General features: G+C 45.1%; 2 protein-coding genes across 6 annotated transcripts; one reads left to right on the top strand and one right to left on the bottom strand.

Moving 5' to 3' along the window:
• Positions 1 to 19,828: 19,828 nt before the first annotated feature.
• On the top strand, positions 19,829 to 41,912 carry KDM8 (lysine demethylase 8). 4 transcript variants are annotated; one of them, XM_012558513.2, is made up of 8 exons: positions 19,829 to 20,060; positions 25,877 to 26,397; positions 28,729 to 28,895; positions 30,137 to 30,269; positions 33,184 to 33,228; positions 37,834 to 37,983; positions 38,867 to 38,959; positions 39,064 to 41,912. In XM_012558513.2, exons 2-8 carry the CDS (start codon positions 25,897 to 25,899, stop codon positions 39,226 to 39,228), a joined length of 1,254 nt encoding a protein of 417 aa, XP_012413967.1. In that variant the 5' UTR covers positions 19,829 to 20,060; positions 25,877 to 25,896; the 3' UTR covers positions 39,229 to 41,912. The 4 variants fall into 4 exon arrangements, with proteins under 4 accessions (XP_012413967.1, XP_023596767.1, XP_023596766.1 ...); XM_023740998.1 differs by lacking the exon at positions 19,829 to 20,060 and adding an exon at positions 22,578 to 23,090; XM_023740997.1 differs by lacking the exon at positions 19,829 to 20,060 and adding an exon at positions 23,670 to 23,716.
• Positions 41,913 to 46,149: 4,237 nt separating this feature from the next.
• NSMCE1 (NSE1 homolog, SMC5-SMC6 complex component) lies at positions 46,150 to 85,086 on the bottom strand. 2 transcript variants are annotated; one of them, XM_023741001.1, is made up of 8 exons: positions 84,941 to 85,086; positions 78,592 to 78,738; positions 55,576 to 55,697; positions 54,215 to 54,292; positions 52,833 to 52,979; positions 47,985 to 48,101; positions 46,966 to 47,086; positions 46,150 to 46,486 (listed from the first exon to the last, which is right to left on the bottom strand). In XM_023741001.1, the coding sequence occupies exons 1-8, from the start codon at positions 84,975 to 84,977 to the stop codon at positions 46,407 to 46,409; spliced, it is 849 nt and encodes a 282-aa protein (XP_023596769.1). In that variant the 5' UTR covers positions 84,978 to 85,086; the 3' UTR covers positions 46,150 to 46,406. The 2 variants fall into 2 exon arrangements, with proteins under 2 accessions (XP_023596769.1, XP_004386650.1); XM_004386593.3 differs by having other exon boundaries at positions 46,152 to 46,486; positions 84,872 to 84,965.
• Between the last annotated feature and the right edge of the window lie 17,967 nt (positions 85,087 to 103,053).

Below are 103,053 nucleotides of genomic sequence, written 5' to 3' on the forward strand. Positions count from 1 at the left end.
AAGAGAGAGTGTTGACATGTCATGAGGTTGTTAACCAGTGTCATAAAACAATATGTGTACTGACTGTTTAATGAGAAACTATTTGCTCTGTAAACCTTCACCTAATGTACAATAAAAAAAAAATTAAAAAAAAGAGGGTCCCTTTCCCATCGAAGATACTACTATTGGTCTCTACTTGTCCAGAGCAAAAGAAGAAGAAGGAAACCAAAGACTCAAAGAAGAATCTAGTCTACAGGACAAACAGCCTACACAAACCATGGCTTCATCTACCCTGAGACCAGAAGAACTAGACGGTGCCCAGCTACCACTAACGACCATTCTAATCAGGGCCACGACAGAAGAATCCTGATAGAATGGGAGAAAAACGTGAAACAGAGACTCAAATTCCTAAAAAAAAAAAAATTTTAATTAAAAAAAAAACCAGACCTACTGGACTGTTTGAGATTAGAGAACTCCCGGAGACCACTGCCTTGAGATACTCTTCAAATCTTGAACTGAAAGTAACCCCTGAGGTCACCTTGTAGCTAAATAACCGGCTTAAAAAATAATGAATATCACCCACAAATACTGTGTTCCTTTAGAAAAAAATCACCTATCTGAAACCAAACAGTAACGAGTCAGGGAAACTAGATTAATGGAAATGGAACAACCAGAATGAAAATGAAAAGTTCATGCATTGTGAAGAATGTAACACACTGAACAACTTGTGTAGAAATTGTTGAATGGGAATCCAAACTGCTGTGTAAACCTTCACTGAAAACACAATCAAATATTATTTAAAAGAAAAAAGCCCCCTCTCCCAGATTCCACATGCTTTCTGTGGGAGTACACCCAACAGCACATGGGGTTTCCAAAGTCAGGGTCGTCTCAAAGGCAACTAGTTGGCTGGTTATATGACAAAACAATAGAAGTTTATTTGTTGCTCATGAAAAGTCCAACAGGGAGATTCCTGGTGGCCACGTGTTCTTCTATGTGGTTTCTCAAAAGTCAGCCTCCTCCTATCTTGTGGCTCTGCCATCTTCTAGGGTAAGGGCCAGCAAACTTTTTCTATAAAGGACCAGACAGTAAATATTTTTAGCTTTGTAGGCCATATGGTCTCTGTCAAGACTACTTAACTATACCACTGCAGCACAAAAGCAGCAATAGACGATACATAAACAGATGTTATGGCTGTGTTTCAATAAAACTTTACTTATAAAAACAGGCAGGAGGCAGGATGTAACCCATGGGCCACAGCTGGCCAACTCCTGTTCTATGGTATCAGAGCCGTCTGCTGGATCCTCATACCCAGCCAGCAGACAGAAGAGTGAGGAGGACCTCACATTACAGGTTTTAACAAACCAGGTTTAGAAGCCATGGTATCTCCTATGTCTGTATTCCACTGGCCGGAACTCAGTCACAAAGGACATTGGGAAACATAGGCTCTGTGCCCAGAAAGCAAGGGAAAGGGATCCTGATACATGAACAGCAGTCTCTGAAACACATACTTGACACGCATTCTCTGATTTACACCTTCCAATTTTCAGCTGGGCATACTGAGGCTCAAAGTGGGCTAGAAATTGGGTTGAGGTCAGCACTGATAACAAAGTTCTGTTGGCATTAAACCTTCACAAGCAGAGTCCTGGGGGAGGAAAGAGGAAGGGGCAAGTAAGTCAGCCTGGGGCTATCAACAAAGGCTTCGCAAAGGAGGATGCGTTTGAACTAAAACTTGCTCAGGCTAAAAACCTAGGAGTTGCCCTGATTTTCCCCCACCCAGGACAGCTCCTAGATCCAGACAAGCGGGCCCGCACCTGAGAGGACAGTTCCCCAGGCCTCCTCTGACCACCATGTTCTAGCACAGAACCCCAAGGCGTCAGAGACGTGCTAATGCAAACCTGGCCTTCCAGGTCATTACAAAGAGCTATTTCCCAGGGCAGGACAGAATATGTTTCATTTAATAGTGTGTTAGCTTAATTTATAAATGGTAAATACTGGGCAGGAGCCCTGGTGGCTCAGTGGTGAAGAGCTCGGCTGCTAACCAAAAGGTCAGCAGTTCAAATCCACCAGCTGCTCCTTGGAAACCTTATGGGGCAGTTCTACTCTGTCCTATAGGGTCGCTATGAGTCAGAATCAGCTCAGTGGCAACAGGTTTGGTTTTCTGGCTTAAATACTGGGCATATGGTATGTGGGCTTCATTTGTGCTCTTAACCCAGACCTGCCAACTGTAGGGGCAGTCTATCCTCACCACTCCCCAGCCCTGCATCTTAGCCATAGCAATCCCATTGACTCTGTCCCCCAAATATATCCCAAATCCACCCACTTCACTCCAACTCCACTGCTCCCACCCTAGTCCACACCAGCATCGCCTCCGCCTGGGCTACAGTAACATCCTCCTACTAATGGGCCTCCCTGCTTCCCACCCAACAGCTCACCATCCTTTCTTCACCCAGCAGCCAGATCTTGGTAGAGTGGTAAAGTAGAGGGTCGGTGACAAAGAGGAAGACCCTCGACAAGATGGACTGACGCAGTGGCTGCAACAATGGGCTCAATCACAGCAACAATTGTGAGGAGGGACAGAAACAGGCAGTGTTTCGTTCTGTCGTACATAGGGTTGCTATAAGTTGGAACCAACTCGAAGGCACCTAACAACACAAGATTACTCTGGCTGTTGGATGGTGAATAAACTGCAGGGAGCACCAGAGTGGCAGCTGGGACCCAGTCAGTCCAAGTGTGAGATGATGGTGACACTGAATAGGGTGCCCAGGGAGGACCTGGAGCGCTTGGATGCAAGACATTTTGGAGGTCCTGCTGGTCGGACTCGCTGGTGTTGACGTTGGAAATAAAAAGAGGAATAGAGGATGACTCCTTGGTTTTTGGCACCCTGGTGGCACAGTGGTTAAGAGCTCGGCTGCTAACCAAAAGGCCAGCAGTTTGAATCCACCATCCACCCTTGGAAACCTTATGGGCCAGTTCTACTCTGTCCTACAGGGTCGCTATGAGTCAGAATCGACTCGACGGCACATAACCACCACCTTGGTTTTTGCCTTGAGCATTACTGTCTACTTGAATCATTCAGTCATCTCTTTATTTAACAAATATTTGTGGAATACCTACTGTGTGCCAAGTACTGGCCTGAGCCCTGAGGGGCTACAGAGATCAAGAATACAGGACTGGTCCCCCAGGAGCCACCCAAAGTGACCTGGGCTTTCTGTGATCCCTAAGAGGGAGAGAGAGTTACAGAGAGGGATAATGTACTTCCCCCAAATGAAAAATCAATTTATTGACTCAGCAAATTTCACTGACCACCTACTACGTGTCAAGCACAGTTCCAGGCACCGGGGATGAAGCGTACATTCTGTACAGCAGACAAAAAATAAACATTGTTTTAAGTGTATGTTCTATTAGAAAGGTGCTAAGTGTTAGGCAGAAAAATAAAACAAGGCAAGTGAGGAGGGGAATACAAGAGTCGAAGGCAGACTGCAATGTTAAACAGACGTTTGGGGAAGTGACTCTTGGGTACAGATTTGAGAGGTGAGGCAGTGAGCCATGCGGGGCTCGGAGGGCAAGAGCTCCAGGCAGGAGGAAGCAGAGCCTCAGGGGCCCCTGAGATGGGCGAGCCTGCGTTCAGTGAACAGCAAGAGCCGAGGTGGTCAGAGCAGAACCAGGGTGGCAGACGGAAAGCAGCCAGAAGGGAAAGCAGAAGGTAATGGCACCAGACTGGTAAGGCTTTGTGGACCACGGTAGGGATTTTGGATTTCACCCCAAGTGACATGGGGCTCATCAAAGCGTCCAGTTTGCTGAGGTTCCCTCCACTCAACTACTCTGCTACCCTTCCCTCACACACCCATCACCCCCTTAAATCCCAGAAAGGGCCAGACAGGGGCCACCCACTCTCAAGAGGTTTCTCATTGTCTGGCGTCTCTCTGGGGCTGGCAATGTGTGTGATTTACAAGTCCCTCCCCAGGACTGTGTATTTGGGAGCATCTGTTTGTTCTTACTGCTTCTGGCCAGGGCTTTGGAACTCCTTCACAGATCAAATCACCGCCTCCCATCCCGCTAATTCAAACAGCTGGTTACTGCTCACCGATTTCCCCTCTCCAATTGCCAAGGGAAGAATTATAAATAAATGTGTACAAGCAAGCAGATGCTGTCATTTTAAAAATCAGTCCATCTAGCAAAAATGCCCCAGTTCGGACTGAAGTGGCATACTGTGCAGCTTGTGTCTTGGTGGCATTTTAATGAAATCAGAAAACCAACAGCGGTGCCCACTAATAGAATCCAAAAGAGCAAATGGACAAGGACAAGGGAAGAGCGAGTAGGGGCCCAGTGTGCAGCTCCTACGTCCAGGACACCAGAGCTATAGAAAGGAAACAAGGTTCCATCTCTATTCAACACTTGCTTCTCTCCTTTGTCCTCTTCCAACCTTCCCTGCCTCTTCAACCTGTTTATGACATCAAGTCAGATTCATTCATTATTATTCTGTGAGTCTCAGAAGCAGCTGGTGAAAATTCTGCCCACTTTGTGGTTTCTAGAAACCTCTATCCAGGGTAAAGTGCTGCTTGCCCACCTTGTTGGTCTGGGCACACAGCTAGGTCACATCTTCCAACTCCGCTCACTGACAGATACGTACTGAGAGGCCCATGGAACGGGAGCAGAAGGGACCATTGCTAGGCCTGGCCCACAGAAAACTCCCACATGAGATCTGCCATGATCTTTCCCCATCCATGGGCTGAAGGAAGGGGACTCTGAGGGCTCTGCAGAGGTGGAGCCTCAGATGAAAGGAGTGTAGGTTCCCTGAATGACTGTGTCGAGCAGAGCCTCCTGCCCATCTACACTGGGGTGCAATGAAAGGGAGAAATAAACTTACTGTTTAGAGCCACTGAAATTTTGGAGTAGTTTGTTACTGTATGAATCTTACCCTGACTAATACACAATGAATCCCAGAATTCATTCACTCATTCACAGAACACAAATAATAATTTCTAATTATCTCCTTCAGGCATCACAACAATCTCATGAAATGAGTGGCATGAGCCATTTTCCAGATGGAAAAACTGAGGCTCATAACAATTAAGTAAACTTCTGCAAGACACACAGCTGGTAACAATAACAGCTATCATTTATTGAACACTTACTATGTGCCAAACACTGCTAAATGCTTCACATGCTATAACTCCTTGACTCATAAAAATTTCCAAGCATTTTACAGATGAGGAAACTGAGACTCAGAGAAGAAAGTCTCACTCCAAAGCTTAAGCTCCTAACTACTAGACTACACTGCCTCCTACTATACAAAATGACAATTACAGAGATGAGAAAGACTCCAACCCTGCTGTGATGGTTAAGATTGTGTGTCAACTTGGCTGGGCCATGATTCTCCATGTTTTAATGTAATCACTCCCATGATTGAATATACCGTGAGTAGCCAATCAGATGAAAGGGAGTCTCCTTGGGGGTGTGGCCCGCATCTGTATATAAGCAGACATTCTGGCTTTTTGCTCTCTCTGGATCCTGCAGCTGCTTCCTGTCATCTCAGCTCCCACTCATGGGACTTGAGCTATCAGCTTATCTGCCGAACCTGGGATTCGTCGATCTGCACAGCCTGTGAGCGGGAGCCCTGCTCTCCAACCTTCCAATCTTGGACTTGCCAGCTTCTGCAGCTGTGTGACTTGGGAGAGGCCTCTACCCTGATCCATGGACTTGGGACGTTCTAGCCTCTACAACTGCGTGAGCTGTTTCCTTGATATAATCTCTCTCTATATATATATTTCCACACTTGACTGGTTTGGCTTCTCTAGAGAACCCAGCCTAAGACATTTGGTACCGGGAGTGGTTCTAGAGAAACAAAATTGTAAGGATGAGTTTTCTAAATTGGTTCTCAAGTCTGGTTAGTCATAAAGACGTTGATGACTCTGCTTCCAGCAGTAAAGAGGTCACTGCTAGCCCATGGAGCGAGGTGGCGATACAGATACGCAAAATATCACCACTGGTAGATCAGGTATTGGTGAAAGGTGAGGCTCAGGGTGAACACATGTGTGATATCTATCTACAGCTTTGTCAGAATGAGAAGTATAAGGAAGCTGGTTGGTTTGTCCTACTTTCGCTAGAGAAACTGATGATGGAAAGAGATGCGCTCAGGGCTTCAGAGTCAAGGCTCAAGTACTGCATAAATGACCTCAAGGCTTCCACTTGTGCTTTGAAAGAAAGCCTTATTTCTTATAGTAACAGAGCCAAAATTGCTGAAAACCAAACCCAGAGTCTTATTGTAAGAGTGGCTGAATTACACACCAGCTCAACTGCAAACCTTGAGAGGTGTCTGAAGTTAAAGTAAGGGCATTGATTGGGAAGAGATGGGATCCTGAGACTTGGGATGGGACATATGGGCAGATAATCAGGAAGCTAGGGACACTGAGCCTGTAAATTCCATTGAATCACTCCTGCCAGCAGAACCAGTGGGCCAAAACTTTGAGGAAATCTAAATGCTTAATGGGTAAAAAAAAGAAAAAAACAGCTGCCATTTTGTTGATTCCAACTCATGGTGACCCCACGTGTGTCAGAGTAGAACTGTGCTCCGTAGAGTTTTTAATGGCTGTGATCTTTCAGCAGTAGATCACCAGGTCTGTCTTCTGAGGTGCCTTTGGGAGGATCTGAACCACCAACCTCTTGGCTAATAGCTGATACTTAATCACTTGCACTACCCAGGGACTCCAAATGCCTAACAGCACCAATGATTGATTTTGTTGCCCACCTCTCAAAGACAAACCTAGCTGCAGCCTCCAATGGGATGGAAAGTCACGGTCCTGTAACCATAATTTTATTTCCTACTCAGTCTCATGGTTAATCATGTGACCTTCCAAATGAATTCCCATAATCCTCCGTTGCTCTCCCATCAAAGCATTCAGCATGCTATGATCCAAAAAACCCAAACCTGTTGCCATCAAGTTGATTTTGACTCATAGCAACCCTATAGCATGCTATGGTAAGAGTTGGAAATTACTTTGGCAATTTTTCAGAAATTTGAGAAACAGTGGCTTAAACAAGACAGTGGTTAAGTTATCTCCCTTTTCATATGGCATCCAGACATTGGTGGTTACAGAGTTCCAGGGTCAAGCAGCTCCAGGAGGTCACCAATGCCCCAAGTTCCTTTTATCTGTTTCTCCATATAAACACATGGCTTCCATCTCACAGTTGACTCATGGTCACAAGATGGCTACTGGAGCTCTAGCCATCACATTCATGGTAGGCATAAGTAAGGAGGAAGGGCAAAAAAGGTCACATGCCAGTTAAAAAGTCCCCTTTTAAGGCACTTTCTCAGAATCCCCACATATTTAGATTTCTTTGGTAAGTAATTAAGTTATATGGCCAACCTAATCTGCAAGGGAGGCTGGGAAATGCAGTTTTTTAACTGAACACTTTTCTACCCCCAACAAAATCTTCTAAAAGGAAGACTGGGGGGCGGGGGGTGAATATTGGATAGGCAATGAACAGGTTCGCCCTAGTGGGACAGTGGTTAAAGCACTCAGCTGCTAAGCAAAAAGTCAGTGGTTTGAACCCACCAACTTCTCCGCAGGAGAAAGATGTACAGTCTGCTTCTGTAAAGACTGCAGCCTCAGAAACCCTATGGGGCAATTCTACTCTGTCCTACAGGGTTGCCATGAGTCAGAATTAACTGGACAACAATGGGTTTGGTTTTTGGGTTTGTTGGTCGCTCACTGTATTGAAATTGTCAGTTTATGATTTGAACCTTCACTAGATCATAGACTTCTCAAGGAAAGGAACCAATTCTGTCTTTGTTCAACAGCACTGGCACTTATTAGGGACTCAGTAAATGGCAGTGTCCCTCCAGGGTTGGTTGGGTGGTTTGTTCTCCCCATGTGGACACTGAATATGAGTAGATTCTGTGCCTTGTTCATTAACAATCTAGCACACAGAAGGAACCCAATAAATATTGGAAGGAATAAAAGAAAGAAGGAAGGAAGGAATAAATGAAAGCTGCAGAATTCAAACTACAGGGCTAATGTTACCTGTTTTTAATACCCAACGAGTCTTTAGTAATAAGCAAATTACATTGCCTCTTAAAGTACCAGCTTACCTCAAATCATACCAGCCCTAGAGAAACGGAGACACACACACATACAACCATAAAGGTTAAAACCATTACATCAAAATAAAGCATATGGTCACCCAAATCCGCATTTATTAATCTAACTGGAAGAGACACAGTCAAGTACATGAATATTTTAACAGTTTCCGACCTGCAAATCACTGTGCCAAGACCCAATTACTCGCTAATCGGCACATGCCCAGCTTTTGGTGAGGTGGGTTGAAACAACACCCATCCTTTTCCTCTTGGCTGCAGTGTCTGGGTGGTCTCTCGTTTTAAGTCTGTTATCGTTTGCTTCTGTCTTTAAATAGTGCCCCATGATCAGAAAGGCTTGAAGAGCTCCATCCCACCAGACTTTATACCCTTGATAAGTATCTGGGGAGCACTGTAAGCAAGGGCAAGCTATTTGGCTGAAAAATTAAAATAAAATTCAGGTCTTTTAATGTAATCTCTGACTAATCAGCTTTAATGAGATTGTGGTGATTGTTTACTCCATAGGACATACAGTGAACAAATGGAAATTAAGTGAGATTTATTTTCTGGCCAATTTAAAAAAAAAAGGGCCAGAGTTGCCATGCAGAGACCAAGACAAGAACAGACAAGAACACAGTGGCAATATTTTCCCCAAATACTGGTCACTTGGGTGCTGGCCTCAGGATTTTCACCATGTCTAAGTATACTCAGCAAATTATTTACCTAATACTATTCTTTGAATCAACTCACTCCTTTCTTTTGCAAATTTTGCATTATCACATAAATAAAAATCTAGCATCACTTACCCCAATTAGGAGGTATTTTACTCAGGAAAGTCTAGGCAAGGCAGTAGTAACACTTGACCCCAAAGGCTCAAAAGGTGAACACAAGAAATGTGAATGGCCAAAAAAAAAAAAAAGAAATGTGAATGTCTCATTCATCTTAGATGTCCAGTGTGCGTTAGCAGAGGGCTCTGCTTCACTCAGTCATTCAAGTATTCAGGCAGAGGGAGGCAATGTCATCTCAGAACATGGTGTCTCCTGGGTTACCCAACAGGAGATAAGAGCACTGGAGGGTCACTCACTGGCTTTTAAAACTTCCATGCAGAGCCTATTGGTCAAGACTGGTCACAAGGCCTTGCCCAACTGCAAGGGGCCTGGGAAATGTGGGAGTGCACGTGCATATCTGTAAGCAGTAAATATCTCTGCTGCAGAGGGTAACTGCAAAAATAAACATAACAAAGATAAAGCAACATTATTAAATTCTACCTAGAATACTGTACTATAAGAATCTGAGCCAGAACATTAAAAAAGAAAAGAAGTTAGCAAGTGTTAGAAATGCATTAAAGACATACTAGCATCAAGTTGAGACCTTCTCTTTGACTCCATCAAAAAGATTTAAGAGCGAACTGAAAAGGTGATAACTTTCATAATACGACTCAGTGTTACTTAATGGGTGTCCTTATAGCAACTAAAAACTATCTTTTAAAAAACTAAGCCATGGAAAGAGTTTCTCAGTAACAAACCACTAACTAGGCAGGACTGAAAGATGTTTTAAGTAAAATAAGAATCCTTGGGTATGCAACATCACTGGTGTGACAAGTGGTATTTTCCAAAGAGTACCACACCTCTTATCTTATGTCACAAGTTCTTATAATGGGACAATGACAGACCTTCATTAAGGGGTGGAGGGGTCTATGTTCTCTCCATTTAAATCTTAATGGGCCTGTGATTATGGTAGAAGTGAATTCCAGACTTCCAAGGCTATATTTAAAAAAGGTGACACACCTCAGGAGCAATGAGCACACTTAACACCCAGATCTTGGTTTCTAATACCATTCTCCAATAAAAGGAACCAGAGCTCCTTGGAGAAATGGCTGATTCTAGGACTGGAGCAAGAAATTTTATAGCACCATAATGTAAAGAAGTGCTCAAACGCACATACGCACATACACATACACACATACACACACACACACACACACACACACACACACACACACACAATGATGGGGATATATGAAAGGGAAACAGCAGCCAACTAAAAGAGCTCCCAATGGCCAAAGCTGGAACATTTTGAGCAACAGAATAAAGTAGTATTGAATTATACCCCAAAGTGTAAAAATAAACAACCACAAGTCAATACTGACAGAAATAAATGAGTGAATAAATAAATAAATGGAGAGAATAGACAGATCTCCCACAGAGAGGAATTCTAAGTAATTTATGTAGATACTCCACCCTCAAGGAGAAAGACCATAACTCCCCACTCCTTAAGTGTGGGCTGCACAAAGTGACTTCCTTACAAAGAGTACAGTATGGAAAGGGGGGAAAAAGAGTAACTTTACAGTGGAGAAGCCTGACAAATACTACTTCAGCCAAGTGATCAAGATTAGCATGAACAGTGACAAATCACACTGATAGTATGAGAATGGTACTTTACTTCTGTGGTCTTCCTTCCAAAATCTCATAACCCCTGCCTAATTATGAGAAAAACGTCAGACAATTGAGGGCCATCCTACAAAATACTTCATTAGTACTCCTCAAAACTGTCTAAGTCATCAAAAACATGAAGTCTGTGAAACTCAGTAAAGATGTGCCTAAGGAGACACGGCAACTAAATGCAATGTGGTATCCTAGATGGGCTCCTGAGACAGAAAGAGCATCAGGTAAAAACTAAGGAACCCTGAGTAAAGTATGGACTTTAGTTTTAATAATCTATCGATATAGGTTCATGAATTGTGACAAATGTACCATACTAACATAAAATATTAGTAATGGGGAAACTGGGTGTGAGGCACATGGCAACTCTATACACTATCTCTGCAATATTTCTGTAAATCTAAAACTATCTTGAAATAAAAAGCTTATTTTTTTGAAAAGTGACACAGCTTCTGCCTGCTGTTCTCTTTCTTGAGCCATGCACCTTGGGAGCCCTGAGCTGGCACGAGAAGTCCAGCTCCCTGAAGCCATCTACTGAAGAGATAACGTTGTGAGACCACATAGACAGAGTTGCCCCAGCCATGTCTGCTGCTTGAGTCATCCCAGCCCAGGCGTTAGACGTGTGTCTCCAAATGACTCCAGCCTTTGGCCTTCAATGCTGCCCCAACTGACACCAAGTGGAACAGAGACAACCCGTCCCTGCCAAGCTCTGCTCAAACTGTAGATTCATGCAAAAAGTAAACGCTGTTGTTTCAAGTCACTACATTTTGGAGTGGTTTGTTATACAGTATTAGATAAATGGAACAACTAGTCTGCAAAACCAACTTCTGTGACTTATTTATGTACTGACTTCCACTAGGTACTGAGCGGTAGAAACACAGAAATACAGAAATTTACATTTGAGTGGAAGAAACGGAGCTCCATGAGAGTTAGAACAAATGACGACAGTACTGGATGGGAGTAAAGGGATGGATACAGTAATATTTTGGAAACACAGAGAAGGGATGAATGATTCTGGAAATGTGAGAAGAGAAGAACAGAATAAGCATTTACTGAGCACATATTGTTGCTACTGTTAGTTGCCATTGGGTCAGCTCTGACTCAGGGCGACCTCATGTGCTAAATGTGTTACAATATTATGTGAATTAATCCTTTCAATTAACCCTATAATGTTACTATTACAATCATTTTAGAGATGAGGAAACTGAGGCACAAAGAAGCTAAAAGACTGCCCAGGGCCTCACAAGTGGCAGAGATGAGATTTGAAAGGTTATCTCAGTTTTCCTACCTGTAAAATGCGGATATTATATAAAATACACTCCAAGGTCCTTTCTGGCCCTGAGGCTTACATTATGGACATGTGTAGTTTTTGCCTGCCCAGCATCTGGCCCCATCTTCCAGTAACAGCATCCCAATTTTTGTGAGCAGAACTGTCCGATCTCTACTCCCAATTCAAGGGTGGGCACACAACCCAGTCCTGGGCAATCACATGGTCATAACCACCTCTCTACAGTAATTGGTTCAGGCATGTGCACATGACTCAAGCCAAGCGAATGGGAGTCCTCTCGAAGATTTTTGCTAGCACTCTTAGGAAAGGAGTTGCTAACCTGTTAGGGTGTGTATTTGTTTCCTAGGGCTCCCGTAACAAATTGCCATAAACTGAATGGTTTAAAACAACAGAAATTTGTTCTCTAACAGTTCTGGAGGCTAGAAGTCTGAAATCAAGGTCTCCACAGGGTCACACTCCCTCCAAAAGCTCTGGGAGGAAATCTGTTCCATAGCTCTCTCCCAGCTTCCCTGCCAGCATTCCTTGGCTAGTAGACACATCACTTCTATCTCTGCCTCCATCTCCACATAGCATTCTCCCTGTGTGCCAGGGTCTCTGTGTCCAAATTTCCTTCTTCTTATAAGGACACCAGTCATACTGGATTTAGGGCCCACCCTAGTCCAGTATGACCTCATTTTAACTTGATCACATCTACAAAGACCCTATTTCCAAATAAGATCACATTCACAGGTTCTAGATAAACATCAATTTTGGGGGCGCACTATTCAACCCAGTACAGAGTGTAAACTGGAGCTGCCAGAGACCACCATAAGAAGTGAGTCTCCTGGAATAATGGCAGTTAAGAGGAAAATAGAGGCCAAGAGATGACGAGAGTGGCCAAGACCTGACAACATCATCTGAGCACCTAGGTCCAGCCTTGAGTGAAGTCATTCTAATCCCTGGGATTTTCTGACATGTGATTTAATAAATATCTATTTTCTTGCTTGGGATAATTTGAGTTGGATATCTGTAAGCTATTACCAAACTATTTCTAATACAACTCAATGACTATGATATGTACGACGGTTCATGTTTATTCTCCCTATAGTGGTAAGTGCCCAGAGGGAATAAAATGTGTCATTTTCATCTTCATAGTTCCACTAGTGTTTAACAGTGCCTGGCACATAGTAGGGGCTTGGAAAAACATTTAATTGCACTGACAGGCATCAATGATCACTCTGAGTTCAAGCATCTGTGGTTTCACTGCTAAACAGAAACCCCCCCGAGGGTTTGCGATGCTTTAGCTTTGGTCTGATTCCTAAGGAACACAAGAGTCTGAGTAATTTAAGTGGCTTCCTGCCATTTCCTCAACAAGCCAGGACTAGAGTCTTAGTGCATGGACATGGCACCATGTCAAAGCAATAGTTCTTAAGAGCATGGGCTTTGAAATCAGGCAAATCTGGGACCATCTTTGCCCGTATCTTACCGGTTGTGTCCTGGGCAAGTTACTGCCTGAGCTTCAGTGTTCTCATCTTTAAAGTGGAGTTATTAGTACTAGTGTCTCTAGGATGAGACAAAGATAAAATCAGACAGCACTCACTCAAGAACTGGCAACTATTTCTATCATTGAAAACAATCTTAATCATACTCATAATGATAATGATGATGTTAAAGTCCCCTTCCAGTTGCCGTGGAAAATCAGCTAAGCTCTTTATCTATTTCTGCTCCCTTTCCACTGAGCACAGCCTTACCCAGTAGGACATGGGGTGCAAACAGTACATATCATTCCCCTCTTCCTTCTGGTGCATCCTCAAAGTGATTAACATGCCAGGCTGGGTGCAGCTCCCAGAAGCCTCCTGCAGCAAGGGGACAGCAGGCAGAGAGGCAGCCAGGCTGAGATGTCTTGTGGCAGTATCCAGCACAGAGGGGACAGAACACTCTGTGAAGAGTGGGGCCCAGACCTCAAGACAGCCCAGAGCTTCCAGCTCCCTCCCTCTTCTGCTCAGTCTGGATTGGAATTCCAGGAGGAAGACAGACCAGCAGAGGCTCCAGGATGCCGGCCTGTCCAGGTCCTTCAGAAGGAGCCTGGTGGGCACTTGAGATGTGACAAGCACCGAGCTGGGCCTGGATGCAGCTGGGCCTGGTGCCGGCACTCACTAGCTGTGGGCGGTTTGCAGGCTTCCCATCTGGCAGACTCCCTGGCTCATCTCTTGCCACATGCCCTCTCCCGAACTACGCATCTTTCAGTTCTTGCCCAACTTCCCCCATTCACAAACCTCATTCACAACCTTTGCCATATTTTGATAACCCCTAATATTATTAAGGAAGGAGCTGTGGTGACACAGTAGTTAAGATCTCCACCGGGCTGCTAACTGAAAGGTCGGAGGTTCGCACCCACCAGCTGCTCCACAGGAGAAAAAGACTTGGCTATCTGCTCCCATAAAGATTACAGCCTTGGAAACTCTAGGGAGCAGTTCTACTCTGTCCTATAGGATTGCTATGGGTCAGAATTCACTCGGCGGCACACAACAAACTATTATTATCAACTTACTCGCTTTATCTATTCTTCAAATGCACATTTTAACATCTGAAAATGAGATGCATCATACAGACTACAGCATCATGTAATCACTGTTGACGAGCTGGCAGTTGCAACTTAGATGCCATTGCCTATATGGTTGCTATTCCTAGTGGCAAGACTGGACAGCAACCACCCCTAAACCTTTCCACAGCATGGAAGAAAATGCCTCCCACAGTCCTCCCTCATAGCACCGGTAGGAGCACCCACTTTGGAGAACTTTGCTCTAAGTCACCCCTACAGTCTCTCCTGCCTCCACACCTGCAAACAGGCTATTTTCTCTGCCTGGAACTTGCCCCTCCTCAAGGCAAGATAGCAAAATTACTCCTTTTCCAGTTATGTATTGCTGTGCTACCCTAAAATTTAGCAGCATAAAACAACCATTAATATCATGCTTTCAGATCCTGCAGGTCAGGAATTTGGAAATGGCACAGCATAGGCAGCTCTGCTTCACAGCCTCAGCTGGGAAGAGTCATTTGGGATCATTCTGGGCGTTTGGACTGGGATGACTCAGAGACAAAGCCTCAGGGTAAGTGGACTTCTTACATGGAAGCTTCTGGCTCCTGAACGTTCCAGCAAACAAAGCGGAAGCCACACTGCTTTCAGAAGTCCCATAGTGTCGCTTCTGCCACACTCTACTGGTCTGAAACAGCTACAAACTGCAGGCTCAAGAGTGGGGACACAGACCACACCTCTCAATGGGAGGAGTATCAAAGGTTTGACTGCATTTTAATAAAGTGCCACACTCCTTATCTTGGATCTGAACCTGTGACGTGTGCTTGTGGCTCCCTGTACTTCACCTACCATGACATGCTTCACATTTACTGCTATTTATCGCTCCTTTAATTGTCTGTCTTCTCCTCTACAACTGTGAGCTCCTAAAACCTAGCTCAGATCACATCACTCCTCTTTGCCCAAGGGCTTCTCATTTCACTCACAGTAAAAGACGACATCCTAACAACAGCCAGCAAAGCTTCCACAATTCGGCCCCCATTACCTCTCTGAGGTCATCTCCTCCCACTCCCCCCTCACTCTCTCCACTCCAGCCACGCTGACCTCTGTGTAGTCCCTATAAATGCCTAGCCCACTCCTTCACACTTGCTGTTTCCTCTGCCTGGAGCTCTCCTCCTGCAGATATCTTCATGATTCACTCCTTACTTCCTTCGGTTCTCTGCTCAAATGTCCCCTTCTCAGACAGGTCTTGACCCTCCTGTGTAAAACAGTAACCCCTAACCCACACACATCTGACACCGCAGTTCTCTCTCCACGGCTTTACTTATCACTTCTAAATTTCCTTCTTAATAAATTAGATCCCTAGAATGTGGGCAGGGGATGTTGTCTACTTTGTTTCCTGCTATAATACCAAAACTGGCCATGATTCTTCCCCTCTCCATACACCCAAGCCTTTTGCAACATGACTTAGAGACCTATCAAGCAGTGGATTCTCTTTCCTTGCCTCCTGGATCTGGCTAGCCTTGTGACTCACTTTGACCAATAGAAAGTGACTTCATTTAGCCACTAAAAGTGATTTGTACCACTTATGAGACTACTCTTGAAGAGGCTTGTAGCTTCTTTTCCCTCTCTTGGAACCCTGCCACTGTCATGTGAACAAGCCCGGGCTAGCCTGCTGGATGATGAGTGACTATTAGTCCAGTTGCCTCCATTGCCCTAGCCAACAACCAGCTAACCACCAGACATTCGTGAGCCCCACCAAAATCAGCCAAGCTGACCCAGATAAGCAAGCCACCCAGCTGATCTGTAGACTTTTTGTTTTAAACTATTGAGTTTTGGGCTGCTTTGTTACACAACATTATTTGTGGTAATAGATAAATAATATAGGCACTTATCGCAATGCCTAGCATGAAATATGTGCTTAATAAATATTTACAGTATAAATTAATCAACGAATTAAGAAAAGGAAAATGTTTGTCTTATTGGTGGTTGCTACTCCAACAGCTGGCACAGAGCTTGCCACACATATGCTGAATGAATGAGTGGAGGGTATCAGATAAGACACTTTGTCTTTAAGGGCTTAAAAGAAAATCTCGTGGGGTACACGGAGGGAAGAAGAGCAATACTGTTTAGTGTGCAAAGGGGAGCTGATGCTTGAGCCTGTCCTGACCAGGAGCTTCAGGCTGGCTGTGGCCTGGGTGGTGGCTCTGTATGAGAAGGATCTGTGGCAACAGAGAGAGGACCAGCCCTGGGCACAAGGCTCAGGGCCTGACCCTCAGACCAGCTTTTAAACAGCTGCCAACATCCTCTATCACCTTCCCGGACACCTATAAGCCCCAAGGCTGTGCTCTCAAAACATCATTGCCATCTGCCTCTGAGATGTCTGGAAATCAAGAGAAAACCCAGTCTTGGGCCCAACTCCAGGTCTGCTGAATGGAAATCTCCAGGGATGGTGCCCAAAACTAGTTGCCATCAAGTCGATCCCGACGCCTGGCAACCCATGTGTGTCAGAGTAGAGCTGTGTTCCATAGGGTTTCCAATGGTTGATTTTTCAGAATGAGATCACCAGGTCTTTCTTCCAAGGCGCCTCTGGATGGACTCGAATCTCTCAACTTTTTGGCTAGCAGCTGAATGCATTAGCCATATGCATTACCCAAGGACTCCAAGGATGGTGCCCAAGAACCTATATTTTAAGAAGTTCCCTTACTGCCCTAGGGGATCCTAGGACATAGAACAGGAAGGCAGACCTTTGTCATTACCAGCAGGCAAACGGGAGGGGGGCTAGAACATATGGATTCTGGGGCACACAGGGGAACTAGGAGTATAGCTTGAGAGCTATAGCTGTCTTATCTAATCCTCACCACTACCTAGGGAGGTAGGTTATTATACCATTTCATGGAGGAGAACACTTAGGCTTAGAGAGGCATAAGTGTCCCAGTCAGCCTTACTTCACGTGGGGGGCTTTTTGCCTGCATCCCAATGGAATCCACTCAACAAAACACCTTGGTTTTTGCTTCCCAGTCTTCATACAAGGCCATTTTAGGCTCACTAGTCTCTGTGTCTGAAACACATGGGGTCACCCTGAGTTGGAATCAACTTGACAGCAACTGGTTTTGGTTTTTGGTTTTAGTCCCTGGGTGGTGCAAATGGTTAAGTGCTCGGACTACTAACTGAAAGTTTGGCAGCTAGAACCCACCCAGAGGCTCCTCGGAAGACAGGCCTGACAATCTGCTTTCAAAAGGTCACAGCTTTGAAAGCCCTGTGAAACAGTTCTACTCTGCAACGCATGCGGTCGCCATGAGTCAGAACTGATTTGACAGCAACTGGTGGTGGTAGTGGTGGTGAGCTCCTTGCTGAGGCAGCAAAGGTCACATCTGAGGTGGAATGAAAGCACAGAACAGGTAAATGACCAGCCCTAGGTCATGCAGCTAATCGGTGGAGGAGCCAAGACGTGGGAGGTTTTCATACCCATCATTAAGCTGTTGGAGTAAATTAAAAGTCTCTTCCATAGCCAAGCTAAATGTTGTTTTCAAATTTGGGGTTTGGTTTGTTTGCATGTGCATTTTAAACAAAGTTGTTAATTAAGCCACAAATGTTCCCAGCACACTTGGATATATTTAAATTACAGATTTCTGATCAAATGGAGAAAAATCACAAATATGGACATAAACGGTGCCTTCGCAGCCTTCCAATGGATCTGTCGGCTTAATGGCCAATTCCAAGGCTGACAGGAATGAGCTGGGGTGGGGGGTGGGGATGGGCAATGAGACTACAGGAAGTGAAACCCCATGGTGAAAGACTGTGGTTTTTTCATTTAAGAAAACATGTCATCTGTGTCTGTAATTCATCTCAGCAAGCCAGTTTTGAAAACACAAACAAGCTAGCAAAGGGGTTTGTCTCTGCCCAGCTGGCGGCACTCCACACTTGTGGTTAATGGCCAGAACCCCATTCCAGGTCTCTGGTGAGGGATTCTGTGTTAGAATTTCCTTTGGCACGTACTGTAGGGTCTGCTCTGGGCTCCCAGGAGCCTAGTGCCTACCCTACGGTAGCATCTCATAACTGCCCACTTACTCAAAAAACCAAAATAAAAAACCAAACGCATTGCCACTGAGTCAATTCGGACTCAACCCTATAGGATAGAGTAGAACTGTCCCATAGGGTTTTCAAGGAGCAGCTGGTGGATTCAAACTGCCAACCTTTTGGTTAGCAGCCATAGCTCTTAACCACTGCACCACCAGGGCGCCCATCCACTCAAAGGGGAGGCAAACTAGTACAGCGATAAGCCTGTGGCCTCTGGAGCTGCGACTGCCTGGGTTCAAATCCCACCATCCAAGTGAACCTGGGTGAGTTATGAGAACTTTCTGTGCTTTATTTCCCCTCCCCACCATAAACTTGGGATGATGATGATAATAATTATCTATGAATCTAGTATTTATAAAGTGGTTTGAAAGTGCCTGGTGCGTGGTAAATGTTCAGTAAGTATTTGTAAAACTCACTTATCTATGAGATTCTTGAGGGCAGGGGCTGAGTTCATTTAGTGCAGTATTTTCAGACCTAGAATCTACTGATCTGTTGAATTGGCCTTGAGCAAGCCACTTAACTTCTCTGAGCCTCAGTCTCCTTGTCTGTGAGTAAAACATAATAATCTCTACCTCATGTGATTGCTGAATTAAATGAGATTAAGGAGTCTAAGAAGCCCAGAACAATGCCAGACACGTTCCTAAAACCCATTGCCATCAAGTTGATCCCGACTCACAGGGGCTCTACAGGTTTCCAAGGCTGTCATATTTATGGAAGGAGCCCTTGTGGCTTCTGCAAAGATTATAGCCTTGGAAACCCTATGGGGCAAATCTACTCTGTCCTATAGGGTCGCTGAGTCAAAACTGACTTGACAGCAACGGGTTTGGTTTTAATCTTTAGGGAAGGAGACTGCTACATCTTTCTCCCGTGGAGCGGCTGGTGGGTTCTAACTGCCAACTTTTCAGTTAGCAGCCGAGCACCTAACCACTGTGCAACCAGGGCTCCTAACACATCCCTGGTGACCAGTAAATGACTCCCCTTCCCTTTTCTACAGATTCCAAGCCCAGTGTGAGTAGAACTTTCTACTCCCTCTGTTCCATGCTGCAAAAGGCCTGCTGCTTCCTTGGAGACCAAAGAGAGAGGATGTGCTCAAAAGAAAAAAACTTCTAGTGACCCCTGCACCACTCAGCATCAAGGCTGAGATGGCAGAGTGTGTACCGGGGCCATTTGCCTGTCACTCCACATTGGAACTCAGGTTCTTCTCACTCCAACAGGCCGTGGATGCAGCACTTGAAGGGTTCAAACTCAGGATCTGTAACTTTCCGAAGTTTAAGTATTTGGCTACTTTATTTCACTAAGCCTCGGTTTACCTCCCCACCAAATAGGGAGAACGAATAATGTTAGTTGTAAGGATAAGACAAAACGGTGGAAGTGAAACTGCTTTGTACATGGTTACTACTGTTGAAGAGGAAGAAGCAGGTGTTACTCACGTGGAAGACGAAACAAAGGGAAAGACCCAACCCTTCTACATCTCCTGCACCTGCACGCCTTTTAAACAGGGCGGGGCGGGGCCACGGCATCGATCACTCGGCGCTCCTAGGCACGCCGTCGTGATCAGATGAGCTCTGAGCGATCAAAACTCTGCGGGCAACCCTTGGCGTAAGGAGGGAGTTGGAGAGTTCAGACAAGACGGAACAAGTCTTCGCCAGCCCCGGGGCACCTCGACACCACCCAAACGCAAGAGAGGTCAGTTTGAGCAACTCGAGAGCGCTGGTAGCTCTGGCTCTTTAGAAGTCGAAAGGCCGGGATTGGAAAGGGAGGGTTGCGCAGGCGTCCTGGTAAGAGATGAAGCGAGAAGAGGGACGGCCCCGCGCGTGCGCCTTGAAAGCTCAGGGCCGCTCTTCGAAGTAGTAATGAGAGCGAGAAGGAAACCAGCGCATGCGCTCTGAGAACGCCGCGTAGTTTGCCCCTCCAGTTCTCCCGCGCTGCCAGCGGATAGGCGGAAGGCAGCGCGCGTGCGCAATGCTCTGCTTGCGGCAGTAATTTCATTTTGCGCACGCGTGAGACGGATCCGCCCGCAGGGTATTTTGCGCACGCGCAGTTATTTATGTCGTGTTGGTGTAGTGCGCCTGCGCGATTTTTTTGGCGTTGTCTGTATCCGCAAGTAGAAACCGGTTGTAGCTTTCATGCCGTCAGCCCTTTGTCATCGCCTGGAGCTGGCCCGACTGGAAACGCTTGAACATGGGCCGCGAGAAATGCCGCCTTGGGAAGGCGCCGTGGGTGGGGAAGGGTCTGAGGCCTCGGGGTGGAAGGTAGGTGTGGGCTACCTAGAGCCTGCGGTGTCCGCGCGTCCCGAGGACCCTGTGGGGCCGCGGGCGTAGAGCCTCTCTCGGGACCTGTGTGGCATCGGTATCGCGTTGTCCCCCCCCCCAAGGTCCAACAAGATGAGTATTGTCGAGCCGATGTCACCGTGCTCAAAAGGGTTAACTAGCAAGCCCAAGGTCAGGAGCTGGGTAGGTGTTTGAGGCCACACGGACGCCCAAACAAGAGACTGTGACCCCGGAAGGCCAGAGGCACCCTTGTGCCCTTGAATGAAGCTTTGTGGAAAATTATCCGAGCCCTCTGGAAAGTCTCCCAGAGCTCCCTAGAAAGCTGTTGTTATTGGCAGTTTCTGTGGAATACTGCCACAACAGAATTGAAGAAATTACAAAACTTTGTAGGCAGCCTATTCCCAGAAGGCAGATGGAGGCTAATAAATTCTGGAGGCCACCTCCGGGAAGCTTCCTCATGACTAGCATGGTGCTCTCAGGTTGGCTGTTTCAGGAGGTCACTCTGAGGCCTTTGTGGAGCCCTCAGGGTGGCTGTTCCACATGGCCAACCCAGGACCCTCTGGGAAGCATGGTGAGATTCTCAGGCCGTTTCACCCAGCCAACTTAAAGACCACTCTGGGAGGTACCTTAGGGTTGCTGATTTTTAAAACTAACTTAACAGAACTCGGATGACTGGTGACTTCCTAGGAGCCTATTTTGTGTAGTCAACAGGAACCCACTTTGGCTGTTACTGACAGCTAACCAAAAGCCAGTTTACAAGGCCTAGATGTAATGAAGAAACCCTGGTGGTGTGGTGGTTAAGAGCTACAGCTGCTAACCAAAAGGTCAGCAGTACAGATCCACCAGGTGCTCCTTGGAAACCTTACGGGGCAGTTCTTCTCTGTCCTGTAGGGTCGCTATGAGTTGGAATCGACTCAGCACGGGTTTGGTTTGGTTTTGGTAGACATAATGAACTCTGGCTAGATGGTGAACTTACGAAATCAGGACCCATGTCCACTTGGACTGTTCCGTACAGCCTATACTTGGCCCCTTTGTGTTTCATATGACCAGCAAGAAGCCCTTCATAAGGCTCATACGTGAGGGACTCCTGGAGGCTGGTGTATAAAGCCAAGACAAAAGCCACTCTGACAGGTTGTCTCATATAACACGTCTGACCTACTTTCCACGAAGAGCGTTGCATACACCAACCAGCCTCTACGTAAAGAGCTTTGACGGACTAAATTATTAACCCAAAACAGTGCACTGAGAAAAGCTGTTCTATGTAGCCTGTACCTCACCTTCCCCTGAAAGCTGTCCATGTCATGAGGCCAACCTGTGTGACACTCTGGAAGGCCAATTTACAAAGCCGGGACACAAGGTCACTCAGGTTTTTTCTATACATGACACCGTCCCCACAAAAGAACAACAACCGTAACAAAAAATCCAAAGCTTTCTGTGATCACCGAGGTCTTTTAAGACCAATACCAGTTGAGCTCCGGGAGACCAACTTGTTAAGTGAAAATACAAAGCCACTTGGTCTTTGTCACATGGCCTATACTTAGGGTGACTATAGGTGTCAATTCAACTGAAGTAACCCAAGCTTATGAGTATTGTCCAGATATAAATATAGCATCCTGGTTTGGATGAATTATATCCACCTGTACCTGACTAAAGGAGTCCTGGTGGCACAGTGGTTAGATGCTTGGCTCTTAACGAAAGGTCAGTATTTTGAACCCACCAGCCACTCTTTTAGGGAGGAAAGACCTAGCAATCTGCTCCAGTAAGATTACAGCCTAGGAAACCCTATGGGGCAGTTCTGTTCAGTCATGTAGGGTCACTATTAGTCGGAATCAGCTTGATGGCACACAACAACAGCATACCTGACAACAAGGTCCCTAGGTGGTGCAAACAGTTTGTGCTCAACTGCTAACCCAGAGGTTTGAACCTACCAAGTAATACTGTGAAAAAAAAGGCCTGGCAGTTTGCTTCCATTAAGATTATGGCCAAGAAAACCCTGTGGAGCAGTTCTACTCTGTAACACATGGGGTCACAGTGAGTCAGAATTGACTCAAGGGCAATTAACAATATACCTGACAACCAGAAGGCTGTTCACACAACCCACAATAAGCCGTTTTTTGTGGAACTCTGGGGGGCCAATTTAAAAGCCAGTCTACGGTACCATTCTGAAAGACCATTTCGTACAACTTATACCTGGCTCCCTCCTCTGGAATACTGTTTGTTTAATATAACCTTTTTTGAAAAGCAATTCTGTGAGGAGCTCTGGGGAGCCAATCAATAAAGCCAGGCCACCAGTCTGCTCAAGCTGATCCCTTCCTCTGGAAAACTGCCTGATACAACTATTGAAGAAGATTTTTATCAGACTAACATGTGGGTCATGCTGGAAGGCTGATTTGTAAAGCCAGGACATGAGGCCATTCAGAGAGGCAATTTCACACAGCCTGTACAGGTAAGGCCATCACAAATGGTTTGTTGTCTGAAGGCTGCTTCTTGCAACCCATATGTGGCCTGCTCCTTTGGAAAAGTGTTTCATACAACCAACAGAAAGTGTTTCACAGCCAGAGTAAGGCCCATTCTCCTAAAAGGTTATTTCCACATGGCTAACAGGAGCCAACATGAGACTGCCCTCTGGAGAGTTGATGGACACAACCAATAGAATCCTGGCACTATAAGGAACCATATTGAAGGTTGGTTTCTAAAACTACAACAAAATCTGAGAGGCCATTTCACCTGGCCTTCAGACAAGGCCCCAATGTGTAAGGAGGCCAGTATTTAAAAGAAGTTATGAGGCTCCTTTGGAAGACTTTAATATAGCAGCGTGTGGTTCCTCCCTGTCTTAGTTATCTAGTGCTGCTGTAACAGATACCACAAGTGGATGGCTTTAACAAACAAGTTTATTCTCTCACAATCTAGGCTAGAAGTCCAAATTCAGAGCATCAGTTCCAGGGGAAGGCTTTCTCTGTCAGCTCTAGAGGAAGGTTCTTGTCATCAGTCTTACCCTGGACTAGGAGCTTCTCCACACAGGAGACCCTGGTCCAAAGGGCGCACTCTGCTCCTGGCACTGCTTTCTTGATGGTATGAAGTTCCCACTCTTTGCTTGCTTCCCTTTTCTTTTATCTCTTGTAAGACAAAAGGTGGTGCAGGCCACACTCCAGGGAAACTCCCTTTACATTGGATCAGGGGTGTGACCTTAATAAGGGTGTTACAATCCCACCCTAATTCTCTTTATCATAAAGTTACAATCACAAAATGGAGGACAACCACACAATACTGGGAGTCATGGCCTAACCAAGTTGACACATATTTTGGGGGGACACAATTCAATCCATGACACTCTCCCAAAGGTTCTTTGATACGACAGTTTTTTAGAAGGCCAAGTTAAAAGAGGTTCTGAGAATCGTATGGAATCAGGCCATAAGACCACTCAGCCTGATGTGGTCACATGCCACTTCACTTTGGAAAGTTGCTTCATGCTGTCAGCATAAGGCCCTCTGGGAGGCCAGTGTTTAAAGTCAATCATGAGGCCTTGTGAGAGGCCATTTCAAGTGGCTAATACAGAGGCAATCTGGAAAGCCACTTTGAAAACTAACTCATACAGCTCTCCTGAAATTCCCAACCCTGGAAGACAGTCAAACAGTGCCATCATAAGTGTCCCTGAAGGCCTTATAAGGCCATTCACTGAGGAACTCTGGAATTTTTCTAAGGCTATTTCATGTGGCCGGGAGGAGACTTGTATAGCCAACTTGAGGCCTCTTTCCCAGAAAGCTTTTTCACATGGTCTTCAAGAGGGTATGTCATGGTCAGCATGACACAAACCAGCCTCCAAGGCCAATTTGCAAAGCAGCGTAAGAGGCTGCTTTCTGAAGACCAAACATGAGGCCACCTTGTGGGGCTAGATTACAAAGCAAAGCATGAAGCCACTTGGGGAAGGAGGTTTATGAAGCAGCACTTTGGGCTGCCTTAGGAGGCTGGCTTTGTAAGATCCTTATGTGCTCTATGGGGGTCCATTTTATAAAATCCTGGGAGGCTGGTTTACAAAGCCCATAATCAGCGTCCCAGGAAAACTAGTTTATCGCCCATTTGAAACCCTCTGGGAGGCTGTTTTATAAAGCCACTCTACGAGGCCAATTTATAAAGCTGGTACCTAAGGCCCCAGTGGAAGCCAGTTTTATAGTAAGGCAGATAAGTGGTTGTTAGGGAAGCCTTTTGTCTTTTAGATGCTCAAGGTGAGACTTTTCGAGGTTGCTTTATAAGATGCTCAGGGGATGAGACATCCAGGGAGGCCAGTTGGTGGATCCCTTCCATAAGCCCACGTGTTGTCATTCGTGTGGCAAATGGATGAGACAGCCCTGGCGGGTTGGACTGTGCAGCTTTTCTGGAAGTCCAGGAAGGCTGTTGAGGAGGTTCACATGAGACATTTATGAGTCCTCCAGGAGGCTGAGTCTCTGGGTGGTGCAAACAGTTAATGTGCTCAGTTACTACCTAAAGGTTGGAGGTTCAAGTCCACCCAGAGGCTCGTTTTTCGGAAGTAGATCCTCTGGGAGGACTCCATCCTTTCGGTTAGCAACCGAGCACATTAACTGTTTGCACCACCCAAGGAGTTCCCTTTCTGTGTAGGTGTTATGTATTTCCAAGTTTCTTCCTGAGGAGTTAAGAACTTATTCCTTTAACATCCTATGAGGTGCCTACTATGAGCCAGGGCCTGATTTTAGGCTATAGGAAAATAAAGAGAAATGAGGCTCATTCTTGGCCGGGAGGAACTCACAGTCTAGTACTGGAGAGACAGACATACAAGCAGGTATTTGTAGTACACTGTGACAAGCGCTGCAAGAGGCTCACACGTGGGAACCCAGAACGTGTTTGGAGAGTCATGGCGAGCTTCAGACAGTGGGTCATTTAAAATGGGCCTTCAAGGTTGGTTAGGAGTTTGCCAGGCAGAGGAAGGATGTTGGAGGCATTCCAGGCAAGCAAAAGTGCATGTCCCTCCCTGAACAAACATTTATCCAGTGCCCACTGCATAACCAGGAGCTGTGCCAGGCCCCGAGGATACAGTGGTGACCCAGACAGATGTGGGTCCCGCCTCACAGAGTTTATGCCTACCAGGGAAGATTATTGTTGAAAAATTGTCACAGATGAGATGCGTGTTAGAAAGGACAAGAACAGGGAGCTGTAGGAACATGTCTTAGGGGACCAAGGCTGCTCGTGGTCTGTAACCTTTGCTTCTTCCTCCATCAGGCACTGTGAGACGGAGCCAGATGGCAGAAGGCACCAACCATCTTGGAGACCCCCAGGCAGGAACAGGTGCCCTCTGGGAGGCCCTCAGGGCACTCCTGCCACCCACGAAAGAAGGCTTGAAATTGGACGTTGGTGAAAAAGTGGAGAGGAGTGTAGTTCTGCTGCTGGAGCGAGCTGCTGAGCTCTTCTACGGGGGCAGAAGGAGTGAGTGTCTGCAGACAAGCGAGATGATCCTGGACTACTCCTGGGAGAAGCTCAACACAGGGCCGTGGCAGGATGTGGACAAAGGCTGGCGACAGGTTTACACCTTTGGCTGCCTTCTGAAAGCCGTGTGTCTGTGTGAGATGCCAGGGGACACTGCCGCCGTGGCTGCAGCCCTGAGGGTCTGCGACATGGGCCTGCTGATGGGGGCGGCCATCCTTGGGGATGTCCTCATTAAAGTTGCCACCATCCTCCAGGCACACCTTCCCTCTGAGAAAAGGCCTGCCCAAGGCCCGACCTGGGAGCAGCCCAGCACAAAGGTATCGGGTGAGAGTGTCACTGACCACCCCTAGCATAAGCCGACAGCACGTTTTTCTGGAAGTGTTGAGTTGCCTCTCCACCAGGACAAGGCCCGTGAAATGCCGACACGTCCCTGCCTGAGAATGGTGTCTCTGTGGATTTTGGAAATGGAGCAGCTCAGGCTATCTTCTCAGTTTTTAATTTTTTTTTTTTTTTGTTTTCAGTTTCTGCAAAAGCAGGGCCCTTTCAGGGGAGAAGGAGGGTGGAAGCCTGGTGGTTCCTGAGAGAAACAGCGCAGACTGATTGTGTGGGTGAGCTGCCGCCAGCTTAGCCCGTTTCTTGCAGCCTTTTCCTGGTCAGCTTGCTGAAGTGTCTCCTACTGTCCTGGCTGCCTCTGTCCCTGGCTGCTGAGGTCAGATGAGACACTGCAACTGGCTGACTTCTGTTCCAGGTGACCAGTCTGTCACAGGCCTTGGGTCCTTGCCTGTGTAGTTTCTGGTATTTCAGTGTGTGTGCCAGAGGGCATCCTACAGATAGAGGGTGGCTCCCTAGGAACCAGCACTGAACCACAGGCCTCACTCCCAGTACTGCTGGGCAAGTCAGCTAACTCCCCTCACCCTCAGTTTCCTCGTCTGTAAAATGGCCCCAGAAAGAAAAGAGCCAGGAATGTGCTGGATGCTGGGAGTGGAATTATGGGTGCTTTTACATTTTTTTCTAAATACTTTTTTGTATTTTCCTATAATGGGTATTATTTATATATCAGAACAAATGCAAATGGAAGTCAGTAAAGGCACATGCGTGTAACCAAACTAAAAGGAAGTCCTACAAACTGGGAAGAGAAGTTTTTACAGCAAACGTATCAGAGAGTGAATATCTTTATCACATGAGCAGATGTTACACAGAACAGGGAGAAATCTTGGGCCTCAGGAGATAGGCCAGGAGCACGAACAGACTGTACACAAGGAGGAAATTGGTCTATTAAACAAACATACGGAGAGATGTTTGACCTCATCTCTGGTCACAAAAAGAGAACTGCAAACCGCAAAAGCGGCAAGATGCCCCTTTTGGGCTGTTACGTTAGCAAACAATGGTTAATCCAATACCCAGGGCTGCGGAGGAGCCGAGGGGCCAAGGGCATGTTGTGGTGGTTGATCTTTTAGAGGGCAAAGCAACATGCAGATGAAAGGAAACTGTCTGTACCCTTTACCCAGGTGCCACACTGACCCCTCCCTGCCCCCCGGCCAAGTCTGTCCCAAGGGAATATGGAGGGGGCTTCACACCCGAGGTGATCTCCAGCATAGGGCAGTGTCGGAGCAGTGTATGAGGTAGAGGGGCAAGAGCTCAGGCTTGGAGTCAGCCTGCGCTCACCACATGTGACTCGGGCAAGTGTCCTGGCCTTTGGGTGCCTCCATCCTCTTCCTTGTAGAGCAGGCTTTGCTCAGCTGCTTTATTAGCAACAGCAGTGGCCCAGATATGCTGGGGTTGGAGGGAGCAGCACAAATCAGCCCTGACCCTGTCCTGCAGCTTACCTTCTAGCTAGGCTGTCAAAGAACTTCCTGTCTCAGATGGTGAGATAGATGGAGTCGCTGGCCTCAGACAGGGCAGTCAGGGAAAGCCTCTTTGATGATGGGGTATGTGAAAAGGAAAGCCTGCCAAAGAGAGAACACAAAGGCCTTAACGCATCGGCTGCAGGAAGAATGTTTGCTGCCGCCACTCCTGTGGTTGTTCATGCAAATGAGCGATGTGGGGTCCAGCGGTGGGAGCGCGGGGCTGACGTGTGCCAGCCATTAGTCCTGGGAACTTAGGGCATCTTACCTCCCAACAGATGAGGCAGCGGAGGCTCAGAGACAGGAAGTCACTTGCTCAGGTCATCCATTTGGGAGATGGTGAAGTAAATTACAGTGTAGCCACTCAAAGTATAAGGACTGGGTAGCGGCATGGAAGCTGCTTTAGATGAATTACTGGATAGAAGAGTTAGGGTTGTGTGTTCATCATGAATCTATCTACCAGCAAATCAGTGATAAGTATGTGTGAAAAGATGGGAAAGGAATATACAAGAAAAAGAAAGAATACTTGTAAGTTAGATGGTGGAGTTTAGGGGGATAAGCTTTCTTCTCTATTGCAGGATTTCTGTAAAAGCAATATATTGCAATATACATATAATTTGAACAGACATGCTTCTTAATGAGGTGGTAGAGAAGAAACATCTTGATCTCATCTACTATTATTGTTATTACTGGCACCTAAGCTATCTTCCTGTTGCTGCAGATTCCTCCTGATTCGTCATGGAGTACCTGAAATTTTCACTTTCTGTGGTTGCTGCCATTTTGTTTCAATTTTTTTTTAAACAGAAAGCAAGGAGTGATCACATTCCGATTCCAGATGTGAAGTTAGAAAGAACAGTCCCCCGCCTTCACTGCCCATCCCTCGAGTATTTCAAGAAACATTTTTTGGTTCCAGAGAGACCTGTGATCTTGGAAGGCGTGGCCAACCACTGGCCATGCATGAAGAAGTGGAGGTGGGTGGCCACTCAAGGGCAATGAGGTCCCTTTTCCCATTTTAGGGTCCATCGAGGACTCCCTTACTTCCCCCCTCATCCCCAAGTAAATGCAGCCTTGCGGACTTTACTACCAGCCCCTGGGATTGATCGCTGAGGGGTTAAATAGAATAAAAAGTACAGTGCTCTGAATTTATGCCAGAGGTTTTAAGATTCTTACCTTCAACTGCTTGCTTGCCCTGACTAGTTTTTTTAACAAGTGCCTAAATGGTATCCTCATGTTAAATCTGTCATCCAAGTTTGCAGGATCTCAGGAACTCTGTGGACCTTCTCAGAGCTGTGGAGTTTAAGAGTAGAAATAAAAACCCGAGAGACAGCACCCCCTCCCCCGACCCCCACCCGCTGGGGCTCCCTGGTCCCTGGTGGTTACTGCCTCGGCACGTCTGCTCTATCCTCCTCATCCCTCTCAGATTCACCAGGCAGCTGGAGGTTGTCCGTGATGCCACGGCTGTGCAGCATTCCGGAAATGAGGCCCTGTGTCTTAAGAAGGGTCCATCCATTCGGCCTGTCTTTGTGGTGCTGGTTTTTGGAGGCAGTGGCTCCCACTGAGATGTGTGTGTGTAAAGGAATTTTGATGCAGGTGCCGCATCATAGCAAGTGTTCGTTACTAGCTTCACTAGTACCAGGCCCCAGCGGGCACTTGCCATGTTTCATCTCTTTTACCCGCCCTGGTTTCCATGAGGCAGCTAAGGTCATCATCCCCATTTTATAGATGAGGAACAGGGGCACTTGGAGAGGTGAAGTAACTTGCTGAAGGTCCCTGGTCGGTAACTGGCTGGGCCTGGAGTCTGACCCGGGCCACTGGAGTTCAGAGGCCAGGCACTTCACCGCCCCCCTGGACTGCCCACCATTTGCTCAAAGACAATTCGTCTGCTTAGTGCCAAGTTGAACAATGAGAGGAGCAAGTAGGGAAATAGAGCAGCCCAGCAGGAATGTCAGCAAATCAGATTTTTTGGCTCGATCTGCAAAGCTACCCAGTGCCATGTACTAGCTGTGTGACCTTGGGCAAGCAACCTTACCTCTCTGTGCCTGAGTTTCCTCGTCAGTAAAGTGGGGGATAACAGTGGTTTCTACCTCGTAGGGGTTTTGTGAGGATTAAGTGGGAGACTGCATGTTAAGCACACTTAGCACCCAACACTGGCGGTACCCATAAGTGTTAGCAACATTCATGATGATAACAACAGTGTATATTTTTCTAATAGTTTGGAATATATCCAGGAAATTGCTGGCTGCCGAACTGTCCCAGTGGAAGTAGGTTCCAAGTACACAGATGAAGACTGGTCCCAGACACTCATGACCGTCAACGAGTTCATCAGCAGATACGTCGTGGATGAGGTAGGTCACTTTGACTTGTTTCCTCTGACACTTAGGAGAGAGAGCATGTTGTGTTTGGGCAGATAACCTCCACGGTAGTAGTGGGAGCTTTCTGGAGGAATTAGCCTACAAAGTCAGGTCAGAGGATGGTCAGAGCAAGGAAGGAAAGTTGCTGGGCAGACAGGACAGCAGGGACCCAGTTCAGAGTCTTTGTGGGGTTTTTTTTTTTTTTTGTACAATTCATTGGTTGTAGTATATTCATAAGATCATACAACCATCAACACTGTCTAATTCCAGAACATGTTCATCACCCCTAAAAGAAACCCCGTACTCGTCAGCAGTCACTCCCCATTCTCCTCTCCCCAGCCCCTGGCAACCACTAACCCACTTTCTGTCTCTATAGATCTGTCTATTCTGGGCATGTCATATAAGTGGAATCACAGGAGAGGTGGCCTTTTACGTCAGCCTTCTTTCTTTCACTGAGCATAGTGTATTCAAGGTTCATCCATGTTACAGCATGTATCAGTACTGTATTCCTTTTATGACCAAGTAATATTCCTTTGGATGGATATATACCATATTTTGTTTATCGATTCATCAGTTGGTGGACTTTTGGGTTGTTTCTGCTTTTTTACTATTGTGAAAAATGCTGCTGTGAACATTAGTGTGCAAGCTTTTGTCAGGACCTATGTTTTCAGTTCCCTTGTGTACACCCTAGGAGCGGAATTGCTGGGTCATATGGTAACTCCATGTTTGACTTTTTGAGGAACTGCCAGACATTGCTCGAGGCAGCCACACCATTTTATCTTTTCAGATTCTTAACAGTAAGGGTGGTGGGTAGCTTCCTCTTCTTAGACCCAGGTCACAGAGAACAGAGCCTGCCAAGCCCTAGAGTGGCTGCACCATTCCTGCTGGGTCAGAACAAGAGAAGCCTGCAGTGGGTGCACAGACAGTAGGGAAAGGGACATTCGCCCAGAATCTATGGTCTCAGCCACCTTTCCTGGCCCTAAGGGAGGGTCCTTCACAAGGGTGCAAGGATTTAGCATCAATGGTTTGCACTTCTTCCACACACTCCTCAACAACCCACTCCCAAAGGCAGGACCAGGCCCAGTCACTGAAAGTTCCAATCACATTTAATCATGCACCTGCTGCAATCAAAGTGTCCAGGCCAATGATCGTGCTGGCCTAACAGTTTCTCCCACAGGCCTTCCTGGCCTTGTTACTGAACTCCTGAGGCACCACCCAGCACCCCTGTCCCTCCCTGCCACCTTTCCCACCCATCTCCCTCACTCCTGTATCTCCAGCCTCCTCCATGGGCACTGAGGGTCATTCTCTGCCGGTGGCTTCCTATCAGGGCTCACTGACCCTTGTCCATTCCTGCCTTCTGTACTCATCCCCTCCCACCTCACCTCCACTCAGTTCACTGTCACCTGAGGCCTGGACAAGGGAGCTGTGGAGTCACCACGTTGCCAGGCCACCTGGGAAGGCCTGATGCTGTTGCCCTCTGCTGGGAGGAGCCTGTCTGCAGAGCAGAGAGGCCTAACTAGGGCCAGTTCACAGAGTGGCGTGGCCGATGGGCTTTGGATTAGTCAGAACAGGGTCGAATCCTAGCTCCTCCCTTGCTAGCTGTAAGGCCTTGGCTGGTTATGTAACCCCTTGAATCCTTAGTACATGACTTATAAAACGAGGTAGATAATGCGTATGTCACAGCGATGTTGTGAAGGTTCAAACATAAAGCTCTTAGCGCAGTTCGCATGGTCAGTGCTTGGTAGATGTTTGCAGTCAGGGTCCTCTCGCCCAGGATATCTGGGAGGCAGAGAGCACGGCACAGGGCCTGCCACATGGCAACCTCTTAGTAGCATTTGTTGGAAAGAAGAAAGGACAAGGAATGAAGGAGAGGGATGGATGGACAGAGGGATTGTAGAGAGGGACCTTCAGTCTACTTCCAGGACCTTCTGTGCAGTATTAGCTTCAGAGCTCCGAGACCAAAGCAGGTTCTGCTGTGGCTGCTGTTAGGTAGGACTGGTCCCCAGACTCACATCTGCCCTGCCCCATCTGACCTTCCCAGAGGCCCCTCCAGCATATGCAGGGAACCCCTTGAGCACCGTGGAGCCCCGTTTGAAAAGTACTGACCTTTTTACCCATCTGATTGGCAAAGTATTTTACAAGATGATGCTATCCAATAATACCCAAAGATAGGAAAACGGGCACTCACACTAATTGCTGGTAAGAATATAAATGATTTAACCTTTGGGAAAATAACTTGCAGAACCTATTAAAAGTTAAAATGCACGTACCTCTCGACTCAATAGTTCTGTGTTTAGATGCTTGTACCACAAAAAAGTAAGGACTGGTATTTAAGGATATTTGGTGAAACATGAGCAAAACAATCTGAATGTCTTCCAATAGGGGAGTAGTTGAATTAATAATATATATTCTGTGAAACGTTATGTAGCCATCAAAGCAGATGAGTTAGATGTGTATAGATTGACCTGAAGAGAGATTCATGATGTATCACTAAGTGAAAAAAGCAAGTTTCAAAGTAATATGTATATTACTAGCGCAATCCTATTTTTATTTGAAACATCCTCACATTTGTACAGCCCCTTCAGTTTTCATTTGAGGAAACTGAGCCTCAGGGGCACGGGGTGGGAGGAGTGACTTAGTTAGGGCAGCCATCCATCAGTGGCACAGGCAGAACAAGGCCGAAGTCTCCTGGCCCTCAGCCCAGCCCTGCTCCTGAGAGGTGGATCCCTGAGCCCAGGAAGGAAGCCTGCAGGGGTTGGGGAGGAGGGCCAAGCAGCATGGGGTGGGAGGGGCACCATTGGGTGGCAGGCGGGGTGGGGCACACCAGGGGCTGAGAGCCACCAACCAGGAGGGCGTCATCCCAGCTCACTGGAGTTTCTGTCACCTCTGCTTTTTTTTTGTGGATTAGCCGAAGGATGTCGGGTACCTTGCTCAGCACCAGCTCTTTGAGCAGGTAAGTCTGGAGACCATGCTTCTCTCCCTTTCAGCTTCTCACCTTCTTCTTTCCCCCTCCTCAGCTCTGACTTGAGAGGCAGGAAAGGGTCTGACACCGCCCACCCACTGGTGCCGCTCTCTGCAGTGGGTGAGGGAGCCCTCCTGTGGCTTGCTCTGTTCCCACCTCACCAAAGGGAATTATTTGCACAAGTGAAGCCGCCAGGCCTGAGGCTGGCGTGCTAAGTCCAGGAGTCCAGGACTGGGCGACGCTCCAGCATGGGCGGGGGGTTGAAGAGGCCACAGGCAGATTAGAGGGGACACCTAGTTAGAAGTCCCAGAGTGGTTAGGACTGAGGAACCAGGTCCCAGGGAGCCAGGCAGGGACTTCTTCTTCTTGTTAGGTGCTGTCGAGTTGAGTAGAACTGTCCCATAGGGTTTCTGAGGAGCAGCTGGTGGATTTGAACTGCCGACCTTTTGTTCAGCAGCTGTGCTCTTAATCACTACGCCAGGCAAAGGCAGCAAGCTCTGATCCAACCCAGAAAGGGCAAGTCCCTGCCTCCTCAGAACACCCAGAGTTCTCTGTGCATGCCCGATACTGTCCTTATCTCAAGAGGCTGCTGACATGGCTGTTGCCTGGGCCTGGGTACCTCTGGTGGGTAGGGGCAGGGTTTGGTTTCTCTGTGTACCCAGTCCTGGCTGGTCACATAGAAGACCATTGGGATATACTTGTTGAAGAGAAGAGGAGGTGGACTTGGCTGGAGCTGAGAGGGAAGAGTAGGACTCGGCGACGCTGGAGGCAGGAGGACATTCCCAGCAAGAGGACTTCACACATGAGAGACAGGGGCAGAGAGTCCCGTGTACCAGGAGCGGCAGCCACCTGGAAAGGTTTGTTTCAAAGAGCAGAGCAAGGATAAGGTGGAAGGGGGAGGGTGGAGGGCCTTGAAGGCGAGACCAGGAGCTTGGGTTTTATCTGTGAGGCATCGAGAAGCCTTGGGAGGCATTTGAGCAGGAGAGTTCCCTGATGAGAAGTGATGTTTCTGAAAGAATCCAACAGGAGCACCAGGGAACTTGCAAGGGTGGGTGCTTGTGGAGCGAGAGGAGAGGCAGAATGTGTTCCTGCAGGGGCAGGCACTGCTCTCACTGCTTCTTCGGCCACATCAGCCCCTTAAGGACAGAACATGAAGAGTTCTAGAGCTGTCCCTCATTGTGGCCCCAACCAGCACTGGCCTCACCAGAGCTTTCAGAAGTGCAGGATCGAGCTCAGGCCCACCACATCACCCGGATCAGGCTCTGCCTGTCCCCAGGGCCCTGGTGACCGTGCGCTCGGTGAGCTGCTGCGCCCCAGCTGCCACGTGACACTCAGGTGGAGGCTGTGGTAACGTAGGGATGGCCAGTCGTGCGTTAAGAGAGAAAATCAGGACACATAATTGTATATAGAGTGATCTCAAAATTATCTTAAAAGACAGGAAGAAATGCTACAGAAGATTAACAGTGATTGTGGGTGGAGGGACGGTGAGTGGTTTTTTCCTTCTCTTTTCTGTGGTTTCCAAATCCTCTGTAATGAGTATGTATGATCATCAGGGAGCCCTGGTTGCGCAGTGGTTAAAAGCTCAGCTGCTAACCAAAAGGTCGGCAGTTCAAATCCACCAGCTGCTCCTTGGAAACCCTATGGGGCAGTTCTACCCTGTATAGGGTTGCTATGAGTTGCAATTGATGGCAACAGGTTGGTATAATCATCAGATGAGAAAAAAATCAACTTTATTTTTAAATGCAAACAAAGTAAGAGAACAGAGTAGCGTACCAGCAATTGGATTGTGTTTTGCATTTTCAAAGCTGTCTAGTTAGGAAGCTAAAAAGCTAAACTGACTAGAGCAGGGCTCATCCTGAGGAGATTTCACAGTTTGGTTTTCTGCCTGCCTCTCCTTGCCCCTCTCGCCCGTGCCCTACTCACTTGATCAGTTCTGTACTTGGTGGATGCATGTCTTGACCAGGATGCATACTGGGAGCACTGCCCTTAGGGCGGGGGTCCTTCTGAGTCCCTCTTCTGCACCAAGTGCTATGCTGGGCACTGGGGACACAGGGGTAAAGAAGACAGGGTCACTCCCCTCCCATAGTGACCTAAAAGGCAAAATGCATCAGACGGTGAGTACCTCAAAGAACGTGAGAGAGGTGGCTTGATGACGGTGACTGGGGGCCTTAGCAAGGGCAGCCAGGGAAGGTTTCTGTAAGGGGGCAGTGTGTGAGCAGTGACCCGAAAGATGAGCTATAGTCCTGAGACAGAAGGGCCTCGCCAGCTGGGAGGCACCAGGAGTGTGGAGGTGTGAGGACAGAGTGAGCGTGCACATTCAGGGGCAGAAACATGCAGCATGGCTGGAGAGCATGAGTGGGGGAGGGAAGTAGCAGAAGAGCCTGAGAAGTAGGCAGGGGACTGGATTACGAAGGCTGTTCTTAATGTGGAGGGTTTTAAGTGTTTCGGGGATCCCTGCGGCTCCTGTTTCAAGAATGAATTGAAGGTACCCAAGCGTGGAAGCAGAAGGACTAGTTTGGAGGTTGGGAAAGTGGAGAGGTTTGAGGTATCTGAACTGCTGGCACTTGGAGATTGGTCGGACGTGTGGGGCTTGAGAGAAAGGGAATATCCAGGAAGACCCTGAAATCTGGAACCTAAACAACTTGTTAGATAGAGCTGGAGGTCCAGGAGGGCTCGTCTTGCCTGAAGAACTTGGCCGTATGGCCTTGGCCAGGCCCCATGGTGGGACACAGCAGGGGTTCCCCGAGAGAGCAGTGCTAGGTGGGAGGGTCCGTGCCCAGAAAGGGGAAGACACAAGTTCACCAAGGGTCAAGCTAAGTGAGAGCTGAACCCCATCTGAAGAGTTGGGAGCAGAAGCCCAGCTGTGGTGGTTTCCACCCTGAAGTTAACGACGGCACCTTCTGAAGGTCTGGTCAGGAAGTGGTTTCAGGCAGAGTGCGTGATTTCTTCACTTTGAGACCCTGGTTCTTTCCAAATGAGGCTGGAACACTGCAGCCCCACCTGCCCTGACCTCCAAGCTTGTCTGATGTGCTTGCTGACACGTGGCTCTCAGGCTTTGAGGAATTGAACAGAAACTTGTTTGATCCCTGAAAGGATCCCATGTGCTAAAGCCATAAAGTAGAAACCAGCCACGCTTGAAGTTGGAATCTGGTTGGGAACGTTGTTTGAAGTGAAGATGTCCAAGACATGGGATTTGCCCTCACTTCATTCACAGACCTGGGAGTGGCCTGCCCTTCTCAGAGGCAGTTTCTGTGCGCAGTCCTGACTCTGCAGGGTACAGCAGCAAGTGCTGGATGCCCACACTAGGCTTTTAAAGTCAGAAGCCAAGAGCCCACATCTTTGTTATGTGTTCCCTTGAGTCACCCTTTCCCTGAGGCAAAGACGTCAGAAAGAGGGTGAGGGGGCTGGGGGAAAGATGTAGGATATAAGAAAACACTCGGGAAACAGTGATTATTGTCTTATTAAAATATCAGCTTGTCATGCACGCTTATCACTGCAAAGCCCTGATGATGGCTGAGCCAGCAGTGCCCCACCTGGTGAGCCCTGACGTCACTTCCTCTGAGGCCCTCCAACACCTCTTCCCAAAGAAACACGGCACAGACTCAGTGCCACCTGGGCCAGAGAATGTGAACAGCTTTTGACTCTTCTGCACATCACCAAGCTGCTGCCTAAATAGTTTTACCCATTTACGTCGCCAGCAACCCTGCAGGAGAGCGCCCCATTTACCACATCCTCACCACCGCTGCGTGTTATCGATTGGTAAATCTGTGCTCATTTGATTAGGGGAAGCCCGTGACCCATTGTTGATTTAATTTGAACTTATTTGCAAATGAGACCAAACACCTTTCCTTATTTCTAATTAGTTTTCGTGTGTTATCTGGTTTTTGTCCTTTGATTACTTGCGTAATTTATGTATGAGTATCTTTTTTTCCTTATTAATTTGTATGAACTGTGTACATTAACCCCTCATTTACCTCCGTTCAAGTAAGTTAACTAGTTGGTTGGCCTTTATACTAATTGTTTAAAATGTACCAATTATGATTTATTTATTATTAGTAAGGAGCCCTGGTGGCACAGGTTAAGCATTCGGCTCCTAACCAAAAGGTCGGCAGTTCGAATCCACCAGCTGCCCCTTGGAAACCCCGTGGGGCAGTTCTGCTCTGTCCTATAGGGTCGCTATGAGTCAGAATCAACTTGACAGCCATGGATTTTTACCATTAGTAAAGTTTAGAAAAACTTCCCCTCCGGAGAGTTGATAAATATTCAATCCCATTTTCTTTAATTGATTTTTTTAAATAACTATATTTTTTTTTTAATTATAAGCTGATGTTTTTAAGTATAAAGCGCTGCTGTCAGGTTTTTTAAAAAGGAAGCAAATAACGAAATGCATTCGATAGTGAAACAGATCTGAAAATAAAATTACACCTCTTTCCTGCTGATTGTATATATTTTTAAGTGTTTTTGAATTCCTGGACAGTAAAATGTGATGTGATAGTATTACCACACAAGTGGCCCTCCACCCAGTAGTCAGTCAGTTTCTATGCTGGTGTGTGCTGGCCTGGTCTCTGACCTGCCGTGTCTGTCCCAACACCCACAGATCCCAGAGCTGAAGCAGGACATCAGCATCCCTGATTACTGCTGCCTGGGCAACGGGGAGGAAGACGAGATCACCATTAACGCCTGGTTTGGTCCCCAAGGAACCGTCTCCCCACTTCATCAGGATCCCCAGCAAAACTTCCTAGCCCAGGTTGGAGTTGCTGTGGAGCTTGTCCCTCCTCCTGGCCCAGCCATGGGGCCTGGCCACACCAGGCTCTTAAAAAGAAAAACAAAGGCACGGCAGCAGATGAAATGAAATGAAAAAAGAGAAATGGTGCCAGGCCTCATGGTGGGGCTCTCTCCCCAGTCAGGGCAGGGAGTGAGTGTCCGTCCTGGCAGCCCAGCCTCTCCCCTGCCCTCACGTTACCACCCATTGGAACCAAGTCAGCTTCTTCCTGCTGGAACTCTTGCTCCAGATAAGGAAAGGGTGGCTCATAGGGGAAGGAGGGGTCTTCCTAGGACCCAGTGAGAGGACTGTGTGTGTTGGGAGGGGCGGGGCATCTTACCACTGCTGCCAAATGACTTTAGTTTCTGTAGGCACAGAGATTTAATAAATTAGAACATTCTTACAGCCAAGCTGACCAGTCCAAAGAGGCAATACAGTAGAGGCCAAGAGCTTGGGGTTCTTAGACGCCTGGAGTGAACACTAGCTCTGTCACCTGCCAGCTTTTTGAACCTGGGCAACTCCCTTAACCTCTCTGTGCCTCAGTTTCCTCCTCTGTAAAATGGATGTGATAATAAACCCACTCATATGGTCATTTTGAGGACTAAGTTAACACGCATAAAGCACTGAAAACAGTGCTTGGTACAGTCAACTGCTTAATTACTGTTAGCTGTAATAACGAGGTCTTCATTGAGTCATATTTGGAGCAAAAGCATGCACTCAGAATTCTGAGCACAAGTGTGGTGGGGCCCAGGGAACAGCAAGTGGGCAGCCCAGAGGGGTGACGGGATGCTGGTCCAGGGACTGCAGGGTCAGTCGGGGGCAGCAGCAGTGGGCAGGGAGGCTGACTGTGAGGTCTCTCTCTTTCCAGGTGATTGGGAGTAAATACATCCGGCTGTATTCACCGCAGGAGTCAGAGGCTTTATACCCTCATGACTCACACCTGCTTCATAACACGAGCCAGGTAGAGCCTCGGACCCGCTGTGACATCGCAGACCGCCCTGTGCCCCCTCCTCCCATGCCCCGCCCAGTTATGCCTGAGGAAAGTGACTCCTTTTGTTTGTACAGGTTGACGTGGAGAACCCCGACTTGGAGAAGTTCCCCAAGTTTGCTGAGGCCCCGTTCCTGTCCTGCATCTTGTCTCCTGGAGAGGTCTTGTTCATCCCAGTTAAGTACTGGCACTATGTGCGGGCTCTGGACTTAAGCTTCTCAGTCAGCTTCTGGTGGTCGTAGCCCAGATAAAAGGGGGTCACTGCTCTAGGCCTGACCTGGGGCTGAGTCCTGGGATCTAGAGACAAGCTGGACTAAGCCTGTGCCTGAAGAAGCCTTTGCTGCCCAGGGGAGGGGCATTGGGATGAAAGGGGTGTCCCACCCAGAAGGACATTCCAGGCAGACCAACAACTCACACTGAGGCCCAGGTACCAGGAAGCCTGAAACAATGGGAAACGAGCAGTGTGTGCAGTGGCTTCATTTACCACGTTCAAAACCCAGCTCCACTGCTTCACTGCATTGTGATTTGGAGCAAGTCACTTCACGGTGCCTGAGTCTCCCTCTGGCGAGAGGGCAGTGCCAGTCCTCAGCACAGAGCTCTCGGTGAGGTGTGCGTGTGCAGCAGCAGCTCCCGCCGCTCCACAACTAAGTCACTAGTGACCGCTCCTGTCGCGAGCCGTAGAAATTACGACCATTGCATACTTTGCTGTCGTGACTGGGCCTGTGGGGATGGCCACAGCCTGCAGGCCTGGGAAAGAAGTGGGTGAGCCCTGGTCACAGGAGGGGCCTTACCTGCATGCTCAGGAGTTGGACCTCTGCTGGGGAGAGTTCTGCAGTGGTCGCTACTGAAGTACAAGCTGCCTACAGACAAGTGCATATGCCATCTAGCTGGATGGATTTTCAACTGTGGATAAACCCACATAACGTGCTAGAACCATCCCCAGCACCTAGAAGCCCCCTCTCCCCTGCCCCTTCAGTCACCCTCCCCCCAGGATAACTACTCTCCAGGGGTGGGTTTTAGGCAGAAAAGAGACCCGGGCTCTCAGTAAAGACAGATGGTTGCTTGTAAACCTGCTCAAAACCTTGGTTGGTGTTACGTTTTGACCATTAAAGCATTTCCCCAGTCCTCTAACTAAAGACAGGCAGGCATATCCCAACAGCTGGCACCAGGAGATGCCCTCCACTTGTTGGGAGAATCACAAATTGGTGGACATTTATACAAGTATTATCTGGATTTTGACAACATGCATGACACCAAGTGATCATGAGGTAAAAATTCATTCATTACAAACCAGTCGCAAAAGAGAAAATTTTAAAAGCTAATAAACCTTAAATTTTTAGTGCAGCTTCACCAACACTCAAAAGATATGCAGAGTAAAACAAAGATGCCTATTACTAACTTAGGAAAGATGTTTAAAACTCTCGTCCTCAGGGTTGAGGGTAGGCTGTCCTGCTGGACAGAATTTTAGCAGCAACCAAGACCATTATATGTCCATGTTCACATTTGGATGTAATGATTCCCACTTCTAGAAATCCATCCAAAGGAAACAGAGAGATGGTCAAGCATATATGTACAACAGTGACCATCACCGCATTATTTGTAATAGCAGTTAACTAGGGACCTTCTACATTATGTCAGTAAGAAACAGCCATGAACACAGTGGAATTTTATTCTGCAGTCAAACATTTAGAATATTCAAAGTTGGGGGAAATGCTCACTATGTCACATTTAAGTAAAATGCACTATGCTCTTAATTTTTAGACATTTTTATATATATGTATATACGTATAAGTGTGTGCACATATGTACATGTCCCAAAGAAAATGCTCCAGATAAATTAGTGGATGTATCCAGGCCAGTCATGAAATGATACATGATTTTAATTTTCTTTTAGCTCTATAATTTCAAATTTTTCAATAAGGTAAGAAATCAGAAAAAAATAAATGTAATTTTATTTTTAAAATAATTTGTTCAAGCACATTTCACTGCCGCCTGTTCTGAAAGGATGCAAGCCCTGGTTCTCAGGGAGCAGCAGTGTCGAGGGGAGCCTGACCTGCAGGCAGGGATCACTGAACTGGTGGGCTGCACTATGGGAGGTGGGTGCCATGTGAGATGGTTACACAGAGGGACAGAGGATGGGCTCAGAAAGTGGAGGCCAGAGCTGATCTGGAAGGATGCATAGGATCTTCCAAGGAGACAAAGGGAGCGTGGGCCTCGAGGCTGAAGTACTCACAGTGATGTCGGGACCGCTGGCACCCAGGGTGGGACAAGGGAAGTGGTTCAAGATAAAATTACAGGTGCAGCAAGATCCTGGATTGTGCATGCCCCTGATGGCCAGATGTGCTGGGGCTTATCCAGTTCATGATAGAAACCCAATTCAAACGGGTTTAAGCTAAAACAAAGCCAACAAACAGCACGGATATATTGCTCCCATAGCAGGAAAGGACACTGGAGGTGCTCTGAGAATGGCCGGAGGAGCTGTAGGAGGAAGCCTGGGCTCAGGCCTCCATGGACAGGCCTCTCTCCCTCCCCTGGATGTCCTCATCTCTGTAGGTCTCCACTGGTTTCCTTCTTCACCGTCTTGCAATAGGCCTTCTCCACAGGGGGAGGAGATGGTCCCAGCAGGCTCAGTCCATATCCTCTAGCTCCATGGCCCACAGGCACAGCTGCTTGTCCTGCAGCTCCAAGTCAAGGAACTCCAGGGAAGACTGCTTGGTGAGGCCTGGGACATGTCTGCCCGGTGACTAGAAGAAATGGAGGGAAAGGAAAGCCTTGCTGGACAGCTGAAACTCTTAACTATGAATGCCCTCCATGACCAGGCCAGAGAACTGTGACCTTATCATGTAGGCCTTGGGGCTTCTGAATTTTGAGCAGAGAGACTGTCAAAATAAATGTGTTGTTGAAAATACAGCAGAACATACACCAATTCCACAATTTCTATGTGTATAATTCAGTGACACTGGTTACATTCTTCAAGTTGGGCAACCATTCTCCCCCTCCCTTTCCGAATCTTTCTTTCACCATTAACATAAACTCACTGCCCACTAAGGTTTCCTATCTAACCTTTCGAATTGCTGTTGTCAATTTTTTCCCATATAGATTGTTGTTTAAAAGAACCCAGTGCTCAAGGGAGACATTCTTTACTAATTAAGCTAAACTATTATTTGGTTTAAAAAAGACTTTAGGGGTTGTTTTTGGTTTAAAGACTACCTCGGGCAGTAGTTTTAAGGGTTCATTCAGCCTCAATGGCTCCAGAAAGACTGGATTCCATGAGAATTTAAAATTCTGTTCTGCGTTTTCCCTTTTGATCAGGATTCTTTTATAGGTTCTTTGATCAAAATGTTCAGTAATGGTAGCCAGGTACCATACAGTTCTGGTCTCATGGCAAAGGAGGCAGTTGTTCAAGGAGAGTTTTCTCGTGGAAGCAATTAGCCACACATTCCATTTCCTCCTCCTATTCCTGACTCCTCCTTCCTCTGTTGCTCCAGGCGAATAGAGATGAATTGTTATACACTGGATGGCCACTTGGGAGCTTTTAAGATCCCAGGCACCAAACTAGGAGGTAGAACAGAAACACTAAAAATGATGAGACCAATTAACTGGGGTGTCCCATGAAACCATGACCCGAAACCTACAAACCAAGAATCTAGATCCCATGAGGTGTCTGCTTGTACATTAGCAGCCTCGGCAGCTGCTCTTTTTTTTTTTTTTTTAAGTATATATCACACAACATCAGAACATGAATTTTAGAAAGCTGACTGCTGGCTGGGAAGAGGATGGGCAGGCTGGGAGACCTGCAGGGGGCCAGGGTGCTAATCCAGGTATGTGCTTGAACAAGGACAGGGGCAGTGGGCCTGGAGAAGGGGCAAACAGAGCTTAGAGAGTGGACTCAACAGGGCTGTATGATCAGTTACTTGTGAGATTGTTTATTCCCTATCTGGCATTACTAATACCTAATTTTTTATATAAAGCATTTACACCAAATATCAGCGCCACTGAAGGTAGTGAGGCATAAAATAGGAATGTCACCCTGCCCAGCGCAATCACCATTATTGAGGAGTGGCAGTGCATCACTACAGAGGAGCCGTAACTCAGGAGGGCCGCATGGGCGACTCACACCCCTGTCCCCGCCAAGAGGAGCTGTGCAGCTGTAGTTCTATCAGCGGCCCAGCCTTACGATCCCATCTATCCCAGCTGACAGGTCCCACTTCTGCTTGAGCCACTGTTGAAGAATTGTACTATAATGTAGAGTGATTCTAAAGTCAGGGGGTAGAGGAAAAATTCATTAAAACACGATCTTGGGCCCTGGCTGCCTCAAGCAAATGTCCCTTGTCAGATGGGATGAACACAGAGGATGAAATCTTACATCCTATTGTCAAGGCTCCAGTGTCGCTAGTAATCCCAGCTACAGGGCTGGCTTTTGTTCTACGAGGAATGTGGACTCTGAAGGTGGGCTTGGATGAAAAGAGAAGTAGCATGCACCCAGGCAGCCCATAAGGTACAGAGAGGAACTGCTCAATGCCACAAGTCCTGTGCTTGACACTGAAGACATGGCTCTGGGCCAGACAGCCCCTGCCCTCAAAAGGGCCCCATGCGTGACTCACCCCCCACTCTGCCCCCGGCCAAGAGGGGCTCTGGCTCCAGCTCCCATCAGCAGCCCAGCCTTATGATCCCATCTGTCCCAGCTGGCAGGTCCCACTTCTGCTCCAGCTGCTGTTAAAGAATTGTACTATAATGTAGAGTGATTCTAATGTTAGGGACTAGAGAAAAAATTCATTAAAACACAATCTTTTTTGGTGTTTAATGTTATCTTGGAGGGAGGAGGGCCAAGGGGAAGATTGACAATAAAGATAATGCAGTGATAAGTGCTATGAAGGGTTAGAAAATGGCAGCAGGGGATGGATTGGTTGGGACATGATTTTTTGAAAGTTGAGATTTGAACAGAAGCCTGAATGAGCAGGAGTCCAGCACTGGCCGTGAGATTTGAGGAACAAGCTCCCAACAGTAGGTACAGAGGCCCTCAGATAGGGAAGTGTTGGGAGAACAAGGCAGCAGCCAGTGGGGCTGGAGCAGAGGGAGTCAGAGGGGAGTGGGGATAGAGAGAGCAGGGTGGGGAGGTGGAGGCATCAGATCGCGTGGGCCTTAGCAGCCGTGGAAGGGAATCTGGATCATACAAGCAGTGGGAAGGTGCCACAGTGTTGGGGAGAGGAATGGCATGATCTGATTATGCCGTTGTCATGTTCATACATTTCAAATGCAGCTGGTGACCAGCAGGCCTCTGAGTACTTAGCCTCTGGGGACACTGTTGTGTGTCCACCTGTGACCAGTCTCCCCTGCCCCAGTTCCTTCACATAGATTCCAACACAAACTTCCTAAAATATGCATCTTATCTCCTCACTCCTGGGCACTCCCCAAATAAAACTCATACATAAAATTCTAAACTCCTCAGTCTGGCATTCAAGGCCTTTGTGGCCTGGCCCCTGCCTGTCTAGATAGCCTTATCTTCCACTGCTCTGCTCTCCTGTTAACACCCCTGGCTCTGTCAGTTCAAGAATTACTGACCAGACCAGTGCAACTCACTGCCAGGCTCTTCTCCACACAGACAGAAATATGGGTGCTTGGTGACATCAGGAGCTAGATCAAGGCTCTCCTGAAGCCAGCCCCACCTCTAGCCAAGTCCTTCCTTGTTCAAGCCAGTTTGAGCTGGGTTTTCTGTCACTTAACAATTGAAGAGCCCTAACTGTATCGGGATAGAGGAGAGGAAGGGAGACAGAATTACAATAGGGTGGCAAGTGTGATGATGGAGAAAGTGTAGGGAGATGGGGAACAGGAAGATGGAGGTGGCAGCAATCTACTAGTCAGGCAAAGGAAGAGGCAGAAACCAAGAGAGGGGAGTATCTAGACAGAATAACACGTGTAAAGGCTCAGAGGTGAGAAACAGGATGTCTTATTTACAAGCTGAAAGAAATGCTGTACCAATGAAAAGCCGAGATGGGAGAAGTAGCGAGATGAGCAGGGGCTCACCATCTGAGTCATGTGAGTCCTGTTAGCATTTAGACCCAACCCCTTGGCCAATGGGAAGCCAAAGGGTCTTCAGCAGGGGAATGACAGGTTCAGATGTGCATTGCGGAAAGATCACTCCAGGGAAGCCGACTGGTGGAGCCAGGACCAGTGCAGAGCTGTTGCAGAGATGTAGGTGGGAGAGCAGGACCTGGCCTAGGGCAGGAGTTGTGGGCTGGAGGGCCACTTGGCAGGTGGACTGGACAGGATTTGGTGCCTGAATTGATGCAGGAGGGCCAGAAGAAGGCATCTAGGCCGGCTCTCCAGCTTTTGGCAGGAGCAGTTGGATGGGCAGGGCTGCCACTCATGAGAGGAAGCAAAAGGGACCCAGGGAAGAAGAGCACAAGTGGAGTCAAGCCTGCCAGGCTCAGGCCCATTCAGGCCAGCTGCGCCTTGGGCAAGAGGAGGGTCCAGATTCTAGGGAGGCCAAGGCCAGGGCTCACAAGTCCAGGCTTAGGGCCAGCCAGGTCTCGATGGAATGACTGACCAAAGCCGGGGACTGAGGCAAAGTCGCCCTGGCCAAGGACCGTGAGCTGCCCTGAGCAGTGATGGCTCGGGTACTGTCATGCAGGGGGTGCTTCACTAACGTCACTGGCTCAGAACCAAAACCAAAGATTCTGAGTTCTCATCTGAACTCCAGAAAAAACAAGGGCCATGTCATGGATTAAATTGTGTCCCCTAAAAATGTGTGTCAACTTGGCTAGGCCATGATTCCCAGCATTGTGATTGTCCACCATTTTGTCATCTGATGTGATTTTCCTCTTTGTTGTAAATCCTACCTCTGTGATGTTAATGAGGCAGGATTAGAGGCAGTTATGTTAATCTACAAGATTAGGCTGTGTCTTAAAGACAATCTCTTTCAAGATACAAGAGAAGCAAGCGGAGAGAGAGTGGGACCTCATACCACGAAGAAAGCAACGCCGGGAGCAGAGCACGTCCTTTGTACCCGGGGTTCCTGCGCTGAGAAGCTCCTAGACCAGGGGAAGATTGATGGCAAGGACCTTCCTCCAGAGCTGACAGAGAGAGAAAGCCTTCCCCTGGAGCAGGCACCCAGAATTTGGACTTCAGCCTACCAGACTGTGAGAGAATAAAAGCCATCCACTTGTGGTATTCCTGTTATAGCAGCACTAGATAACTAAGACAGGCCACAACACAAAATCTCACACAGAGAGAGGCTCAGACCACAGACAGAGGTTGCAGCAACTGCTTCATATAGTTTTATTCCAAACTTGCTAATAAGTGAACATAAAGAATAAGAGGTAACTTGTATGAAACGTGAAGCCCCGACTGCCTCTCTTCCAAGCAGGGCTGTGTTGCTCATTCTTCCTGGAGGCAGGGAGCCCCTCGGCCCTGTGCACTGCTAATGCTGCCTGGAACGCAAGGACTTTTTGTTCGATGTGGAGATACCAGCCTCCCTCTCCTTCTCAGGGTTGAAGATTTCTATATACAGAAAAGCACAGGAAGATGCTGTGAATGGTAGGGCCGGCTGCACAACAGCTCGTGACCGCAGCTACATTCCTTGAGCCCCAGGACTCTGCACCATGTCTGTGGCATTTGTCACTGCTAATCCTCCTACACACCCTGTGAGGAAGGCAGAATCAGCCCTAATCTACACATCAACAAACTGAAGGAGCTGTGAACACTGCTTTCACTTCCCCTCCTGAGATGGCTGCCAGAGAGAGCCTTCTCTAGATTAGATCCTCACACGCCTTGGAATTTCTACTGGGTTCTAGACAGCCCTTTGGAAATGTGCAAGCAAGTTGGCGTAGGGGCTCCTTCAACTTAGGGTATTTGAGTCCTGCTACTGTGGAAATGCACAGGTTGTGGGACCCTTCTAAGGGCTGCCTGTCTCCAGTGCCTTCTCAGTGCCAGGGACCAGATACCAGAGGCTAGCCCGGGAGCTCTTCAGGACTACGAACCTGGTATCTCGTGGGGCCAGTAGTCGTTACAGTGGGGGCAGCGTGGCTCAGAATTGGACTGGAAATACTTGGCCACACAAGGTAAGTGCATCCTGATCCCGCAGGTTTCGCAGCTCTGACCCTGCAACAAGAAAGGCTGGCGGTGAGTCCCTGCACACACCTCTGTGTTTCACAGACCTTTAGGGAAGCTGCTAGGAAAACTTCCAGCAGGTTACATATTTTTATCTTCCAGACCCCAAATTAATAATAACAATACCAAGAGTCCTTAGTGTTTAAGCAAAGAATTCTGATCAAGTTAATGCTGGCAGCCCTCACAGAAAAAGCCAAAGACTCAAGGCCAGAGCACGTAGCGTCAGCAGGTGGGCCCAGCAGAGCAGCACGGCCGCCCAGACGCTCTCAAGCTGTGCACGTGTGGGCCCTGCACGCACAGATCCTGAAGATGGGCAAACAGCGACAGGTCTTCGGAAGGGCAACTAGCAATGTGGATCAAAGGCTTTAGAAGAGCACGTGCGCTCATTGCCCCAGAAACTCCACTTCTAGGAGGTCAACTCAAGGAAATAATCAACAGGTGCCCAAGGATCAATGAGCAGACAGGCTCATCACAGTGTCATTTACAACTGCAAAAAAGCAAAAATTAAAAAGGAGACACCAACGTCCAGCACTAGTCCAGTGGTGGTAAAGCCTCACAGAGGGATAGCATGCACTCTAAAACCCATGGCCTAGAGGAACACTGACCGACAGAGAACAGCGTTCATCATGCAGTTGCTTACGAAAAGATTCACGAGAGCTATTCTGATGAAAAATAAAACAACAAAGAACCCTTGGACTAGAATAAGAGGAAGCAGGGAGGAGAGAAGGTGCGCTGGCATGGGCAGCAGCAAGGCACGGCACCCTCGCATACCTCTAAGGAGATTCCCTCCATCTGCTTACTCAGAGGATGTGTAGGCAGCGCCCGAGGTCTGAGCAGGGAGAACTCTGGACAGTAACAGTGCCAAGCCCCGCCCACCTGCGCGCGGTACCTGGATGAGGAGGCTGTGGCAGATGTTGCACATCTTCACGGAGTCAGGGTACGTCTCCCGAATGTACTGCTCCATCTCTAGGATGGCCCGGCTGTGCAGGGTGAACTCCCCTTCTTTCTGCAGGGACAGCGATGGGGGGCACCATCTCAGGCCACTGGCACAGCAGGCCCATTCCTGCTGAGGGCTCTGTTCAGGCTGTTCCCTGTGTGGTCCCCGAGCCCAAGGCTCAAGACACCATTGCCAGGTCTGGACATCCCTCGCCTCTGCAGCCCTCCCCAGTGCCAAGAGATCGTGCCAACAATCTCCCCTTGGTGGCGCCTCAGCCAGGCAGACTTAGGCAAAGGCCTAAAGGAAAATGGAGATGATGGCCTCCGCGCCCCCCCACACCTCCCTGTGTCCTCAGAGACCGCAACCACTCAACCTGCACAGCAGCCCACGAGCAAGGCAACACTGTCACCGCCTTCCACAGAGGCCCGGAGAGGACAGGCAGTCTCCCCAAGGCTCAAACCCAAGACACCCCTCCCAGAGTGCCTGCTCCTCCCATCCTTCCCCCAGCACACCCCTTCCCCACTCCCCAAAAGCAGCACATCAGACACCTCTGCAGCAGCACTGAACCCGCCCACCTCACTTTACAGGGGACGCTGGCAACTGAGTCCAGAGAGAGCAGGAGCGGCCCCAAATCACAGTGGGCACAGAGCCTTCAACGGAAGCCAGGCCTCCTGGTTCCCATGTCAGGGCCCAGTCCATGTACCCTGCGGCCTGCAAACCCGGGGAAAACCCAGAAGCATGTAAACAATGTGGCTGCCGTGGCCAACTCCATCACCAAGTTATAGGAAAGAGGCAGGACTGAGGGAGAACCCAGTACAGAGAGCAAAGCCTCAAATGCAGCAGGAGCCCATATAAGTTCATTTTATGTTTCATCGAAGTCAACTAATGACCTCACACCCCATACAAAAACAAATTCAAAATGGATTAAGGACCTAAATGTGAAAACTAGAACCATAAAATTCTTAGAAGAAAATGCAGGGGCAACGCTGTCAGGCCTACCTTTTAACAATGGATTATATAATATAAAAACAAAAGTACAAACAGCAAAAGACAAAATAAATAAATGGGACCTCATACAAATTAAAAACTTTTGTTCATCAAAAGACTTTATAACAAAACTGAAAAGACAAGCTACAGATTGGGAGAATATCCGATAAGAATCTAATAACCAAAATATATACGAAACTTCAGCAACTTAACAAAAAGACAAATAACCCAATCATAAAATGGGCAAAGGAATTGAATAGACATTTCACCAAAGAAGACATTCAAGTGGCCACCAAACACATGAAAAGATGCTCAACATCATTAGCCATCAGAGAGGCAAATCAAAACCGTAATTGGATACTGTTTCACTCCCACTAGGATGACTAAAAAAAAAAATCCAGAATATAACAAATGTCAGTGAGGATGCGGAGAAACTAGAACCCTTATCCATTGCTGACGGGAATGCAAAATAGTACAGCCGTTATAGAAACTAGTGTGATGGCTCCTCAAAAAACTAAAAATGGAACTACCATATGACCCAGCAATTCCACTCCTAGGTATAGACCCAAAAGACTTGAAATCAGAGACTCAAACAGACTGGTACACCAATGTTCATTGCAGCACTATTCACAACAGCCAAAAAGTAGAAACAACTTAAATGCCCATCAACAGATGGATGGACAAACAAAATACGGTACGTACACACAATGAACTACTACTCAGCCAGTAAAAGAAATGAAGTCTTGATACATGCTACAGTATGGATGGAGCTGGAAGACATTATGCTGAGGGAAATAAGTCAATCATAAAAGGACAAATATTGTATGGCCACACATAAAAAGACAAGAAAAGGCAAATGTATAGACACCAGAGTTTAACAGTGGCTACCTTGTGTGGGAGAGAGGGGGAAAAGAGGGGAGTTAACGATTAGGAAATATCACATTGATTTAAGGGTCAGGATGCACAGCCAATTATCGTAATTCCTGCCAATAAGCTGTATACCTGTAAAAAGTTGAATTGGCAAACATTGATAGATATACTTACAATAAAGACAAAAAAAAAAATAGCTGCTGAGGCTGCTTATGTACAACCACACACCTCGTGGGACTTGGTTCCTTGGTTTGGAGGTCTAGGGTCATGGTTTCATGGGACATCCCAGTTATTTGGCCTAGTAACATTGTTAGTGCTTCTGTTCTACCTCCTACTTCGCTGAGTAGCGCCTGGGGTCCTAAAAGCTTGCAAGCAGCCATCCAAGGTACAACAATTGGTCTCTATTTGCCAGGAGCAACAGAGGAAGAAGGAGAGTCAGGACCAGGAGGAGGATGTGGAATGTGTGGCTCACTGCCTCCACGAACAACTGCCTCCTTTGCCATGAGACCAGAAATGGATGGTACCCAACTACCATTACCGAACATTTTGATCAAAGATTCTACAGAAGAATTCTGATCGAAGAAGAGAGAACAGAATTGCAAATTCTCATGAAATCCAGACTTTCTGGAGCCACGGAGATGGGATGAACGAACCCCTGAAACTACTGTCCTGAGATATTCTTTAAACCTTAAACCATAAATAACCCCTGAAGTCTTTTTAAAACCAAATAACCAGTCTAGCTTAATTAGGAAAGAATGTCTGCCTTAAGCATTATACTCTTCTAAGAACCATCTATATGGGATCAAAATGACAACAGCAACTCACAAGATTAGACAGGAACCTTAGGGAGCAGTGAGTTTACGTTAATGGGGCAGGAACAACTCAGAAAAGGAGGGTGAGAATGGTTGCACAACTTGAAAAATGTAATCAATGTCACTGAGCTGTACACGTAGAAATGGTTGAATTGGTGTATGTTTTGCTGTGTATACTCTCAACAACAAGAGAAAAAGAGGACACCACCAAGGGCGCCACGGCTGAGGGAGGCCAGCAGGTTGGGTTTTGCAGCACCCACTCACTCAGCAGCACACAGAACCTCCTGATCCACCATCTCACCAGAGCTCAGAGCCGTACTACCATCTCCATTTTACTGATGAAGAAGCAGGAGCCTGGATTCCCAACTCAAGTCCAACAGTCTCCAGAGACATGGTCTTCCCACCCTGTCACCCAGCCTCCCTGAGCACAAAGAGCTGGGGCAAAGGGAAAGTCTAACACTAAAGTCGGGGCACATCCCTGCAGGGCACAAAGCATGAACTAGAATGTTACACTGTTAGCGCCAGGAGGTGAGACAACAGGTAACTTCGTGTGTTTCTTTTTGCATATTGATATTTTCTAATCTTTCTATAATGAGCAAATATTTCTTAAACCCCAAAGAAGAAAAATTGTGACAAAGCAATCAATGGGAAGCTGCAGTCACCCAAACTGGGGTCTGAACTCAGGCTCTACCACCAGTGAGCCTCATTTTGTTCAACTAAAACTCAGAGAGCGCTCCACTGTCGTCAGCAGGCAGCTGGGAGGACTGAAGGGCATGATGTATGTGCATGTGCCAGCAGATCCTGGCACGAGCTAGGAGCTCAGTGAACGTGGGTCCCTCCCCATCCCCACCTTGCCCTCCCTACTGTGACCTCTCCTGCCTTTCTCCTCCTATCAGGCACCTCAGGAACTAAGAATTTCAGGTCAGATCCCCAGGGATGGGCCCACCCCGTTTAGAAATCGGTAACTCAGACCACTGTAACTATGACAACCCAGAAGCAAGCCCTCCCTGAAAAGGAAGTGAAGAATCGCATCAGCCACAAGCAGCAGCCTCTAGCCACAGGTCTGACCACCAAGTGAGAAAGTTCCGGGCCGACAGAGAATACATCCTGCATGGTCACAGAAACTCATGGGGGCACAGTGTGGTAAAACGGGCAGAAGCTGAGCATGTCTGGCTCTTGGCTTTCTGGGAAACAGTGGTTCCTTTTTGGAAAAGGAGCTGAAACATTTGTTCTGCTCCAGTCCCTAGGACTAGATGTGGAAAGGAGTCTAGCAACTTCAGCCTGCAGTCTGGTCCTTTCACAGATCTCCACAGTTCTCTCTCAAAAAGCTCTTCTACAGTTTCTCTTTGCTCCTGAAGGGTCAGTGTCTAAGTGAAAGAATCCATGAGGACTGGTCCTGAATAATGTTGATAATAACAATAATGATGACAGCAGTGAAGTCTGCAAGCTTACTACATGTGTCAGGTGCCCAGCAACCAGCACTTTACATCCACTGTCTCACTTCCTAGATCCCTGGGGGGTGCAAGCAGTTTGCACTCGACTACTAGCCTAAAGATTGGCAGTTCGAACCCACCCAGCAATGCCACAGAATAAAGGCCTGGTGGTCTTCTTCCATAAAGATTATAGCCAAGAAAGCCCTATAGAGCAGTTCTACTCTATAACACATTGACAGAATTGACTCAATGGCAACAGGTTTGGTTTGGTTTTTGGTGTCACTTCTGCTGTTACAAGCCAAAAAGTAGCGCTATCATTCTCCTCTTATAGATGAGAAGCATGAGGTTATGTGGTCCAGGGGTTCAGACTTGATGCTTGGGCTGTGCTCTTATCCACTGTACTATACTGCCACATGGTCTGTGAACCAAGGGGTCGAATCCTGGAGCCTGGAAACCTGGGTGTGAGTCTTGGCAATGCCACCCTGGCTGTGGGGCCCTGAACAGATCATGTGAGTAAACCAGTAGGGGGTGGGGTGAATCCAAATTCTCCTCAAGGGGTTGCTGCGGGCACAGAACAGGTAACAGACCTGAAAGGGCCTGGCTTAACAGACGTCAGTTGGACATGAATGTGGTTTTGGAGGAAAAAATCATTATTCAGTCTAGAAAGCGAGCCAAGCTAGGGAAACCAGACTAAGTACCTCAATCAGCCATTTGTTTTGTACAAACTTCTGTAGCACTTGCTCGGCTTCCTTCTTTCTCATCTTCTTGCCTTTAAGTTGATCAACCAGGTTCAAAATGTTTGTGGAAGATGCAAAGCCAGATTCTGAATCAATAATCAGTTCCAACTGGAAAAAAAGAGCAGAAACTATGTTCATCTATCAAAACGACTTTGAAGCGATACTACACTTGCTAGCAGGGGTGCAGTAAAGCTAGAACACTCGTCTCACAGGCAGACGTGGACACTGGTACCACCCTTCAGGAAAACAATTTCATCAATGCATCCGAAGGCCTAAGTGTGTCCGGTCCTTTTGACTCAATGGTCACTCTTGTAACTCCATCTAAAATAATACTAAATGTCCAAAAATCAAGAAGGGTCACCTCACTTCTCTTGCTTCCAACCTCACCTCCCTGAAAGTAGGCGAGCTGGAGAATAAATGATGAAATAAAGGAGGCAGCACCTGTCCTTACTCCTCAGGCGACATCAAGGCTGGCATGACTGGCAGGCTGTAGCCAGGATAGGAGAGAGAGCAGAGTCAGAGAGAGCATAGCTCAGGCATCATATTCTCGAGCTCAGTGACATGTGAGCAAGGAAGAGAGACAGCTCGGGAGCCAGTGAAGCAATGTGAACTCAGCACCAGGAGGGGCTGGCAGGCAAGCTCCCGAAAGCTTCTGCCCAGAGCAGGGCAGGAACACACGGGAAGACAGGCTGCCTGCACACACACAGATGTTCATCCCTCAATTTTCAGTCTTGGTTCTCAGCCTTGACTGCTAAAAGCCTCCAGGGAGACTGAAGAAGTGCTGACTCTAGGGCCTCACCCTTAGAGATTCTGATCTGACAGATCTGGAGTGGGGCTGGAATGTCTGAATTATTTTTAACTCCCCAGGTGCCCAGCCAGGTATCGGACAAGAGAGACAGAGGGAAGAGTTCAGAAGTGTGATAGATCAGTGTGTCTCAAATGTGAACATGCAAATAATTCGGGGGGAGGGGGAAGCTTGTTAAAATGCAGATTTGGATTCATTATCTGGGGAGGAGACTGGGATTCTGCATTTCTAACAAGGAAGCTCCCAGGTGATGTTGATGCCACTGGTCCAGGGCACACTCTGAGTCACCAGGCAGTACCGCCTGGTCCACTGCATCACATACCATGAGGCCCTGCGGTTACTCACCCAGCCAGGGGTGAAACCTGAAATAGCCCTTCTTTCTCAGGCGGCCCGTTGGTGGCCTCCCCAGAAATCACCTGGCAGCAGAGGCCATGAATTCTGGGAAGAAAGGGCTTTTGACCTTCTAAGACTATGGTTTCTGTTTCTAATGAAGCCCATAAGAAGCCAAGCTGAGGGCAAGGGGAGTTACTGTACTTACAGCCTTTCTAAACAGGTCCAGTTCATTCTCTGCAAAATCCGATGCCATTTTGGAAATTGAAGTGGTTGCAAGATTCACCTAAAAGAACAAATCAGCATGAAGGTCACTGTTCGTTAATTCATTTGTCGGCCCTCCCTCCCTCCCTCAACAGGCACTATGCACCTGTGTCCAGGCACTGAGGGGCATTTGGAACCAGGTTAATATCACAGAGTTTACTCTTTAGTTCAGTCAGCATGCCCGACTCGCAGAGATTTCAAGGCTCCAAAGGTTGTGCAGTATTTTCCAAACTCAGATAAATTTGGGAACTTGTCTATATGCCACTGGAGTTCCAAATACAAAAGGCACTAAGAAACAGGGTAGCAAAGAAATCTGCTTTACTTTCTTTAATCCAGCATTTCCACAGGTGTTTGACTTGCATAGCCCTTCCTTCCACGGAACAGAGTTTGGGAACTCTGGGCTAGTGGGCTCCTTTCTGAGTGTGGGCCTGGTTGGTAGGAGCCTATGAGTGGGTGGGCAACAACTTCACAGAAATCTGCCCAGTCTCCTATGACAAGCCTAAGGGTGGTTCCCTAGCCAAGGATGCCCAAAATGGGTCTCAATCCCTAGTGCTTCCACACGTTTTTCTTCTCCCATCTTCTATGTACTGGTCCAAATGAAAACTCATTTTCTCCCTTTAATCCTAATATCCCACACATTAGGGGTGACTTCTTGCAGAGAACTGTCAAAAAACAAAGTCAGTCACATACTGCCGTGTCTCGGGTTGGCGAGGCTGCCATGTGGTGGGGCTACCAAGCACTGAGGTCAAGAGACCTGAGCTCTAGTTCTGGTTGGGCCCAGCCTTGACAACTAGGTGACCCTGAACACGTCATTCCCCTCTCAGAGTCTTGATTTCTTCATGTGTTTAAGGAAACAAAAAACAGAATAATATAGACCTCAGGGCTCGTTGTGAGGACAGGAAGGTGGTCTGGGTCAGAGAGGTGGGGGCGGTTTCAGTTTCTTTCCCCTTCACTTCAGGCCCTCCTATAAGGCCAGGTACACTTTCACTCTTTACAAACGAGGGTGCTCATTCCAAGGCACACTCAGTTGTGTTTCCTTACAAATTCCACAAGAGGGCTCCCTGTCTTGCACTTAAACAAAACAAAAATAACCAAACTCGTTGCCCTCAAGTTGATTTCACTCATAGTGACCCTACAGGACAGAGTAGAACTGCCCCATAGGGTTTCCAAGGCTGTAATCTTTACGGACGCAGACTGCCACATCTTTCTCCCGCGAAGCTGCTGGTGGGTTCCAACCACCAACCTTTCGGTTAGCAGCCAAGCTCTTACCCACTGCACCACCAGGGCTCCTTGTCTTGCACTTACCAGAGCATAAACGGGTCTCCCATCATCTTCTGTGACTCCTTTCTTTACCTCAATATACAAGGATTCCAAGACACTGTTTATGTTGTTGATGAAGTCCTCCAACTTCTCTACAGCAGCGTTGCCTGTAAATAAATAAGCAAAAAAGGGTGGGGCGGGGGCTTCATCAAAAATATGTAGCTTCTTTCAATCATTCCATCACACCTGAACACATACGACAGCAAGGCCAGAAATGGGTGAAGGCCCTGGCCCTCTTGGGAGAGTATCAATACTGCATAGCTTCTTGCTTCCTGGGGCATTCAAAGTCAAGCAGAGGACAGACGAGGGCCTTGTGAGATAAAAAGGCCCCGGGAAATGGTATCTGAGACTGCTGCAATTTGTCTTCTGCTCGTAGCCCCCAGACTGCTTCCCCGCCCCCCGCCCGAGTTCCCTGCCACCTGATTACTCTTCCCCAGCCAGCACCTTCACGCACTGCTCAGTGTGCTCAAACCCTGCAACAAGCCCCCATTGCCCTCAACATCACATCCCAACTCCTCCACCTTGTCCCTAGCTCCTTGACACAAAGTCTCTGTCCCCTACGCATCCTCACACGCACACTGTACCTCTCTATTCCTTTCAACATACATACATTTATTGAACACTGACATGCCAGGCCCTGTGCTGGGCCCTGGTGAAGCAACAGTGAAGAAGAGCGCCTCATGGTGAGCTCTCACCACGGAAGAGACCGTGGCCTGACTGCTTTTCACACAGGAATGAACTAAGCCTCCTCTCAACCATCCAAGGCAGGCACTGACCTCCTCCTCCTCCTTCAGGCAAAGAGGCTGAGGCACAGAGAGCGTTGCACTACTAGGCACTGGCAGTGCCAGCGCCTGGACTCAGACAGCAGGGCTAATGCACCTGGCCTCTTGGCCTGAGCACCAGCCTGCCCCCAACACTACCCCACCAGCGGGAAGCTCACAGCCCAGGAGTGGACGAGGAAGCCAGCTACCACTGACCAGGGTCACCAGTCTGAGGAAGGGCTGCCCAACCCAGTACTGCAGGGCCTCAGGTGAATGGACATGGGCGTGGGGGCCATCAGGAATGGCAGGAACTGGCCAAGGGAAGGACCACAGATGAGGCTGGAGAGGAGAGCAGAAGCCAGATCACCCAGAGCCCTAGAGGCCAAGGAGGGTGTGACCTTTCTCCTAGGGGCAACAGGGAGCCTTTTCAGAGCTGGAAGCAGAGGAGAGGCATGGCCAGTGTTGTGTCTTGGAATTACCCTTTTGAATTGTGATATTTTTTCAACCAAAAGTATGTATTACTGTTGTCATTGTTTTAATTTATGAAAATAATTGATTTTAAAAGAACTGTACCTTAGAAAAATCACTCTAGAAAAGAAATGGCAGAAAAATACAGACAAACGGCATCATTTATGTTAAAAACAATAATAAACCCAAGAAGACAATGCTGTAGCTTTCCTATAGTGTCACGGATTGAACTGTGTCCCCACAAAGTATCTGTCAGCTTGGCTGGGTCATGATTCCCAGTACTGTATGATTATGCAGTCTGATGTAATTTCCTTATGTGATGTAAACTCTATCACTATGATGTCAGAAAATGGATTAGTGGCAGTTATACTGATGAGGTATACAAGACTGGATAGTGTCTTAAGCCAATCTCTTTTAAGATATAAAAGAGAAAAGTGAGCAGAGACACATGGGAACCTCACACCACCAAGAAAGCAGTACTGGGAGCAGAGCGCATCCTTTGTCTCTGAAGTTCCTGTGCTGAGATGCTCCCAGACCAAGGGAAGACTGGATGCATCATACGGACCTTCCTTCAGAGCCAAAAGAGACAGAAAGCCTTCTCCTGGAGCTGATGCCCTGAATTTGGACTTGTAGCTTAATCGACTGTGAGAGAATAAATTTCTCTTTGTTAAAGCCATCCACTTGTGATATTTCTGTTATAGTAGCACTAGATGACTAAGACTTATAGGTACATATATATATGCATGAAAAGAAAAAGATCTGGAAGATGGTCCACTAAGCAGATGATCCAGGTTGTTGCTAGGAAGCGGCTAAGGTAGTGAGAGGACCATGGCAGAGCACTTGAGCTTTACCTCTATCACCTGACTTCTTACAGAGAGAATGTATTTCTAAGCTACCTGTATAAATAAAGTTTAAAAAAAATCAGATCACATTGGTGGCAGCAGAGGACACGGTCACAACATAGGTTCATAAACTCTATCAAAGGGGCATGCCATGAGAGCCCAGAGACACTGATGACAAAGAACACAACAGTAATACTAACATGCAATTTACAGAAGGAATCTGAATCTTTGTAAGTAAAACTGTTTCAGTGAAATCAAATAATTTAAATAAAAAATATCAGTAATAATAAACAGGTGATATATGGACATAGCAAAAATCGTGACGTGGTATGACAATGAAAATGTGGCCACGATCAAGGGAAAACTGTGATCAGGAAGTGAGCGGCGATCATATGCTCTGCCTCCATGCCTTTGCTCACGTGTCCTTTCTGTCTGAAATGCCCTCCCTTCCTTCTCACTCCTATTTCTGCCTACGAATCACTAGCACCAACTCAAATGGCACTTTTTCTATGAAACCTCTGCCGCTGCCTATATGAAGTGCTTGAGTGCTTTCTCCCGCTTCCACAGCACACAAAGCTCTTCAGAGGCGTGTGAATGTTGTATCTTGGCTGTCCTGTACAAGCTCTTGCCCTCAACCTTGAGGGAAACCCTTTCTACCCCCAAAGCACCCAACTCAGGGAAACTTAGGCACGTGGTAATCAGGCACTCAAGAACCACCTCTCACTGACTGAGTGACAGGATTCTTCGCAGGCAGGAGCCACCCCTGTCCACCCAGTATGACACAATGGCAAGTCCCACCTCCCTTCTGAAAGTGACAATTCACATTTTCCCCTGAAAAGGCCCCTCCTGGGAACCATTGAGAAAAATGTATTCTGTGGGCAGATCAAAAGCTTTCTAATATACTGGACTTTCCAAACACCTTGTGCGCGGGGAGATGAGCCAACAGCCCCCTTTCCTCTCTCCCACCACCTCTCGTTTGGTGTCCAGCCTCGTTTTTTCAGAAACATGTTTTCACTGTATTTTCATTTAAAAAAAAACAAAACACACTTCCTTCTGCTGTACTTTCTTACTGCAGAAACCGATCATCTGCTCTGCTGTTCACATTCTCTCGATTCTTACACCAGATATCCTATGTGGGGGGCACCCCCGTGTTCTTCTCAACTTGTTGACACTCTAAATGTTTCTCACAGATGTGCCCGTGCCGTATTATCTTTCTTAACCATTACCTTAGAATAAACTTCTCTTATGTTCAGCAACCGCCTACCCTCTCCAACACCCTGAAAAACATGGCCAGTTTTCGGCAGCAACAGAAACAGCATGGTGCCACGGGACCAGCCTGAGGCATAGGCTCTAGCCAGTCCTACCCTCGCCTCTCTGTGGGACCCTGGGCAAGTCTCTCCCTGTTTCTCGAATCTCTGAAGGCCACGAACCCTCTTACCTCCAACTTCACTCGTGCCTAGAACACTCTTCCCTCCAGCCCTCTCTCTACTACCACCCCTTGCTCCAACCACCTGGCTCACTTATCCTCTGGCGTCCTGCACATGTCTCCCTTGTGTACAGGCCCTCCCTGACCATGGACTAGGTGAGTTCCCTTGCTCTGTCCTCCCCCATTCTCATGTACATCCCTCCTCATCACACTCCACTCCAGGCACTGGGTGGTCTGGCTGCCCCACTGTAGGAGTTGTCTGGTAATGTTTGCCTGCCCAGCATCTATTTCCCTCCCTAACAAGACCTTACTTTTTTTTTTTTTTTTTTAATTGCCTCTCTCCATTATGTATGGCTTTGGTGGGAGAATAATTCCAGGTACCCATATCCAGAGAACCAGAAAGCAGGAAGTTAAGGGAGCCAAATCCTAAGTCAGCCAAGTGTGGGCAAAGAACCCATGCTCAGCCAATCAGACACTCTCTCAATATAACCAAGGGACAGAGGAGGCTGCAGAGGGGAAGGTGTTCTGGCCATGAGCGGTTGCTATGCTTCCCGCATCCTGATGCCCCTTGGTTCCTGCCCACTCCCCAGCCTGACCCCAAGCCTTCCATCAGTCCTGTGTGTCCTTTTCCCAACAGCCTCCCAACACATTCCTTTTTAAGTTGGCCAGAGAACCCTAATATGCCCATTAAAGTCTCAAGGTTGCACCAGATTGGTGTTTCCCAACCTCAAGTCTTCAAATCGGCTCATTTGCACTGTTCTGCCCCTACTCCCTCCCTTCTCCCATGGTAAAGAAGCTACAGTTTGCACATCTGGAGGGACACACTGGGCTAGAGACCAGAATCTGAGGATCCTTTTGGCCCCAATATTCCATGAGTCTATGGTCATAATAAAGTGCATGAGATAAAGACCACATCACAAGATTCTAAGGCAGCTATTTCTAGTCTTGGTTCTACCAGTCTGAGAGATTTAAGAGAGCTAATTAATAACACCACTCCTCTCTTCAGAGTTCCAAACCTACTGAGAAGAAAAGAGACATGACTAAGTATCAAATATCAGATTTTCGGCAGGTAGAGCTGGATTAGAGGTCAGTTCCCGCAACACCACTGATCTACAGTCAGCAATGTGGAAGAACCAACTATAGGCAGTGAGGAACAAGGCCCTGGTCCTGCCCAAGCTGCCTCACTGAAGGAGGAAAAAGACATCCTAACCAGGACATTCAGTGCCATGTTTGAGCCAAGCAAGGTCTATAGTGATCTCAGGTGCCACCTGTTTCCTCTACTTGTAAACGGATGTACTGTAAATTTCATAAGGCCTGTGGTAAAGTTGTTATTGTTGGGCTGAAAACAATGGGCCTCAAATGTGTGACTGTAACACACCTTACTATAGGTCGGGCACGATTCATTTCCTCGGTTCATTTAATCATTACAGTACCAATAACCTCATAAGGTAGGTACTGTTTTATACACACACATACACACACACACACAAGAGGCTTGAAGAGGTTAAAATAATTTCCACAGGGTTCCCATAACTTGGAAATGGAGCCCAGGCTTGTTTGACTCCAGGACCCCAGCTCCTGGGCACCAAACCACATGGCCTTTGTAGAGTAAAGCAAAGGTTCTCAAAGCAAACCTGGGAGTAGTTCCTATACCAGACCCCACAAGGTCACATCCACATCCCTCCTGCGTCTGGCACTGCTGCTTCAGAGTCACAGAGGGGCTCAGCCAATAAAGATAGAAAGTATCCAGGCAGTGCCTGCTAAAGACACCAGAGATTATGCAGGAGAAGGAAGGCTGTGCTCACAGAGGAGACACAGTGGGAGCTGGGACCAGCCAATATTCATCTTTCCCTCAGCAAAGCAAGGAGATCCAGGGAGGCGGGGCCAAGATGGTGGAGTAGTCAGACGCTTCCGGTGGACCCTCTTACAACAAAGACCCGAAAAAACAAATGAATCGATCATATATGGCAATCTGGGGGCCCTGAACATCAAAGGCAGAGCTGAGGAACCGGACTGAATGGCAGAGGCAGGGAGAGATGGTTCGGAAGCAGCGAGGAGTTACCAGACCTGACCCGGCAAGAGCCTGAGCCCTTCAGGCCTCAGCAGCTCATGGGTGAGCAGTGAGGCAGGCAAGCAGTGGTGCTCGGGAGGCATGTTTTCCACACTGGGAGAGAACCAGTGCCACAGAGTCTACACGGCCACCCAGAACCAGTGAGAAGCAGCCTTTGATTGGCGAAAGACAAGTACTTGTGCACGGCACCGCACAGATCAAAAACACCCCCCTTAGGGAAAAACCTCTCTCCCATTTACCTCCCTGCTCCCTGCTCTGCACTGGGTCCCGGACCAGCTTCAGCAATTGCCGAGTCCCCCAGGCCAGAAGTAGGATCCGTCACACAACTGGAGCCATTCTCCCTGCCTTGGAGAGTGAACAAATTAACAAACGGGGGAGAAAATAAACTGCTGGCTCGTCTAAGCCAGGAACCCAGGGTAGGCACAGCTCCTTTGCCTGGGCACAGGCATAAGGGATCCGTGGACTCTGAGCGCCTTTCCCCCTGCAGAACTTGTGTGGGCCCATTTCAACAGCGTAGGCCCTCATTACCACAGTACAACAGGGTATATACCAGAACCCTCACTTCAACTGTTTCAGCTGTGAAGTAGTAGGTTCTTGACATTTGACACTGCTCTGCCCACTAAGCAAGGTCTTCCCCTACTGACATCAGGGGCCTGAGGACTGGTGGCTCCACCCATGCCACCTAGCCACCTGTGATAGCGGCCCATGAATAGGAGGTGCCCCCCAGTCCTTACAGCCAACAGCATAGGGTGCTTACAGTCCGGCTGCAAAACCCACCCACCTACGTGCTCTAGGAAATAGGGACACGCCTTCCTCCTGGACACTCGGGGGCGGCCGTCAGCCCCCTGCCTTGCTCAGAGTGTATCCCCCTGCGGCAACCAGAAGCCTATGCCTACACCAATCACCCATGCATGTAAGTGAGAGCCTATACCACACACTTGGTGGCTATCTACCTGGGCACCTGAGCTGAATCCATACAGGAGGAGTGGGCAGACTCCTGAGCTCACATACAGAGTAACAGATCTAATCACCTAGTAACAGGACATTAGAGCTTCAAAGGTGCCAATAATCAAACTAGCTCATACAAGCAGAACATCAAAACAAAACAAGAAGCTTGGACACAGTAAGCAAACATAAAATAAATAAACATAATAACTTATTGATGGCTCAGAGACAACAGTCAATATCAAATCACATAAAGCCATCCATGATGGCTTCAGCAAGCTCCCAAAATAAAGAATCCAGAAATTTTCCAGAGGAGGAAAATTTCTTGGAATTACCAGAGGCAGAATATAAAAGATTAATATACAGAACCCTTCAAGAAGTTAGGAAGGAAATTCAGCAAAACACAGAACACACACTAGAGGAAATTAAAAGATTAGAGAAGAGCATAATGACAAATTTAACAGGCTGAAGGAATCCAGAGACAAACAGCAATCAGAAATCCAGAAGATTAGCCAATAAAATTTCAGAATTAGACAACTCAATAGAAAGTCACAGGAGGAGAACTGAGGCAATGGAAGTCAGAATTAGTGAGACTGAAGATAAAGCACTTGACACCAACTTATATGAGGACAAATCAGATAAAAGGATTTAAAAAAATGAAGAAACCCTAAGAATTATGTTGGACTCTTATCAAGAGGAATATCCTACGAGTGACTGGAATACCAGAACGGGGTGGATAACAGAAAATAGGGAGAGAATTGTTGAAGATTCATTGGCAAAAAACTTCCCTGATATTGTGAAAGATGACAAGATATCTATCCAAGATGCTCATCGAAACTCACATAAGGCAGATCCCAAAAAAAAGTCACCAAGACATATTATAATCAAACTTGCCAAAACCGAAGATAAAGAGAGAATTTTAAGAGCGGTTAGGGATAAACGAAAAGTCATCTACAAAGGAGAGTCAATAAGAATAAGCTCGGACTACCCAGCAGAAACCATGCAGGCAAGAAGAAAATCAGATGACATATATAAAGCCTTGAAGGAAAAAAACCGCCAGCCAAGAATTATATATCCAGCAAAAATGTCTCTCAAATATGATGGCAAAATTAGGGCATTTCCAGATAAACAGAAGCTTAGGGAATTTGCAAAACCCCAACCAAAACTACAAGAAATACCAAAGGGAGTCCTCCGGTTAGAAAATCAGTAACATCAGATAACAACCAAAGACTAGAACACAGGACAGAAAACTAGATATCAACCCAGACAGAGAAGTCACAAATAAATCAAAGCTAAAACACTGAAAATAGGGAAACAGAGACATTAATATGTAAAAGATGACAACATTAAAACAAAAAAGAGGGACTAAATAATGTAGTCATAGATCTTTCATATGGAGAGGAAGTCAAGGTGATATAAAGAAATAAAAGACTACTTTAAACTTAGAAAAACAGAGGTAAATATTAAGGTAACCACAAAGGAAACTAACAATCCTACACATCAAAATAAAAAACAAGAAAAACATAAAGACTCAGCAAATACAAAATCAACAACAATGAAAAGGATAAAAAGAAAATACACAAAGGAAAACAACTCAGCACAGAAAATTAAGTGGAACAAAGAAACTGTCAACCACACAAAAAAAACCACATCAAAATGACAGCACTAAACTCATACCTATCAGTAATTATGCTGAATGTAAATGAACTAAATGCACCAATAAAGAGACAGAGAGTGGCAAAATGGATAAAAAAAACATGATCCATCTATATGCTGCCTACAAGAGACACATCTTAGACTTAAAGACACAAACTAAAACTCAAAGGATGGAAAAAAATATATCACACAAACAACAATCAAAGAGCAGGAGTGGCAATATTAATCTCTGACAAAACAGATTTTAAAGCAAAATCCACCACAAAGGATAAGGAAGGACACTATATAATGATTAAAGGGTCAATACATCAGGAGGACATAACTATAATAAATATTTACGCACCCAACGACAGTGCTCCAAAATATAGACATGAAGGGATACAAGGATGTCTAAGATTTGCTTCAAAATAATGTGGGGGCTATGTGGTAGGCGTACAGATAACAGAAGACTGGCCATGAGTTGGTCGTCATTTTGGCTGGGTTATGGGTACACACCTATATACTATTTTGTCTACTTTTCCATAATAAAAAGTTTTATGTGTAGATACAAATACACACACACACATATATGTATGTATATATAACTTCTCAGGGTATATGAAGAAGAATGCAACATCACTATTGGAAGAAGACTCATTAACGACACCTGAGACATGCAGATGACACAATCTTGCTTGCTGAAAGTGAAGAGGACTTGAAGCACTTACTGATGAAGATCAAAGACTACAGCCTTCAGTATGGATTACACCTCAACACAAAGAAAACAAAAATCCTCACAGTTGGACCAGTAAGCAAAATCATGATAAACAGAGAAAAGATTGAAGTTGTCAAGGATTTCATTTTACTTGGATCCACAATCTGCACCGATGGCAGCAGCAGTTAAGAAATCAAACAACACACTGCATTGGGAAAATCTGCTGCAAAAGACCTCTTTAAAGTGTTAAAAAGCAAAGATGTCACCTTGAGGACTATGGTGTGCCCAACCCAAGCCGTCCATCGTATTTTCAGTTGCGTCATATGCACGTGAAAGCTGGACAATGAATAAGGAAGACTGAAGAAGAATTGGTACATCTGAATTATGGTGTTGGCAAAGAATACTGAATGTGCCATGAATAGCCAGAAGAACCAACAAATCTGTCTTTGAAGAAGTATAGCCAGCGTGCTCCTTAGAAGCAAGGATGGTGAAACTTCATCTCACATACTTCCAACATGTTATCAGCAGGGACCAGTCCCTGGAGAAGAACATCATGCCTAGTAAAGTAGAGGGTCAGTGAAAAAGAGGGAGACCCTCAACGAGATGGACTGACACAGTGGCTGTAACAACGGGCTCAAACATAGCAACAACTATGAGGATGGCTCAGGCCCAGGCAGTTTTCATTCTGTTGTGCATAGGGTCACTACGAGTTAGAATCGACTTGACGGCATCTAACAACAACGTATATATTTCAATGTTCAACAACCATATAACTTGACCCTTAACACTCAGGAGCCAGAATCAAAAAAAAAAGACAGTGTCCCGTAACAAGGTGGATTAGCTCAGGGTCTCTGACAGTATAGGGGGAATTTACTAGTTGCCGTCAAGTCGATCCAACTCATGGCAACTCCACGTGTGCCAGAGTAAAACTGTGATCCACAGAGTTTTCAATGTCTGATTTTTCAGAAGTAGAGGCACCTCTGGGTGGACTCAAACCTCCAACCTTTCTGTTCGCAGCTGAGTGCATTAACTGCTTGCACCACCCACGGACTCTACATACGGGGAACAGGCTCTTAATAACAGACTGCTTGTTCAAAGATCTATTTCAGAGCATACAGAGGTGTTTTTTTTCTGTTTTTTGGTTTTTTAAATTAAGAGATTATTTCAGTTAGAAAGCTTACTCTGGTCTTATTTCAAATGACGGTATATAAAACTTTAATTTTCAGTACTTGGCACATTTCCCACATCTTGGCAGCATACATTAAGTGCCTTAAAACTGCTGCATAATAATAACACTGCTGCAGTGGTGACAGGGACACACTTGCTGTCCCTATATCTACAGTAAACCCACCTACTGAGCAGCCTCTTTGCCCTAGGTCTATTGACCAATATCAACTTGTTCCCAGCAATGATACTGAGGCAGATAAAGTCCTGAATTACAATATGAATCATCACAGAAAAGATAAACCACTTTCTGCAGAATTTCACTGTTGATACTATTAATATACATTTCATTTTAATGTCACCCTTTGAAAACAGATGGTCAGTTATCATGGGGATGAGTGAATTTCACAGTGTGTCTGTGGAGCACTGTCCCCCAGATCCTGGCACCCCTGTCTAGAAGCCGCCAATGACTTCCCACCACCCTCACTGACATGCCTGCCTGATCTGACCCTGCCACCGCCCAGTCCCCATTTCCTGTGCTTCCCCCTTCACAATGCACTCCAATCACGTGGCCGTCCTTCTATCACACACACATGCAACGCTCCTCCCCGTCTCAGGGCCTTCCAACACTGTTCCTTTGACTGGTAAAGCTTCTCTCCCAGGTCTTTGCATGGCTGCCTCTTCCTTACTCAGGCATCAACCAAAACGTCACCACTGCAGAAAGGCCTCACCTGAGACCTTGGCCAAAACATCCCCAGGCATGCTCGAGCACTTAGCACCTAAAACGACATTTATTTGCCTACCAGTCATTGTCTTCTGCCCTTCTCTATTCTGGCTAGAATGTAAGCTCCCTGAGGGCTGGGACTCTGCTTGTCTTATTCACCATTATATCATTATATCACCAAGAACAGTGCTGGACATACAGCAGACCAAAGACATGTTCACTGACTGACCAAGAGAGATGTGCTCTACCAATGCTGACCACACCTTCTGGATTTTCTGGGAAAATCCCAACCTCAGGAATACAACCCTACATAATGATTCCCGGCACACTATTATACCCATATTATGGATTTTCTGATAGTCACTACCACCATCTACACCCCCACTCCCCAGCCCTGCCTGGGATCAGATGACACGGAGAGGAATGCAGAAGTAAGGGGCAGCAACTGGCATGTATGGAACGGGTACCGAGAAGTACTCTATGCAGGCATTTAACATGAATTCCTTCATTTAATCCTCACAACTCTTCTGCGAGGTAGATATGATTTCCTTTATAAACAGAAAGCTGAGACTCAGAAAAGTAAAAGAACTTTCCCAAGTCCCCGGTTGAAACAGGATTTGGACCCGTGTCTTTGAAGAGCAGCTTCGTTGTCTCCTGCCAGGGACAATTCTGGTGGAGGTGTTTGTGGTACTCCTACTGAAAGATTCATTCCCAATCCTTCCACCCACCCATACACAACCTCCCCTGTGTCTGGGAACTAGTGCACGATGCATTCCAGAACAAATGATGTCTACACTTGGAAAAGTGAGGCACACAGAAGTCCCAGCTCAGCAATCTGTGCTGGCCTGAATGGACTGCTGGGGATCAGTCCCACCCTGGCTCCTGCACTGCACGAAGTCAAGAGCGAGCTGTGATTTGGACACACCTAGTCCATCAAGAGCCAGATAAGCGAAAGCAACAATAGCATTAATTTTCTCAAGGGTAAAGGGATTCCTGAATCCAAAGAGTCCTGTCTAACCATGTAACAATTGCCTGTTGTGAAATTCTGCATGTTGAAAAAATTATCAAGTCACATTTTTGAAGTCACTTTTCAAGCTCATTTTTTGCTACTTTTAGGTTATGACCACAGACCTAACCCCCCTTGATAAACTGGAAAGGCAAGCGGACTCTGCCAATTAAGCTTATTAACTGTTCATCATAGCCGCAGGAGAGATGTACAAAGAAATGATTAAAAGTAGAAGGAAAATTTAATTGGAGCTAGCTTCTAATTATCACAAAGCTCTCCTTAGAAAGAGAGGTGCTTACAAATATGACTGTGATACGAGATGGTATACCAGACAAAAATGTCAAGAATATCACTGATAACTCACTATAAATGCATGCTGCCTAACGATGGTCACGAGTCCTCAAATATGCACAAAGACACCAGAGCAAATAAACCAAAACCAAACCCAGTGCCGTCGAGTCGATTCCGACTCACAGCTACCCTACAGGACAGACTAGAACTGCCCCACAGGGTTTCCAAGGAGCTGCTGGTGGATTCGAACTGCTGACCTTTTAATTAGCAGCCGAGCTCTTAACCACTGCGCCATCAGGGCTCCAACCAGAGCAAACAGAGGTATGTAAATCAGCATGAGGAAAACAAATATGGGATGAAGGCAAATAAAAGGTTTGACAAAAACTGAAAATATTTATCAAACCTCTGCTATCAAGTTTACTAGTCTAGTTTTGACACATGCACTTTAGCCAACTGATTTTTTTTGCCTGAACATCACATTAGTTACTCTGCTCACTGAAAGAATACAAATCTTAATTTTTTAATCTGAAGTTTTAGATACTTTACCTAATCTAATTTGTTCTTAGAACAAAAGATAATTGAAATACCTAAAAAAAAATAAATAAATAAATAAAAAAACATGACATGACCATACAGCATAATTTACTGCAAAATGTTGGTGCTGGAGAGTATAGATCAGTACCTCGCCGTAATTTGGCAACCACTGGAGTAAGAATGAATTTAGGGAAGAAACATTAATGGATGCTAAAACTAGTGGATAAAAGTGGGCTGAGGAGTGGGATATTTATCTTGTCTTATAGTACCTTCCCAAAAAATGCTTAATCACATCGGAAATAGAGTAACTTGACAGTGGAGAAACCCGGTAGACACTATCTTCATCAACTGTTAGGATGCAAAGAGGAGCACACAGTATCACTTCTATATTATTTCTGGGGGAAAAAAAAACCTCACCTGATGGGATACATTTGCCTAAGTCCATAGGACTGTAAAACACAAAGAGTCAACCCTAATGTAAACTACGGACCTTAGTTAGCAAGACTGTATCAACAGTGGTTCATCAACTGTAACAAATGTACCACATGAATGCAAGGTGTTAATAATAGGAGAAACAGTGTGCGGAGGGATGATGGGCATATAGGTACTCTTTCTGCACAATTTTTCTGTGAACCCAAAACTGCTTTAAAAAATAAAGTCAACTAAAAATTAAAAAAAATAAAAAAAAGCATGACCTGAACCTAACCAGGAGGAAACATCAGACAAACTTAAACAGAGGTACATTCGAAACTGAACTGTCCAATACAGTAGCCACTATACATGTGGCTAATGAGCACTTGAAATATGGCTAGTCTGAATTAAGATATGCTATTAAGTGTAAAATACACACTAGATTTCAAAGATGTAATATAAACAATGTAAAATATCTCATTAGTACCTTTTTATATTGATTATCGTTGTTGTTAGGTGCCATCGAGTCTGCTCCAACTTATGGTGACCTTATTATGTATAACAGAATGAATCGCTGCCCAGTCCTGTGACATCTTCATGATCATTAGTATATTTGAGTCCATTGTTGTGACTATTTTATGCTGATTACATACTGAAATGATAATATTTTAGACATACTGTATTATACTATTAAAATTAATTTCACCTGCTACTCTTTACTGTTTTGAACATGGCTACCAGAAAATTTTAAATGACACATGTGGCTTGTATTATATGCCTATCAGACAGTACTATTCTACAAAATAATTAGCCTATACTCTTTAAAAATGTCAAGGTCATAAAAATCAAGGAATGATTGAAGAATTACTCCAGACTTAAAGAGCATAAAAAGACATAACAACGAAATGCAACACGTGACTCTAGGGTGGATCCTTTGCTAAAAAATCAGTATTGGGACAATTACCAGAAAAAAAAACAAACAAACCCATTGCCATCGAGATGATTCCGACTCATAAGGACCCTACAGGGCAGAGTAGAACTGCCCCTTAGGGTTTCCAAGGAGTGGCTGGTGGATTTGAACTGCCGAACTTTTGGTTAGCAGCTGAGCTCTTAAGCACTGTGCCACCAGGGACTCGGTTAGAATAGAGGAACTTAAACGGAGTCTGTGGACTAGACAGCAGCGATGGATCTATGTTAATTTCCTGAGGTTAGTGGTTACACTGTGGCTATTTAGGGGTAGTCCTTGCTAGAAGGAAATACACCCTAAAGAATTCAGGAGTAAAGAGACTTCAAGTTCATAACCTACTCACAAATGATTCAGGCAAAAAAAAAGTTCTTTGTACTATTCTTGCAACTTTTCTGTGAGTATGGAATTATTTCGAAATAAAAAATAAATTTAAAAAGCTCCTCTAGGATCTTCGGGCCACGAAGTCCGCCAACGAACCTGGCACTGGCTAGGAAGGCAGCATGCGGCAGTGATAAGGCACGGTGCCAGACTGAGCCCTGGCCGCCAGCCCTGCTCTGCCACCAGCTGGGTAGCACAGCAAACTTCTAGGAGCCTCTGCTTCCTTATTTGTAAAATGATGGGACTGGACCTGATGATTCCCTTAAAAAGTTCTCGATCACCAACTTGTTCAACCAAAAAAACAAGGCTTGCCTTTTCAGCCCCCAAGCATTTTAACAAGGCAAATAACTCTGAGGGACTTGTTGCCCTGCAAATGTGTAGGCTGTGGTGACTTTCTGCTTCTGCTCAGTAAATTCACATCTTAGTTACCCTCCTGCTGTTATAAATACCACAAGTAGGTGGCTTTAACAAACAGAAATTTATTTTCTCAAGAGTTTAAAAAAAAAAAAAAACTTGCCATCATTGATTCTAACTCATAGCCACCCTATAGGACAGAGTAGAACTGCCCCATACGGTTTCCAAGGCTGTAATCTTTATGGAAGCAGAGTGCTACATCCTTCTCCCACGGAGTAGCTGGTGGCTTCGAACTGCCAACCTTTTGGTTAGCAGCTGAGCACTTAACCACTGCGCCACCGCACACCTTATTTTCTTAGTTAGGAGGATAGAAGTCTGAATTCAGGGTGCTGGCTCTAGGGGAAGGCTTTTTTCTTTGTGGGCTCTACAGGAGTCCTTGTCTATTCCCAGCTTCCGCTCCTCCGCAATCTTGTGCAGCTTGGCATCTATCTCCCCCCACCCCTCCCCACCCTGCTTGCTTCCTTGTTTGCTCAATCGGCTCTTTAGTATCTCAAAAGAGACTGACTTAAGACACACCCTACACTACTACTGCCTCATTAATATAACAAAGAAAACCCACTCCCAAATGGGATTTTAACAGCAAGTAAAGGGGTTAGGATTTACAACACATATTTTTGGGGGACACAATTCAATCCATAACACCACATGATAAATGAAATAGAGGCTCCAACCCTCAAACCCCATGCTGGGCAACAGCATACACCTCACTACAGTATTCAACACCACTCTACCACAAAATCATCCGGCTTGATCATCCACCCATTCCCTAACGGGCCTGAGGCCACTGTCCTCCTGGTTTCTTTTGTTTTTGAGAAACTCAAGAAATTTTCCATACCAACTCTCTTCTGAGTGAGACTTTGAGGAAGATGCTTCAAGTATATTTATAAGCTTGTTTGTTGTATGTTTGCCATCCATGCAATTTTTTTTTCGTGAAGTGTCTGTTCAAACCTTCTGCCCATTTTTTAATTGGGTTGTATGTTTTCTTATTGAGTTTTGAGAGTCCTCTATATGTATACTCTGGATACAAGTCCTTTATCAGATACATGATTTGCAAATATTTTCTCTCAGTCTTTGGCTTGCCTTTTCATTCTCTTATCAGTTTATTTTAAAGAAGTTTTTAATTTTGAAGTCCAATTTACCAATTTGTCCTCTTATGCATCAGACTTTTAGTGTTGTTTCCAAGAAATCTTTGCCTAACTCAAGGTCACACAGGTTTTCTCCTGTAAGATTTATAGCTTTAGATTTTACATTTAGGTCTGTGATTCATTTGGAGTTAATTTTTGTATCTGGTACAAAGACTGGATTGAGATTCCTATTTTTGAATACAGATATCCAATTACCATAGCACCATTTGTTGAAAAGATTTTCTCCACTGAATTGCCTTTGCCTTTCTGTCAAAACTCAGCTGTCCAACGTCCACCCTGACAGGGAATATAACAGAGAGTCCCTGACGGAGCAGGAGAAAAGTAGGGTGCAGAACTCAAATTCTAGTAAAAAGACCAGACTTAATGGTTTGATTGGGACTGAAGGGACCCCAGAAGACATGGCCCTCAGTCTGTTACCCCAAAACTAAAACCATTCCTGGGGCCAACTCTTCAGACAAAGATTAGACTGGACTATGAGACATAAAATGATACTCGTGAAGAGTGTGCTTCTTAGCTCAAGTAGATACGTGAGACTGAACGGGCAGCTCCTGTCCAGAGGTGAGATGAGAAGGCAGGGAGGGTCAGGAACTGGTTGAATGGACACGGGAAATTCAGGGTGGAAAGGAGGAGTGTGCTGTCACAGTATAGAGAGAGCAAGTAGGGTCACATTACAATGTATGTATAAATTTTTGTATGAGAGACTAACTTGAATTGTAAACTTTCACTTATGGCACAATAAAAAAAAAAAATCAGCTGTCCACCTATGTGCAAGTCTATTTCTGGACTCTCTATTCTGTTCCACTGGTCTATATGCCTATCTTTATGCCAATGTCACGCTCTCCTGATGATTGTAGCTATATGTCTTGAAATCAGGTAGTATTAGTCCTACAAGTTTGATCATCTTATTATAATAAGTTCTGGTTCCTCTAGGTCTGCTGCATTTTTAAAATTAGCTTGTCAATTTCTACAAAAATGCCTGCTGGCATCTGGGGTTTTAAAAGCTAGCGAGCAGCCATCTAAGATGCATCAATTGGTCTCAGCCCACCTGAAGTAAAGGAGAATGAAGAATACCAAAGTCACAAGGAAAGTATTAGCCCAAGAGACAGAAAGGGCCACATAAACCAGAGACTGCATCAGCCTGAGACCAGAACTAGACGGTGCCCAGCTACCACCAATGACTGCCCTGACAGGGAACACAAAGGAGAAAAGTAGGGTACAGAACTCAAATTCTAGTAAAAAGACCAGACTTAATGATCTGAGACTGGAGGAACCCCAGAAAGCACAGCCCTCGGACTCTCTGTCAACCCAGAACTGAAAGCATTCCCAAGGCCAACTTTTCAGACAAAGATTAGACTGGACTATAGGACATAAAATGATACTCGTGAGGAGTGTGCTTCTTGGCTCAAGTAGATACCTGAGGCTAAATGGGCAGCTCCTCTCTGGAGGTGAGATGAGAAGGCAGAGAGGGTCAGGAGCTGGTTGAATGGACATGGGAAATTTGGGGTGGAAAGGAGGAGTGTGCTGTCACAGTATAGGGAGAGCAAGTAGGGTCACATAACAATGTATATAAAAATTTCTGTATGAGGGACTAACTTGAATTGTAAACTTTCACTTAAAAGTACAATAAAATAAAATATTGCCTGCTGGGGCTTTGATTGGGATTAAATTGAATCTCTAGTTCGATTTAGGGAAAACTGACATCTTAACAATACTGAATTTGCTAGCCTATAAACAAGGTATGCCTCTCCATTTATTTAGATCTTTGATTTCTCTCAGCTATGTTAGTGAAGAATACTGAATATACCAAGAACTGCCTGAAGAACAAACAAGTCTGTCTTGGAAGAAGTACAGCCAGAGTGCTCCTTGGAAGAGAGGATGGCAAGACTTAGTCTCATGTACTTTGGACATGTTATCAGGAGGGACCAGTCCCTGGAGAAGGAGGTCATGCTTGGTAAAGTAGAGGGTCCGTGAAAAAGAGGAAGATCCTCAAAGATAAAGACTGACACAGTGGCTGCAACATGGGCTCAAACACAGCAACAACTGTGAGGATAGTGCAGGACTGGGCAGTATTTCGTTTTGTTGTACACAGGGTCACTATGAGTCAGAACCAACTCGACAGCACCTAACAACAGCATGTTTTATAGTTTTCATCGTACAGGTCTTACACATCTTTTGTCAGATTTATTCTTAAGTATTTCGTATTTTTGACTCTATAATAAAGATGCTGTTTCTTTATTTCAATTTCTGATTATTTGCTGCTAGTATCTGTACTAGAAGAAGTACACCCAGAATGCTCCTTAGAAGCGAGGACAGTGAGACTCCATCTCACATACTTTGGACATGTTATCAGGAGGCACCAGTCCCTGGAGAAGGATATGATGCCTGGTAAACTAAAGGGTCAGTGAAAAAGAGAAAGACCCTCAATGAGATGGATTGACACAGTGGCTGTGACAATGGGCTCAAACACAGCAACGACTGTAAGGATGGCACAGGACCGGGCAGTGTTTCGTTCTGTTGTGCATAGGGTCACTATAAGTCAGAACCAACTCAATGGCACCTAACAACAACAACATATAGAAATACAACTGAGGTTTGGATGTTGATCTTGTATCCTGTGACCTTGCTAAACTCGTTAGTTCTATTAGCTCTTTTGTAGATTCCATCAGATTTTCTACATAGATGATCATGTCATCTGCGAATAGGTAGTTTCACTTCTTCCTTTCCAATATGGATACCTCTTCTCTCTCCTTCCTTGCTTCTTCCTTCCTTCTTTCTTTTTTACCTGACTGTACTGGCTAGAACATCTACTGCAATGCTGAATAGTAAGGGTGAGAATATACATTCTAGTCTTGCTTCTAATCTTTGGGGAAAGTATTCAGTCCTTCATCATTAAGTATGATGTTAGCTGTAGGTTTTACGTAGATGCCTGTTATGGATTGAATTGTGTCCCCCAAAAATATCTGTCAACTCGGCTAGTCCATGATTCCCAGTATTGCGTGATTGTCTACCATTTTGTCATCTGATGTGATTTTCCTATGTGTTGTAAATCCTACCTCTCTGATGTTAATGAGGTGGGATTAGAGGCAGTTGTGTTAATGAGGCAGGACTCAATCTACAAGATTAGGTTGTGTCTTAAACCAATCTCTTTCGAGATATAAAAGAGAGAAGTGAGCAGAGAGACATGGGGACCTCATACCACAAAGAAATAAGAACCAGGAGAATAGCATGTCCTTTGGACCTGGGTCCCCTGCACTGAGAAGTTCCTCGACCAGGGAAGATTGATGACAGGGACCTTCCCCCAGTGCCAACAGAGAGAAAAAGCCTTCCCCTGGAGCTGGCACCCTGAATTTGGACTTCTAAACTGTGAGAGAATAAATTTTTCTTTGTTAAAGCCATCCACTTATAGTGTTTCTGTTATAGCAGCACTAGATGACTAAGACAATGCCCTTTATTAGGTTATGGAACTTCCCATCTATTTCTAATTTGCTGAGGGTTTTTACCATTGTTGCCTGTCTCTCCAAAGTCACTGTCCTTCAGTGATCTGCTGAAATCCTCAAATCCAGGTCTTACTCTTTAGGCATTGTCATGGATTGAATTGTATCCCCCCAAAATATCTGTCAAATTGTCAATTTGACATTCAATTGTCGATTGTCATTCCTTGTTTTAAAACCTCTCTAATAACAATGCTGGCGAACAAGGTTTTTTGTTTTTGTTTTTAACGAAAGGTAGGCCATGACTCCCAGCATTGTCTGATTGTCCACCATTTTGTCATCGGATATGATGTTCCTATGTGTTGTAAATCCTATCTCTAGCCTACTAAACTGTGAGAGAATAAACTTCTGTTTGTTGAAGTTACCCACTTGTGGTATTTCTGTTATAGCAGCACTAGATGACTAGAACAGGCATCCTACGCCTACCTTCCAACCAGGGTACTTACATTGAAATCATCTGATTCATTGTTTGTATGCCACATGAGGCCCAAGAAGAAGCAGGAGCTTTATCTCTGTATCACTTGTCACTAGAATAGAGGCCTGGCCCACATGAGAGTCTCAGGGAAGTTTGTTGGGTGAATGACACGTTTGTACTCTAGTCCTGGCTCAAAAGCTAAGGCGCTCTAAAAACACAGGTTCCCATTGCCCTTCAGAAAGCCAGACCCAAGCCTTCAGACCAGGATTTCAGAACAAAACCCAAACTCCTCACTAGCCAGCAGAATTGTGGAATTTGTTTCTCCCTAATGACAGTAAAGCAGCCCTGATGGTGCAATGGTTAAGAGCTACGGCTGCTAACCAAAAGGTCAGCAGTTCGAATCCACCAGCCGCTCCCTGGAAACCTTACGGGGCAGCATTCTACTCTGTCCTATAGGGTCGCTATTAGTTGGAATTGACTCGATGGCAGTGGATCTGGTTTGGTTTTTGGAATGACAATAAGTGGAACCCTGGTGGTACAGTGGTTAAGCATTGGGCTGCTAACCAAAAGGTCAGTAGTTCAAACCCACCAGCAGCTCCACAGGAGAAAGATGTGGCAGTCTGTTTCTGTAAAGGTTACAGCCTTGGAAACCCTATGGGGCAGTTTTACTCTGTCCTATAGGGTCGCTGTGAGTTGGAATCGACTGGACGGCGGTGGGTTTGGCTTTGGTTTGAATGATGGTAGGAAGAGAGCCCAAACAAAAGCCCAGAAGAGGAAGTGCTTTGATAAACTGGAGAAACACCCTGGGAAACTGCAATTAGAATAACTTGAATAACTTGTTTCATAATTCTCTTAGACGTTAAATATTTTTCCAGTTGGTAAAAGGGGACTTTCCAGGGCATCTCTTCAAAGTATAAGATATAATAATGGGTCTTCTAACTATTTATTTTAGAATATTTCTTTCCGTCATTCCTTGTTTTAAAACCTCTCTAATAACGATAATGCTGGCGAACAAGGTTTTTTTGTTAGTTTTTTTAATGGAAGGTAGAAGAAAACAAACTACATATATACAGTTATACCACATATACCCTAGCCATAACCATATCTTGAGGCACAGAAATGGCACAAAAAGTGTAAAGAATAAATCAATTCCTAGACACGTTCTACAGGACTTTCCTAAATTAGATCATGACAACTTTAAAGGTCAAATAAAGGCAAAAACACTTTCGTTCTTAGTCTAAGGCATCATCTGGCTCTTCGCAGTGAGCTGTGAAACTTCCCCATCAACATCAAAATTCATGCTCAGGACTTATGTGAGAAACTAAAAGGGAAGGACTCTAAAAGGAAGAAAGAATGAACTGTCATGCAGATAAAAGATCAAGGCAAGCATTCTTATGCCCATCTCGGGAGGATATTAAAGGGTAGGCTTAAAGTCTTGTTGTGTGTTTTAAAGGCAAGAGAAACTAGCTTGACACGTAAGATATTCCCTTTCGATAAAAGAGTCTCTCACAAAAGATCTCTATCCACCACAGTTCAGGCAATTACAGCAGATATATTTTTACCGGAGGGACAGTTCTAAACACAGCACTAATTATGTCACTTTTCCAATTTAAATCTCTCAAGAGATCCGCACTGTCCACGGGATTAAATGAAAAACCATTACTATGGTATACAGGGTTCTTCATGATCTGTAAACCTACACACCAAGATAACTTATGTTCTTATGTCTCTTATATTCTTGTCTATGGTTTAGAAGGTATGTTACAGAATTCAACATAGTTAAACAGGTTTCCTTACTATAGGACCCCGCAAAGCCTTTAATTTGCTAATGTGTATCATGAAGCTTCCAAAATTCCTCACGGCAACTTCTTCAATGGACCAGCGCTCTGAAGAACACACTGTAGGGAGCCCTACCCTCTAGTCACTTCACACTCTGCCTCTTCTCCAACATGCCACCCTCTTTCATCCTTCCTTCTTTTGCACATCTTGACAAAGTATGTTTCTATACTCACTGTCTCCTCCTTCTTACCCCTGTTCACTCCTCAGCTCTCTGCCATCTGGTTTGTGCCTCTATCATGCTGCAGAAATCGCAGGTTTCTAAATGTGGCACCTTTTCTCGTGCCCCTTCACCTGTGTACTTTGCACCCCCCTCCCAGAATGTCCCTCCTCACCCCTCTTGGTTCAGCTCACCTCTGTTATTTTTTCCACCTTTCTTCTGAAAATTAAAAATAGAGAGAGGAAAAAAAAATACCAAATGAGAAAACAAACACCTGTATTCCCAATAATCAGAAGTGACAACCATTAGAATATGCTAATAATGGCATTGTGTTCAAGTGTTCCCCTTTTTAATAAAAGGACAAAACATGATAAAGATGAAGTGCTTGGATTTCTACTGACAACCCATTTCCACTCATCTCCCCAAAGGCAGGCACCTTCACCAGTGTGTCACATGTCCTTCCAGTCCACTTCTACACATTTACATGCGTATACATGCATTCATAAACAATGAAGATGATTTTGTAACCACAAAAAATGAACAAAATGGCATCATACAATAACTTAGCAACTTTCTTTTTCACTCAACACTATGCTTTTGAGATCCATCCATATTGATTCTACTAATCTATCAACATTGCTCCTATTGCTTCTACTGACAGCTTAGTATGCATATTATCCTATCTACTCCTCCCAACAACCCCGAGAAGATACTCCAAATGCCCACAGCTGGCATGGGGCAGGGATGGCACTCTCTCCAGCTTTGGCCTCGTCCAAGGCTGTGCCCTTGACCACTGTGCTAAGCTGCCCTCTTACTATCAATTGCCAACTGGGCACTGTCCCTGTGCCAGGTGTTTTGCATATACCATGTCTCCTAATCCTCTGAATTACCCTATGTGTCAAATACAATTCTTAGCCCCATTTTAGAGATGAGGAAACTGAAGCTGGAGCAGGTACTAGAGCCTTGGTGTGAGCCACAACTATACAGCCTCAGAGTCCAAGTTCTTATCCACTGGGCTAAATGACGGGTTTACTTAAAAAGAAATGGGAGATGAGATTAGGAAGCTGGGCAGATATAAAATTGTGAAGAGACTTGAACATCCACATCAGGAAAATTGACTTGTTAGATGATGAAATACCAGTGTCGCTAGTCTCTGATAACACAGTACCAGCGCACCCTGAGAACAGGGAAACGATACTTACGGTCATGGACCTTATAGCAATGCTTCTGCAAGCGTTTAACGGCCTGTTCCTCTAACACTCCGTGAGTCATCAGCAACTGGAGGAATCGCCGATGGACATCAGTCATGATGCCCATTCTTCTTGTACTGCACTGCATATATGAAGGAACTAAGAAAGAAGTAAATGAAATCGAGTCATTGCCAGGCATACCAGAAGCAACACCCTAGGTTTTGTACTAATTTGTTGTTGTTGGGTGCCGTTGAGTCGACTCCGACTCATAGTGACCCTGAGTACAACAGAATGAAACATTGCCCAGTCCTGCGCCATCCTCACAATCATTGCTATGTTCGAGTCCATTGCTGCAGCCACTATGTCAATCCATCTCATGCTAATTTGTATCAACACATATAAATTTGTTATGGTTTTAAAAATTAAGTTCCCCATGCTAAATAGTACATAAGTGAAAAGATCAACAGTCAGGGGTGAGGTAAACTGGTATTCGGCAGTGGTAAGAAGCATGGACTCTGAAGCCAGAATGCCCGGGTTCACAACCTGGCTCCACCATTTATTAGGTGTATGAAATTGGGCAGCTTAACCTCCCTGTGCTTCAGTTTCCCCGTCTGTAAAATGGAGATATTGACAAAAATGTTCTCCATAGGATTGCTTACAAGGTTTACATGAGTTAATACATGTAAAAGCCTGGTAACACAGTAAGCACTAAACAAGTGTTAACCTATTTTTACTATTAGACAGTTCTGGATCTGAAACTTGGCTCAGCCACTTAGCAGATCTCTGGCCTTGGATAAATTTAGTTGAGGCCTGTTTTCTCATTGCTTAGGAAACTGCTACTAAACACTTAATAGATGTTAATTTCCTTCCCCAAGCCTCTAATAAAAACAACTGTCATGGCAGGACTGCAAAGTATTTTTAAAATCCCTTGCTCTTATAAAATGGAATCTTCCCACAAACCACAAAGATCACAGCTGATAAAAGCATTACGCAGGCCCTGATCTAAAGACCTCTCCTGCAGCAGAGAGGCAGTGCAGTGCGGGGGCTGAGAGCGTGGGTTTGGAAACGGACAGGTGGCACTGAGACCAGTGCTTACCAGACCTGCCTGATCTTAGGAATCACTTAACCTGCTTATTCAAAATGCAGATTCTCAGGCCCCTTTGCTGAAGGTTCTGACTGCAGTGGGACCTAGAATCCTGAGGTTTTATCATTCACTTCAGGTGACACCATGATCTGACAGGAAATTTGCTGTTACCTTACGCAAACAGTGCAGAAACATTTTTAGCTAACATACTTAATCCTAAGCCTCAGTCTTGTCATCTGTAAAATGGGGATAATAATAACTACCTCAAAGGCGTAAGATGAAGCATAAATGAGATACGACTATCAAAGGCTTGCCAAGTACCTGGCAGAGAAGATACACAAAAAATGCTTTTTACTGTGCTTTTTTAACATCATCCTCAATTCTACCTCAGAGCTGGGAAGATACACTAACATGATCAGTTTCTCTGCCTGGTAAATATCCTCAAGCATATCTCACCAGCATCTCAACCTCAACAAATCCTAAAGTGGACTCATCCTCTCCCTCCACCATCCTCAACCATTTTTCTCCCTCGAGTCCTTCCCTTCGTGAATAATCTGGTTTGGATGGTGCAGTCCATGCAGCCATACCAACCACAAACCTGAGCATCAAACTCTGATCTTCCTCTCCTTCAACCTCAAATCAAGCCAGTCATCGAGTCCTGCCAGTCATTTCTGATCACTAGGCTAGGGTACATTCATCCATCCATCCCACTTTTTGGGCTGAACATCCCTGATTTACCAGTGGTTGTTTTGAATACAGGGATAGAATGTGGCAGGCTAAGGAATTTAGGCTTTTATCCTGGAAACTTTGGAGACTAAGGCTCCCCAAACAAAGGTCTTTAAGCAGGAAGATGATACAGTCAGGCTGTGTTTTAGAAAGGTATCTCCTTTGGCACTGTGGAGATGAATGAGAGAAGCAAAAAAATGGGAGCCAGAGTCCAGCAGGCAGTCTATTAAAGCAATCCAGCCAAAGAGGATAAGGGTATAACTGAGTCTCAGTGGTGAGGACAAATGATAATAATCATGGCCACCATGTCTTGAGCACTATCTAAGTGCCACTCTACTGAGCTTTTGACTCCTTATTTTATATAATCTTTACAAACAATTATGAAAAGTAGACGATATTATATATTTTTAAAGTGTTTAAACTAGCTGCAGATGATGTTTGAAGATAACAGAAAAATGTAAATAGTGACTCTATTAGGAGGTGAGCCAGCAATTTTTAAATTGTCTTTTATTATATTTTAGGTCCTAGGATGAAAAGTGTAACTTATTATCTTTTGCAGAGTTGGCCTTTATCCTAATGACTGATGCAAGTTGAGATTCAGCCCTAACCACTGACTCTGAATGAAACTGCAATTCTTAGAAATCACGTTTTGCTGGGCATGTCCACACAATCAGAGTGAAACAGAGAGTTCTCTGCTGGCAAAGGGTTATCATCTACTACAGTGATTCTTCATCTTTTGGGGATCACAGTCCCTTTTTAGTAATCTACTGAAAGCTAAAACAAATGCACAATCACACATATACACCACCATCTGTGTGCAATTTCAGGGAGACCTGCAGACTTCCTTGAAGTCATCCATGGAAGACTAGACCCCAAATTACAAACTCCTGCTCAAGACAGACTCTTAAATCTTTTTCCTAACTGCCTGCCCCAGGTTAGGCAAGAAAATGCAGATATTTCTAATGCTATCCGACGCTTTATTACAGAAAAATCTAGAACAATAAAATTACCCTCTCCCTTCACTGGAAGTGTACCATACAGGGTCTGGAACTTATCAGCAGCATTTCTTTGTAGGCGAGCGTATGAAAATAAGAGTGAATAGGAAGCAGATTTGAAAAGGAAAAAAAAAAGAACCAGAAATGAAAAATGTAAGTATTAAAAGTTTAAGATTTCATTGAATGAAAATTAAAAACAGATTGAACACAGCTGAAAAGGAAATTGTTAGACTAAAAGAAGAAATTAACCGGAATACAGCCCAGAGGGGAAAAAAATAAGAACTATAAGAGGTTAAGAGATATGGAGAACAAGATAAAAAAAACAAGTCTTATTAAAATTCTAGAAGAAGTTAGAGAGAATGGCTGAGAACTTATCAAAACTAATGAGAAAAACATCAAGTCCCAGATTCAAAAGATCCATCAAATCCCAAGCAGGATAAATTAAATAACTATTCATCTAGGCACATCGTAATAAAATTGCACAATATGAAAGGTGAGAAACAACCAGAGAGAAAATTCAGATCACTTTCAAAAGAGCAACAATTAGACTGACAGATGACTTCACAACAATAAAAATGGAACGTTAGTTACAGTGGAATAATATCTCCAATAAGCTGGGAGGATGTGTCTCTCGACTAAGAATGCTATACTCAAGGAAGATTGAGAGTGAAATAAAAATGTTTCCAGACAAAGGAAAACTGAGAGAATAAGTGATTTGCAGACTCTCTCCCTAAAACAATCCAAAGCATTTACTTAGGCTGAAAGAAAGAAATGCCAGGTGGAAGGTCTAAAATGCATCAAACATGTAGTTAAATCCCAGCATATTTTAACGACTAACTGTACAAAACAGTAAAAAAAAAAAAAAAAAAAATGTGTCTTGTTGGGTATAAAAAAATAAACACACAACAATAACAGCATTTAAGTTAGGAGTCAGGTGATATATGGCATATGTGTTCTAAGGTCCTTGTGATGGTTGGGAGATGAATTAGATTTTACACTTTTAAGTATACATTGTACAATTTCTAGAGTAATCACTAGAAGAATAGAAATAGTGTACAATTTCCAAATTAGTAAAGGAAAACATTTAATGAGAAAAAAATTACTTAATTAACCCTAAAGAAGGGAACAAAGGAGGGGAGAGAAAAAACAAAACAAAACAGAGACTAGGCAAGACAGATATTAAAAAAAGAAAAGTAGAAATAAATCCAATTAGATAGGTAATAACAATGAATGAAAATGGACTAACTGTACCAGTTTAAAGACAAGGACTGTTAGACTGGATAAAGAACTTGTCAAACTAGATGGTGAATAAAATCTAGCTAAATGAGTATAAGACCTACGTCTAAAACATAAAAACACCAAAAGATTAAAAGTAAACAGGTAGAAAAAGATACACTCTGCAAACAACTAACCAAAAGAAAGCTGGTGTGGCTATATTAATATGAGGCAAAACGAATTAATATAGATAAAGTCACTACAAACTAATAAAAGGTTTAATTTCCAAGATTAGACCATTTAAAATGTTTATCCAAAAGAAACCCAAACTCATTGCTGTCGAGTCAATTCTGACTCACAGCAACCTCAGAGGACAGAATAGAACTGCCCTACAGGGTTTCCAAGGAACAGCTGGTGTATTCGAACTGCCCACCCTTTGGTTAGCAGTCATAGCTCTAAACCACTGCACCACCAGGGCTCCTTAAAATGCTTGTTGGTTGTTATTAAGTGCTGTCAAGTCAGTTCTGACTCATAGCAACCCTGCGTACAGCAGAAACACTGCCCCGACCTGCGCAATCCTCACCGTCTTTTTTATGCTTGAGTCCATTGTTGCAGCCACTATGTCAATCCATCTCGTTGAGGGTCTTCCTCTTTTTCAATGACCCTCTACTCTACCAAGCATGATGTCCTTCTCCAGGGACTGATCCCTTCTGACAAGATGTCCAAAGTACATGAGACGAAGTCTCACCATCCTCGCTTCTAAGGAGCATTCTGGCTGTACTTCTTCCAAGACAGATTTCTTCGTTCTTCTGGCAGCCCATGGTATATTCAATATTCTTTGCAAACACAGTAATTCAACGGCATCAGTTCTTCTTCGGTCTTCCTTAATCGTCCAGCTCTCACATGCACATGAGATGACTGAAAATACCAGGGCTTGAGTCAGGCGCACCTTAGTCCTCAAGGTGACATCTTTGCTTTTGAACACTTTAAAGAGGTCTTTTACAGTGGATTTACCCAGTGTGATATGTCATTTGATTTCTCTACTGTTGCTTCCATGGGCGTTGATTGTAGATCCAAGTAAAATGAAATCCTCAACAACTTCCATTATTTTCTCTCTTTATCATGATGTTACTTACTGGTCTAGTTGTGAGGATTTTTTAGGGTGAATTTGGTTGAAAGATACAAAAGATGCACAAACTATAAAGCAATAGATTGATAAATTGGACTCCATTAAAATTGAGAACCTCTATTCACCAAAGAACACCAGAGAGAAAGAAAATTTTAAAATAGAAACGTTGTAGAATAAGCACATCTCAATCACAACCATTTGTGCTGTGTGCTAGACACAGAACTAAGGCTTCATGAATAGTCTCCATTTAATCTTTACAAGGACCTTATGTGAAAAGGATGAGGGAACTGAGGCTGAGAGGGACATAAAGTGAGACGAGGAGTTAGTAACAGTGGGGATACAAACCCACAGTTCCTGTTCTCAAGGCGCTCCCAGACCAGGCAAGCAAGAAAAATGAGTGGACAATAAAATTATGATCCAGGTCCCTCAACTGCAATTCCTAAATCAAAAAAGGTCTGAAAGCCCAAATGAAAAAAATCTGAACTGACTTTCGGTGAGGCTATTTACGATTGTTACTTAGTCCCCGTAGTGTAAATACGCATATATTTTGATGTGGAAATACCAATGTCTTTGATGACAGGACGCTGCCCCAGATCCCGCTGAGGGTATAGCATAACAGAGTACATGCACCATATTACAATTCTAAAATCCGAGAAATCTTGTATTCTGAACACATCTTACCTCGGGGATTTAAAAAAAGGGACTGTGGACTTGTACTAGGTAAGAAGGACTGTATACAAAATCGAGTGGTGCACAGAGGACGCTGAGATTAACTGAGAGGGGTCGGCGAAGAAATGTAATCGCGGTTGAGGTAAAATTTTGTATTTTGTTTTTAGCAGCTAATACCTAATTAACAATATTTTATTCACCTAATATTACGATACAAAAATTTGTGTGTATGTGTGTGAAGTGATGGGGCTAGATCCCCATCTACTTGCCTCTGCTCCCCCTCTCTGAACCCCATCAGTAAATGAGATGACCCAGGCCCTGCTCCACAGCTCCACACTCCGTTAGCGCACATGGTCGACCCAGAGCCTGACCCTCACTTCCTGTCTCGCCGAACCCCACCTCACATATCCCCTGGCCTTTTCCTGATATCCCTCTTCCTTTCCCGCCAGCCTCCGGTCGCCCTTCCCGAATTACCAAATACGACACTCGAGCGCTGCCCAGACTGTGAAAGCGTAGATGGCCGACAGGCCGACTCGGGCCCACCTTCAAGGCGGGGCGAACGCGAACGAGGAGCTCCCATTGGTCTCCGCCAGCAGATTTTTCCCTCCCATTGAGTGACGCACTTCCTTCGCTCCCGCCCGCGCCGTTGTCATGGTTCTTCGAACTCTGTCCGTTCGGTCACGATTTGGTACTGAGCGCTCCGAGGCTGGGAGGTAGTCCGACTTCCCGCGCCTCTCTCGGTGTTTTCCGGGAGGAGGTTTCGCTTTTGTCACCGCCCGCCTTCCGCACCGCAGCGGCCCCGCCCGCTTAAAGAAAAGGAAGAGCAGAAGTGCAGTCTGTGCTCCCCCTCAGTGGCCAGGATCCTGCGAGCATAGCTAGTACCCCGACCCGGACCTCAGTTGCCCCATCTGTAAAACTGACAGTGTGGCCTCGTGGAAAAGAATGAGGGTTCTGTCGTCATAAAGCCTGAACTGGCTCTGTCACTTACTAGTTGTGGGATCTTGGGCAAGTCATTGAACCTCTCTGAACCTCAGTTTTTTTTTCTTCCATTAAATGGCGATAACAGTTTCTAGGAAATAGTTCTGAGAGGTTTAAAAAAGATAATGCATATCAAGTGCTGATTAAATGTTCCCTATTATCTTACTTAGGGATTGTTGTGAGGAGTAAATGAAGGTATTAATGGAAGTGAATGAATTGTTTTGAATCTGCAGGGCAATTATTTTACAAAAGTTTGTATACCAGTCCCTACTCTGAGAGCCGAGGATGCAGTCTAGCAGCGGAAAAAACTCCGTTGCCACTGAGTAGATTCCGGCTCATAATGACCCTATAGGACAGAGTGGAACTGCCCCATAGGGTTTCCAAGGAGCAGCTGGTGGGTTTGAACTGCTGACCTTTTGGTTAGCAGCCAATCTCTTAACCACTGCACCACCAGGGCTCCTAGCTGGGGAAACCCAAAAACCCGTTGCCTCGAGTGGCTTCTGACTCGTAGTGACCCTATAGGACAGTAGAACTGCCCCATAGGGTTTCCAAGAAGCGTCTGCTGGATTCGAACTGCCAGCCTTTCAATTAGCAGCCGATCTCTTAACCCTTGCACCACCAGGGCTTCGAAGAGGTAACTAACTAATTATAGAACAGTAGTAAATGCAAGTATCCATCTCTGTGAGGATAGATTCACATCCCTACTTGGCCACTTTACCAGTGTGATCTTGCATAACCTCTTAACCTCTAAGTAATAAATGCTTAACTCTGTTAAAGTAAAGCAAGGAGATTTATTGTAGGTTCAGTAACAGTCCAGACTGGGAAAATGTCTAATTTTACAGAGAGAACAAACGCTTCCAAAATGAGGAAGCTGTGGAGACCTTTCAAAGGGTGAGAACAAAGGACTTGAGCTGTACTGCTTTGATTGGACATTACAAACTTAGATTAATGCAAGGCAGGTTGCTGGAAGTGGGGCCAGAAGGGGGAAGGTTACAGGAGATTTCTCTCTTAGAAACAGTTTGCTCAAGTGAAATTTTCTTGTCACCAGTTGCCTAGGAGACCTAGATAAGAGTTGGCATCAAAGTCTTCTTCCTGAGACATTGTTTCAGGAAGGGTCTTAATAGCTCCTGGGATACTATATATATTAAAAGAAAGGCAAGACAGAGTAGGGCCAGAAAATCTAAAGCAGCCATTTTACTTTAGTCAAGCGCCTCAGTTTACTTGCTCTTACCTCTCTGGGCCTCAGTTTCCTCATCTGAGTGGGGAAAAGCTTGAGCTCTTCAACTCAATATTTCTGAGATTCAGGACAAAATACTCAAACTCTCAGCCTGTTTGCTCATCTGTAAAGCAGAGATAATACCAGCACCTTGTCAACAGTGTTGTGAAGATTAAATGGGTTAATACATGCAAACCACTTTGAAGAGTGCCTGGCACACAGTAAGCCCTAGATAAGTGTAACCTACCATTATTAATAAAGTACTTCATAAACTGCTTTAGGGGCAGTCGAATAAGAGAAGAAAACAGCCCTCAGGGTGGAACATCTATATTTTGTTTGTCCTTCACAGTGTGTTGTAAAATTTTCAATTCATTATCAATGTTTAAAAGTTGAGGCATGCCACGTAAAACTCTGAGATATCTGACGATTCATGAAAAATGGGAAAGGCTGGCAACACAGGGCCAGTGTTCTCCCACGACAGCACTTGTTTAGAGCTTGATAGAGACTCTTTTGTAATGAAGCATGTGCTTTCCTGATGTGTAGAGAGACAAAAGTTGACAACCAAGAATAGAAAACACTGGCAGCCCCAACATTTCAGGGTCAAAGAGCCAAGAAAGAGGTAGAAAGAAAAGAAGAGAATGCAAGACCAGCAGTGTCACTAGGGTTGGTGTCACCCAGCGCAGTAACTCATGGTGTCACCCCCCACCATGGACCTCCTTCCATATCAGACCATACAGAATCTTTAGTAATGTTTTTTGTATAATGTTGCTGGTAAATCATAATTCCTGTATATCACTTCTTCTTTACCTTTCATTACTACTTCAGTCTCAAAAAGATTATTGGTATATGTTCAGAAATACTAATCACCACAATATTGTAGCTATAACACCAAAAAATTTGACAAAATCAGCGACGATAAAAACACCGGCAAGCAATGAAAACAACAGCATGTGCTTGTAATACATGCAGACGAAGCCACGTGATTCCAAGTGTCATTGTAATTGGGTAATAATGACAGCTCTGACCAGAGCACATTAGAAAGTTCGAAAGTAAATTAGCATAGAGTTTTAGCCTTGTAGGTATAAGCTGGACTTATGAAAAACGTTTTTGTTGTTATAACTAACTACAGGTATATTTTTATAGACAGTCATTTTGGTGTCACTCCCTCTGACAGTGTCACCCGGTGCGGTCCTCACCCCCTGCACCTCCCTAGTGACGCCACTGTGCAAGACTGAGAGGTATCAGAGACTTGGGGCATATGTAACTGACTCTAGAAGGCAGAGCAACTTAAGCATGTTGGTGAGAGTATCTTTGAAATGACCCACCATGGTATGGGAGACACAGAGAGGAAGAAGGGAAAGTGCTGACAATAGAAGAAAGGGAAGGAATATAGTGATCAGAGGTCTCAATGAGTGGATCAGGTTCAAGAGGAGCAAGTAGAGAGCAAGAACTGGAGCTCAGGGTGAGGGAGTGATCCACACGGGGTAACTATCCAGCCTCAGTATGACTTTACACTAATAAGACCCATTCTCTAGTTGGTTCAGTAAGTATTGATTAGGACCTTTGATGTGTCAGACATTGGGTTGTCTGCTGTGGGGCAACTCTGACAGTTCAAAAGTTCTGAAAGCTGTCCCTAAAAGGTGTGAGATTTTAGAGAGGCTATGGATACGTAAAGTTGTTGTACACAAGGGAGATGGTCAAGGCCTTAGGAAGCTTCAGGTCAAATCATGTGCTAAGAGGGTTGTGGTCTTTCACCTGAAGACCATAGAAGCTATCAAGGCAAAGTGATGCGATCAGATTTGTATTTCAGAAAAAGGCCTTAGGTGTATCTGTTCTTTTCAAATATACTTGGAACAATTACAGAAATTGACTATGTACCTGGCCAGAAAGGCAGTCGCAATGAATTCCAAAGAATCTACAGACCACATTCACTAACCACAATGCAGTGAAATTAAAAATCAACACCAAAAAGAAACCCATACAACACATAGACTACTGACATAAGCAACTAGTTGCTTCTAAGAAGGGGGCCAGCGAGATGGGATAATTATTTTTTACCATGGACATACATTACCTATGAAAAATAAGATTAAAAATTATAAATGTGCACTTAAATTTTATTTCTTAAGCTGGGTGATGAATACATGAGTGTTACACAGGTGTTCATTTTATTAATTTTTATACTTTTTGTATGTTGAAAGATTTTATAATATATTTTTTAAAAGAAAAAGAAAATACATTTAGACACTGAAAAATACATATAGATTAAAAAGAAATATGGAAATTACTATATTTAGAAATGAATGACAATAAAAGTCTGACATCAAAACTTGCTAGGTACTGCAAAAACAATGATTAGAGGGGAATTTATAGACTTAAGTGCACTAATTACAATATAAGAAAACGAAAGTTAAAGCAGCTAATTTAGGAGGTAGAAAACAGCTAAATAAAACCAGAGAAAGCAGAAGGAAGGAAATAACAATAAAGAAAAAAGCAGAAATGAGTAAAATAGAAAAGAAAAGAGTTAATTATGGAAACCAAAAACTGACGTTCTGTTGAAGACTAATAAAATAGACAAGTTTCTGGTAGGATTGATCAAGAAAATGATACAAATAAAAAATATTATAAATGGCAAAGAGGACATAATATAGCAAAAAAATTTAGAAATCATAGGAATAGTTTTATGCCAATACATTTGAAAATCTAGATGAATGGGGCAATTTTCAAGAAAAATACAAATTATAAAACTTGGTCTAAAAAGAAGTAGACCAACAATCATAAATAAAATTCAAATGGTATAGATCTGCTCCAACTCCCAAAATGCCCAGGCCCAGACAGTTTTAAAAAGGCTATCTTGTGCAAACTATACCCCAATATAAACGAGAGAGGGGCCACATTCTATGAAGCTAGCCTTAATCTTGGTACCAAAACCAAAACAATAGAATTAAAACATTAAGTCCACCTGTATTACAAATGTGGATGCAAAAATTGAGTCTATCCAGTATGGGTTAAGCAATGTCGTCTTACCAGACTTACTGGTCTGACAGAGACTGGAGGAACCCCAAGAGTATGGCCCTCAAACTCCCTTTTAACTCAGTACTGAAGTCACTCATGAGGTTCACCCTTCAGCCAAAGGTGAGACAGGCCCGTAAAACAAAAGGAGACTAAATGGACTCACCGGCCCAGGGACAAGGATGAGCAGGCAGGTGGGGACAGGAAAGCTGGTAACAGAATCCAAGGTCCAGAGGGGGAGAGTGTTGACATGTTGTGGGGGGTAGGGGGGCAACCAATGTCACAGAATAAGATGTGTATTAATTGTTTAATGGAAACTAATTTGCTCTGTAAACCTTCATCTAAAATATAACTTTAAAAAAATGTCATCTTAGTCCTTGGTTCTTGAGAGATAACCTCTAAAACCTTGGAATTTCCCCAGTGATTGAAGAGTCTTTTATGAGGGCTCCAGACCCACGTCTTAGGGTTTATGCTAATAAGGTGACTCAGGTGGGGGCTGGCCAGGCCAGAAAGACAACAAATGATATGGGGGAGGGGGGAGGAGCATGATTTCCAATCCGTCATGACTATATAATTGAAACCCCAGTGAAGGCTCTGCACACAGAAACACCCTGGGCTTCCTGGTTGTTGAAAGACATGGATGCAAGTGCAAGCGGAAGGATATCATCACATCTTTTTTGGGACATGGAAGCTTCTCGTTGAGAACCGTCCCAGACCTTGCCCTATGTGGCTCTTCATTTGTACCCTTCTTCCTATAATAAAACTAATCATACATAGAGGGCTTTTCGTGAGTTCCGAAGTAAAGGAGACTGGGCATGCCTGAACTTACAACTGGTATTCTGAGGGGTAGAAGGAACCCCTGGATTTGTAGCCAGCAGGTCAGAAATGAGGGGGGCCCTGGGGACTTCAGAGCTTATGGCTGGCATCCTGAAGGGCTAGTGGGAAAACCCAGAACTTGTAGCCAACAGGTCAGAAGTCAGGGTGTCATGGGAACACCCAAGCTTACAGCTGGTGTCTTAGGTCGTAGGTCCTGGGCAGACTTGGCGTCAGAAGACGGCACCCTTTCACTTGTGAGATCTGACCTAGCTTCGGGTGGTTGGGGTCAGAGGCAGAAGCGCTGCAGATGCAGCTGGCGTCAGGACAGAAGTGGAACAGAGGGGTTAGATTCATTCTGATTAATCTATTGATCAGAATTCATAGACTGAATTGAATTGATCCCTACAGTTTGGTGTCAGAGGAGTGGGATTTTTTCCCCACACCATATATCAAAAGAATATGTCTTTCCAAAGAGGAGATTCAAATGGCAAAAAAAAAAAAAAAAAAACCCACCTGGAGAGTTGTTTAACTTTACTGCTAGTTGGAAATAAAAACAACAAAAACGTATCAATCCCTCCCCTCAGGAGAATGACAAACTGTTGCTGAGAATGAGGGGATACAAGTATTCTCATATATGTCTAAAACCAAAAAACCAAATCCATTGCCGTCGAGTCAATTCCGATTCATAGTGACCCTCCCTATAGGACAGAATAGAACTGCCCCATAGAGTTTCCAAAGAGCACCTGGTGGATTCAGAACTGCCAACTTTTTCGGTAGCAGCTGTAGCACTTAACCACTACACCACCAGGGTTTCCTCTGTACATAGGGTGGGTTGTAAATGTTATGGTCTCTCTGGAGAGCAATTTGGTGTTACTGAAACTGAGCATGCTCGTCCTGCAATACCGCTTCTAGGAATTTAACTGGCGCACGTGAGGACATTTGCTGCACTATTGTTGGCGACAGAGGAAAAAAAGACAACATTCTAAACATTCATTAATAAGGAAATGAAAAAGCAAAATGTTCAGGTATGATGGCCCGCCATATAAAATTTAATGGAATGAATTAACTCACAAGTATCTACATGGATAAATCTTGAAAGCATAGGGTGGCGTGACAAAAAAAAAAAAAAAAGCAAGCTATAAAGAGGATGCAGCAGGATTACCATCTACGCAAAATTACGGAAATGCAATACAGTAGTATATATTTCCAACAGATAAATACATGTATATAAAGTATTTTCTGTTTAAGGACTGGGAAGCTGGTCAGAAAATTCAAAATAGAGAACTGCTAGAATTGAGGTCAAGGGGAAAAGTACTGGGAGGGGGTACATATTAAAGAGATCCCGAGATTTATCTGTAATGTTCTAATTTTATATGAAAATTAAAAAACTATATATTCATACAGTGTCTGTGTAATTTTTCAAATACTAACTTTAAAAAAGGGTTAGATGTGTTGCTGTGATGCTGAACATGTTTTGGTGGAGCTTCCAGACTAAGACAGACTAGGAAGAAAAGCCTGATGATCTACTTCTGAGACAAATATGCCAAAAAGTTAACAATGGTTAATGTTGGGTAGTGGTTGCTAGGAGTAGGAATTGACTACACAACAACGGGTTTGGTTTTTTTGGTTTTCAACGGGAAAATGGATGACTGTCACTTTTTTCACTTGTACTTTTCTATATTTTTTTTAATTTCCAACAGAAAGAGTGCAAATGTGAAAAAGAATGAAAAGCATTTTCTTTTCTTTTTTTTTTTTTAAGTACATAGCAACAAATGGAGAAGAGAATGGAGACTAGAGACCACGTTCTGCCACCGACTCAGATCAAACCATTTTTACTTTTTCGTGATAATCCTCTTCAGCATCTGTCTACTTCTATAATTTTTAGAGTCATTAAATTTTAAGTTTGATCCAGTGAAGGTGATGAATTGGCAGAGCAGAAAGAAAAATTGATCCTACTTTACTCATCACTCCTTTTAAAGGGATGGCGAGAGTCCCCAAAGGGACAACCTTAAAAACGAGTCCTAAATTTAAACTCAGTCGAAGACACAGACTCTGGGTTAATTCGTTAGCATTGGCAAAAAACGGTAAGCCAGCCAGTTTTTATGCCTCTGGACCTCAGAGGTCAAGCATTACTCCAGTTCTAATGCATTCAGCATTAAGGTGGGTCCCTTCTGAAATGTGTGAAGCTCAGCAAACCAGACAGAGTTGGAGCCTCACTGTTGTGTAGGTTGAGCATTCTATTAGATGATGCTTCCTGAATGTGTTAGTTGTGTAAACTTTTGCTTTTTTTCTCCCTTTGTTTCTGTGAGATAAGGCTCACAAGCATAATTATGGCTTTCCTATGGGATAGTTATGGAGCCCTGTTGGGTCTGTTTTGGTTTTTCTGTGTCATATTTGGAAAACCAGAGCTTCCCATGTAACCTAATGGAAAGGCGCCAGCAATAAATTATCTACCTAGTTCTCAGTTGCATAGTGTCATGCCACAGATCGGTGGCGCCAAAGTGCCACCTGCCTCATTGGTAGATTGTATTGCCAGATCACTTTGCTCAAAATCCATATTACCAACCAAAAATTTAAACATACTCAAATAGTAAGCATGCATTCCAATACTGAAAACACATGCCATTAAAAAAAGAAAAGTAATGAGAAAGCGTGGTAAAGAAAGGGTTTTAAGAAACATGAAGACAGCTAAAAACAGTGTGGAGTCCCTGGATGGAGCAAATGGTAAATGCTCAGCTAGTAACCGAAAGGTTGGCAGTTCTAATCCACCTAGAGGCACCTCAAAAGAAAGTCGTGCGATCTACTTCTGAAAGGTCACAGCCACTGAAAACCCTATGGAGCACGGTTCTGCTCTGACACACATGGGGTTGCCATGAGTTAAAATCAACTCCACAGCAACTGGTTCAAAGGCAACGTAGAGGGCAGTGGTGGCTCAGTGATAGAATTCTCACCTTCCATGAGGAAGACACAGGTTCAATCCCCAGCCTCAAGCATAGCCGCCCATTTGTCTCATCTGTCAGTGGAGGCTTGCATGTTGTTGATGCTGAACATGTTTTCGTGGCACTTCCAGGCTAAGACAGACTGGAAACAAAGGCCTGATGATCTATTTCTGAAAATCAGTCAATGAAAATCCTATGGATCACAATGTTCTGACCTCGTTGTGCACGGGGCAGCTAACAACAATAGCAAAGGAAGTGTGGACTGTTAAAGTCTTTCATCAAGAGCCCAGACATGTCCATGTTCTATGACCAAGTAATTCCATTTCTGGGAATCTATCTGGGGAAATAATCAGAGGTGCAGACAAAGGTTAATGTACTTAAGGAAGTGCATCATAAAACCCATTGCGGTCAAGTGGATTACAACTCATAGTGACCTTGCAGTACAGAGTAGAACTGCCCCATAGGGTTTCCAAGGTGCGGCTGGTGGATTAGAACTGCCAGCCTTTTAGTTTAGCAGCCAAGCTCTTAACCACTGCACCACTAGGGCTCCAGAAGTGCTTCATAGTGTTAATTAAATCAGAAAAAAATAGAAACAACCGAAATGCCTCCAAGTGGGCAAAAAGGCAGATGAATAAAAATTCTGTGGAATATTATGTTGCCTAAAAATCATGTTTTCAAAGAATACTTCATGGGAGGGAGGGAGGAACCACATAATTCAGGATATTTCAAAGACAGGGAGACAGAAGATTAGAAAAATGTACACCAAACTGTTATCAGTGGAGATCTCTGATTGGTGGGATTGTGGGTAGTTTTTTTCATTTTTTGTCACTTTCTTGTATTTCCAACTTCTCTCCAATGAGTATGTCTTATTTTATAATTATACAAAGGTTATTTTTCAAAGTCAATTTCATCTACATGATCATTAAGATTTCAGATATAATGGTATTATATAAACTTGTCACAGACTTATTTATCCAGCATCATCTGAGAATTAAGTTATACATAAGCAAATTTTCCACGTAACTAGATTGTCTCTCCGAGCACCAATGTTTGGAAAGTTTTTTTCTATTTTCTGTATTCATAATTCTAAAATATATACTTAACTGCCTTCTTAAGCAAGCAGTGATTTTTCTTGATAAGCACAGGAATGTATTTGAGGACAGTGACTGTGTCTAGGGCTTTTACACGAAATACCCCAAGTCTATCATGAGTTTGAAGCCCTGGTGGTGCCATGGTTAAGAGCTCAGCTACTAACCAAAATGTTGACAGTTCAAATCCACCAGGAGCTCCTTGGAAACCCTACAGGACAGTTCTACTCTGTCCTATAGGGTCGCTATGAGTCAAAATCGACTCAAGGGCAACAAAGGGTTTGGTTTTCTTGGTTTTGAATGTGAGTTTAATTCTAAGGTCAGCTTTTCAGAATATTTCCATCTACTTCCCACTGGCAGGCTACCAGCAGTCCTAATCTCTTATTAAAATTGTTTTAGTTTAGTGTCCTCTGGCTGAGCAAACAGATGACAAGTCTTGTTAGAAAAGTGGCCTCTCCCCTCAAAAAAGGAAAGAAAGATTAGTAAAGGCACAAGTTTTAGTATGCAGAATTTGTTACATTTTAGCTTCTCAAACCTCTGTTTTGCCTTCTTCTGTGTACTTGACTACAGTATTCTCTAGAAATATAGTGAAGTTACCAGAGAAGTGATTTCTAGATAAGATGCAAGGTAACAGCCATTTCCTGACTGACTTAGAGAAAACTAATAAAAGGTTGAATTCACCCCAAACTGAGTAAGGTTCCAAGAAAATCTTTTAAGCATTCTTGAATTGCAGTGGCTCTTTTTATCGCATGCTCTTCCAAGTATGGTCCAGTGCTAATAGTCCAATGCCAATGGGAGCTTGGCAGGCATCCAAGAAGACCTACTGACTCAGAATCTACATTTTACCAAGATCCCTGTGATTCCTGCACATGAGAGCTCAAGACATGCTTGCCTATGACACACTTAGCATTTATTCACATCTCCCACATTCCATGCTCTTCAAGGTTATTCCAACAAAAACATTTCTCTTCCTTCTCTACCTCTCTTTTCTCGTTGGGAGCCAGTTGGAAATCATTTTCACTTTCCAAGTGTTTCTTCTTAAATGGGAAAAAATGGAGAATTCCCTCGTCTCCATGATTCTTCATCGTTGGTCTAGCACTTTTTAGCCCTGGGTCACTTTTTTCTGATTTGGTAATTATTTATTCCTTTGGGAGCAATAGACATAAATAGTTCCAAATTGCTGCTTCTTCCTTTAACTACAATAAGACGTTAGATAGCAGGATTGTGGGAAGGGGACTAAAACCCACATATAGTGTCTGTCATCAATTAAGAGCTCAGTAAATAGTTGTCATTCTGACATTTCAAAAGTATTTTACTCTTCTTCATTATTTAAAACTTTCTTCAAGTTTTTGAAGTTATTACAACCTATTACATTATGATTGAAAAATATGTATATACCACCTTCATCATAAAAATACCAACCAAAAAACCAAACCCATTGCTGTCTAGTCGATTCCAACTCATAGCAACCCTGTAAGACAGAGTAGAACTGCCCCACAGGGTTTCCAAGGAGCGGCTGGTGGACTCGAACTGCCAACCTTTTGGTTAGCAGCCAAGTTCTTAACCACTGCGACATCTCTTTTTTTTTAATTCTAATACTATATTTAATCTAATATATCCAAAATATTATCATCTCAACATGTAATCAATATAGAAGTTATTAATGAGATAGTTGGCATTCTTTTTTCCTTCTAAGTCTGTGAAACCTGGTGTGTGTTTTACACTCACAGCACATCTCTAATTCAGGCTGGCTACATTTAAGGTTATCAGGAGCCACATGTGGCTTGTGACCACCACATGGGACAGCACAGGTCCAGGGGAAGAAAGTTATGAAATGGTAAAGGAGGCAGAGAGAAGAGACTAGAAAAAGGCACAGAGGTGGGACGGAGCACAGTGTGTTTTGGGATTGAAAAGAGTAGAAGGAAGCAAGGTGGGAGGAACAGGGCTTTTAAGTCTCATTTGAAAAACTCACTCGAAAATGGATTTGGAAATCACAGTTGAAAGTATTTAGCTGACTTACCAAATTCTTCATTTTTAGTTTCTGCATTTGTGCTAACAAGTATTTATCAAGAGCCTGAGAAAGCAAGAATCGGGCAACTTGGTTGATGCCTCCACTAACACTGTATCCAAAAGGGGAGGGACAATTCATCAGAATGAAATCACTGTGCTGTTACCAGAAGCAAGGGAGGGTGAACGCAGAATGTTAGGCAAAACCACATCCCTGCTCCAGAGCTGGTCAAATCCTCAAGTACTCAGTTGACAAAAGTTGTTTTACTTATTTATTTATTTAATAATTTGTTTTGTTTTTGTTGTTGTTGAGAATATACACAGCAAAACATACACCAGTTCAACAGTTTCTACATGTACAATTCAGTGACATTGATTACATTCTTCGAGTTGTACAACTATTCTCACCCTCCTTTTCTGAGTCATTCCTCCCCTGTTAGCATAAACTCACTGCCCCGTACGGTTCCTATCTAATCTTTAGAGTTGCTATTGTCAACTTGATCCCATATATATAGATCTTAAAAGAGTATAATGCTCAAGGCAGACATGCTTTACTAGTTAAGCTAGAGTATTGTCTGGTTTTAAGAAGATATCAGGGGATATTTTTGGTTTAATGTTTAAAGATTGTCTTAGGACAGTAGTTTCGGGGGTTCATCCACCCTCCATGGCTCCAGAATATCTCAATTCCATGAGAATTTAAAATTATATTCTATATTTTCTCCCTTTTGATCAGGATTGTTCTAGAGAATTTTTTTTTATCAAAACATTCAGTAATGGTAGCTGGGCACCATCTAGTTCTTCTGGTCTCATGGCAGAGAAGGCAATTGTTCATGGAGGCAATTAGCCACACATTCCATTTCCTCTTCCTATTCCTGACTCTCCTTCTTCCTCTGTTGATCCAGGTGAACAGAGACCGATGGTTGTACCTTGGATGGCCGCATGCAAGCTTTTAAGAACCCAGGCCCTACTGAATAAACTAGGAGGTAGAACAGAAGCACTGAATACGTTTTTAGGCCAATTAACTGGGATGTCCCATGAAACCATGACCCTACACCTCCAAACCAAGAAACCAAAACCCATGAGACGTTTGGTTGTACATAAGCAGCCTCAGTAGCTGCTCTCGTGCTGTAGTTGTAAATATATCTACCACACAATATTTGCCAATTCAACTTTTTACAGGTGTACAAGTAATTGACAGCAATTACAGTAACAGGCTTCAGAGTCGACAAACGTTTTAATTGAGAAGGTGAGCCTTGAAGAATGGGAGGACTTTGAGTAGGAGGAAAGCTAATCTAGACTGAGAGGGCAGTACAAGCAAAGCCATGGATGCAGAAGAGTGGCCATTATTTGCAGGAGAGAGAAGACTAACTGAGTTTGACTAGAAAAAGTGATTTTCAGTTACTTTTCTACCCCAACTTATTGAATTGTCTCTTCTAGGCAACTCACAGGGGCAGGGGCTGGTTGGACTGCTCACATTACATCATGAGTTTGGAGCCTGGGTGCTCTCTGTTCGTTGAGATCTCAGTTCTCCATGTGACCTTTCATTCTGGTTAGTTAATACTTCCTTACAACTACCTTGAGAGTGGTCTCAAGGCAGTTTCATTTCTTATACAGTGGCACAGGGCTCCTGAGTATAAAGCAGAATCTGCTGGGCCTTCTCAAGGCTTAGGCCCAGAACTGGCCTAGCATCACGTCCTTTGCAGCCTATTAGTTAAAATATGTCACAGGACCAGAGCAGATTCAGTGTGGGAGGGGGCTGCCAAAGATCATGAATTCTGGGAGACAGGGTTCATTTGAGGCCACCTTTGGAGACTTTTAGAGATACACCTCCACTGAAGCTTCCTACTCCCCAATTCTAGCAAAAGGTATGTGATGAGAACTGGGTAATGTTGGAGGAAAGATAAGTTGAAGACTATGTTGTACAAGTGTTAAATGCCAGCCTAAAGAGTTTAAACTTCCAAAACATGAACGAAAATGATGGTTCTGTGAGGCGGGGGGTGGAGGGGGAGTTGAGGGAGGGGGCATACAGAATGTTTCTCTCGTCATAGGCCTCTTCCAAACTTCCCTCTATGTCTTATTAGCCAGAACTGAGTCATATGGCCACCCTATGCTACACAGGAGCCTGGGAAAGCAAGAATCTGGTGAAGGGGAATGGGATTGCCTTTACCGGCTTAGGCCAATCGTGATTCATTCTCTAGGCATGGGCCATTGCAGGCTGAATAAAGGTGGAGGGAAGAAGAGGTACAATGGTATTGGGTAGTCTGTATACAGTGACTGCCATAACTAACAGAAAGCAGGGAAACCAGCTGGGAGGATATTGCTTTAGTTTAGGTGAGAGGCGGTTAGGTCCTGGACCAGGACTAAAGCAGTAGGGAGGGGGCAATAAGCCAGATGTAAGAGTGATTGTAGAAGTAGAATGGATACCCCATGGCAATTCATGGCTGTCTTTCATGGAAGTGAATGGGAAAGAAAGAGACAGAGAGAAACAGAAACAAGAGAGAAGTCAGAGACGACAATACCATTTCCAGCTCGCTTAATTGGATGGTGACACCCTGAACGGAGACTGAGAACACTTAAGGAGAAGTAAGCCTGGAGAAAGGTAATGACCTTTGCCTTAGGCATTATGAGTTTAAGTGGTCTGAGTGAGAAGTAGGGGGAACTGTCTGGTGTAGGCAGGATAGAGGTAGAGACCAGGAATTATTGACACACAACGCTAGTTAAAACAATGGTACCAAATTATATCACTACTTGTATAGGTCTGGGGAAAATGTCGTCCCACAACTCATAGAGGTTCCTTCTGGAAAGAGGGATTGGGCAGAGGTGGAGTACCAGGGGGAAATGTTCGCTGACTTTAGATACGTACTCATTGTTGATTACGGTCCTGTATCCAATAAAGGAAAAGCAAGTATCTAAGTGAACTGAACAAGGAGAATGCTAGAGGGAAAAGAAGAGGACTTGGTGGATGATTACATTTAGAGGGCAGGAAGAGAAGCAAGAGAAAAAACTGAGTGGGCGAGCTGGGAGAAAACAGGAGAATCAGTACTGAAGCTAGTAATGCCACAGAAGAGACCATTTCACAAAGGATGTGCCACTGTAGAGAGTAGGGAAGACTGGAAGAGAACCTGAAAAAGGTCACCTTTGTGCTTGGTGACCCTGTCATTGTTGGTCTGGGAGGAGAGCAGACCGGAGTGTGGGGGATGAAATATGGTCGCATGGCACGCAGACCGCGCTTTAGAGAATTGTGGTGACTTAGAGAGAGAGGACACGCAGCCTGAGAGCGCTGGGGCAGAGAGACGGCATTCTTGGCTATGGGGGAGCAATCATATCCTTTCACTGTTATCCCACCACTCCTCAGCTTTTAGCTTGTTTTTGACCTGCTGGAGGAACCTGAGCAAGGCGCACCCCGTTTATTCCTGCAACATCCTGCACCACCATGGGACCGGTAGTAGTTGTGGTAAAAATATGTTGTGCATTTGTCTTTCCCACGAATTTTTTTTTCTAGCCACAAAATTAACCAGAAACGAGAGAAGCATAGCCTCCCCCCAGCCGGTTTTTATCAGCAACACAGAGTCTCCAATAAAAAAGAATAAGTAGCAAAACTAAATTAGAAATATTGATGGAAAAAGTGAGATAATATGTAATGATTTCCTTGCCAACCAACAGTGGATTGACTCCAGTGTGATGATTTAGAATGTAGGGTGACCCAGATTAAACAGTGACCCAGATTAAATGACTCAGATTAAATCTATGATAGGACTGACCAAAGCATGGAGGCCTTCGGATTGGTCACGTGTAAATGCTTCCTCTCTCCTGTCTCCCTTTTCTTCCTTTGCATTCTCTTTTTCCGTGCACTCACACTCTTTCCTACGGACAGATTGCAGCACTGACCTTGAAGTCAAGGGCATGGACCAGTGGACTGAGAAGCATTACCCCCATCCATGACCTCAGTTTGCAGTCAGCTCTCGCAGGTCTGGGTGGGGGGTTGGAGGGTGGGGAGCAGAGGGCCTCATAGAAAGCCCAGGATCCTGGACTTCAGGAGTCCAGGATTTCCATCCTGACACTTTCACTTTCTTTCAACAGTTACTGAGTGTAAATTTCCTTAATAATGTATTCAGTGGGATACCTTCAGCTGCTAACACCAACTAAAAGTGGCCTTCCTAATAAGGACCTTTCAGATCTAATTTAACAGTGTTCCAAGGTAGGAGGTTCCAGGGTTGGGGTGGTAACTCAACAAAGTCATAAAGACCCCTGGCCCTGCCATATTTCTACTCTGGCATCTTCAGCATGTTGTCTTTCCCCCTCAAGTCTGCCCTCGTGGTCACAAGATGGCTGCCACAGCTCCAAGCATCACCTCCCTCCATGACAATTTCCAAAGGCTTTTTCTCTCTCTTTTTATCAGAGAGGAAAAACTTTCTCAGAAACTTCTTGCACATGTTCCTTCAAGTCCCATTGCCCCAGATTGGGTCACCTGCCCATTCCCCAGCTGCAAGGGAGGCTGGGAAGGTGAGTACCTTGCATTTTCAGTCACTGTAGTGGACAAAAGGAGCTGGGCATGACTGTTGGATAGATAACCAACATTCACTGCAAGTAACAATAATGAGAATAAAAAGTAATGCTAGCAACCAACATTTACTGAGTGATTACTATGTGTCAGGCACTGTAGAAAGTGGTTAGCACGCATTTCTTTGGTTTATCTCAACCATACTATAATACTATAATTTTACAAACAAGGGAAATGAGGCTCAGAGAGATTTAAAATCTTGCTCGGTCACAGAGTTAGAAAACCCACTCTTGGCGTTTTGGAGATCAAGATCAAAGAGACAGCCCTTAACCTCGAGAGACTCACAGTTCAGAGGAAATCCCAGGCAGGGAGATAAAGCATTGCAACATGGTAAGATAAATGCTCAAGGGGGTGAAGCAGTGTGAGCTAGTAAGAAAACAACCCCTCACTCCCTCCCCAGGCCAGCAGGCCAGCACTGTGTCTCCAATGACCCCCTGGGATAAGGGAATGGAGAGAAGTGCTCAGAAGAGATGGACAGAAACAAGGATCAAGAAGGAGTTCCTCAAATTGGGAAGTAGGAGTAGGAATGTTTTGGAGTTGTGGAGCGGTAACTTGCTGCCTCGAAGTGCCTCATGGAGATGACAGGACCCCAGTAGGAATGACTGCAGGATGCTAAGAGAAGGCTGCACCCTGGGGCATGAGGCCCCCAACCACTGCCAGGACACCCAGACCAAAGCTGGGAAGGAGCAGTCAGAATTGGACAATAGCTGGACAGTGGTGCCTTTGTAGACTGGAGACCACAGGACCCTCCCCCCATGTCCGGAGCACACGTGACATACACACCGACGCCCTGTGCTCCATCCTGGAGGCAGAGAGACAGTCCAGCAATCACTGAGAGTAATTTATTAAGCTCTGGTGCCTGAAGGCTTGGCAACAGATTTAATTTTGTTTGGAGCAATGAATTCCTATAGTCTTTCTTACATAATAAAAAAGGCCTGTCTGACTTCAGAGATGCATGCAGAGATCTCGGGAAATGCAATAAAAGCAGTCACTGACTCTGTCATAAGGAGAAGGGATCGAAGGAAGGCACTACAGAAGAGGTGCAGTTTAAGCAGGGTACTGCAGGATGAATAGGAGTTCACCTGGGGACAGGAGAGAAAAAGGTCTGTGCCAAGGCAAGGAGGTGTGAAAGAATTTGCTCCTCCAGGGGACTGTGATTATTGTGAGCAGTGGGTAAATGGCACAGCAGTCAGGAGCTGAGGGTGGCCAAGAAGACACTGGGGTTTTATTTTGAGCTCCGGGATCTTGGGTAGGTAAGAGCAGCTCTTAAAAATGCAGAAATGGGTCTTGATGTGAGGTTTTCAAGCTTGCACTTTTAAATAGCAGAACATTTTCTTAATGTAAGTTGGCCTGGCTGGTGCCAACAGTTAAGCACTCGATTATTAATCCAAAGGTTGGCAGTTCAAACCTACCCAGAGGTGCCTTGGAAGAAAGGCCTGGTGTTCTGCTTCCGAAAAGTCACCGCCATGAAAAACCTATGGAGCGCAGTTCTATTCTGAAACACATGGCATCGCCATGAGTCGGAATTGGCTTGATGGCAACTGGTTTGGTTATAAGTTAAAATTACCTGGAACCCCAAAATATGAATCAGATGCAATAGGGATAAAATTTTCCCCACCACGATTATATCAGATGCAAGAAACATCTCGTGATTTTACTTTTCTAAATTAAATTAAGCCTGGCCCTGTGCACCTGTGACAAGGCTGGTGAGAAAGTTCATCTCTGTCATTATGCGGGCCCTCCCTGACTCCAAGAGTTGCGTGAAAATCGAGAAGTCTTATCCAGTCCAGACTGTGGAGGAGAGCCCTGTGCTGAGTAGCATTCCACTGTGGGCTATACCACAATATGCTCATCCATTCTCCAGTTGAGGGATGTCTGGGCTGTTTCCAGTTTGAGGCAACTACAAACAAAGTCACTATAAACATTTGCAGACAGATTTTTTTTTTTTTTATTGTACTTCAGGTGAAGGCTTACAGAACAAATAGTTTCTCATGAAACAGAAATACACATGTTGTTTTATAACATTGGTTAACAACCCC

Source organism: Trichechus manatus, unplaced genomic scaffold (assembly GCF_000243295.1).
Source record: "Trichechus manatus latirostris isolate Lorelei unplaced genomic scaffold, TriManLat1.0 scaffold00170, whole genome shotgun sequence".
Taxonomy (NCBI): domain Eukaryota; kingdom Metazoa; phylum Chordata; class Mammalia; order Sirenia; family Trichechidae; genus Trichechus; species Trichechus manatus.

What these genes read in the sequence shown, in the direction of transcription:
- KDM8 (XM_012558513.2), top strand. Translation starts at nt 25,897, where the DNA reads ATGGCAGAAGGCACCAACCATCTTGGAGACCCCCAGGCAGGAACAGGT. An exon ending in GCAGATACGTCGTGGATGAG is followed by an intron (nt 30,270 to 33,183) that starts GTAGGTCACTTT and finishes TTTGTGGATTAG; the next exon opens with CCGAAGGATGTCGGGTACCT. An exon ending in TGCTTCATAACACGAGCCAG is followed by an intron (nt 38,960 to 39,063) that starts GTAGAGCCTCGG and finishes TTGTTTGTACAG; the next exon opens with GTTGACGTGGAGAACCCCGA.
- NSMCE1 (XM_023741001.1), bottom strand. Translation starts at nt 84,977, where the DNA reads ATGGGAGCTCCTCGTTCGCGTTCGCCCCGCCTTGAAG. An exon ending in TTGCTATAAGGTCCATGACC is followed by an intron (nt 55,698 to 78,591) that starts GTAAGTATCGTT and finishes ATTTATTTACAG; the next exon opens with GCAACGCTGCTGTAGAGAAG. An exon ending in CTGGCCCCACGAGATACCAG is followed by an intron (nt 46,487 to 46,965) that starts GTTCGTAGTCCT and finishes TTCTGTATATAG; the next exon opens with AAATCTTCAACCCTGAGAAG.